Source organism: Macrotis lagotis, chromosome 1 (assembly GCF_037893015.1).
Source record: "Macrotis lagotis isolate mMagLag1 chromosome 1, bilby.v1.9.chrom.fasta, whole genome shotgun sequence".
NCBI classification, from domain to species: Eukaryota; Metazoa; Chordata; class Mammalia; order Peramelemorphia; family Peramelidae; genus Macrotis; species Macrotis lagotis.
In genome coordinates, this window is record NC_133658.1 from 305,837,780 (window position 1) to 305,981,958 (window position 144,179).

General features: G+C 35.9%; 1 long non-coding RNA gene across 2 annotated transcripts; it reads right to left on the reverse strand.

Annotated features, from left to right (window-relative positions):
- Positions 1 to 9,809: 9,809 nt before the first annotated feature.
- Positions 9,810 to 96,360, reverse strand: LOC141517023 (uncharacterized). 2 transcript variants are annotated; one of them, XR_012476795.1, is made up of 4 exons: positions 96,165 to 96,360; positions 14,445 to 14,569; positions 12,490 to 12,679; positions 9,810 to 10,452 (listed from the first exon to the last, which is right to left on the reverse strand). It is a non-coding gene; the product is annotated as an uncharacterized LOC141517023 (long non-coding RNA). The 2 variants fall into 2 exon arrangements; XR_012476796.1 differs by lacking the exon at positions 96,165 to 96,360 and adding an exon at positions 56,387 to 56,588.
- Between the last annotated feature and the right edge of the window lie 47,819 nt (positions 96,361 to 144,179).

Consider the following 144,179-nt stretch of genomic DNA (forward strand, 5'->3'; position numbering starts at 1 on the left):
GTGGCAAATTCTATTTGTAATTTTTGTTTGCTTGTTTTCAGCCTCCATCCACTTTGCCATAATGTTTGCTTAAAGAATTTTGCCTTGACATCAGTGTGGTATAACTCTTGTTTTGGGACCATTTGCCCAACTCATTTTGTTAAAGGGCAACTGGAAAACTTTTGGAAATCTATAGCAGGGATGTTCTCCCTCTTTATCTTCTCTTACCTCCAAGGAGGATGTTATTGTTAAAAAATTCTCAAAACAAAATTTGTTTTCATTCACTTTAATATAAAACAATTAAAAGCATGGCATATTGCTTTGGGGAGTGGGGTTTGGGGATGTTGCAAAATCAAGCAGTAATAGTCATACCCTCAATATTGTAAATCCTTCTCCTACCATGAATATTGTATTCTATATAAAACAAAGGAGAACAGAGCATCTTTATCTAATATTTGGTAATAAGCCTGGTTCAGGATGGTCCCCAAAGTATATGTTAAGTATTAAGAGGCCAAAAAAGTGTTCCTATGATGAGATACTAAAAGCTTCGCAATGTGTGTGGAAGCCCTGCAACCTGATCCAAACAGGGATTGGACTCAGACTACCATAAATTGTCAGGCTGCTCTTTTGCATTCACTTAAGCTAATACCCAGTGTCTCATTTCTCCAAAGTAAATCACAGTGGCTTCAGTACTTTATTTTCCATCTTGTATATAAGTAAACTGCAGGATCAATTGGGAGGTAGAATCAATCTGCTATTTATTACCTTGAAATGTGACACCCTATTTTAAGTGCCTTATTCCCTTATGATTTCAGAGGAGTGCTGCATTATGTCCAAACAATATAGAAACCAGCTTTACAGCTCATGGGGCTTTCAGTTGAGTCTGGATGGATTTACACTGCATGAAACTTTCAGTACCTCAACATGTGACTCAATGGACTTGAAACAAGCACATAAAAAGGAAGCCTTTTAATTTTCCTTTAAAAAAATTCTTAGCAGAACACCCTACAGGTGAAGGCACTTTTGTGATGACTTCCAACAGCATGACTCTTGTTGGTCTATTAGTTGTAAAGTTTCTATTATGACATTTCAAAAAAAAATTCCATTTCCAGTTAACATATTTGGTCTTCATGAGAGTTCATTCTTCTTTCTCTTACATACCCAAATGGAGCCATTGTCACCAGCTCAGAGCCTAGGACTCTGAATGGAATAGGTCCTCTGTAAATGTTTATTGAGAGAATGAATGAATGTCACTAATTTATGGTTTTCAGCAAGAAAGTTATTTGCACGAAGAAATACTGATCTTTTGGTCAAGAGGCCAGGGGATCTGATGTATATTAGGAAAAGACCCTCTAGCTTTTGTGACTCCAACCCCCGCCCCCACTTTCCCTGACAAGGAGAGGTTTGGGGGCTGGGCAGTTAGCCAAATCATTATTCAGGGCCATCCATATCCTTGAATTGCAATTGTATGCCTTTGCTTATTTGAAAATATTCATTATTGAGTTCAGTGTTGACTACATAAAGCAACACTGCCAAACACGAGAAAACATGTAAAAATTCCCCAAACTGAATTAAATGAAATTGAAGAGAACCTGACAGTAATGAAAGGCCGGTGACAAGATTGATCCTCATAAATTTGGATTTTATTAGGGTTTAAGCTTAAGTCTGACCAGAGAAAGACAGGGAGTAGGAATTGCGGGGGGGGGGGGGGGGGGGGGCAGAGAGAAGAAAGACAGGGAAAAAGAGAAAGACAAAGATAGACCAAAAAAAAAAAAGGTGGAAATGGGTCATAGTCTTGAATTTAAGCTAGAAATAACCTCAGAGGTCATCAAATCCAATCCTGTTTATAGATAATGAAACAGAAATGGAAAAATTAAGTCATTTGCTCAAGAACAAACAAGTAATGAATGAATGAGAGAGATTTTCAACCCAACTCTTTCTGAATATAAGTACAATACCAGAAACTAGGATAGAGACAGGCTCAGAGACAGGAAAAGACAAAGGAAGGGAGAGGGGAGGAAGGGGAGAGGAGTAAAAGGGAAGGAGAGATTGAAAGAAAAACCTTAAAAGTGATCCAAGAGAGCTCAGGGGATTCCTGACAGATTCATGTATCTCCTTGACTGAGATTATATTGTGAACGATTCATTATATTGCTTTTTTTTCTTTTTTTTGAAGGAAGGAATGAAAAAGGGAAGGAAGAAAAACAAAAAGAGAGGAAGAAAGGAAGGAAAGGAGTGAGGAAAGAAGGAAGGAAGGAAGGAAGGAAGGAAGGGAGGGAGGGAGGGAGGGAGGGAGGAAGGGAGGGAGAGAGGGAGGAAGGGAGGGAGAGAGGGAGGAAGGGAGGAAAGGATGATTTACTAAGTGCCTAATTTGTGCCATTCACTGTACAAATACTTTACAAATATTATCTCATTTGATTCTCAAAATAAGCCTGGAATGTTGGTGCTATCATTATCCCCATTTTATAGTTGAGGAAACTAAAGCAAACAGGGGTTAGGTGACTTGCCCAAAGTCACACAGCTGATAAATAGCTGAAGTCAAATTTGAACTCAGGTCTTTTGACTCCATGTCTAGCACTATTAATTGAATCACTTAGTACATATGTATACAAACACACATATATTATATCAAACATTGAACAGAAAAACAAACTTTTAAGAAATATATACATGTCTATCTACAGTCATTTCTCAATTAATAAAAATTTAAATGACATGACTAAGCAGGTTTTTAACATTTTTAATGGTGTTTTATTTTTCCCCAATTATTTGTCATGAAAACTTTAGCATACAGTTTTCTAAGATTTTAAATTTTAGGTTTTCCTCTTTCCCTCCCTCCCCTCCCCTCTTCTGAAAATGAAAGAGTGTTCAATATAATTTATATATGTGTTATCATGTAAAATATATTTCCATATTAGTCCCAGTTGTAGAAGAAGAAACAGATCAAAAGGAAAAGAAAACATGAAAAAGAATTAACTAATTGAAAAAAATATATATGCTTTGATCTGCATTCAGAGTCCATTAGTCCTTTAACTGGATATGGATCACATTCTCCTTTATGAGTCCTTTGTACTTTCCTTGATGTTTTTGTTGCTGAGAACTGGATCATTCATAGTTGTTAATCACACAATGTTGTTGTTAATGTGTATGTTTTCCTGGTTCTGTTGATTTTTCTTTGCATCAGTTCATGCAAGTCTTTCTAGATTATTCTGAAATCTGTCATTTCTTATTGCATAATAGTTGAATAAACATTTCTTGAAAGAATTTCAGCATAGAAAAATGATCCAAATCGCTTAAAATAAGATAAGCACAACAAAACAACACTGAGGTTTTACCTCATACCCCAAGAATTGGCAAAAAATGAGAAAAGATAAATGGGAATATTCAGTATTGGAGGGCTTGTGAGATAGCAATCTGGAATTATGGAAATAAAGTTGATAAAAAAAAAAGGAGGGCTTGTGAGATAGCAATCTGGAATTATGGAAATAAAGTTGATAAAAAAAATAGGATGTTTTCACCCATAAATTTTACTACAAGACTTATACTTGGAAAAGGTCATTGTCAAGGAAAAAAGTCCCCATATACACCAAAATATTGATGACAACATTTTTTGAGGTAGCAAAGAATTGGAAACAAAGTAGATGCTCATTTATTAGGGTAATGTCTAAATAAATTCTGATAAATTATTATATGCCTTATTATATGCCTTATTATAAAGGCACTACTATATTATAATTGATAAATATGATGAATTTAGAAAAACAGAAAGATTTACATAGTTTTATTTAAAGTGAAATATATACTGCAAACAGCACATAATGACAATGTAAACTGAAAAAAGTTTCAGAATTACAAAAAGTAAACATGGCTCCAAAGAAGTGATGTGACACCATCATTCTCCTTTGCTGAGTTGGGAGGCACATGAGTGTGCTATGTTGTATATATTTTCAGATTTTTTCCTCTTCTTTTTATTTTTTAATCTTTAAAAATATTGTTTGCCACATGGAGTGGTTTTCTGGGGAGGGGGTAGAAAGTGGACAGGATACCAACAGAAATTTTTATGAAATAAAAAAAAATTAAAGTTGTGAATAAAAATATTTTCAAGTATATCTGTTCAAGTTTCCTAAAATTTGGAACACTAAAATGTTCCAAACTTAATTTGTTTTCTTAGGGGGACATAGGGCATATAAAATGGAGGAATAGCAATAGTTTCTCTGCTGCCAAAGAATTTAAATAAGGTCACCATCTATACGAGAAAAAGGTGCTTCCCTTCCTACCCCAATCCCTCTAAAACTTGGATAAAACAGTTGATATATTCTGGAGTTTATATGAAAATTTATTATCTGAAAGATAAAATAAAATTTTATGCCATAGATAGACTAGAGCAGACTTGGAGAACAAATGTGATCCTTTTAAATTATAAAGAACCAAGTTCTTGTATCTTTGCCATGTAACCTTCAGACAACCTGTAAAGCACAAGGGACTTTTTGGTTCTAAATAAAGTTAGAAGAATGGATATCCAGAGAACCTAAGTCATTGATTTACTCAGAAAGAGAGACAGAGAGAGATAGAGATCCCAAAGACAGACTGAAAGACAGAGACAGAGAAACAAAAAGACAGACAGATAGACAGAAAGAGACCGGCAAAGAGACAGACAGACACACACACACACACACACACACACACACACACACACAAACACACACACACACAAAGAGAGAGAGAGACAAAAAGAGGAGAGACACAGAGAGAAAGGTAGAGTTAAAGAGACAGACAGAAGCTGACAGACAGACAGACACAGACATGCATACACACACATACAGAGACAGAAAGATAGAGACAGAGACAGAGAGATGACAGAGAATTCTTTGTTTTATATTGCAGCTAGCCAAAGTTAATTAAAACATCATTGCAAAGGTATATCAGCAGGAAGCTTGTGCTGGTTTAGGGTGCCATTCCCTATAAAATGATAAAGAATGATATCTTGGTTATTTATCTACTGCTTGTGTCTTATACTTTTCCTCAACAGGCAGGATTTTTCTGGTCTGATTTTATTACAGGCACACTGTATGTTCTACTCTAAAGAGGAGGGAAGCATATGGCCCCCTGTTTGAACTCCTGTAATTAATCCTTCCAAATACTATTTCCTTCAAAAGTTATTTTTAATTTTATTACAGTCTGTTCTTATATTCTCCCCCACAATCACTTGGGCACCATTTGTATTGATGAATCTGACATAAAGTGGCTCTTGACTAAGAGGAGACTGCTGTTTTATGCAACATGGAAATGATAAGTGATAGATGTTTATGAGTATTGGTGCAGGAAGCTCATGCCCTTAAGTTTTCCCCTCTCCACTATATTTTAGGGAAATACAAATTTTTTTTTTCCTGATGTTATCACATACATATACATTTTCTAACTAAAGGAAAATCCTTCACCCACTTGTCTGGATTGAGGTGACTATAATTTCAATATAGACAAATAGCAAATAAATAATTCTGAAAATGAATGCACTGAGAAATATTTGTTTAATTATGGATATTTTATCTATATGCAGAAGGTTAGGAGATGGGTATCTACATGTTATTCAAATGCCAAATAATTTTACAGTAAAATTAATGTTTCTTCTTGTTTCATAAGGCTGCTTATTACTTCTCCTGATTTACTTCCCTGAGAGAAAATGTTGCTATTTAGTAGTTTTTCAGTTGTGTTCAACTCATTGGGATGCAATTTGGAATTTACTTGGCAAAGATTTTGGAAGTTTTGCTATTTCCTTCCCCAAATCATGTTACAGATGTGGGAACAGAAACAGAATTAAGTGACTTGTCAAGAGTCACAGTCAGTAAAAGTCTGTAGTCAGATTTGAACTTGTTAGGAAGATGTGTGCTCTTGACTCCTGCTCCAGTACATTGTCCACTGTTCCATCTAGCTGTCCCTTAGAGATAATAATAATTTATAAAGTTATTGAAATTCTCAGAGTATACTTTGCACTTAATCAATTAATTAATTACAAAAATATAAATGTTCCATGGAATTCCTAAATGGAATCCCCATCTTCCTTCACTTTAAATGTTTCAGCAATGAATAATTCAGATCCTTAATGCTGGGTACCCATCTTGCCTATGAGAACAAGACTATTCATACTAGTATAAAGGCCAAATAGTAGGCCCTAATCAAAATAGTATATGTAGAGGAGAATGAAGATTGTGGATTAAACCATGTTCTGAAAGGGGATCCCAAATCTTATGTCAGGGTCATGTCAGAGGTCTGAATGGTAAATGAGTTATGAAAACTTGGCGAGACCAGCATGGCATAAGTCCAATGATATTATGCCATGACCTCTCTCTTTTAGTTCTTTCTAGATAGCCGTTTACCTGGATGCTATATATTTGAAGATGGGCAATATAGACTAGGAAATTTCTGTTTTCTTAACAACAAATAGATCAAAGGTCAAAACTTAGGTTTAATTTTTTTGGTGAACATTATTATTCATGAAATGCATATGCACTATCAGAGCAATCTACTTCAAATGGCAAGTGTACCTTGTGGAGAAATCCTCCTGATCTATTCTATCAGTCAGGCTTATTAGCTGTCCTCATTTGATAAAAGCATTCTATAACATGTCAAGAATACAAACATTCTAGTCAGAGGATACTGATATAATTATTTTGCTCCTCTAAGAGAAGGAAGAAAGAAAGGAGGAGGAAGAGGAGGAGGAGGAGAAGGAGAAGGAGAGGAGGAGGAGGAGGAGGAGAAGAAGAAGAAAGATATTTAGTATATAGTAAAATATGTTTCAACAGAAACTGTTTTGTTGAAAGTCTAATATAGGGCAAATTCAGATATTGCAACTGATTTTTTAAAATTTTGAAAAGGTCTTGGAAAGGTTCAAGTTGTAATTGACAAATCAGGTCATAGATAAAGTCCTTACTCCTCTGTCTTTTAATATCCTTTAGATCCCTATCCTTCCAGACTACTCATGTTACTCCCATAGGTTTGGAATGCATTCTTTTCCACCTCTTCCGCCCTGCCATCTCAGGACTTTTGCCCTGATGATGTTATCTATGGTTGAATTGTTGTATTTTAATTCACCTTTAGGCCTTAGATAATGATCAGAGATAAAGAAAAAGAAGAAAAATAAAGTTGAAGAAAAAGACAATAAAAAGGTAAAGATAAGAGGAAAAGATAAAAAGGAAGAGCATCTAAAATATAGTGATTAACTCTTGGATAATCTAAATTTTTCATTAGCTAGTATTGTTCAATTCTGTTCTGGCTTGTCTTTCTCTTCGTGAGCCAATTTAGGGTTTTCTTGGCAAAAATACTAGAGTGATTTGCCATTTTCTTCTTTAGCTCATCATATGAATGAAAAAACTGAGGTAAACAGGATTAAATGATTTGTCCAGAGTAAAATCCAGGTACTAATAAGTGTCTGAGGTCTGATTTGAAACATGAAGATGAATCTTTCTGACTCCAGGTCTGGGACTATGATCCTAAAATCCCTTTCTATATGATTTATACTGTTTATATGGGGCTCCTTTTCCCCCATCATGCTTGAATTTCAGGTTTCTCCATTAACTGACTGCAGCTTTGCACAAACATATCCAAACTTCCTGTCACCAGTGTTTATGAAATATTTACCTATGGATTTTTTTACCTACACAGTTGCTAGCATAATGCCTTTGGTCTTCTTAAAGAACAAAAAGATGAACAACAATAAAAACAGCATAATGCCATTAACACAATGTGTATATCATAGGATCATAGATTTAGAACTAAAAGGTACATTGAGTCCAATCTCTTAATTTTACAGATGAGGAAACTAAGACACAGAGTGGTTATGTGACTTGATACACAGCTATTAAATGTCCAAGGCAAGTTTTGAATACATTTCTTTCTGACTCTAAGTTCAGTTCTATATCTATTTTGCCATTCTACTTTTATGAACTGAGCTGAATCTTAAATAATAAAAGTACAGATTTAGAATCAAAAGTTTTGAGTTCAAATCTAAATTTTATGATTTATAATGTATCTGCCCTTGGGGAAATTATTTAGATTTTGGGGGCCTCAGTTTTCTCATTGGTAAAATGGGACTGTTGAACTTAATGTCTTCTAAGATGATTTCCAGTTCTAAGATCCCATAATGCTTGTTTCTTAGTACTTATCAGACCAGTCTATTATGATTTCCATTGATTATGCTATCTACTGTGGCTGTAGCAACTGAAAAGCTTGGACTTGGGTTTAACTCTCACCTCCTACAATTATTAATTGGGTGACTCTGATCAACCTTTTTCAGTCGTGGTTTCTCCAATCTCTAAAATGGGAATGGTAATGGCAACTACCTTCCAGGGTTGCAATGATGGAATGTATAAACTTGCCATGATTTGGGCATTTTGTCCTTATGAGGATGAATCTTGCTTTAGCTCAATCAGTTCTTGGAAACAGTTCCCTAGTTATCTAGACTAATAAGAAGTTGATGCCATTCCAAAGCAGAAGTCCTTGAAGGCTGAACTGCAGCACAAGTCCATCATCCTAGTTCCAAGATGCTCACTCATCCCCATGGCAAATGACCCAGTTTAGCAAGTAAAAGGGGCTCCCTTTACTACCTCCATTACTCTAAAACCACATATTCTTAAACATTCAACTGAACTTAAATAAACAGCATGCCATAAGGATGAAGTCATATTGAATCTAGATTTAGATAGACCTGTGTTCAAGTAAAGTTCTGGATACTTAAACCAGGTCACTTATCCAGTCTGTCTCAGTTTTATCATCTGTAAAATTGGGGGAATGGACTCAACTTCCTTGAAGTTGTCTTTCAGCTTCAAATCTTTGATCCTTTAATGTAACAATTGAAAATACTATGCTTAAAACTATGGGATGCTCCATATTTCTCTTTTTAGTAGGTTGGCATTGCAACATTTATTAAAATAATGCTGTGGATTAATCAAATAATTAAAATGGAAGCTACATAAAATCTGAACTAAAACCCAAAAATGTATAATGTATTCCTTGAGGAGATAACTAAAAGTCCAAGTAAAACAACTCTCAATATATTACTGCAAACAAATTTACAATTTTCAGTTATTAAAGTGATTGACACTATTTCATAATCCCTGGTGATATAGAGTCCACAGTCTAGGATGATAAGATATAAATGTACCTGGGGAAAGTAGAACTGGGGCTAGGTTCTGAACAAAGTAAAGGATTTCCAGAGGAGTTGGGGGAATAGGTTCCTACTTTAGTTATAGAATAGGGGGTTGGTGTTTTCAAAAACTTGAAGGTGAAAAAGCCTGAGCTATAGTCAGTAACCTAGTTTATCAAGAACATAGAATGAGTGAAGTGTTACTACTTTCTTTAGGGAAAATTATCTGACCATTAAAGTTCTCATAATTTTCCTGATTGTCTGCTATGTAATAGTGGAGAGGGCAATAAAACTGAAGTCAAAAGATTTGTGTTTGAATCCTGCTCTTATCACTAACTCTGTGATACTCTAAACAAGCTGCTTTTCTCTCTGAACCTCAGTTACCTCTTTGTTAAATTAAGAGAATTGGAATAGAGTGTCATTGCTGTTGTTCAGTAATTTCATTCACATCTAATTCATGGGGGTTTCTTGGCAAAGATAGAAGTATTTTGCCATTTCCTACTCCAGTTCATTTAATAAATACAGAAACGGAGCAAACAGAGTTAACTGACTTAACAAAACTAGTTAAGTATCTGAGATCAGATTTGAACTCAGATCTTCTTGACTCCAGGGCTTGCATAATATCTACTGTGCCACCTAGCCATAAGATTGACTTTTACAACATTAATAATCTAGACCACACAATGTAACCCTTAATTATATTGTTTTTATTTATTTTGTTCAGTTTTTAATATGTATTAATCTCATCCCACTTTGAATGCAATCTCCTTGGGGGTTTGGGCCATGATATAGTCTTCTCTTATTAGCCTAGATCATTTCCAAAGTGCTGAATTCTGATTAGAAGCTCAATGGCAACAATAAGTTTTCTGTTCGATGGACTCATGTCCTAATTAGCAGTGACTCAGAAAATCGTTTTTGTAATACCAAAGAAAGAAGATGCAGTTGCTTTTTTCTTTCTACTTTCAGTAGAACACCAGGCACCCAAACAAATGATAAAGGCAACAGCTATTTATAGCTATTCAAAGTAAACCAAAAAATAATCCTCTTTCAAAGCATCTTTTTAGTATCTCTAAGAGTTCCAACAATCTTGGATTCTTAGTATGATATTATCACCTCCAAGGATATACTGTGACTTGCCCTTTTCACAATTGTGCTATTGTGGTCAGTAATACAGTTCAGGTGCATGAGTTTTGCCTAGAGGGAAGATTGTTAATCTCAGAAAGAATAGAGGCCAGACTCCAGAAGAAGAGCTGTATAACCCTTATTTCTATCTTGGTATTGGAGGAAAGGACAGGAGTAGTTTCCCTTTTCTCCCAAGGACTTGGATTTCTTTATCTGTTAAATGAAAAACAAAATTGGAATTAATGATTTTTTACTTACTACATTTCTAGTAGTCTGATAGTATATATATATATATATATCTTTAGCATGTTGAAGCTGTATTGGTTAAACTGGGTTCTGGTACTATTGATGCAGCAGGACTACAAAAGAAGTGGCAGAGCTCAAATCCCAATTCCATACCATACCACACCACACCACACCACACCATACCACACCACACCAAGAGCTGTGTTATCTTGGGGAAGTCAATAAATTAACCTGGGTCTCAGTCTCTGGGCCTCAAATTCCTAATTCATAAAAAAAAATAAGGGAATTGGATTAGGTCTTCTTTAAATTCCCTTCTTGCTATAAATGCAATGATCTGATATATGAGCTATGATCTAGATGGGATGGGAAAGTAGAAGCATATGCAGAGAAAATTCACCTGCCTTGCCCAGTGGAGGTAGGGGCAGAAAGACATTGTGGCATAATGGATAGGAAACTGGAATTTTCCTCTGTTCAGCCACTGGTACTTTCTCTTGAAAATCAAGTTATTGACTTTGTACTGAGTGATGGGGAAGCAGAGACAAAAACAGGGTCACTGCCCTCAAAAAGTGGACATTCAAATAGGAAGGAACAAGCATTTATATGCCTATTAAGTATTGGGCACTAGGCAAATGACATACAAATAACTAGGAACATAAATCATTTATACAGCACATACGGGAGATAATCTTAGGGGGAAGGGACTACCAGTGTGGGACCCTGAAAGAGGCCTCTTACAGAAGGAAGGATTTAAGCTCAGTCTTAAATATATTCAAGGCAACTGGGAGTCCAACACCTTTTTTGGAATATTTCATATACTTGTTCTTGATCTCCTTTGGGATATAAACTCTTTATGAGTTGAGACTATTCCCCTGCTGTCTTTGCATTTCCAGGCCTAGAATAACCACATAGGCATATAGAGTCAATAAAGGATTGATTGATTATCCCTTTGGTTTATTAAGACTTTGGCTCAAATTCTACCTTTACCATATTATGTGACCCACAGGCAAGTCACTTCAATTCTTTAAAAAGTGAAAATAATGATGCCTATCATGTCTATCTCATAGGGTTGCTGTGTGGACGAAATGCCACTGTCTCAAAAGTGTTTTGCAAAATTAAAAGCAAAATACAAAGCTCTGAGTTTCCGTAACCACTGCAATTACTACTATTACTACTACTACTACTACTACTACTACTACTACTACTACTACTACTACTACTACCACTAATATAATTTCATACCTACAAATACTACTATTAGCTTTTCTAATCTTTCTATTAAAAGTACTGCTACTAAACTACTATCCTTTTTCCTCCTCCTCTTTCTCCTTTTCATCATCATTATCTGAGAAAAGAGAGATGTGAGATGTAGTAAAGATATCCTGGAGTTGTGAGAAACTGTGTTCAAATCCTGATACATATATATATATATATATATATATATATATATATATATATATATATACATATATATATATATATGATGATTATGGGTAAATCATTTAACCTCTCAGTGTTATAAGCAAATCTGCAAGTTGTAGAATAGCAGCCAACTGTATTGAAAGAGGGAGTTCCTTAGACCAATATTGGTTCAGTTCACATCTCCTAGTTGCAGCAAAAAGGAGTTCCAGGCTATCTCTTGTTAATAGTAACATAAGAGGAGTCTTTCCTTTTTATCCAGTATATTCAGGCATTGGACACATAGAAAGAGAAGAGGAAGTCTTCCTCTCTGCTCCTCCTTAAGCCCAACTCCACACAAACATACACACACACACACACACACACACACACACACACACACACACACACACAAACACACACACACACAGGAGAAATTCACTCAGGAAAAGGCTAGATGTCAAAAGACAGAGCTCAGATTCATCTCTGACTTTTAATTGGATGAAAAGAGGAAAGTGCTGCTCTCTTTCTCCAGGCAATGGATGGAGAGTAAAAGATGCTGCTCCCCCTCTTCCACCCCCATCTCCCCCAAATGCAGAAGCAGCTTACCTACAATACAGGTCAGGTTCAGCAGGAGTGGGAAGATATACCTTTTGGAAGATTGGTCCTTATAATTTATTATTCACCTTTAGTATCTTACATCCAAAAATCTGTTATTTTTTCCTTTTTTTTTTTAACATTTCCTTCTGGAATATGGAGTGTGCAGAGCTTATGAAAGAAGCAATTAAGTGGGTGGAATCTGTAAATCAGGCCGATATTTTAAAATATGCTCATTTACTGCAGTGGCTTGATAATTATTTGCTTCAACCTCCACCCTCCACCCTCTCAACCCCCTCCTCCATGCCTAGCTTGCTCCCAGCTCCTTTATGCTCTTCAGGAAGAAGATTCCTATACCTGTTATTGCCCCTTGTTTCTTCTAAATACTCACTACCACCACTATCCTTACATCAATCCCTGAGCTTTTAATCAATCCCTGGAGTCTTATGTTTCATTCTGGGTACTACATTTTAGAAACAACATCAATGAGTCAGAAAACATGGTAGAAATGGGACACTATGCCAATCCAAAGATCAGTTGGAGGAACTGGCAATATTTAGCTTAGAGAAAAGATCTTACTTCAGGTTTAAGAAAAAAAAAAGTTGATACATGGAAGATAGATTAGAAATGTCTCTTCTTAGCCCCAGATCTGAGAACAAAGGATGAAAGTTGCAGAGGTGAATTGGTTTGATGTAAAGAAAAATGATTCTCACAATTAGAACTATCCAAAAGTGTATTGAGTGCTGCTGGCAGGTTTTCCCTTCATTTTAAAGTTTTTAAATAAAAGCTTCAATGGATGAAGTGGAGGAGGGGGACCAGATTTGGAATCCAAGGCCATGGGTTAAAAGCGCTTTTTCTATTTGTATGACCTTGATCAAGTCACTTGACTTCTGGGTCTCAGGTTTTTATCTGTAAAATGAGGGGTTTGAACTAAATAATTTCTGGGGTTTGTTGCAATTCTCAGTGTGATTCTTTGGCAAAACTGGGGAAAATGTCACAGTATCATAGACAAACATGGAAAAGAGCTTTGAGATCATTTTACAAGTAAAGAAATAGAGGCCCAGTAAAGGAAGTAATTTGCATATTGTCATAAAGTTAGATGAAATTTGGATTCTCTACCTTTAATTCTCTGTTAGCACACTGTAAGCCTCCTATGTTCACTGCCACATAAACATACATGTGTACACACATGTGTGTGCACAAACACCTTTGCATTCACGATAGCTTAGAGGTCTTTTGTAGTCTCCAATTTATTGAGAGCTTCTCATGTGGTATCCCCACTCAATTTATCCCACAAGGTACCATAATGAAAACAGAAATGGCTATGACTTTAAATTCATCCCTTTGAATTCCATCTCTATTTACTTTTGACTTAGTGACTTTGGGCAAATCATTTCCCTTTTCCTCCTACATAAAATATGATTGAAATGGATCAGAATTATTGAGGATACTAAAGAATTTTTGTTTATTTAGATTATAGCTATAGATATTTATGATATCAGAAATTAAAATGGATTAAAATTTTAAAATATTTATTATTTCTATTAAAATAACAAACTTATGACATGTTAACACAAGACATATTTTTAGAAAAACCCTATATTTTCTAAAATTAAAAAAATTAATGATGAGTATGCATATTTTACAATTTTTTCCAAATATATTTGGTGTCTGTATTAATAGATTACAACTTCAATTTGTTGCAATATATTCTTTTGATTGAAGTATTTGAGGAAAACCTGGGTTTCACACATACATAGTTGGAAAAGGAAGGAGCTTTTTAGAAGGCTAAAACAGTTTATAAAAATAATTTTGATTCACAAATTCTCTGAAAGAGTTTTGTGGTCCTCAGATGCCACTTTAAGAACCACAGGCCTAGATGATCTCAAAGGTTCCTCTAGTAATACATCCTTTGATTCAGTTCAGTACTCTGTTCCTTGAATTCATCCTTCAAAATCAAAACTTACCTGATATAGGTGAGCAGTTCCTCAATTTCCTGCAAGATAATCTTATACTGCTCTCTACTATTTATGACTTAATGTCCATTGTTTAGCATGCAGCAAGCATGAATATTGATGCTGATGTTATTTACCTGCCAAAATAATTAATAATAAGGTTTTAATAGCATAAGTAGTTGGCTAGATAGAACAGTAGACAGGGTGCTGAATCTGAAGTAAGGAAGACTCATCTTCCTGTATTCAATTCTGGTCTCTGGCCTTTACTAGTTGTGTGACCTTGGGCAAGTCACTTAACCGTATTTTTCTCAGTTGCCTCATCTGTAAAATGAGTTGCAGAAGAAAATGACAAAACCCTCCAGTTTCTTTCCCAAGAAAACTAAGTCAGAGACAGCTGAAATGACTGAATAAGAACAATGGCTGGTGTTTCCTTTTCTCGGACAACTGTAGTTTATAAAAAATTCTGAAAGCCCCAAATCAAAAATCTTGGCATTTCAAAGAAAAAGATAGGCTATTGGTAGAGGTCTTTGGACAGGAGGCATTCCCAGTGCCACTATTAAATCACTCCAAGGTGGTTACCTACTTTGTTGATGTATTCAATTGGCGCTGCCTGAGAGTATATGCCCGAGGAGAGAACAGACCTGGTTGTTTCTCACACTTAGCACGTTTTGGCCTCTGGCACATAGCAGCCATGTGGAAATTTACTTAGGCATTTCTATAGCAGACTCTGTTTCTGGGAATAAGCAAACAGTACTTTACAGGTGTCTTAATTGAAACCTTCCATTATATGGAAGAAATAGAACACATAATGCCTTAGACATGGAGCAAGGATCAGGGAAAAAACAATTGTCTTTATGCTCATTTGTTTTTAATTACTTTCATTTCCAAATATAATATATCCTTCTCTCATCTCCCAGCCAGAGAGCAATCCTCTGTAACAAAGAATTAAAAAAAGAAATGGGGGGGAGGGGGGAGGGGGGAGGGGGAAGATAAAAGCAGGTTAGCAAAAACACAACAACTGAGTTTGCCAATATTCCTCATTCCTAATCCCTCACCTGTGAAAAGAAAGGAGGGAAGTACAATTTCTCAACTCTTTTCTGAGGTTAAGTGTGATTATTATAATTATAATGCAGTCATTTTTCATCTTTCATTGTTCATCTTTCCATTTTCATTTTATAATCTATGCATATATGAGTGTATATGTATGTAATATATCACATATATGTATATACCTACATGCATGCAAATATTGTCCTTGTTCTTCTTATTTCAGTTTGCATCTATTTATATTCTAGTAATCTCCATTTCTTACAACATAGTAGTATTCTACTACATCCAACATCCATTTACAGTCATTTTCCAATTAATGGACATCGATCTTGCTTCCAGTTCTTTAATACTACAAAAAGTATTGCTATAAATGTTGGAGTACATAGAATCTTTCTTTATGTCTTTGGCCTCCTCGGGGTATATGCCTAGAAAAAAGTTTTATGCCATTTTCACATGACTGGGCTCTATCACACAAACCACTATTTTTAGCCCCTCCCAAGCAACTAAATAGTTTATTAGAAAATAAAGTTTCATTAAAGGGAAAATGTTTATTGGCTCCTAAATAATTCATTTGGAAGTTATTAAAACACCTTCTAAACTCTTGCCCTATTGAACAGTGGCCATGTGGTTCAAGAGGACAGTAACACTTACTCATATTTCTATATGACACTTTAAAATTTGCAAATTCTTTATATATATATATATATATATATATATATATATATATATATATATATAATGTTTCTCTCTTTTGATCCTCACAGTAACTTAGTGATGGAGGTGTTATTATCATCATCCCTATTTTTCAATAAGAAAAACTTGAAAGTTTAAGAGACTTCCCCAGATTTATACAGTTTACAGCCCTCCTTCTTCCAAGGTCTATGTTGTATCCATTAGATCTAAACCAGAATGAGTCAAGAGCCTCTTATTCAACAGAAGTCCTAGTCTCCTAGTTCCTCAACTGTGAAAAGAAGGGAAGCAAGTACATTTTCAACTCTTTTTGGGGGCTATTTGATCATTAAAATTAAAGAAGTGATTATTTTGGTTCTTTCATTTTTGATCTTTCCATTTTATACTCTTTTTAAATATTTATACATATATATCTCACAAATATAATTATGTATGTGTATTACATTTTATATGTATATGTGTAAATATCTATGTATATGTTTGTAAGTATATATCTAAATGTATATTGTGGGTATAATATGTATGTACACATAGTCAAATACTCCTCAAATGCATTTCAGCCTTAAATCTGACTTAAATTTGGAGTAATGGTCATGGAAACCTTGAATGCCTATCACTAAGTGGTTATGATGAAAGAGTACTCAGAAGTCAGATGATATACTCTATATTTTTGATTATCTTTGTCACTCTGAGCTAGTCAGCCTCACTGGGTCACACAGTAGAGTAAACAACACTGAGTTGGGAATCAGAAAACCTGGACTCAGATTTCAGTTCTACTACTCACTTTGTCTATCACTTGAGCAAGTCACCTCTCCTCTTTGTGTCTCAGTTTCTTTGGCAGTAAAATGAGAGATTTGAATTTTTCTCCCTCTAATAGCCCTCTTTCTTTGGCTCTCAGTTTTCCTAATTTTCCAAAAAAAAGATAAACTAGGTAAAATCTAAGGCCCTTTCCAGTTCTAAATTTTATTATACAATGAGACCAAAGGTATACTACTCACCTTCCCACATCTCCTTGATCTTCTGAGGATCAATTGGAGAGAGGGATGGATTTTCTTGAAAAAGTATAGAATACTGCACAGGTGTAAAGGATTAAAGGGTTCAAAGGCAGACATTTAGCAACCCCTTCCTTGGCTCTGTTTGTAACTCAAACAGTTTGGGACCAGATGGTAGAGTCAAAAAATCTTATCACTTTATTTCCAATCCTCTTTGGAAGTTGGAGGGCAGATGGGATTGAGAATGGATTTTTTGTCCAGGTGACTTTGTCATCTTCTTGCTTAAAAAATTTTAGTGAATTCTTGTTACATGTAAGATAGAATATAAATTCCTGTTTTTCCTTAAAAGTCCTTTCATGTGGCTTTTGCTTGCCTCTCCATACTTATTTCCCAGAACTGCTCTTTACACATTCACTTTGGTCCACCAAACTAGCCTTCTTGTCCTTCTACAATCTTGGATTGGATCTCCTTCTTTTGTATCTTTGTACAGGTTGTCCCTCTTTACTAGTTTTCCCTTCCTTCTTATCTCCACCCTTTAGAATTCAGAGTTTTCTTCAAGATTTAGTTTATGTGTCACTTTATAGAGTAAGCCTTCCCTGATCTCCTAACGGTTAGTTTTCCCTCAAAGCATCACATTCCTACATACCTTTATACATGTTGTGTAACCAAGTAGAAGGTCAAGAAGTTTCCTTGTATCCCTAGCATTAGCACTTGGTTATGATTTGAGGGATTTGATTAGATTAAGTTGTATTGGATTGGATAATAATGCCATTCATAGTGCATCTGACCAGTACACAGTAGTATGCTGGTAAAGGTTTAACAACAGGTTACCTCATATGTATGCATGTATAGATAAATAGACGGATAGATACAGATGAAGATATAGTTTGCAATATATGTGTATATAGACATACACATATATATAATTTATTTATACACACAACATACATTTAAGTTGAATCCATATTATTAGGATTTTCTTCATCACTTTCCTATGTCTAAACAATTAACAAAACAATAAATCATATCTTGATTTGTAGCATTTGCCAATTTCTGAGTTGTAAATGCTCATATAGAAAGTATAACTGTCCTATCACAAGTTGATTCAAACTGACTCCAGAATATTTCTGCCACTAAGGAAAGAAAAGATGACTACCTTCTGTTCATTTTCTTTGGCATGATCCTTTATACAACATAACAACATGTGAGGATCCATGGAAATATATTTGCAGTTGCTATTATTCACTCCCTTCTCTATCTCTTCTCTAGTCACTTGACAGGCTTAGAGATAATCCATTTTTCACAATAACTCTTGTGATTGCAAACTATTAGCAACCATAGGAAAGACTGGCCTATAATTTGATGTTTTAATGAATCATTCATGCTTGATTTGTGCAAGAAAATGCCGTATTTTGGAATCAGAGGACCTGCATTTTAATACTGAATTGGTTGACCTCTCTATTATCTTCCATAAAATCACTGGGTTGGACCAGGTGATTTCTAAGGTCTCTTCCAACTCTAAATTCTATAAATGACATGGTAGATGTCCCTATATCTTAGTACTCCTCTCTTTGGGTGTTGGTCAGGTAGGTAAGTATACTTTGTATATTTCATTGTCCATGTGGAGAATAATCTGGTTGTTATTCTTATAATAATAGCTTATATTCATAAAATGATTTAAACTTTCAAAAAACCTTCATATTGTTGTAATTTCCATATGCATGTATACATGACATTTCTATATTTTTCTTTTCAAAGTATTTTATATATAAAAATCAATTTAATAAATGAATACAAATCTTAATAAAACATTTTATGCATATATGTAAATACACATGTTTATGTATGTTATTTTAATCTACACAATTCCACTGTGCCCATTTATTTGATGAAGAAATTGAGGCTCAGTCCCCATTCACCCCATCACTCCAATGAATTAAGGTTCATTACTGTGTTCTTTCTCTTAGTACATAGTTCCTTGTCACTGAAAGCACATAGCCCCAACCCGTTGTCAAGAACAACTGAATTGACTTCACACCCAACACTGTTTGTGGGGTGCAGTTAAGCGTCTCTCACCAAAAGGGTCTGGAAGTGATGACTTCATTCTCCTCTGACTCAGAATAGGCAGGGTTAGAGGTGGGGGTGGGGTTGAAAACAAGGTCTGGCCTGAGCTCTTGGAACCAGAAATCTTACCTCCACTCAATGTTACCGCCCCCCCAAGACTCTTTGCACCTCCAACTCTGCCCTCTGGCAAGGCTGTTCCCCTTCAGTTTTTCAGTCTGGCTTTAAAGTGCCCACCTCCGGGTCAGTTCCTAATCCCTCCTGTGGTAATTGGGCTAAACGAGGTGAGGGGTGGACAATTATATGGCAGCTATTCTATTGCCCTTCCATTGCCTAATGTGCCTTACAGAGCTAGCTTTTATTTTGTGTTTTACGGGATGCATTTATTGTTGGCCTACGGGTTACTAGTGTTTCCTATACCAGTATGGGGGTTTTATTTGGTTGCCCAGCCTGATTGCCCTTTGGAAATGCTCTGGTTTTAATTAAGCTTCTTTCCTCTTCTTTTTCTTGCAGCAGGGTTTAGGGCACCTTGCTTTTCAGCATTTTAAAAATAAATATTTATTATCGATTTTTATGACCTTTTTATTATAAATCATAATCGATGCCATATATGTGACTGGACACTCCCCTCTGCAGCTGCCATATTTGTGGAACAGTGCCCTGGTTATTCACCCTTCAATGTCTAGGAGGGCAGAGACCCACACTCAAGCATTACCACCCACTCTTTGTTGAGACTATGAAAGTAGAAAAGTGGGTGGTATGAGGAAGGGAGGGAGAGAACTGAATGTGAAGTTAGAAAATTGGGAGACTGATCCTTGCTCCCCCATTTAATTCCTTGTGTTAACTTCCAAAGGCAAGACATTTAATCTTTCTTGAGTTTCAGTTTCCTTCTTTGTCAAAATTGAAGGAGTTGGAATGGATTGTCTAAATGCAAGAATCCCAGACAGAGTTGCTAGACTGGTTCTTCAATGTTCCCTGCTCCAATGGTGATTGAACAGGAGCTCTAGCTCTAATCAATTCAATTCAGCCCTTGTCTCCTCCTGTTTTTTCTTCCTTTAATAAACCATATGGTCTGTCTGTTTCTGGTGAAGTTCTTCTCAATATTGCCTTGCTCCAGAAAATCTGTCCCATCCTATCATTAACTTAAACACAACTGGAGTTCATGAACATCCAAAATTTGTGCTTCCAACTTGTTGACAATATTTTTTGTAGTTATTCTTTGGTGGTATGGCTCCTATGACTGAAAACTTAGTCTCCACAATTAGAAATTAAGTACTTAGAAGTGGACTGAGTCTTGCAGTCACTTTTTTTAAGAATGCATTTTCTGAAAAAGGAAAAAAAATTACTTTTTCCTCTCTGACTTTCAATCATCACATGAGAAGGGACTTCTAATTCTGCCTTAGCAGGAATCCAGAAAAGAAAATAAGATCTAGAATCAGATAGCCTGTGTTCAGAATCAACTTCTACCATGCAATGTTTTGTCAAATTTCTTAACCTTTATTAGCCTCAGTTTTCACATTCAGTAAAATAAGATCTACTAAAAGGGGAAAATAGTTCTGAAAAGGGCTCAACAACCCTCACACCAGAGGTACTAGTTTTCCTTGAACACTTACAACTCTACAAACAAATATAAGGAAATAGCAGAGGAAGATCTAAGACAAACTTTTAAAAAGCTTTAAAGATTTGAATACTGAAGATGCCTTTCTAGAGAAAGAAGATTAAGGATAAGAACACAAGGATATTAGAATTGTTTTCCCTCAACTAATGAGTACTTCTTTTCTTTTTAAATAAGTTTTTATTAACATTTTTTTCTTTTTAAAAATCATTTTAGTTTTTCCCAATATTTCTCCCTCCTTTTCTTAGAGAGATATCTGCCCAAACAAAAGAAAAAAATCAGTATAACTGATCAATACATCAAAAAATCTAGGAAAAAATGTTCAATATTAGATACTTGTATACCTCCTACCTCTAAAAGGTAGGTGGGAGTATTTTCTTATATCTCTTCTTTCTAGTTTTATTCTTAATATTTACTTTTGATTTTTTTGTAGCTGGTCTTTTGTATACACTGAAGTTATTGTGTATGTTATTTTCATAGCTCTGCTTACTTCATTCTGCATCAGTTTGTGTTGATCTTTCCAAGATTCCCCATAATTATCACACACAGCATTTCTTAAAGTACATATTATTTCATTTATGTATCACAATTGGCTTAGCTATTTCTCAATTAACCACTATCTACTTTATTTCAAATTTTTTGCTATCTCAAAAGGTGCTGCTATATTTTGTTGTACATGAAGACTTTTTAATTTTTTCTGATCAATGATCTCCATGGAGTCTATTAATGTCTAATAAAACCTAGTAATGGAATCTCTGGGTGAAAGATGTAGACATTTTAATCACTTATCTGCATAATCCCAAATTGTTTTCCAATGGTTTTACTAATTCACAGCTCTATCAAAGGTATATCTATGTTCCTTCAATTCATCCAACATTGATTTTGCCCATTTTTTGTCATCTCTGTCAATTTACAGGGTAAAATGTCTGCTGATTTTCAAGGTGAATCTTCATTTGCTTTGATTTATATTTCATTTGTTATTTGTGATTTAGAACATCCTTTAATATGTATATACAGACATATGTGCATACATTTGCTAGTTGTTTATATATATATATATATTACATATATAATCCCTTATCAAAGATATTTAATATATCATCTTTTTTTTTTGTCATTTGGCTCTTACCACCTTAACCTAGATGCATTACTTGTCTGTGTGTGTGTGTGTGCGTGTGTGTGTGCAGAAACTATTCGTTTCATGTAATAAACTATTACATGAAACTATTTGTTTCATGTAATAAAAGTTATCTATTTTATCTTGGATAATTGTTCACTTCTCTAAGGAATAAATTTTCTGCCCATTGGTACTAGATGAGAGGCATATTATTTTTCTTTTAGTATTTTATTATATCATTTTCAGGAATAAAGACATTACATTTAGAATGTAGTGTGGAATATGTTGTAGGGTGTTGGGTTAAGCCTAATTTCTGTAAGACTTCTTTCCAAATTTTCAGGGGGTGGGGGCTAGAGCCAATATGGTAGAATAGAGAAAGGAATTCCCAGAAACTCTTCCCTAGATCATTCCAAATGCCTGAAAATTATTACTCTAATCAAAAGTTAGATAGTGGTACCAACAGAAAGATTGATACAATTTTCTAACCCACGACAACTTGGAAGATATGCAAGTTGTACACTGGGGCTAGAAATGACTGCAGCACAGGCACTGCTGCACTTCACCAGAGGAACCAGCTCCAGTCTCCAGGAACAATCCTTGGGGTGCCTGGGTTGGTGGCAGCAGGAGCAGTTTTCAGAACTCTGATTGCTAAGGACAATTCAGTTGGAAAACTCTACAGCACCAGAGTGAGTGTGGAGTCCAGTGCAGCTCAGGTCTCAGTGCGGCCCTGTCTGGGGAACTGGAGGCAGGCCTACAGAGACACATAGAAACTACTTCCATAGCACTCAGCCCAAGGATGCTAAGGGCTTCAGGGGAGACTGTCAAGGTATCTCCACTATCCCTAGGATAGGACTCTGTTGCTCTATCCAAGTTCAGATCCAGATTACAGCCTGGTCCAGATACTGCCAAATCAGAGCAATGACTCTCTTCACAGCTTCAGAGCACAGGGGAGTGCTTTTGATCATTCATAGATCAGAAGACAGGCCAGGAGAATAGTCAGAGCCTCTCCTAAGGTGTCCCCAAAACACTCAAAAACTTGGGAAGTGCATTACAATTAGGTCATAGACCAGGGAAATGAGTAAATAACAGAAAAAAAAAAGAATCTGATTATAGATAATTATGTTGATCCCATGGAGGATCAAAATTCCCACTCAGAAGATGACAAAGTCAAAGCTTCTGTATCCAAAGCTTCAAAGAAAAATAGAAATTGGTCTCAGGCCGTGGAAGAAATCTATCTTACTTTAGAGGAAAAAGGAGAAGAAAGGGATGGGAGAAAGGGAGGGGGAGGGAGAGGGGGGTGTGGGTGATAGAAGAGAGGGAAGATATTGGGAGAGGGCAGTCAGATACAACACACTTTTGAGGAAGGACAGGGTGAAAGGAAAGAGAGAATAGAATAAATGGAAGTGGGGAGGATTAGAATGGAGGGAAATATAGTTAGCAATAGCAATTGTGGGGAAAAAATATTTAAACAACTTCTCTGATGGACATGATAAAGAATGTGATCCATCCCAGAGACAGAGCTGGTGAAATCTGAACACCACCTGAAGTACACATTTTTCTTTTTATCTCACTTTATTTTTCTCTAGGTTCTTCTTTTTGTGGGGGGGAGGGAGGGGGGACTATATTTACTTTTACAACAAGACCATTGCATTAATTTTTTTAGGGTTTTTTTTCGGGGGGGCAAGGCAATGGGGTTAAAGTGACTTGACCAAGGTCACACATCTAGGTAATTAGTAAGTGTCTGAAGTCACATTTGAACTCAGGACCTCTGGACTCCAGGGTCAGTGCTCTATTCACTGTGCCACCTAGCTGCCCCATTAGTAATGTGAAAATAAATGAATAAATTTTTAAAAATAAAAAAGAAATTTAACAATTAACTGATGAACCCAGTTGGTCCTAGCTCCAGCACATACCTCTGCTCTTCAAATATTACTGAATAAAAGTCCAGGCTAGGATGTGTGTGCCCCCAAATTGGGAGGGACTGATCCTTCTTCTATTCTTGACAGACCTTAACATAACTCTTGACCATTCCTCAGGGGCTATGACCTAGCCTTTCACTATTCCCAAATTGGATTAGGGCAAGGAAAAAGAACAAGACCCAAAAGCTGAACCTGATGGATTATGTCACTTCAAATTTCAAATTCTCTGATCTCTAATGAATAAATTACCAGAGATGAAACCAGGAGACTTAAAATTACAAAATGATGGAGAATTACTTTTATGGGATTAAAACACTTTTGTTTCAATTCCTTCTTTAAGGAATGAGGGTGCAGACCCTACTTTTACCACAGTAAGAAAGTAGTTGCCTAGGATCAGGAGTGTTCTGGGAAATGCTTGAAAATTGGTTCTCCAAGAAAAAAACAGTATGTATGACACTCTTTTACATTTAATATGTATTATTAACAATTTCTCCATCACTTTCTTAAGTCTAAAAATCCACAAAATCAAGTGGTAATTTACAGTTTGCTGATTTCATTCTCAGAATGAACTGGTTGTAACCTATCCCTGTTGAGGATGCACCCTGTGCAGGGAGCAGGGAGTAATGAGGGATATTTAAAATATTGATGTTGTTTTTCACATTTGCCTGTATGAATAGCAGAGCCAAGGCTTGATCCTAGGGCTTCTTGAAGTGACTAACCCTCTATACCAAACAACCTCCCTTCTCTTTGATACACTCTTGTTGTTGATATTTACAAATCTACAATTTTGAATTTCAGAGCAGGTAGAGTTCTATGTGAGTCAAATGTTTCCTCATTTGGATTCATGATGGAAAATGTTATCTGATTCTAAATGCACTCACTTTATTTTTTTCTTGTTTTTTTCCTTTTGGTCTGTTTCTTCTTTCACAACTATGACTCACATGGAAATATATTTTCTATGATTGTATATATAAATATATATATAATATGGATTTTATATATACATATATAAAATTCATATGAAATTGCTTACCATTTTTAAAAAGAGAGGAGCAGACAGAGAAGAATTTAGACCTCAATTTTTTTTTTTAAAGTGAATGGTAAAAATTCTTTACAAAAATGATTGGGAAAAATAAAATGCATTTTTTAAAAGTTAAAAAAAAAGACTTCTTGGGGTAGCTAGGTGGCACAGGGGATAGAGTACTGGCCCTGGAGTCAGGAGTACCTGAGTTCAAATCCTGCCTCAGACATTTGATAATTACCTAGCTGTGTGGCCTTGGGCAAGCCACTTAACCCCATTTGCCTTGCAAAAAAACCTAAAAAAAAAAAAGACTTCTTTCCAGTCTTCTCATCAGTTTTTATCAAACGGAGTTCTTTCCTAAAAAAAATTTGTTTCTCTTTTTTTTTTAAACAAAAGTTGGGGTATTAGATTCCATTTCCCCTCATTATCCTTTGTTTATTTTTATTATGATCTCTTTATTTTTAAGACTAATACTCTATGATTTTTATGAATTATTTTATAATAGTTGAGGTCTGAAACTGCTACTCCAATTTCATGTATACCACTTTTCATTACTTCCCATGAAATTATAGAATCTTCATTTTCTCAAAATTTTGTTATCATTTTACTGAATTCCCTAAAGTATACCTTATTTGATTAGTATAGCATTAAAATTATAAATTAAATTTGATGGTATTGTTATGGTTATCATATTGACATGTCCCAACTATGAACACTGAACATTCTTCCATTTATGTTCCTTTTTATGTCTTTAAGGAACTTTTTGTAATTGAATTTATATAATATTCCATATATCAGTCCCAGTTATTTTATATATTTGTATTTATTTGAAATACGATTTCCTTTTCTATTATTGCTTTTTTGATTTTGTCATTATATAGAAGTGTTATTGATTTTTGAGTGTTTATTTTATAAATTACAACTCTGGTGACTTAGCATCTATAAACAGCCCTTTTTCTCTCTAGTTATTTTAGCTTAATCTACTTTAAGGCAATTCTACTCTCACTGGCTCTTTTCTCCTTACCCTTAAAGACCTTCCTCCTCCTCCCCATTCTCAAGGGTTAAAGTTTAATTTATTCTTTTATTTTATTAAATTCCTCTCATTTTTTCTTCTCAGATAAGTAGTTAATTAGTTTGCTCCTTCCTATCCTCCCCTTCAATGTTTTTTTGCTTTTATAAAATCTATTTTCTACACCTTTCTTATTTCTTTTCTTCTATTTTCTTCATTAATTAACTTCCATTTCTCTCTATTTTTTGATTCATGACCCTTATATCCATTTTTTCTTTCTTTATTCTCTGTATTTGTTATGAAAATTAAATCTTCTGAATCATCTAACGTACCTTTTTGAGATTCCCCCACTTTACAGTTTTTATGTTTTTGCCTTAAAGTTATTGTTCCATGACACTCTTTTTCTTTTGTATTTTATTCTTATAAATATCAATTCCTGCAAGTGATAGTGTTGCTCAGTGATTTTCCCATGTTTCTAATCATGCAATTTTCTTTTAAACTGTGCCCTCTCTTGAAGTTCCCCATGTCCATTAATAGAATATCTCTCTTCCCCTAAGGGAGCAGTCATTGGTAATAGAATCTCCTACCACTGATATAACAATTCTCCTTTTCTTTCCCCTTTTTTTCAGTCCCTTTTTTATCTTCTTCTCAATGTTCCTATAGATCTTTTCTTTTTTTCTGAAACCATAAGAGTTATTTACTTTTCATAAAGAAACTCTGATTTTATAAGGATATGTCATGTATTCATCTCCTCTTTTTTCATTTTCCTATTTCTCCTTTGATACACCCTCCCATTCTGTAATTAAGTCTCACAATGATTCACCTATTTGTGGCTTGTTGTCAGGTTTAGTCAATGATGTCTCATGTCTGCTTCTCCATCATCTGCACTGTGTTTGCCATGTGACTTGAAAGAGCCACAAGCACTTATTTTCTCTTACTACCAAGTCTCCTCTGGCTCTCCCATCAAATTAGTAGAAAAAAGAAAGAAAGAAGAAAGAAAGAAAGAAGGAAGGAAGGAAGGAAGGAAGGAAGGAAGGAAGGAAGGAAGGAAGGAAGGAAGGAAGAAAGAAAGAAAGAAAGAAAGAAAGAAAGAAAGAAAGAAAGAAAGAAAGAAAGAAAGAGAAAAATCTTAAAATAATAAGCCTCCTCCTCAAGGCAAATCAAAATCCTCATTTTGGGCTTTAGAATTAGATGTTTAGAAGGCAGGCTCCTTAGAGTATATGACCTGTATTTTTGTATTTTTATCTCTAGCACTTATCAAATCAAGTCAGTAAGCATTTGTTAAGTATATTCTAGCTTCCAGGCACTGTGCTAAACACTAGGATACAAATGAAGATTGAAAAACAGAAACAAAAACAATACTGGCTCTAAGGAAGAGGGGAGAAGAAGGGAGGGGAGAGGAAGAGAGGAGGGAGCTGAGGGGAAAGAGTGGGAAGGGGAGGGGAGGAGAAAGGCATCTTGTAGAAGATGACACTTTAGCTGAGACTCAAGGAAGTATAGAAATGAAAATAAGGAATGAAATTATCTCCAGAATCAAATATAAGGTCCTCTGTTTGTATCCCTTTCCCACCTTTCCAGTCTTCTTACACCTTACTCCCCCCACACTCCCATTTTTTATGATCCAATGACACTGACTTCCCAGCTGTTTTTTTGAATAAGACATTGTATTTCCTAACCTCAAGCATTTTCACTGTTTGCCCTACTTACCTGGAATATTAAGGAGTCCTTGATATTTATTGAATTTAGAGGTGATGCTGTCAGAGACATTTTATAAAATGGTATTTCACAAATAGGTATTTAACAAATGCTTTTGATTGATTAATAAATTGGTTGATTCTGTAAATACAGTTTTATGTAGAATATGTGGGATTAGTTGAGCCTAGTCTTAGTCACCTTCCCTATCACCTCATATATTAGAAACAAAAACCCAACAGCTATAGGAGCAGAAAAAATGAAATCCATCTCAAAACTTAAAGTGATTCAGCAAGAATGAGTTACAAAAGTTGTCTCATTCAAAAGCTCTAAAATAATTCACTCTTCCATAGTCACTGGTTGACTTTGTCCTTCAAGTAAGTCACTTAAAAGTAATAGAGTTCTTATAACCGACTAACTTATTTATTAGAAAGTCACACCTTTCAGTTAGAAAATACTTTTCTTAGAGATTCACATGCTACTCAAGATCCTGTGTGTCCCCCTCTTAAGCATTAGTTATTACCCAGATCAACAGAAGACAAAGAAAATACTTAATCTTATTTTAGAAAAAAAGAAATTGAACAAACCACCAATGAACTCCTTAAGAAAAAAACCCAAGGTCAGATGAATTTACAATTGAATTCTACCAAACATTTAGAGAACAATTAATTCCATTACTATATAAATTACAGTAGTAACTTGATTCATCACCTTCTGCAGTCATCAAACTTGTTGCTTGTTGAATTTTGATGAGGAAAAAATGTTTCAGCACCAGAGACTCATCACACTTGCTGAAATTTATATGAGTCATGAAGCTACCCCAAAAGAGAAAATGCTTCCTTATTTATGGGTTGATCATCCTCCATGTCCTTCTCTTCCCCATGAAACAGATGTCAACCATCAGTCTCTTGGTAGTGCACAAACAGTTCAAAATCCAGGCTAAGTCTACTTGCTCATTGTGTGGGCTCTGATTCTGGGGGTATTTGATGAATTATTTCTAAGTACATTATTTCTTATGAAAAAAAGTTATTCTATATTTGCTTGTTTCAGCACTTGTCAAGTGTTCCAGAATTAGTTAATAAGTATTGAGATACCACTGTATTTGAAAAAATAGGTGAGGAAGGAGTTGTACCAAAAAATATTTTTGATCCAAATATGGTGCTGATATATAAACCAGGAAGAGGCAAACCAGAGAAAGAAAAGTATAGACCAATTTCCTCGGTGACTACTGATGCAAAAATTTTAAATAAAATATTGATAAAGAGATTATAGCAATTTATCGTGAAAGTAATGCATTATGACTAGGTAGGATTTATACCAGGAATGCAGGATTGGTTCAATATTAGAACTATCAACTTAATGAACTATATCAATAACAAAACTAACAGATATCATATGATTATCTCAATAGATTGAAAAAAAAGGTTTAAATAAAATATAGCACCCATTCCTGATAAAAACACTAAAGAACACATAAATATGTTTTTTCTTAAAATGATAGGTATTATCTATCTAAAATCATTAGCAAGCATTATAATTAGAATAGACAACGAAGAAACACAATTCTCAGTCTCTGCAGTTGCTTGGAGGGTATATACTTAGAAATCCTAGAGAATCAACTGAAAAACTATTTGAAGTAATTAACTTTAGCAAAGTTACAAAATATAAAATGAAACTACATAAAGCATCAGTATATATATATTACTAACAAAGCCCAATAGCGAGATAGAAAAAGAAATTCCATTTAGAATAACTAGACAATATAAAATGCTTGGGAGTCTAACTGCTAGCACAAACCCAGGAAATTTATGAATATAATTATAAAACATTTTTCACACAAATAGAGTCAGATCTAAACAACTGAAAAAATATCAAGTTCTCATGGGTAGAAAGAGCTAGGATAACAAAAAGATCAATACTATCTAAATTAAATTCAGTGCCATACCAATCAAACTACCAAAAAATTCGGTTTATAGAGCTAGAAAAAAGAATAAAAAAATTCATTTAAAAAAACAAAAAATCAAGTGACTTAATAAAAAAAATGAAAAGTAATGTGGCTATCCATGCCAGATCAAAATCTATATCATTAAACAGCAATTATAATCCAAGATCTAATAACATATACCAAGATGGCTATATGATTTAGACATAAAGGTTGATTCAATATGCAAATTAGGAGAGCAAAGAATGGTTTACCTGTCAGAGCTCTGGAGAAGGGAAAATATGACCAAACAAGACATAGATAACATGAAATTCAAAAGGGATCATTTTTATTACATTAAGTTAAAAAAATTTGCAATTTGGAATTTGAAGGGATATCCATCAATTGGGGAATGGCTGAATAAGTTGTCATATACAAATGTAATGGAATTACATTGTTCTATAAGAAATAATGAGCAGGCAGATTTCAGAAAAACCTAGAAAGACTTACATAAATTGATTCTAAATGAAATAAGCAAAACCAGAAAAACATTGTCCACAGTAACAACATTGTAGGTTGATCAACTATAATAGAATTGACTCTTCTCAGCAATACAGTTATCCAAGAAAATTCCAAGAGACTCATAATAGAAACTGCTGTCTACCTCCAGAGAATGAATTATGCAGTATGAATGCAGATTGAAGCATTCTATTTTCACTTTTTTTTTGTAATTTTGTTTTTTCTTTGCCATGGTTTTTCCCATTTTTCTGATTCTTTTTTTCACAACATAATGTGGCAATATGTTTGAAGGGATTGTACATGTATAACCTATGTCAGATTGCTTAACTGTCTTGGGAGGGGGTAGAGGGTAGGGCTGAAGGGAGAGACATTTAGTTCTTAAAATCTTTAAAAAATGACTGTTGAAAATTATCTTTACTTGTAATTTGAAAAAATATTATTAAGTGGAGAGAGAAAGACAAAAAGATTCCAGCATTTTTGCAAGGTAATGGGGTTAAGTGGCTTGCCCAAGGCCACACAGCTAGGTAATTATAAGTGCCTGAGGCCCGGATTTGAACTCAGGTACTCCTGACTCCAGGCCCATGCCACCTGGCCGCCTCTAAATAGCAATGATTTTTAAAGACCTAATAATTTGGGGCATCAAGAAAATATGTCAATCCTATGTAAAAGATGAGGAAATTGAGGGTCAGAGATGTTAAGTGACTTGTCTAAAGTCACACTGCCATTTTTGCAGAACAGATTCCAAGTTTTGTACATATAAAATATCCTTTTTTTTTTAAAGAAGACATTTTGATAGATTCATTGTGAATGTAGACCAGGGAACTGGTTTAAGGTTGGGGATAAGAGAATTAGAAAATCCACTATAAATGGGGAATTTTGATGGATTCAAAGGTTTGGAGATGGGAATAGGTGCTCCCTATGGACACCTGACTAAAAATAAAAAGCATCTTTTGGAAGGTGAATGAAAAAAATTAGAGAATTATGAACTACTGGATCTTATCTTTTGGAAGTATAAGATGGGGCTGGGGTTATCACTGATAAGCAGTCTATATTCATTCATTCCAATCTCTCACAGACTTTACTAAATCACAGCTCCCAAAGTGAATTCCAGAAGTACATGTTGAGGCTTGCTTCCATGCATGAAAGGAATCATCAGCCTATTAAGTAGCTGCAGATTAAGAACCTCATTCTTTAAAATCTCTTTCTTCATAACCTAAGATTTCTAATCGAATATTAGAACAAGGTAAGAATATCTGCTGCAAGCTGATTTAAACTCAGTGTCTTGGAAGCTTTGGTTACAATCTGAACTGCCTCCTGTCCAGAGAGATAATGAGGCAGTATTAGGACTCTGACCTGCAGCTCCATAAACAATAATAAATTGCCCCAGTTTGCTGGGAAGAATATTTTTATTCATTGATTCCCTTTGCAATTCAATAATTTGGACCACCATTTGTATTTAATCTTTCACTTTACAAGGGCATGACTGTCTTCACAGATGGGGCCTCTCCATGTATTTTCCAAATTTTGCACTCTATCAATGGCAATTCAAGGAGATAAATTCTCATGTGTGCATGTTTTCAAGTTCGTCTCTGAATCATCAAATTCTACAACACTATCATTCATGAATGAATACAAATATAACTGGAGAGGACAGGCAAAAAGGCACTAGACTTGACATCAGGAAAATCTGGCATCAAATAGTACTTCTAACAAGAAATACATTACCATAGGCAAGTCACTCAATTCAACAATTCAATTCAGTAAATATTTTATATTTACCTACTATGTAGAAAGCACTATTACAGACACTGAGAATATAAAGTCAAAAATAAAACAATGCCTGTCACCAAGAAGCAGGCATTCTGCTGGAGGAAAACAACATGAACATAGATTAAACAATACTCAGTTTATTTGAAGGTGATAAGGAGAGTCCTAAGGACTAAGTGACTGTGGAAAGAGTTCCTGCAGGAAGCAGCATCTGAGAGAGAGAGAGTCAGGAATTTCAGGAATCAGTGATGAGATAGAGGGCATTCTGGGTATTAATTTCTGGAAACCTCAGTTTCCTCACTGAAATTCCTCAGTGAAATGCAGATGTTTACACATGTTACTATCTCACAGGTTTTTTTTGTGAAATATATATGAGATAGAAGATATAGATTGTTTAGCAAATTTATAAAGCCTTACAATATTGTCATCTATTATTTTGACCATTTTCTCCTTTCTAAAATTCTTTCTAGGCTAACCTGGTGCATCAAAAAAAATTACTCATTTTCCTCAGTATGGAAGGCTTAGATTATTGGAATGAAAATGAAAACTATTTTTCTTCTGTGTAGTAAGAAAAAAATTTCTCAAAGTAAATATTGCAATTCAGTATTGATTTTGGCAGGGTTGTACTCAGGAAATGATTATAGGCATGTATGTATACACAAACCTAATTGAAATAATGCAAGGGAAATTGCCTTACTTTTAAAGCTTTCTAGGGGGGAGAGGTGGGTATCCCTATGAAGAGCAGGGATCTGGGACAGGGTTGGGGGGGAAGAGGGTCAGTGTATTGTATCTCAGACTTTGATCATCAAAGTCTACATTAAACTGGCATTTTGAATTCCACAGATGTCTCATTAGATATCATATAGCACTGAATTCCCACAATGAAAGGGCGTTGAGTAATGGAAGCTGTGTAGAAATGGATTTAGATTCAAGGTACCTGAATTCAAATACATCTTTTGATATTTACTAGTTGTCTAACCTTTGACAATTTGCTTCTCTCTGAGCATCACTTTCTAAATCTAGAGGAAAAAATAAATGAGTAGACTAGACAATATTTAATTTTTGAAGGTCTTGTCCAGGTTTAAATTCCATTATCTGAAAAAATATTATAGCCCTGGTGCCTGCCCTCTTGGATTACAAGCTGTTTCTACTCTAAAAATTCACAACTCCCAAGGGGTCAGATCAAGCCTGGTTTTTGCCAGAGATTTAGCACCTTGACTTTCAGACTAAAAAGAAAACCAAACCAATGCATCTGGTGAGAGTAGAGTGAAAATAAACCAAAGCTAGTGAGGTTGACTCTAAGGTCTATCCACAGTAGCAATCAGTTAGTGAATCCATTCATTAAATTTCAGAGTTGGAAATTTGTAAGGTACTTAGAGATCAGCTGGCAGTAACCTTTCTTTTTTCAAGTAAGGAAACTGAGGCCAGAATTGATTGGAACAAGGTCAAGTTTCAAAATAGAATTCTGACTCATGAATTTTGACCTATTGAAGATTAATACTTTCTTGAATAAGGAGAAAAAATTATGAAATAGCATCATGATAAAAGCAAACAATGTAAAAAGCCTTAAGATCAACTCAATTATTAAACACATTTTTAAAGAACTAATGATGAATCATGCTGCCCACCTCCTGATAAGGTTCAGATAGAGTGATATATTTTTTTTAATGTGGTGAATAAGGGAATTTGCTTTGCTTGACTATAGAGATTTGTTAAATGGAGATTATCTTTTCATTTTTTTATGAGAAGTGGTTATTGAAGGAGAGAATTAATTTTGTTAGCTAAAATGAAATTTAATTTAAAATTAAATTAAATTAACTTTTGAAATATTATCAACTGATCAATCAACAATTCATAATAAGCAGCAACGATATCATTTTTCTTTCCATAACAACTTAGAAGTTTATTTTCTTAAGTATCAATTTTACTATGAATAGAATCTGATTTTTCTGCTTTCATTTCTTATCTATTTTCCCTTAACAACAGCACAGGAGCAAGAGCAATGATCTTTTAATCAAAAGAACTGAATTTTGGGCTGGCTTGATATTTTTAAGTACTATGATGACAAGTAAGCCACTCAAAATTTTTAAACTGCACTTTCTTCATCTCTAAAATGAGGATAACAATATTTATATCTCCAGATTCTTTTTTTTTTAGATTTTTGCAAGGCAAATGGGGTTAAGTGGCTTGCCCAAGGCCACACAGCTAGGTAATTATTAAGTGTGTGAGTCTAGATTTGAACCCAGGTACTCCTGACTCCAAGGCCGGTGCTTTATCCACTACACCACCTAGCCACCCCTCCAGATTCTTTTAAGAAAAAATGTTTTATATATCTGATAGTACTATAATTATAAGTGTGAATTGCTATAATTTGAAATAATATTGTTCTGATATTTCTCTAAAATTACTTATTATATAGCATCTGTATACATAGTACATTTAAAAACAAATTCAAAAGAGCTAACAGCAGTACAATTTATTCATTTATATTTTGACAATTTAAATGAGAATTAAAGTGCATAAAAGGGGGCTATTCGGGCAAATAAATAGCATAAACATGTTGAACCCACTGTTTGTGGGAGAACTATGACTCTTTTTGCTGTCTATGCCATAACTTTGGCTTGTACAGAATGCATATATTGTTCCATTATTACTGTTTTTTTTCCAGTCATCCATTCATTTTTTAAAATCTCCATGGTTTTTAGAAAGAATTTCCAATTTTCTGCTCTCTCAATTATTTGGTTTTAAATTTATTTTATTAATTTACATTAATTTTAATTCCTTTTTTTCTGTCTCAATGCCTACACATTGCTTTTTTTGATGTTGTGTTAATTCTATTATTTATATTCTGAAAAATCTTGGAGTTTTCTTGTTATTATTCAATTATTATTTAGGCTATATTCTATACATTGGATTATATTGCTTTTTTAAAAATAATAGGAATTTTCACATTAGCATCCTCTACTTAGGAGGGTTTAGAGTGGAAAAGATTTGCTTTAGAGTGAGAAGTTCAAATCTTTCCTCTGAAATTTATTGCCTGTGTGACTCTAAATCACATGGTATTTTAGTTTTCTTATATTTAAAATAAGAAACTTGAATTAGATAGTCTCTGAAGTTCTGTCCAGCTCCAGATATATGATTTGCTTCTCAGTTTGCTGGCCTTCTAATTTGGTTGCTTTTTAGTCTTAGTGTTATTTTTGGCCAAAAATAACCGAAACCCAAACCTCAGTGGCTCATTGTTTAGGTTTTGATGACTTAGAGTATAAATGACAATTGTTTTATCTTCTGACCAGAAATTTTGAGGGTCTTCTCCTTCCAAATCTATAGTTTTGTAAGAACTTAATTTAAAAAGATCAAGGTCACCCACTGCATCCTGAGTCATCAGAATGATGATCTTTGTCTTTGCCACTGGACTATGATGACTTTGGAGGAGAGAGTGGGGCAGAACTGAGTAAAGCTGCCTTTATTCAGTTTTGTCCAATTCATATCCAATTCACACACACAAATCGCCTCCTGGAGAATTAAAATTGAAACAACAACAGCAACAATAATAATCTAGTGCTATGTTTTTTTGGTTGAGAGCTGGTCTTATATTCAACCTGGAACCAAATTTTGACTACCATATTGGAAGCATAAATATTGAGGTTAATCCAAGAGAAACCTTTCATAGAATTTAAATTCTTATATTCTGTTAATTTATTCACATGGTTACAGGAAGATTGTCACTTAGTATTTAGTAAATAGTAGTGATAATGAGGGGCGGCTAGGTGGCTAAGGTGGCGCAGTAAATTGAACACCAGCCTTGGAGTCAGGAGTACCTGGGTTCAAATCTGACCTCAGACACTTAATTACCTAGCCGTGTGGCCTTGGGCAAGCCACTTAACCCCACTGCCTTGGGAAAAAAAACAAATAGTGATAATGATAGTTATAATAATAATAATTATTATCATTATCATTATTGTAGTTTATACTTACAAATCACTCTAAGCATTACAAACCACTTCCCCATATTTACCCCATATTTTTCCCTATTAAAAAGATGATGAAACTGAAGTTGAAAAGAGTTAAGGGATTTGCCTTTTGTCATATAGGTAACTAACACCAGAACCAAAATTGGAATGCAATTCTCTTGACTCCTAGTCCAGGAATCCCTTCTATTATAGTATTTTTCAAAACATGGTATTCCTCTCCACCCTCTCACCGATCCCCATACAATCCCCATTCCAAAGAACTACAAAGAGTCCTTAATCTTGCTTGGAAAGGTGACCATATTTGGCATTTTGTTTATTGGGCCACTAATGATGAAGAAAGACAAAAGGATGGTAGATAGTTTTCACTTTATAGGCATAGTCTGGGAAAATGAGAGTCTTGGGCTGAGGCAAGCTAGGAATTATAAGAGAATGAGCTGTTCAAAAAGATCTTTAGGTTGTGGACAAGGTGATAGTGGAGGGACCTTGAGAAGGGTGAAATTGAGAACAAAATAGGTGACAGAAAACATGTAAGTAACTAATGATTCCCACCTAGTTTACAAGTGGTATTCTGAAACAGAGTCAGGAAGTGAGGGAATGCAATTGGGCTAAATAAACTACCAACTTCCAGCTGCAGAGTCACCCCATCTGCCAGATTTCCAATCTGATTTAGTTGGTTGGGAAAAGGAAGACACAGTGCTGTAGTTGTGAGCAGTCTTAAGGGACAATATGCCAATAATGACTATCATACTTGTAAATAACCTGAGCTAGGGAACAAGGCTGTGGAGGGAAGTCAGAGTAAAGGGTTGTGATTCCTACCAACCAGGGAGGAGAAACTCACCATTTTGTCTAAGAGAACAAAGTGGAAATGGGTTAAGTTAGCTCAAAAGAGGCTAAAGGTCCTCCTCCACTAATTGTGTTTTAGTATTGAGAAAGAGATGAGATTTTGTGACTCTCTGTTGGCTTCCACCATTAACTGAAAAAGAGCTAGAGTTTTTTTTTTTTTTTTTTAAATGAAGGCACTCCTGTAAAGAAAGTAGGAAACAATAGCTGCTGTCACCACTAGCTGATATCTACCTTTGATCAGCCAAATGAATGTTGCAGGCATTTCTTATAGAAAGGAGATTGCTTATCGATCTATATCAAAATATGCATGCTAATCCCAGACAGCAGAGAGTATTTTCAAGTGGAGTTAATAATCTGATTGCTGTCCTGTCTGGAGCAATTCTCTGAACTCGGAGCTCTAATCAGTCTCGGGTCTTGCAGTCAAATGTATTTTGCTGTTTAAATTTGGATTTGTGACATTGATTGAGGAGCCCTTGTAAAGGTGTTGACAAATCAAATTGTTTGTTCCAGTAGTGTTTTGCCAGAGATCAAGTCCAAAGTAATACACAGTGAATTTGTTCATTACTAGTTGGGTGAAAGGAATGATAAAATTCACCTGCATCATTATCACAGACACAAGCCCAATAAAAGATATGTCCTCTCTGAAGAAAATGTAGTTTTGTGGGAGCTCCCTGTAAGTATGCAGGGAAGATTGCTAGATCAGCCCCTAAGGATATTAAATATATACATATATATCATATATTAAAAAAAGAGAGTAAATATATGTATTCAATATTTGAAACAAAAAATAATTCCATTAAAAAAACAAATGAATAGAAGGTAGCTAATGAATTTCAGAGTTTTTGGAAGCCCTTCATCCAGCATCCAAATGTATAAGACTCTGGTCCTGTAAAACAAGTGGAAAAAAAATGAAAGAGCTTATTTACAACTTAAGGGTTTATTTTGACATTTATTCTTAAACTTGTATATGAGATCAGTAGATATCATATTGTATAATGCTTATGAGTTGACTGGACATTAACATTTGACATCTCTTTTGGGTCTTCTTATTAGTGGTCTACCTCTCTCACTCATCATTCAAACACAGAATCTGTGGGCACAGTGGGTTGAACCAACTTTGATTAGTGTGAGGCTTTAATGGCATTTTCTCAGTTACATGGAATACTTGGTGTGGATCTAAGAGATAAGTAAGGTATTAGGGGATCTCACTCTTCCTCTGTATATTTGTATATTTTTTATTACTCAGGTAAGTTCTAGTTTTTGTGGATTCTTCTCAAATAAGCAGTGTGTATTTGTATGTGTGTGTGTGTGTGTGTGTGTGTGTGTGTGTGTGTGTGTGTGGCATTGGGGATATGATTGTGGCCTTACTATCACAAGAAGAATTCTTGTTCTCAATCAAAACTTGACTCAACAGAAACCACTTCAAAATACAAGAGCATTTTTGGCATCTACTAGAAGTTGTTATTCAGAAGGGGGTTATGTGGGGGCAGTGTGGAGGAAAAAAACTCTTCTGAAGTCATCCATGAGGCACTTCCTCTTAAAAGACTTGACTTTAATCATTGTCTAATTTGCTTCTAATGTGCCATTCTTTATGGGAGGAACCAACCAATAAATTAACAAGCATCTATTAAGCACCTATCTTATACTAAGAACTAGGTTAGCCCTGAGATGCTTTGGAAGCTAATGAAATCCTGGGCCTTCTGAGCAGAAAAGTCAGATGTTAAGGATCTTTGAACTCTAAGGGATTTGACAGATCATCTAGTCCACTCTCTCATTTTTCTGAATAAAGAAACTTTTGAGACTCGGGGACAGCAATTTGCCCAAGGTCACATGGATAGTAAAGAGAATAACAAGATTCAAACTAATGTCTTCTGACTCCAAATCTAGTGTATTTCCTACTACACTATACTTATTTATCTTTGTGTCTTTCCTAATGTGTAGCACGTAGTAGGAAGCATTTATTAAAATGAATAGAATTTGCACCAATGTGTGATGATCCAAGATGATGGACTTAGTTCCTCTCAACAGTTCAATGATCAAGGACAATTCTAAAAGTCTTGTGATGGAAAAATGCTATACATATCAAGAGAAAAATCTATGGAGTCTGAATATAGATCAAAGCATACTATTTTTACTTTTTAAAAATTTTACTTTTTTTCTTTTTCTTGTGGTTTATTTCCCCTTTAGTTCTAATTCTTCTTTCTCAACATGACTAATTTGGAAATGTGTTAAACATGGTTATACATATGCAACCTATATCAGATTACTCATTATCATGGGGAGTGGGAAAGAAGGGAGGGAGGTAGAGAAATACAGAACTCAAAACTTACAAAAATATGAATGTTGAAATGGATTGAATTTGAAGATTACATTCTCTACTTATTTTAGATTGTTGGTTTTCAGAGGTTCTGGATATTAATGTACAATTTCTTGCCTGAGAACCAACAGCCTCAGTTTTTCTGGTAGCTGGGATGATATCTGTGTACTACCATGCCTAGTTGTAATTTGCTTTTCCTAGAAAATGAATACCACAAGACTTACTACTTTGTTGATTAATTTTGATATTCCTGATGATGGTCCCTATGGGGGGGTGAGGAGAGCTCAGAGACCTCTTTTGCATATTGCTAGGCTAGCTTTGAGTCTAAATGGATGACTATTTTGCTCCCATGATCCAGGCAGATTTAATTTGTAGCTATTCTATAAAATCTTAATCAAAAGACTGATTTTCTATATAAGCTGTCTTTAGTAAGACCTTCATAGTAGCTTTTCAATGCTGATAAGAATCAAATGGGTTCCATTTTAGATTGGTCTGTAACATAATTCTACAGTAACCCCATTTTTATAAGTCACAGAGGTGGACTATGCCATCCTCTCACCCAATATCAAACCTTATATTGTGCCATTAATATGTTTTAAATTTGAAGTATATATTTTTTTAAAAAAAAGGTTTATTGTGGGTTTTGTTTGTATACTATATTTGCAGACAACCCCCACTCTCTGAGTTCTTTTTTTAAATTTTGTTTATTTAAGGTAAAGGGATTAAGAGACTTGCCCAAGGTCACACAGTTAGTCAATTCTTAAAAGTCAGAGAACTCAGACATTTGCACTGGTCCTCCTGATTTCAGGACAGTGCACTATCCCCTGTGACAACTAGCTACCCTCTATGAGTTCTTTTGAAACAAAAGAAAACAATTAAGTAAAACTCCTAAACCAGTGACCTCATCTGAAAATATATGGAACATTTCACATTTGTAGCAACCCTATTTCTATTTTTTAAAAAATTAACAAAAATAAAGTTTCTCTCCCCTCTATCCTTTCTTCAATTCTGCTAGATATAGAAAAAGGAAAAAAAATCCCTTATAACAAATATGCATTGTACAGCAAAACAAATTCCTTAATTGGTTGACTACATAAACATATACTAACATAATCTATATAACATATTCTTTACCTTAAACCCATCAATTCTCTGTAGGACATAGATAATACATTCCATCCTAGGCTCTCTAGACTCATGAATGGTCATTGTAGTGATTATAATTCTTACAGCTTTCAGAGTTGAATGTCCTCTGCAGATCACTTCTTTTTTCCTCCACCTCTCTTGAGCCTTGCCCCTTCTTTAAGATCTTACCATAAGTTCTACCATCTCCATACACAATCTTCCTTATCATCCTTACCTCTCTGGACTCTACTCAACTCTCCCATAGTTTAATCTATGTCCCTGTTAAATACCTGATTATATGAAATTTCCATTGTTTCCATTGTTCCCATTATCCCACCCCCACGCACACACACATACAATTCAAGGCCTAAGTCATAGAAAATGGGTCAATTAATTTTATAGTTTCAATTTCCCCCTTGTCATTATGCAGGCCTTTTACTGTAATAAAAATACTTTTGGAAATAGCTTTTCTTCTTTATGGAATGCCCTTGCCTCTAATCTCTGACTCTTGAAAGCCTATTTACCTTTTCAGGCCCAAACCAATTGTTCTTGCCCTCATTTAGCCTTCCCTGATAATTTTTGTTCAATAGTGATGCTTCATTTCAAGATCTTGGATTGCAACAGTCAGAACTCTCTTATGAGCTTAAGGAATATCACATTGTCTTACCACTATTTGTGTATATGTCATTTTTCTCTCCCAGAATGGGAGTTCCATAAAGGATAGGGATTATATTTTATTTAGTTTTTTATTTTATCTCTCCCACCACCACCACAGAGGTAATCTGCCCAGTGTGGCACTCTTCCTTCAGGAAGAATGAATGAAAAAATATTTATTATATATCAGGTTAATTGTTAGAGATAAAAATACAGAGATAATCCCTGCCCTCAGGAAGCTCACATTCAAACAGAGTTAAAAGTACATATCCTAGGATGGCAATTGGAACAAAGGGGAATTGATTGATATGTCCATTCAAGGAGTAATGAGAGAATTGATTAGAATCTAGTTTCCCAAAGCAATAAAGGAGACCTTTTAGGAGAGAGGGATATGCAGACAGAAGAAGGATAGAATGTGTCTGTCCAAGTGAAGACAAATAGTCTGGTTTGGCACTGAGTGTATATATAGGCATTATTTAGGAATTGCCATGGGATGGAATGGGCTTGTTATACTGCAGTATGAAGGGGTTTTTTTGTTTTTTGTTTTTTTTTGCTGGGGAATGATCTTTGTATTCAAATGCCAGATAGTATGAAGTTTTAAAGTATAACACATGCTCAGTCCCAATTCTCCAAGAGCTAAAAATCAAGTTAAAAGTACTCAAGAGGCATATTAAGACATAATTTTTGGACACAGTCATTGAGGATGCATGAATAACAACATAAGTAATATCTATCATACATAAGTGGCCAATAATCTATCTATCTATCTATCTATCTATCTATCTATATATATATATATATGTGTGTGTGTATATATATATATATATATATATATATATATATATATATAACTCAAATATATGAGTTCAAGAAAAGGGAAAGATAGGTTCCTATTGTGAATCAGAGAAATTTTATAAAGTTTCAGGCCTACAGGGAAGAACAGCCTAGAGATTTGCATTTTTCTCTATTTTTCCCTCTCATTTCTTTAATTTCTCCTTCAAATGATGTATTTTATATATGTGTGTGTATGTGTGTGTATATGTGCAAAAACAATTTTCTCGACCTCTTATAGTATTCCTCCCTCTGCCTTAGTATCCCCAGTCATCATCCCTCTGAATGACTCTGTCACAGCCCACCATCCCACACAACACTCTACATTGATACGAAATATAAGATGCATAACTCTCCCAGAAACCAAGTTTCAGAGCTCCAGTGACCATCTGTCCCTCCAGAAGGCCTGCTGTTCTTTGAATGTTTGCAAGAAGAGTTTGATAACAAACTCATCTCATATAGAATTGGAAGACAACAAAGCAGTCTTCTTGGCATTATGACATTTTGATGTTTTCCTAATTTATAACATTACAAATGGTTAAAGCAGATGGGGTTGAATATATTCCAAGATACAAACATGTGGCTTCAGTTGTATACAGTATCAGTTCCTGGGGTTCTGTAAACGCCATAGGAGGTAATCCTGTCTATTTTTTCTCAGTCTGCACACATGGATAAGTTTTAACTATTCACAGAGATTGGGAGAACTCACAGGGCTGGCCCTTTATATAAAAAGCATAGGAAACTACCAAAGCAATGTGGTTTGTAAAATAATGATGAAGTACCACCAGTCACAAAATTGAGTCAGAACATATTAATGAATGAAAAATAATTTATTATGTACCAGTCACTATGTTAAGTATTAGATTAGAGATGGAAAGTAATTTAGTCAAGTGTCCTTATTTTATAGATAAAGTAACTGAAACCCAGAAAGAAGTGAGTTGCTCAATATCACAAAGATAACAAGTGGCAGAGACAAAATTATATCTTAGGTCTTCAGACCCCAAGACCAGAAACCTTCCATTTAATGCCCTCCTAGGTATGATGACCTGAAATGCTCAGTTGGAGAGTAACTAATGGGTTAAAACAAAAACATTAAAATGCAGGTCTTATGCCCCCCACCACTTTTGATAGAGAAGGACTCAAGAGGCAGACTAAGATACATTTTTGGATACAGGCATTGCGGAAGGAAGGAAGGAAGGAAGGAAGGAGAGGCAGGGAAGAGAGAAGGAATGAAGGGAAAAAAGGAGAGAAGGAAATTAGCATTTCTAGAGTTCTGACCATTTGTCAGGTACTTTGCTAAGCTTTTCTTTTTCCCTATTTTTAATAACAAGTATCATTTCATTCAATCCTCAAAGCGACACTATGAGGTAGGTGCTATTATTATTCTCATTTTGCAGTTGAGGAAACATAGACAAACAGAGGTTAAGTGACTTGTCCAGGGTCACACAACTAATCAATGTCCAAGGATTTGAATCCAGTTCTTTCTGACAGGAAAGGGAGAAGTCAAAAAGGAAAGTTGAGAACATGAGAGGAGAGAAGAGAAGAGGAGGGGAAGCTCTGGAACTTATTTTTCTTCAGTGAGAAGAATAGGGAAAGGTCCAGAAAGAAGATAAGACACAGGTTAGCTTCAAAAGCTATAGGTTGAACTTCTCATATACCTAAGAAAATCAAGCTATATTGAATGGAAAATTAAAGTTTCATATACAATTCTCTTATTCTGTTTTACTGTGTATATATTAATATCAGTAAAAAAAATAAAATTTTAAAAAAGCCATTAATGTGTTCCCTGTCAGTACTATCTTTTCAAAAATCTGTAGATTCTTATATTCCAAAGGGGAAAGTGAGGTCTTCAATCAGACTTCAGAATCCCAGCTGTGAGATCAGTGTAGGATCTTTAATTCATGCAATTTCATTTAGTCCATTTATTGATCCTCACCTCCCCTGCATGACCAGATTTTTAAGATTTTCTGGCTATGCAGTTGACACTTAATAAATGCTAGTCAATATTTGACCAAAATTGTTGGGAAAACTGGAAAATAGCCAGGCAAAAAGTAAGCATAGAGCCACATCTCACACCCTATACCAAAATAAGGTAAAAAAAAATAGGTACAGGATTTAGACATAAAGGGCGACACCATAGATAAATTAATAGACCAAGAAAAACTCTATCTATCATATCTATGGAAAGGGGATACATTTATGACCAAACAAGAATTAGAGTACATTATAAACTGCAAAATGAATGATTTTGACTATATTAAATTAAAGTTTTTGCACTAGTAAAATCAATGTTGCCAAAATTACAAGGAAAGCAGAAAGCTGGGAAACAATCTTCATAACTAGGAGTTCTGATAAAGTCTTGTTTCTTAAATATATGAAGAAATGTATTAAATTTATAAAGTTAGAAATAATTTCCCAATTGATAAATGGTTATGACAGACAGTTTTCAGATGAAGAAATTAAAGCTTTATATAATCATATGGAAAAAATGCTCCAAATAGTTATTGAATAAGGAAATGTAAATTAAAACAACAACAATCACCTCATACCTATCAGATTGGCCAAGATGAAAAAAAGGGAAAATGATCAATGTTGGAGAGGGTTTGGTGGGACATTGATGCATTACTGGTGGAGTTGTGAATAGATCTAACCATTCTGGATAGCAATATGGAACTATGCCCAAAAGAGCAGTAAAACTGTTCATACCCTTTGATTCAGTAATTCCAATTCTAGGTCTATATCCAGACGAAACTATTTTTAAAAATGGGAAAAGTCTTACATGTTCCAAAATATTCATAGCAGCTCTTTTTCTACTGGCAAAGAATTGGAAATTGAGGGACTGCCCATCAATTGGGGAATGGCTAAACAAGTTATGGTATTTGAATACTATGGAATATTATTGTTCTATAAGAAACCATAAATGGTCAGATCCTAGAGAAGCATGGAATGAGCTACAGGATCTGATATTGGGAGAAGGGAGCAGAACCAAGAGAATAATGTGCACATTAACAACAACATTTTGGGGCAGCCAGATGGTGCAGTGGATAGAGCACCAACCCTGGAGTCAGGAGGACCTGAGTTCAAATAGAACCTCAGACACTTAATAATTATTCAGCTGTGTAACCTTGGGCAAGTTACTTAATCCCATTGTCTTCCAGAACAAAAACAAAAACAAAAACCAAACAGCAACAACATTGTGAGATGATCAACCTTGATGGAAGCAACTCCTCTCAGCAGTTCAAAGACTTAGATTGGCTATGGACAATGTTATCCCCATTCAGAGGAAGAAAATCAAACCAAAAAAAACCCTTCAGAATCTGATGAAAACTTTATAAAAATTATCTCTTATGTATCTCTTTCCTTTAATCCTAATTGCTTATACCAAAAATGACTAATCTGCAAACATGTTTATATCAAAAATATTAATGTACAATGCTAACCTGACTGCTTGCCACTGAGGGGAGGGAGGTGGAAAGAGAGGGTAGAAGGAAATTTTGTAACTTAAAAATGTACATTGGAATATTGAGAAAATAGGTAGATAGATAGATAGATGATAGATGATGGATGGATGGATAGATAAATAAATAGATAGATAAAATAAATGCTTGTCAAACTGTTGTAGTCTTGTGCAAAGCTCTCATTTTCAAGGTACTAAAAATGGAACCCAGGGAGCCAAGATGGTGACAGGAGAGGATCATCTCTTAGGTGCTCTCTCTCTCTCTCTCTCTGATATTTTCAAACTTATATACTAAGGACTATAACTGAATTTTTGAGAGACAGAATCCATAGAGGGATCCAGTGAGACAATTCTCCAGCCCAAGGTAACCTGGAAAAGAGCATAAAGGGGTTAGAGGGGCAGCCTACCAGAGTGAAGGAACTTCAGCCTCCTGGAGGCAGCCCCCAGGGTGCTGGGAATCACAGGGGGCAGTTTCCTGATCTACACCCTGGGGAGCAGCAAGCACAACTTGGTGGAGCAGCCAAGAACCTCTGCAAGAGCAAGCATGTGAAGCCCAGCCCTCAGGGCACTCAGCAAGCAGCATGGCTACAGAAACCCAGATCTAGGAACTGGAAGCAGGTGGAACCAGTAAACAGGAGTCCCCAGATGTGAGTGCTGAGCCTAGGTAGGGGAGTGGAGAGAGACTGCCGAGGTCTGTCTACTGTCCCTGGAACAGGACTCTGGGGCTCTGAACACATTCAGATCCTGATAGCAGTCTAGGCCCCCCATAGAACAGCAGCCCTGTCCACCTCAGCCCTGTGGCAGAGGGGTACACTAGTGGTCATTCACAGACCAGGAAGGAAGACAGAGCCTCACACACGGAGATCCTTGTGGGGGGTGTTCCAATAATACTCAAAAGCTCAGGAAGTGCCCCCAAACCAGGCACAGGCTGGAGAAATGAGTAAGCAGAGAAAAAAAGAGGAACACCATTGAGAAATATTTTGTCTATGATCCCAAAAAGGATCAAAATACTCATTCTGAAGATGAGGAAGTCCAAGTTACTGCATCTAAAGACTCCAAGAAAACCAGAAATTGGGCTCAGGCTATGACAGAGCTCAAAAAAAGACTTTGAAAATCAAGTAAGGGAAATAGAAGAAAAATTGGGAAAAGAAATGAGAGAGATGCAGGAAAAAACATGAAAAAGAAGTCAGCTCCTTAGTCAAGGAGATCCAAAAAAATGCTGAAGAAAATAACATGTTAAAAACCAGCATAGATCAAATGGATAAAACAGTTCAAAAAGTTATTGAGGAGAAGAATGCTTTAAAAAGCAGAATTGGCCAGATGGAAAAAGAGATAAGAAAGCTCTCTGAGGAAAACAAATCCTTCAGATGTAGAATGGAAATGAGCGAAGTTGCTGATTTTACGAGAAATGAAGACACAATACTTCAAAACCAAAAGAATGAAAAATTAGAAGAAAATGTGAAACATCTCATTGAAAAAACAACTGATATGGAAAACAGATTTAGGTAAGATAATTTAAAAATTTACTGGAATAATTGAAAGTCATTATCAGGAAAAGAGCCTTGACATCATTTCCCAAGAATTAGTACAGGAAAATTACCCTGTTGTCCTAGAAGCAGAGGTCAAAATAGGAATTGAGAGAATCCACTGATCTCCCCAAGAAAGAGATCCAAAAAAAACCCAGGAATATTATAGCCAAGTTCCAGAACTCCCAAGTCAAAGAGAAAATATTACAAGCAGCCAGAAGGACACAACTCAAATATCTTGCAGTCAGGATCACACAGGACTTATCAGGAACTAAATTAAAAGCTCATAGGGTTTGGAATATAATATTCCAGAAGGCAAAAGAGCTTGGAATGCAACTGAGAATCAACTACCCAGCAAAACTGAAGTCCTCTTCCAGGGAAAAAGATGCATTTTCAATGAACCAGGGAAATTTCAAATGTTCCTGTTGGAATGGCCAGAGCTGAACAGAAGGACTGATCTTCAAATACAGGACTCAGGTGAGGCATAGAGATTGGAGGAGAAGGGGAAAATATGAGGGACTTAATGATGATGAACTACATATATTCCAGCATAGAAAAATGATACTGATAATACTCATATGAACCTTCTCATTTAATAGAGCAGGGAGAAGGAGCTTGTATAGATGAAGCATAGGAGAGAGAGCTGAATTTGAAGATATAATATAGTGTAAAATGGAGTCAAATGGCTAAAAGGGAACTATAATGGGAGAAAGGAAAAGGAGAGGTGGAATAGGCTAAGATATTTCATATAATAAGATTTTTTTATTACAATGAGCTATTGCAATGATATGGAAGTGGGGAAGGCAAGGGGGAATGAGGGATCCTTTGCTCTCATCAGAGGTGTCTAGGAGAGGAAACAGCATATATGCTCAATGGGGTATAGACATCTAGAGTAAGAAGGAGAGAAGGGGGACAGGGAGATGTGAGTGATGGAGGAGAGGATGGACTGTGGGGGGAGAGTGGTCAGATATAACACATTTTCTTTTTTACTTCTTGCAAGGGGCTGGGATTGGATGGCCTGTCTGGGACCATAGGGCCAGGCGGATGCTGGGCCTAAGGGGTGGTATGTGGGCTCGGGGCTTCTTGGCCCCAGGGCCAGGGATCTGTCTGTTGCACCACTCAGCTACCTACAGCACATTTAAGAAGAAGGACAGAGTGAAAGGAGAGAGAAAATATAGTATATGGTAGTGGGGAAGCATGAATGGAGGGAATTGTGATCAGCAATGCCAATAGTGGAAAATATGAAAGTAGCTTTTGTGATGGACATATCATAAAGAATGTGATCCACTCACAACAGAGCTGGAGGTGTTGGACCACAGACTGAAGCACATTTATTATTATTATTATTATTATTATTAGGGTGCAGGGCAAATGGGGTTGGGTGGCTTGCCTGGGGCCACACAGCTGGGTGATTGTTGGGTGTCTGAGGCTGGATTTGGACCCAGGTGCTCCTGGCTCCAGGGTCAGTGCTCCATCCACTGCACCACCTGGCTGTACCTATTATTACCATTATTATTATTATTATTATTATTCATTTAAATTTTTTTCTCTTTCCTTTACTTTAGAGCTCATGCATGTCTATATTTTTTGTGGGGAGGGGGTATTATGTTTACTCTTAAACAAGATATTTTAGTAATGTATAAGAAAATTTGTACAAAAATAAGCACAAATAAATAAATAAATGAATGAATAAATAAATAAATTTAAAAAAAAAGATGGAACCCAGAGAAGATAAGTAATTTTTCCAAAGTAGAACAACCCCAAGCAAAAAGTAGCAGTCAGGATTCAGATACAACTTCTGTAACTCCCAAATCAGCAGGTTAATATATGCTTTACACATCAATATGTTCATTGGTTTCAACCAAATTTTCTTTGACTTTAGAAGAGGATGGTTGTTACAGTCTGTAGCCTCTAAGCTCAGGAAAGGTCTATTTCTAAACATTTCTTGCCTGTTAGTGATCCTCCCAGGACCAGTGTCACCTCTTTGCTTGGAGTTTCACAGAATCTCCCCAAAATCTAGAGCTGGAAGAGCCCTAAATGTCTATCTAATCCAAGTCATGCTTGAAAAAGATTCCCCTCAACCATGTGCATGACAAGGAGTCATGATCATCCAATTGCCACTGGAGAATAATCAATTAGGGAATTAATTCATCCTAGCTCATCTTATGATGCAACCTTTATGCTACTGTATTTGTGAGTTTGCAATGGATCTTTAAATATCTAGTGTTTTTAAAACCATTCTGTTTTTTTAATTGTCTTTTTGGTGAAAAGGCACTTAAAATATTTCTGAAAATATACTCCTTTGAAGTAATCCCATTTAATGATAGGACCCTACTTTACCACTCTGCTATGTATTAGACTAAACTTGTCCTAAAAGGTAATAAAAAGTCAAAACACGATTGGCCAAGAAGCAGGGTATGACTCAAAATGTTCATCCCTTCATCCAGATTCCAGTTTCCTCTGTCTGTATTGACTGTCAAAAATGACATTAAAAAGCCCTACTGATGTGTTTCATTTCATTGTATAATCAAACCTGAACTAATATAATTCTATTGTCATGTATATCCCTCATATTTAAAAATTTGAGTACATGTTTGTTGTTTTCTATTTTATCTTTCCTGTCTTTTAGAAGACATTTTCTTCTATTTCTTGTGCTTGTGGATCTTTCTTTTAGGGATTATGGGAATGTATATTTGCAAATTTGTATTGAAGGTAAGTTTGTTTTTTCAATTTAGACAGCTAGATGGCACAGAGGACACAACATCAGCCCTGAAATCGAAACAACCAGAGTTCAAATCCAGCCTCAGATACTTACTAGCTGTGAGATCCTGGGTAAGTCACTTAAGTTCAAGTGACTCCCTCCAAAAAATTGACGTATGATTGAATGGTATTTGGAAATCTCAGTGAGGAAATTCCCCTTACTAAAGCAAACCAGCAAGTACTCTACAACTCATCTTAGAGAACTGACTAGAGACATTGAAAGTTCTGTTAAATATCTTCCTCATCCTCACACAGGAAAAAATAAAATGTACTGAACCCATCTTCCTGTCTCCAAATACTCTACCTACCATATAATGGCATACTGCATACTGCTTCCCATTTGGGCATATCTGTGCATGTATATATGTATGTGTGTATATCTATACACATATATATGTATATATATACATATATATATATAATATGTATATGTGGGTGTATCTAGTGTTTTTCTTTCCACTTCCCTACACCTCTTTTCTTTAATTATTGCCTACTAGTTTTATTGAATACTTAATGCAATCTTGCCTCCTCCAAGTGAGTACACACACACAAACACACACACACACACACACACACACACACACACACACACATACACAGACACTTTTTTTTTTACAAAATTTTACAGAAATACCAAAGCATTGTTTCCTTATAAAGGAAAGTCTATTTGTAAACCTTGAAATTCACATTGTTTATTTTTAGGTACCATTCAAAAGATCAGCAAGCATATTCACTAGGAATGGCATGTAGCATATTCTTTTAAAACTCAAATTGTTTTTCACAATATTCTCCTTAGAGAGACTAAAACATTGAAGCATTCCAAAAATTTCAGGCTTTTTATCAAGATGAAGAAGGAACAGAGAAAGATGGATCCTGAAGTGAAAGAATGGTAGAAATGTAAGTTAGGTATCAAGAGAAGATGAGTAGGGAAAAAAAGTAGCAAAGAACATGTTAGAAATTAAGTGGATACATTTGAAGCAAAGATTTAAAAATAATAATCATGTCCCCCATTCTCAAAAGCTACCTGTCAAAGGAAATGAAAATCATTGTCACTGAGATGCAGACAGATTTTTTAAAATTTATCTTGAAGGAAGGAAGGAAGTAGAAACATGCAAGTTTTCCTTGGTGTTTCCTGACACAACTTCTCCACAGCTTCTAGTACAGTCTTTCAGCAAAACTTTGGTAGCCTTTGGGGCTGAAAACATCTTAGCCCCTAAGACAGAGTCAATAGAGTAAGAATTAGCTATTTGAATGGTCTGAATGTTTGGGTAATAACAAGTTGTTCTCAAGTCAACCACTATTGATCTGGTATTTGATATGCCCCTCCCCCATTATATCTTCCCTAGGTACTGTGAAAGTCATAAAAGGAAGGAAAAAATACTTCTTTGATCTTAAGAGCTTATAATTCAAACTGTATACAGAGATCATGTTTGCTGATCTGCTTGTACTACTTCTGCTACCTTCATACAGCACACCAGAAGCAATAGTAGGCATAGTTATAGGATTATAGTTTAAGGACTGGAAGGAACCTGGTAAGTCATCTAGAACAACTTCTCTATTTTACAGGCAACACAAATGATTTCTAACATTTATAAACCACTTTAAGGTTTGCAAAGTGCTTGACATATATTATTTCATTTGATCAAATGAGGAAACTGAGGCCCAGAGAGGTTATGATTGACTCAAGATCATCACACATCAAGTGTGATAGGACAACAACAGTTTTCTGATGCAATTTCTCTTATCCTGACACAATTTCTTCCAAATAACCCCCTCCCTTATCCTTGTACACCCAAGTACACAATTTCCTTAGGCTTCAGTTATTCTAGTTGTTTTTCTGGTGCAGGTTCCTCCTCAGTTTCCCAGATCTAGATTCCTGGCCTGTGACAATAAAAAACTGAAGTCATGCAGATTCAGAGACTCTCAGACTTAGGGGGTATACAAGACCATGAGGGTCACTATACTCTGACCCATTTCCAGATGGAGACATGTGCAGAGATAGTAAATGTCATCACATCCTTGTTGTATATATTTTCTATATTAGAGTAAAGTAAACTTCCTCCTTTTTTAAATGTTCAATCACTAGTCAGAATCTCATTTCACTACAACATGGAGACTGAATTAAGAAGATCATGGCTTCAGAACTACACGTTCCACTCTAAGAAACACAGCCAAGAGTCAAACCAAAAACTCTGACTCAGAGTTACTGGATTATTGTCTTTCACTATCCTTGTATTATTTCTTATTTTGAAATCACTGTGACATCTTTATAACAATCTATGCTTTCTTTGATATCACCTGCCAACTTCCAGGTCATTTTTAACTTTACCACTGCCTTTAGAACTATTCTTCTAATGCAACTTTTTTCTGCCATCATCCTCAAGATGATCAACAATGAAATTAATTGTCTCTCCAACAGTCTAAATGGTATGATTCTTTATCATGCCTTATTACAACATTTTTCACACGCTACTCCTTAGAAATCAGCAAATGTTACACATCTGGGCTTAATTATTATTATTTTTCTTTGTTGCCAAGAATGAAGAAAATGATCAAAAAATGTTAATAATTCAGATTAAAATAAAAGTGGATCATGTATACATTTTTTAGAGATCCCATTTGTTAAACATTTGTACCCCTCCTCTTGTTCCACTTATACATACCTAAAACAGCATTCCACTTTATAACTTCATAAATAACTATATATGTATATGTATGTGTATAACTTTATAATTTTTAAAATTATAAATAAATAATAATTGATGAACTCCATTGAGGAGGAACTTTGCAAGAAGGTCCATTCTACTTTTGGACATCTCAAATGATTAGAAAAATTATTTTGAACAGCAGCTAGGTAGTGCAGTGAATTGAGAACTGGCCCTGGAGTCAGGAAACCTGAGTTCAGATCTGGCCTCAGACACTTAAAAATCACTTAGCTGTGTGACCTTGGGCAAATCACTTAACCCCACTGTCTTGCAAAAAAATTTTTTTTGAAAGATTTAGGTTTTATTTTTTATTTTGTTTTCTGCCATTAAGCCTTTCTACAACTGTCATCTGATACTATTCATGTCTTCTACATGCAAAAAGAATTAGTTTAATCCATTTTCTATATAAAATCCCTTCAAAAAGTTGAAAAAACAGTTATCATGGCTCTTCTAAGTGACTTCTCCTCTAGATTAAGCACCCCTGATTCCTTCAACCCATCCTCTTATGACAGACAGTCTCCAGTTTTTTCCCCATCCAATCCTACTTCCGGACATTCTTTAGCTTGTCAATCAATATCTCTCTAACTTGTGCTATCTAGAAAATAAAATTTCTCATATGATATTATTGGGGCAGGCAATGTACAGTGAATGCACTGCCACTTCCTATTTCTGGACCTTATGTCATGCAAAAAATAACCTAAAGTTATATTAGCTTTTCTGTTGCCACATCATGTAATTATTATCCATTTTGAGTTTTTAGAGGAAAAATGTTAAGTCACATGTCCCCCATCCTGGACTTACGCTATTTAATTTTTGAACCCAAGTATAGAGCTTCAAATTTATTCTTGGTGTAGAATATAGAATATAAGTCTTGGAATCTGAGAGTTAAAATTCTGTATTAAAGGTTGTATAATCTGGAAATATCACTTAACTTTTTTTTTAGGTTTTTGCAAGGCAAACGGGGTTAAGTGGCTTGCCCAAGGCCACACAGCTAGGTAATTATTAAGTGTCTGAGACCAGGTACACTTAACTATTTTTTTTTAGACCCTATTGCCTCTTCTGCAAAATGGGGATAATAATAGTAGGAACTTCATGGGGATCTTATGAGAATCAGGCAATGTAATATATGTTATGTGCTTTGTAAATTTTAAAACATTTTGCAGATGTTAGAAATAGTAGCCATAGCATTATTGAATTCTAACTTATTAGAGATTGTCAATAATTCTAGGCTATCAAGAGAATGTTTTCCCTCTTGCTTCTACTAAATCCATTACTTATGACACACTTAGAAATGTGGATACAAAAAACCCACTATGCTTAAAATTATTTAACTATTTAAAATCTATTTAATTCATCAGATGAAAATACTACATAAAGATATACTTCTTGCATATCTCCCATGGATATACTGAAATTATGCAAGATTTCTTCAAAGATATAACAAATATAACCTTGTTCAATATTCCTCAGATTATTCAAATTGATTAAAGTACAAAACAATCAGGCATAATATTTATCCAAGATATTTGTTACTGTCGTGTATGAGAATCAGTTCATCATCCACATCAAAGAGAAATTGTCTAATGATGATGAAATCCTCTAGATACTCTGCAGATGACTTGGTGTTGGTTGCATTAAACCTCAAAATACAAAAAGGCTCATGGGATTTGATATGTATCAACAGAAAAGATCTTTACCACAATCATTTGCACAGGGAAAAAACAAAACAAAAGCCAAGAAGAATAGTGCTTACTGCACAGAATATGAGAGAGTAATATATACAGCCTGAATAACTATCTAATCTAATCTATCTGTATCTGTATCTGTATCCGTATCACCATCTCCATCTCCATCTCCATCTCCATCTCCATCTCCATCTCCATCTCCATCTCCATCTCCATCTCCATCTCCATCTCCATCTCCATCTCCATCTCCATCTCCATCTCCATCTCCATCTCCATCTCCATCTCTATCTATATCATCTATATCTATACCTATATCTATATCAAATCATGTGCATTGATGCACACATACCTGTGTGTATATATATATATATATATTTAATTACTTATGTGCACACTCATATATACATCCATATAGGTATATAGGTATAATGTATGTATATATGTTTGTATTATGTGTATTATATAATATGCATATATGTGAATGTATATGCATAAATATATAAATACATATAACTGCTGAGACAACACGGCTTGCTTACAAACAGAAAGAACTTTATGTGGGTATGTATATACATATGTGGCTATAAACATATTTATACACCTATATATATTTATATACCTATACATATATTTATATACATATGTATGTATATTGGTATATTGATAAAGTGTAGGTTTCTTCAGTGAAGAATTTCCTTCACCAAGACAGTTCACCACACTCCCTATAACCTCGAGAAATTTATTGAAAGTTGCCTGTCATAATAACTTTAAATGACTTATCCAGGGTTGCACAGCTAGTATATATCAGAAATGTTACTGTCTTTCTCATTTCCTTAGTACAGAGGCGAATTCTCTGGTTTCTATTTCACAGATGTGTTCTCCATCTCTGTTCTCTTCTCTGTCTCTTTCTTTCCTTTCTCTTTGTCTATCTGTCTTTAACTCTCTCTGTGTGTCTCTGCGTCTCTTTGTCTCTTCGTCTCTCTGTCGCTGTCTCTCTGTTTCTGTCTCTGTCTCTCTCTGTCTTTGTCTCATTCTCTCTGTCTCTCTCTGTCTCTGTGTGTGTGTCTTTTCCTCTCTCCCCTCTTTATGAGGCTTGCAAGTTTTTATGTTTATTCACTTCAAAATTGCATTTTATTGCATCTCAGACAGTGTTCCAACCTGTTAAATAATTTTTGATCCTGATTCTGTATTACAAATTGCTAGAGAAGAAGGTTTCCTGAACAGAAAGGAAGTCCTAGAGGAGGTTATATACCACTAAAAAAATTGTGAGGAGCAAATGAGGTGATGTATGTAATCACTTTGTAAATTTTAAAGTACTATATAAATACTAGTAATTGTTGTTATTCCTATTAAAGAATTATAGAATTTGGAGTGGGAGAAAAAGGAAAGTGTGTTCACCCTATTTTTCCAATTATATTTTAAGCTTCTTTAATATAAAAACTTTTTTTCTCCTTCTTCCCTATGTCTTGATGCCTAAACAGGTCCAAATCCAAAGCTTTGCATATAGGAAACGTAGGCAATCAGAAGCACCAGGTAACATGGAGTCCACTCACTAGACCCTTCTAACAAAGAGTCTATGGGAGCCTAGACTAAATCTTAATAGAGGCTTAAACCTTGTACTTGACACTGGTTCTTCCCAAATCTGGAGCTCTTAAACATCTGTCTCCAGCATGATTTATTCTATTTTAAAATGAGGTTTTCAAACAACTTGCTATCTTAATTTTAGCAGTTCAGCTCCTTTGTATGCTAACAATACCCAACATGCAAATGAGCTACCACTTCGCTTTCTAGCAAAAATGTTTCTGTGCAAACACTTGATTTTATAACGCACTTCACAGCTTTTTTCCTGTAATTAGTTGCTAAGTCTATATTTGACTTTGACTAAATTGTTGTATTGCAAGCCTGTTTTGTTGCTTCTCCATTTTGTCTGGTCCCACTTATACCTCCAAGTGGACTTGCTTAGGCAGCCCCATGGCTTACTTCCATACTTTTGGACAGAAAGAAGCTTTATCAGGCTATCTCTGAAGGTGTTGCATTTCCAGAATAGTGATCAGTATCATAAAAGCAGTACAAGTTCACCATTCCCTGGAACAACTGCAGGACCTGCTACCCCCCCTCCTCCATCAATGTTCTCTTCTACTTTGCTGTACTAATCATCTATTTTCCAATATTTGGGGAGATTCATAATAATTCAGTTCAATAAATTATTAAAAAATGCCTACTATGTGATAAACATTATGCTAGGAATTTGGGATACAAAGGCAGAAATGAAAACAGTTCCTGCTTTCAGAGAGGGTTTTTTGAGTCATTTTAAATCATATTTTGGAATCTATGCAATGCCCTGGAACTTGATTTAAAAGGAAAAATGTCATCTGCAAATGGGAATAACTGGATGACTTTACCACTTATAGAGATTCCTTCATTTTCTTTTTTATAATTTTTTTGCAGTTACACTTTTTATTTTCATAAAATCAGAATATGCATAACACATGCAGAACTAACATTCAAACTTATACATTTTGTTTTCAACAATCTTAAATACATTCTTGCATATAATTTTTGAATCCTTATTTAGCAGTTGAAAATATTGTTGACTTATAAACTTGTTAAAATCTTACTGTTGAATAAACAAGTCACTGATTTTACCAGTACCACAAAGATACATCAGTGTTTAGAAATGTTTCATTAGTATCTTAAGACAACTTACTAGCTGTGTGACTTTGGACAAGTCACTTAACCCTGATGGCTTCAACATCCAGGGCTATTTCCAGTTGTCCTGATCCATATCCAGCCTCTGGACCATATCCAATTCACCTGCATGTCATGGCATCATCTCCCTGATGTCATGGTCATCTTCAAGAATGGAAGATAAACATCATCACTAAGACAAGTGTATAAAAACCTAGACATGTTTTAATTTCAAGTTGCCAATTTTGTTTTATTAACATCAGAAAGCTATGGCTAATACTTCCAATGCTGGGTCTGCTTAATTTAACTTGAGTTAAATATGATGTAAAATTAAAAGTTCACACTACCCCCTATTATCATTTGAACTCTTCACTGGACATTTATCTTCCATGAGAGTGGAAAGTACCTCAGGTGAGCATACATTTCCTAGTTTTATGGTTTTTTTAAATTTATAATTAGTTGGTTGTCAAAGTTATTGAGTCTACTGAGGAAACTTGTTCAAGTTCATTACAAGGGAGATACTTTATTGGAGAGAAGCCTGTTATAATTCATTTTACTCTAATCAGTTGAATGCCTTTTTGAGATAAATGATTATTAATAATGATTTGGAGAGATTCAGAGTCCTTCCCTTTTTCTTAGGTCCTGATTTCAAAAGTTCAGTCTCTTGAAGGATTACTGATAATGAGACTGGACTAACTTTCATAATAGTCTTCTTAAAACCCAATCCAGGTAGGGGAAGCCATTGTTCTCTATCCAGTATAGGTGGGAAGAAATTCTTTAAATAGATTATCTGTTTACTTAGAAGTAAATGACATGAAGTTCATTTTTATATGTTCAGTCTTTTACTGTAATTGTTAACTTCAGGAATACCCTACTTACATTGAGCATATAAGCCCTGCCTGCTACCATGATTGTCTTTTGTCTAAGAGAGAGATGGACAAATGGCTATACTTTTATTTTTAAATTTTATTTTGTATTTTTCTCCAATTACATGTAAAAACAATTTTTAAACATTCATTTAAAAATGTTAAGTTCTAAATTCTCACCCTTTCTCCCTTCCCACCTCTTTTGTTGAGAAGATAAGCAATTTGATATGCAAAATATATTTCCATATTAATTATGTTGTGTGAGATAACATAGACCCCCCCCAAAAAAAAATCTCAAGAAAGAGAAATTTTAAAAAGTTTACTTCAATCTGCTATCAGATACCATTAGTTCTTTCTCTGGATATGGATAGTAATTTTCATCATGAATCCTTCAGATTGTTATATTGCTGAGAATATCTAACTCATTCACAGTTAATCATCTCATAATATTGCTGTTATTTTGCATACAGTCCATTTCACTGTGCATAAGCTCATGTAAGTCTTTTCAGGTTTTTCTGAGAACATCCTGCTCATCATTTTTTTTTTAGTGTTTGAGGTCGGATTTGAACTCAGGTACTCCTGAATCCAGGGCCGGTGCTCTATCCACTGCACTGCCTAGCCTCCCCCTCTGCTCATCATTTCTTATAGCACAATGGTATTCTACCACAATCATATAGCACAATTTGTTTAGCCATTACACAATTAATCAGCATGTCTTCAATTTCCAATTCTGTACCACCAAAAAAAAAAAAAACTATAAATACTTTTGTACATATAATGGCATTGCTAGGTCAAAGGGTATGCATGGTTTTAAAGCACTTTAGACATAGTTACAAATTACTTTACATAATGATTGTCTCAGTCACAACTCCAACAGTGCATTAATGTCTCATTTTCCCACATTTCCTCCAAAATTTGTTATTTTCTTTTCCTATCCTTTTAGCCATTCTAATATGTATGATAGTACCTTCGAATTGTTTTAATTTGCATTCTCCAATTACATTTCTCCCAAAATGTTCTAGAGCATTTTTTTCATATAGTTAGAGATAGTTTTGATTTCTTCATTTGAAAATTTATCAGTTGGGGAATGGCTTTTATTTTATAAATTTGACAGTTTTCATTAGAGACATGAGGTCTTTATTAAGGTTTTTATCAAAAGAAACTTGGTTCAATTTTTAACAGTTACTATTGAAAAATGTGTTTCCCTCAATCCTTCCCCCCTTTATTCTTTATCTCCTTTCCCTTGTTCCTGCTTCTGATTGCTACCTCCCCCAATCTGCCCTCCCTTCTATCCCACTTCCCCCCTTTCTCTTATCCTCTTCCCCTCCTGCTTTCCAGTATGGTAAAATCGATTTTGATACTCAAGTGCATGTGAATGTTATTCCCTCTTTGAGTCAATTTTGATGACAGTAAGTTTCACTCACTTCCTACTCCCATCTACCCCCATCTTCCCTTTCACAGTAAAAGCTTCTTCTTACCTCCTTTATGTAATATAATTTACTCACTTTCCCTTTCTCCCAGCTTATTCCTCTTTCTCCCCTTTAATTTTATTTTTTTAAATATCACATTCAACTTACACCTATTCCCTCTGTGTATATATATAAATATATATTTGTATGTATGTGTATATATACACATACATACATACACACTTCTAACTACCCTAATAATGAGAAAGCTCTTATGAGCTTATGTAGGAATGTAAATAGCTTAACTTCTTAAGTCCCTTATAATTTTCTTCACTGTTAACCTTTTTAAAACTTTTTAAGTGCTTTATTATTTTACTTTCCTGCTTACCTTTTTATGCATCTATTATGCCTATATTTGAAAGTCAAATTTCCTATTCAGTTTTGGTATTTTCATCAAGAATGCTTATAAATCCTCTATTTCATTGAATATCTGTTTTCTCATTGAAATATTATACTTAGTTTTTCTAGGTAAGTACATTCTTAGTTGTAATCCTAGATCCTTTATCCTTTGGAATATCATATTACAAGCACACCAGAGCTTTAATGTAGAAACTGATATACCTTGGACATTTAAATTATTTCTTTCTGATTACTTGAATATTTTATTTTTAGTGGGAGCTATGAAATTTTATTTATTTATTCTTGGGAGTTTTTATTTTAGAAACTTTTTCAGGTGATTGATAGATTATTTCAATTTTTATTTTACCCTCTGCTTCTAGAATATCAGGGCAGTTTTTCCTGGCAAATTTCTTGAAAAATTATGTCTAGGTTCTTTTTTATCATGGTTTTCAGATAAGTCAATAATTTTTAAATGATCTCTCCTAGATCTATTTTTCAAGTTAGTTGTTTTTCCAATAATGTATTGCACATTGTCAAATAAATATAAATATATACATAGCTATATATATATGCTGGAGATGATAAAGTAAACATGTGGGTCAGAATTTTTTGTTATATCCTTATTCCCTCTTTTTGATAGTAAAGACATCAGTCATTTGTTTACACATGCATATATATACAATATGAGAACAAATAACTGATTTTATATATATACCTATACATATATATATTCATATATACATATGTATATGTATCTTTCTCTCTTCTAGTAATCTTGAGAACTGTTTCTTTAGCTCCTTCAGAATTGTGCCACTTCAAGCATGGACCTAAATACTTGTTCTGATCCAACTCTTCTTCATATTTTTTTTTCTCTTGGCACCATCCTGATTCTTTATACTGCACATTGAGGACTATGGTATTATAATTTAAAATATAGTGACATTTCTCTCACTGATGGAGAACATTGCTTGTTAAAGAAATTTTGACAGATCTTTTCTTTTTTGACTGCTTGTTTTGTTCCTTCCAATTTCATCCTTAAATTCTCTATGGAAAACCTTGTTTAATTGCAACACACCTTGTTTTCTGTAAACTTATTTTATTTTCTATTGTTTATGATTTATGAGTCAGTACCACTCATGTTCTACTCTCTTAAGTATAATTTTGCTAATTATTTTATATTTGAAACCAAATTTTTACTTGATGACCAAGTTCTCTGCTTGGCAAAGAATTCCGGTATTTGCTGACTCAGCAGACTTTTCCAACACCACCGCTACCCCCATTACCATTTTTTAACTTTATTTTGGGGGAGGGTAAATGCTTATTAATGTCTGTTCCTTTAATTTAATTTTCATTCATGAAAAAACAAATATTTACATGCCACAAAGTTTCTTGACAGTGAAAACAAGGTATTTTTAAAGAATAATTCTCTATTAATATGTTCTCTTGAGACTAGTACATTATAGAGATGATGCCAGGTTCTCAAAAGCTAATACAGCAGAGCAAAAAAAACTGGGAAGATCTTTGAGTGTGTGTTTTCATGCAGTATAATGAAGGAAATAGTGTGGTGAACTTGGGAATCTGGAGACCTAGATTTTGTGTATTATCTTCCCCTGTTATGTTGTAATCTCTCAGGACAGGGACTGTTTTTCTTTTTTCTTCTTTGTGTCCCTAGAGCTTAACCCAGGGCTTGATCCAAAGTAGGCACTTAATAAATGTTTACCATATTGTAAGGTACAGTGTTTATGTCCAAGCTCTAATACTAACTAGTTAAGTAATATTTTAGGTAAACCTCTGTAACCCTCAGTTTCCTCATCCCTAAATTATGCTACCTACCTCTCAGTACTATTGAAACCAATATGTTTCCTAATTATCTGACATCTACTCTCATCATTGAAACTCAAGATGATCTCTTTCTCCTCTGAACTCTCCCATAGAGTTTAGTCTCTATAGTCATCATTTGGATATCACTACATCTTTCATGATATTGTTATCCTTTTATTTTGAATAATTATTTCTCCATCACAGATTCAAGCTCATTGATGGTGGAGATAGTATCTTTCTTTTAAAAACAATTTTCTTCATCTCATTCAAAATCTAACATGTGTTACATGCGGTTGGAAAATAGGTATGCGGGGTGGCTAGGTGGTGCAGTGGACAGAGCACTGGCCCTGGAGTCAGGAGTACCTGAGTTCAAATCCAGATTCAGACACTTAACAATTACCTAACTGTGTGGCTTTGGGCAAGCCACTTAACCTCATTCCCTTGCAAAAAAAAAAAAACTTAAAAAAAAAAAAGAAAAGAAAATAGGTATGCGATATAGGACATTGACCTGTGATTTATTTAGTACTGGGAATTCCAAGATTAGAAAACTATTGATTCATGTTAGTATTCTAAGAAAATAAAAACCAAAGATATAGAACAGAATAGCATTAATAGACTTGAAAGGTGGGAGTGGAAGCATTTGTTCCAAACTCTTCATTTTAGAAAGGAGAAAATAAAAGAGGGTAAGGGAACAGGAGTGAATTGACTATTGTCACATGTGTAGAAAAGTCATGAATTGTATGATTATATGATACTAAATCCACCAAATTCTCTACTCTGCTGATGCATAAACCTCTATTCTGCCACTGCCTTAAATCAGCTTCAACTATAACCTGACATTTTCATATATGGACAAGGGTGGCTATTCATTTCAAGACTCATCTTCTGAAACAAAAGAATTCCATACATACAAAAGAGTTGAGCTATATGGCCTTGGTCTGATCTTCTAACATCAGGCATATAACATTGTGTCTGTCAAAAATGGTTTTAAAAGACAGAAGTCTAGCAAGTTAAATTTAAATCTCAGGAACGCATTTCAAAAGTTGTCCAAGTCCTTTAGGGCTTCCTTCTCCCACAGAAAAGACTTCCCAGGTTACCCTGAAGTTTTTCAAAAAGCCTGGGAAGATATGTGATCCTAATAGATACATCTATGTGCAAAAATCCTTATGTGGAATTCTACCTTCTGAGCCAATAAAAGTTGAAACTGGTTTTATTGATAGCTTCCTTGCTCTGAGAATAGTCATCTTGCCAAGCATGTTGTACTACCCAGGATTTAGAACTTCCAGATCTTAGCAAGCAGCATGGGCACACAGTTCTACCCAGTCTGGGGAAGGCACAGAAATGCTCCTGTCATTGGTAAAGAGGGCTGATCTGCAAACCTGCAACCAACACCTTCGGGTTTATATTCCAGACCACCAGCCACTCTAATTGTATATTACCATGTTACAGAATGGCCCAATATAGCTGCTCTCAGTCAGGGTCCCCTATTGTAAAAGGCCATGGTATTGGTTGGTTATTAACTATACTGTATGAAACCTCATAAACACCTTTTTACACATACAGTGCACACTTCAATGGAACAATCAAATGCTTTTCTAGAAATTACAATCTCATAGAAAAGAGACCCTTTGACTGCAGCCTGGGAATGAAACCTCAGGCTGAGCTTATTTGAAGTCCAGTCTTTTAGAAATTTAGTTGGGCTTTACCCAGAGAAGACAGGTCTTTTGTAGTATTATCTGCAAGTAGGATAGAGTGTATGATAAAGGTTGAGAGAGGGGAATCTAGAGATGGGGATCCCAATTATTATGCCACTACTGCCTGTGTGACCATGGAGGGAAAAGCATTTAACTTATCTAAGACTTAGTTCCTCTTCTGGAAAATAAGGAAATTGGAAGAAATAACTCATACTGTTATTTTTCAGATCTAAAGCCACAGTCATAAGTCTAGAAGAAATTAGGCAAGCTGAGAGAAATAAAGCAGTAAGGCTAAAAGAAATTGAATGAGCTTGGAGGCTCTTTCCAATTTAAAACTGGCTTTGTTTCAAGGAAGGACAGTAACTGTAGAGAGCAGGCATAACAGGAGAGGAGATGGAATGGAGAACTAGTTATGAGACCATGGCAACTATAGCCTCCATGAACTGCTGGTCAATGGAAAGCATGAAAGATTTGGAGTCAAAGGACTCAAGTTCAAATCTTGATTTTTTTTTAATTTAATGCCTATGTGGACTTGGTAAGACCCTTCTCCTTGCTGGGCCTCAGCTTACTCATCCATAAAATTAAAATATTGAATTGATGATTTGTAAGGTCCCATACAACTCTAAATGCAGGATTCATTCTATAGAGCTCAAATTGTTTTTTGTATGGCATTAGACAAAGGTCATATGGCCAAGGAAGTCTCTTTCATTTTATACAGAGATCTATATCTGTACAGAGAGAGTTGCTTTAGCATTATCTCTAGGATGTTTTAGCAATTTTACATAGTAATCCTAACACATTGATATATATATATATATATATACATGTATATCAATATCAAAAGCATGAAATAAAAGAATACAAATATTCCCCCAAACTCTGGCAGTAATTCTTCTAATGTCCAGGAGTGGGGGTAGGGTAACACCATAAATTTTTTTTTTAAAAGAAGAATGATAGATTTACAATGGGCAGTTGGGTCACAGGGCAGGATGGGAGTAAGGATGTTTGCATTTTGGGTGCTATCTTATGAAAGCTGTCTTTGAACAGATTGTGTCACAATTTTCTTCATTCTTGACCCTCTCAGTTTCTGATTGCCATTGGTCACAGGGCTCAACTTCTCTAGATTCTGGTTCTATATCTATAAAACAGTGCAAATAATAAGTCTAAGAGAAAATGCAGAAACTATAGATTATATCTGAGAAAATCAGGAGGTCTTTAAAAGAATGGTGAGATATAAAACCATTTACCATTTATTCTCAATTCAGACCCAGATCCTCTTGTTTCAATGAAGAGAGATGTATGAGTGTGGGGAAGGTGGGTATGGGAATGTAATCTAGGACTTTTTGAGTGAGCAAGTCCACAGTTCAAATATGACTTTTTGTTTTTCCTAGCCGTGTGACACTGCATGGGTCATATAATCTCTTTGAGCCTCAATTTCCTCAGCTGAAATTTGGGGAATAATAATACCATCTATGAGTTGTAATGAACCTCAAAGAAGAGAGTATATATGAAACACTTTATAAACCTTTGGGTACTATTAAAAGTTAGGCCATTATTACTATCATCACCATCATCATCATCATCGTTATTATTATTATCATTGCATTAGCCAATGAAAACTAAGACTCAATTTAGATATAATAGGAATTTAGAAGTGGGGTGACAAATGCCTCCTCTTCATTTGATTATTTTGTCTCCTAGTCAGTTAGAAAACTAGACAGAAAAAAGGGAGGAGAGGATTTATTTACCTGGCAAAGAGAATGAATAGATTCACATTGGTTGAGTAGGATGCATGGCAAGTTCACTCACACCATAGTTTTACAAAGTGATAACTAATCCTGTCCAAATTCCAGTAGCTAAAATTTCCTCCCTCTCCACATCACCACCTACACTTCCACCAATAGTATCCCTTGCCTTCTGTTTTCAGCAGAAAAAGAATAAGAGAAAATGATAGTGAATATCATAGATTGAACATAGATCCACCCCAAGATGTCCTACAGCCTCTCAGTCATACAACTTGAATGATAACTATGGTTATTTGGAGTGATACCTTATATACAGTTCAAGATTATTAACCAACCAAGAAAGATGACATTTTCTTCAATAGAACAGTCTCATTGAGTCAAAGAAAAGGGAACCAACATTTAGGGAGAATTTTTAGTAAGGGGTGAAACAAAAGGCAACTTGTTGAATAACACAAACCAGAGGATCTGGAGTTAGAATGGTTTTGAATCTTGGACCTCTGTCTTAGGTGACTTTGAAGAAGTCACTTTTCCTTCTCTGGGCCTCAGTTTCTTTCTCTCTAATGCCTCCCCCTACTCCAGATCCTGGGCTTGCCTTTTAATATCATCTAACTTTCATCATTATTTAGTTAACTCAGTCAGATTTGAGATAATTACCCCAGAATTATCCTTTGTGGTAGCTTACATGAATATAGTAGGTGCATCAGAATTTACTGGTTGGAAGAAAGGGGTTTCTTGATAATTCCCAGAATGCTTTACCCCCTTGAATATCCCAATTAATAGATAGTTAATTACATTAGCAAAAAATTAATTAAAATAAGGTTAATAAATTTTTGTTGACTGACTGACTGAATGAATGAATACATCGCTGGCATGAAAAGTGTGAGATTTGTGAGAAAAGCCTTTAAAACATAATACAAAACAAAAAGCTTGGTGAGGGTGGGGAAAAGGGGGAGACTTGCTTCAGACTTCAGACTTTAGATTTTCCAGAGCTTTTTCATTTCTCCTGATTTTAAAACTCCACAAGACAACAAGGATACTCTAATTGCAGCCTGGAAAGAGGTATAGAATAGTTGCTTGCCAGTAAAAACCTAAAGCATTTATTTATTATTTAATTTGTTTGCTCAAGAGACTTCACCTCTGAGGTAGCATCTGTTTTCCATTGAAACCTGACTTTTACCTAATTGTACAGCTGGGGAGATTAAGGCACAAGGGGTTAAGTGAGTTTCCCCAAGGTCACCGGCTTTTAGCCTGTGTTAGGACCCAGGCTCTGGCTCTCTGCTTTAGGTAGGAGACCACACATTGTCTCTGGTGCTCCGGTGGAGACCTATAAATAAGAAGTGAATTATTCTTTCATGTCCTCACTCTCCCTGCTTCTGATTCTCATTAATGGGGGTTGAGGGGTGGGGGGGGGGAGAGTGTGGGAAGCTGCAGGCTGTGGAGCAGGGGGTGGGGGAAGAGGGAAAGAGGGAGGAAAGCTGTTATTCTGCTTTGTCTTTGTTTAGGTCTGTTTTTTCTCTCCCCAAATCCGCTGTGAGAAGGTAGGCTGGAATGGAACTGCTAGGTTAGGTTACACCTCAGTTCCCAGGAGTTTGTTTTGATCTGGTGACTAAAAGAAAAAAAAGCAACGACTTAAGCTCCCTTAGGGTAAAATAAGAGTTGAGACCTAAGGAGGAACTTTCTGAGCCTAGGCTTCCCCTGGCAAGGATATCATTCTCCTGATTTTTTTCTCTTCTACCTGGACAACTTTCTTGTCACTTCCCAAATATTCTTTACTTGCTTCCCTGATCCCTCCACTTCTGGAACTATGAATAAATCAACTCTAGGATGACCCTTGGAGAAGTTAGGTCAATCTCCTACCCTAAGGTCCCTCTGTCCTGACTCAAGTGCCTCGTCTATGTGTATTGTCTCCTCCACCAAAAATGGAAGCTTCTTGAAGTCAGAGGCCTTGTCTGCTTGTCTATGCACATCACCAGAACCTGGTAAATAATAAGGCCATAATAAATGCTTTTCTATTCCTTCCTTCCCTGGGGTGCTCTAAGAATAAAATAGGCATTGATCTGTCTAGACTCTTGATTGATTGAGACAATCACAATCAGAAGAAGAGAGGCATGCTAGTAGCTTCTGAGTCCTCCTTGCAACTTTGCGATTCCCTGATCTTAATCATTTGTCATGGCAGGAAGAGAAAGAGTATTATCATAGTCACAGAAATTGATAAATTATATCATATATCACAATTATATCATATATCCCACTATATCAAATGCTGGACAATATATGATAATAAAATAGTAAATCAATAAAATAGTTGAGGAATGTATACTTTGTTGTTAACAACATCTGGTTCTCACCAAAAGCTGAATTTATTGTGCCAGAAGAGGATTAGGGGAGATCTGGATTCAAATCTGCCTCTGATGTTTATTTATTATTCTGTGACCGTGGACAAAATAATTAACCTCTAAGAGACTCAGTTTCCTCCTATGTAAAGTGAGCATCATAATGCATTTAGTGTTGCCCATACAGTGAGCCAATATCTATGGCTGGTAGCTCCTCCATGGGGAAGTTAGCTATAGCAGAGGCTACTTGCTACTTCATTGCCTCAGAAACCTAAATTCAATTAACTTTTTTAATGTGATCCAAATCTCTGATCAGTTTCTCATTTGCTTGAAAAAAAATTTTCTGTCTAATTGAAGTTGGGGGAGGGAAGAGATCATAGGGAACTCTCCTCACAGTCTATCCTTCATAAAATTATTAAATCTATATTTTTAAATTACAAGTATGACCACATCACTTCTCTGCTTAGGAAGCTTCAGTGACTCCCTATTATCTGCAGAATAATATGTAAATTCCTCTGTGCCATTTAAAATTCTTCAGGATAATCACATATAGCCCAACCCTCACTCACAGTTTCTAGCCAAACTGGTTTTCTTGCAGTTTCTTGCCCATCTTAGTGTCCTTGCACAGGCCAGGCCCAATGCCATCAATGCTTTCTCTTCTTCCCTCTGCCTCTTGGTACTTTCTTTTAGTTAACTTCAAGTCTCAGTTCAAATGAAAATTCCTTTCACAGGCCATTACTTTCCCCTTAATATTGGTGTCTTGGTATTTATTTATTTATATTTGCTTTATGTTTTATATTTGTTGATATGCAAACATTTGTACTTCTCCCAAAAGAATATAAGCTTCTTGAGGATAAATATTCTTTCACAGAGACATTTGTATCTTAATCTATGTTAATTAATTAGTTGATTGATGCAGCCAAAGCACTTAGTAAATATGAGCTATATAAAGTCAGAAGTAGGTTGAGATGACACAAATGTTAATCCCAAAGATCTGGATTAGTTTTGCCTTCAATAAACCATGGCCTTTTGACTCTGGCATAGTTATTTAACCATTCAGTGGTCCCAGGCAACTCTCAAAAATTTCAAGTTGTTGAGTAGTTGCTGTCTGGCATTGGAATACCCACAATTGGAGTTCCCTATTCGAACTTTATCACAGATTAGACAAGTAAATAAATTCAGTTATTATTATCATTACTGTTCAACTTACTTTAGGTTTATGGAAGCACCTATTCTAGGACAGGATCCTGGATGATGCAGCTGTTTGTCTCAGTTTCCTCACCAGTAAAATGAATTGGAGAAGGAAATGGCAAACCATTCTAGTATCTTTGCCAAGAAAAACTCAAATGGGGTCCTGAAGAGTTAGACACAGCTGAAAACAGCAACATGCGGGAAGAGGGAGGAAAAATTGGATGGGAAGAATGGGATTCTGTGGAATTATGTCTTCAGCTGGCCCAGTATCTGGCACATGATAAATACTTAATAAAAACTTGAAATTTGGGTGTTGATTGACTGAGTATTGGCTAAGGAGGACCTTGAAAGACATCCCTTGTACCTTTTTTCCTGCAAGCAAGAGGGAATCATTTTTGCTGGTTGCTGCTATTGCTAGCATTATTTAAACAGTGATTAAACCCCTGTTTAGAAGTCAATGAAACTGAGGTTTTAAGAATATTCATGTCATAGCTATGAGTTTTACTAGACAAAGAAGAGACTGAAAATAGGGTTGGATTATCAGAAGGATAGATAGGACTAGTGTTTCTGTTAGAATGCACTTGCCCCACTCATAAACCTTTCTCTTAGCAGACAATGCTTTGGAGTTGTATGTCACCTCTGGCCAGGTGGCATTTCTTGATACATCTAGATTGGAATGTGTGAAAACAGGCAAGTCATTCATAAGCAATCCATTTGTTGGACTGAATTGAGCGGAACTAAACCTAGAGACAGTGTATAATACTAGGTTCAACTACACCCTGTTTGTAACTCAGCCCCCAGCTGCTTTGGGGAGGTCCTGATCCATCAGTCGGATAGGATTGTTTAGACAATAAGACTATGTAGAGAGGGGAAAAATCAGGTCAGGAACTAGATATTCCAATCACCAACTAGTCCATCCGCTGTTTCAGATTACACCTTAGGGTAAGAGATACATCCACAGCTAGCACAGAAGAAATTGGAAGGCAAAGGGACTCTTAGGTTTCTAGGATCTGTTTGTATATAGGGCATGGGATAGTGATAATTATGAAGAGGTTTTCTTTCCTCCTGTTTTGTCAAAACTCCATGCTTATTACTGAGGCAACCCACTTCCAGACTCTGTCAAGAGCTGGGTTAATGTGGTACCGCTCCCCAAAAACAATTCCCCACCACTTCTATACTTTTATTTTTAAAGAATTCCCCCAAATTATGCATGAAATGAAAATTATTGTAGACTAAGAATCAAGAAGACTGGCTTTTCATCCTAGTTCTATCAGTTTTTTAAAACTGTGAGATTTTCATCCCTCTGAGACTCAAAGTTGATAATTTCTCTACTCCTGTGTCTTTTTTAAAAAAAAAATTAAATTTAGCAAGTTTGTTAAAATAAAATGCTATGATGTTCAAGACACTGTGAGTACTCCCCCCCACCAAAGCACTTCTGGAGTCTTGTATTCTACAGAAGGAAATGTAACATATTCACCAATAGATAACTACTGGGTGATATGTGGAGGAAGAGACCATTAGTAAGTGAAAAGTTAACAGGGAGGCTTCATGTAGAACAGGGTCAGAGAGGGCTATATATGGCCCTCAAAATCATTCTAGAGGTAGGACTCTAGAATAAATTCAATAAATCCAGGGAGGATGTTTTTAGGAGGCTAATTTTTAAACTGATAATTTTCTATGACCTTTAAATGATGACCTTTGAATGATGTTATAAATATCCAAATGACCCTTGGTAGAAGAAAGATTCCATACATAGAAGATAACTGCTGAACTGTCTTAAAGATGATGGATTACCCTCCCCCCCCAAAAAAAAGATGATAGATCTAGAAAATTGAAGAAATAGAAGTAGGAGTGTGCTGGAAACTTCTTGAGGAACTAAAAGAGAAAATTGTTAAATTTTCAGTGTGAGCATTAAGAAATCAGCAAATGCTATAAACCAGGGCTAGAGTTGTTGCTGTGTTGTTATTGCTGATTGTCTAGACTTAAGAAAAGGATGGAGAAAATAATAATATTGTAGATTAAATTTTTAGTGATATGCAGCCAACTTTTTCTTATTTTTTGAAAGTCAATTGTTAAACATTTGCCAGTCACCCCTGGATATATGTGCAGTCTTGGTAATAGTGTCAGTGCCTGTAGAAAAGGCAGGAGATGGAAGGCTGACCTCAGGGCAATGATATTCTTACATTTTGATTGGAATATAAAGTTCAAAAGGAGTAAGAAGAACAAAAGTATGAAAATATTTTGAAAAATAAAGGCAGCCAGGTAGCACCTCAATGCACAGAGTGCTAGGCCTGGAATCAGGAAGACTCGAGTTCTAATCCAGCTCCACACATTTACTAATCTGTGTGACCCTGGGCAAGTCGCTTAACCAACCGTTGCCTGCATCGACTTCCTTAAATTTCAAAGGGAAATAATAATGATAGCACCTACTATCCAGGGATGTTAACAACTAAATGAGATGATATTTGGAAAAAGCTTAGCACAGTACTCTGGACCTAGCTTAATAGTTGCTTATTTGGTAGGTTCTTGTCCTTCATTATAAAAGAAGACCACAGTGAAGACAATTTATGATGTGTCCAACTCTGGCTGCTCAGACCAATAGGAGTTTGAAATGCTCTATCACAGGTTGGACACAAATACTCCATGTAAACACATGAAGTGTTTCCTCTAAACTTATATATCCCGTGTTTCCTCTGAGTTGCCTCAATTCTGTCTTCCTCATAGAGTGCACTCCCTCACTGATGAGGAAATGCCACACTGGACAGTCCAGTGCCAGTGTCTGCCATGCTCCCATCAGTTCTAAAGTTCTTAAGAGAGATCTTCAAGGTATCCCGGTATCTCATCTTCCAACCCCCTTGTAAGCACTTATCCTTTGTGAGTTCTCCATAATAGTTTTTTTTTTTTTGGCAAGCATATGTCTGGCATTCTAACAATGTGTCTAGCCCATTGTAGTTGCATTCTCTGTAGTAATGTTGGAATGCTCAGCAGTTTAACTTGAGAAAGGACTTCAGTGTCTGGTATCTTCTTCTACCAGGTGATCTTCAGAATCTTCCTAAGATAATTTAAATGGAAGAGATTCAGTTTTCTGACATGGCACTGGTAGACTATATAGGTTTCATAGGCATATAGCAATGATGTCAGCACAATGACTCTGTAGACCTTCAGTTTGGTCATCAGTCTAATATCTCTTCTCTACCACACTTTCTTTTGGAGCCTCTCAAATACTGAGCTAGCTCTGGCAATGCAAATGTCAACCTCACTGTCAATGTGTACCTCCCTGGAAAGGACCCTGCCAAAGTAAGTGAATTTATTCACAGTATTCAAAACTTCTCCATTTGCTATTAAAAAGGAAAATTATTTTCATGTAGCCTGTGGCTTACAACCAAAGTTCTAAGTCATACAAATCACACTGAATCTGGAAGGTTTCTACATAATCATGTAGAGCCAATAATCATGGGTTTTAGATCACCATACCCAGAGAGGCCAAATAAATTGTGCTACAAAGATAGTAAATAGAAGACTCAGTACTGAAATTAATTATAAATTCAGTCTTCTATATAGTGCATTCCATGAAATGATACCTTAGTTCATAGTCCACTCAAGTCCCCCAAAATAGAAGAATCTTATTAATACCCAAGTCTTCACAATAATAAAAAAAAGTTCCTTTCCTCTCATGGAAGCATCTGAGTTAATATAACATCAAGTGAAGGACAAGCCACATTCAATACAACACATAAAACACAAGAACTCATACCTAAGCTGATAAAATAACTAGAAAACTCTTCATCCCTTTTCAATATGCTTAACAAATACACACACTAATAGCAATTCAAGTTTGCTAGAACAGAGATGTCAAACAATTACAGAACCAGATTGATATATAACTGGGAGTTATTTAATGCAATAAATAAAATTACAACAGAATATATATATATATATATATATATATATATATATATGTAAAATGTTAACATGTGGTTTGTAAGTCAATATGCAGTCCTCTGGTAGCCTTCTACCTTGGTTAATAGTCCTATTTCCATTTGAATTTGCCACCATGATAGACTAACCAAAAATCCTTTTCTCTGGACATTGATGCATTCATCTACATGGAGGCGTTATAAGGAGCCACTACTCTGGAGTTGCAGTCACCTCACCTCTTAAAGGGTAACACTATTAGCATCATGGGAAAAAAAACTCCTTTTTTCTTCTAGATTTGAACAATCCTTGACAATCAGGATATCATTTAAAAACAATGTCTTGATATGGCTCTATTTCTTGCTGCCCTACATTCAAGCTTCTGCTTAGTTTAGAAACTCCTTTGCTTGATCTGAAAAAAAAATTCATTGCCTAGAAATTTCTCCTTAGTACATGGGAATTTTACTTTTCCAGGAACTCCTTCCTTACTCTTCAACTAATGCTCATTTCTGCAAATCCTGGCTTGACCCAAGAATTATTTACTCCTTCAGTATTGTTTTCATTCCATGATAATTATTTTTATGAGTTGTATCTAAAGTGTAAGTTTTGTTCATTTTTTTTATCAGGCTAAATAAAGCCTAGCCTGTAGTTGAGGTTATGTGAGTTTGAATGCTTGCATGGATAAGGGAGGGATGAAACTTTCCTTTTTTATTGTTTTTGGGGTTTTTTTTTGCTTTTGAGAACTAACAGGAGGCAAATTCTTATAATCTCCTGGGAAATACTAGAGGGAGGAATGAGTCAAATACTAAGGTCAAATGAGTAACTACCCAGTTTGAACCAATCTATATGAATCCAAAGTTTCAGTCCTAGGTCACAAGTTATGGTTGATTTTAGCCTAAATATTTCCCTGACAATATGGAGCTTATCACAGAAAATACTCCTTAATGACTTTTTTGTTTGATTAATCAACCAAAATAACTTTGGAGTAATGAATATAATTTCTATGATTATCCCCTGCCCTTTTCAGACTCTCCTATTCTCTTACCTATATTCTAGGCAGGGGTCTCCAGTAGCACAAAACTAGATAAAGTTGGATATCTCCCAGGATGTTTATATGGTCAGTCTTACTGAAAAAATATGCAAACTTTTGGGCTCTTGCATATAGAGTTCCATTTTTAAAATGAGCTATATAACATAACTTTGTAGGAGCTAGTTCCCTCTTAGCTCTTTGATTAATAGACGATGCCAAAAATAAATAATTCCCACCAATGTTTCCACATTATGCCACTAGCATTGCCAAATATCTCAAGATGTTTTGTGTTTCAAATTAAAATCCATTCTAATTTGTTTTCATCTAGATTTAAAAATCAAAGCTATAGCCAAACATAGTGTTGCATACCTGTGATCTTTTGACATTAAGAGACTGATGGATCACTTTAATTTAGTAGTAGTTGCAAGAGGGTTAAAGAGCCTCAGGTGTCCACAGGAAGTCCAATGCCAATGTGATGAACTCTTGAGAGAAGGTCACCAGCTACATAAAAGGGGGAAAACTATCCCCAGTTGGGCAACTGGAGCATGTTAGAACTTTCATGCCAATCAGTCTTGGGTTCAGGTTGGTGAGTAGGAACTACATTTTCAATCTTGGGAGAGACAGAAAGCTCCCATCTCTAATTTTTTAAAAAATCAATTCTATTTCATGTAGCACTTTTTCTTTCAGTTATTTCAAATTTGTAAATACTATGAAACCTAGAAAACAATGTTAGGGTTTTCTCAATTATAAAAACTAGGTTGGGAAAAAGTACATTGTGTAAATAGGAACATCTGAAGGGACTGGGAACCTACCAATCAGGACACCTAAAGAACACCTTAAAATGTGCAGAGAGAGCTCTATGCATTTATCATCTCATATAATCCTCATAGCATATTTGTGAGACAGGTGCTATTATAATCTCCATTTTAAAGAGATGGAAACTCAAGTAGATGAAGATTTGGTGATTTGGCCAGTCACACAACTATTAAGTGTCTGAGGAGGGAATTGAAGTCATGTCCTGAACTCTTGATTATTGTTCTGCCTACCTGCCTCAGAATCAGTTACCCCAGGAACTCTGAATAGTATATTCTGCATTGTGGATACCTTTAGAGTGTCCCATCCTCAGCTCCATCATTTGTTTCCCCCCATTACCCCACCAATAAAAAATTAAAACAACAGAATTACAAATTCCAACTGAATCAAGGTTCATATTTCTGGATGACTATGAAAATATAGAAAATCTGCTACAGAAAATTATCTGGAAGACAGTATTTCCCCCTCCACATATTTTCACCAATCTTTCACATAAAGGTTTTATATAAAGGAAGAAGTAGGCATATGGATCAGTAGGCATTGATTTCTTGGTGATTGACATTTTATTTTCATAATAATAGCAACTGCATTCAATGTATTAAACTTCAGGATATTATGTGAACTTCTTTCTCTGAGGCTCTGTCACTCAAAAGATCAGCCTACCAATTTAAATAAGAAACACCATGTGGATGAACAATGAAATAACATCTTTCTTTTAGTTCACATCTAAGATTTCATCATTTTAGGAAATTAATGTAATTTCCTCAGCTAATAGAAACTAGCACAAATTGTTTATATGTTATAGCATTAAAAAAAATTGCCAGGGTCAATGAGAAGTTTCTCAAGTTGCCTAGACCCCTAAAGCCTGATAAAGGTAGGACTTGAGTACAGGTCTTCCTGATTGAGAGACTAATCCTCTATCTGCTTCATCTTACTGCCCCTCATGAAGAAGGCTTATGCCAAGAATGTGACATAAATTGAATGCAGAGCCCACTGAGTAATTCCAACAGTATCTAGACATGAAAAATGTCACTTCAAGAGAACAGTGGGTTGTATGCAGAGCTAAAGAGGAGAAGGAAAGCAGAGGCATTGCATTTGGAGAACTGTATGTTTTCAACCATTTTAGTCTATTCTCTAACACAAAACTCATCTTTTCCATACTAATATTGGTCACCGCACTGATGTCAAACCAAAATTGTCAGTGACCCAAAGGGCAATGGAGAATTTCATGGTGGGTGTAAGGAGGGTATAGCATCTTATAGTAAATAAGTATAAAAGCTACTATCTGGGACATTTAGTATTGGATAAGAAAGTGGGCCAATTTTAAAGTGAGAACAAAAGATTAAGAGATGACTTGCACTAATACCTATAAAATGTCAGATAATCTAGAGAAAAGTCTCTAGAGTAGATATTTTTACCTTTTTTGTATGTGTCATGGACTAGATCCTTTCTCATAATGTTTTTGAATGCAAAAACAGATTTAAAAAAGAAAATCAATTATATTGAAATTGTTATGAAAATAATCATAAATAAATTTAAAGTAAAGATTCCTTCAACTCTCCAACAAACCCTTTAGGTGTCTGTGGTCCTAGGTCAACAACCTCTTTATTATTTTTTGCAAGGCAAATGGGGTTAAGTGGCTTGCCCAAAGCCACACAGCTAGGTAATTAAGTGTCTGACTCTGGATTTGAGCTCAGGTACTCCTGACTCCAGGGCCAATGTTCTATCCACTGGCCACCTAGCTGCCCCAGTCAACAGCCTCTTTGATGGAACTTGTTGGATCAATAATAGTCACACTTGATAAATCAATCAATCAATAACATTTACTAAATGCCTACTATAAATCAGGCAAAAGACTAACTAACTAAGAATACAATAAGAAGCAAAAGACAGTCCCTGTCCTCAAAAGGGATTATCTATAGGGAAGATAACATGCAAACAACACTTGATAAATCAATCAATCAATAAACACTTATTAAATGCCTACTATAGCCCAAGCAAAAGACTAAGTAACTAAGAGTACAATAAGAAGCAAAAGACAGTCCTTGTCCTCAATGGGTACTATCTATGGGGAAGACAACATGCAAACAAATCTATACAAAGCAAAATCAATAAAAGATAAGCAGGAAATAGTTGCTGTTGCTACTTGTCCTTCTTCTTGAAGAAAATCTTGACTTCAGGGAGGTCCCAAGACATGCAAATGAATTGGATTTGATTGAGGTGGGGATGTGCTAAGTCACCAGACTCACTTTCTCCTCCAGAGTCATCTGCAGTAGTCAGCTATGGATCAGAATGACTGGAGATGACCTGGATGTTGTTAGAGACATTGGCCTTTTTATGCTAGAGGTTTTGCCCAGGTCTCAGTATGAGTGAGGTCATGCCCATTCATTGATGAAAACTAGAGAAGAAATGAGACAAAGAACTGCTTCTTTTACCTATTCAAAATGAAAAATCAATCAATCTGTGAGGGGAAGAAAAGTTTCTGGCCAAAACAAAAACAATTGTTATTTACATTCATTCTGAGCCAGTCAGGATCCAAACAATAACTAAATAAGTATTGGTCTGGGATCTATTGTTGGTCAATCAATGAGAGACAGAGTGATTTGGGTTAAAGCCCTGGTCCTTAGGTAGACCTATATATCCCAAGAAATCTTGGGAAATTTCAGCAACCATAAAGGAGGGAAATCTCAGGAATGTGGAAAGGTTAGGAAAGGCTTCCTATAGAAGGTGGGACTTCAGGCAGGATTTATGGGAAACCAGGGAGGTCAGAAGTCAGAGTAGAGATGGAAAAATATGGGGAATAATCTGATAAAATGCTCAGAGCAGAGAGATGGAGTATCTTGTTCATGGAACAGTCAGAAGACCAGTGTCACTGAATCAAAGAATATGTGTTACAGAGTAAAGTGTAAGAAGACTGGAAAAGCAGGAGAGGACTGGGTTATCGAGGGTTTTGAATGCCAAACAGAGCATTTGTTTTTTATCCTGGAGCCAATAGGAAGTCACTGAAGAACAGTGAATGGGGAGTGAGGGGAGGGGCACCAATAGACTATTGCAATAATCCAGGCAAAAGTTGATGAAAATCTGTGCTAGAGTGATGGTAGGAGAGAAAGGGAAGTATTCAGCAGATGTTGTGAAATTGTCAGAACTTGGTCTGGCTTAGATATGGGGGATGAGCGATGGTCAGGGATTCAGAATGACTGCAATCGACTCAAACAGGATCACCCAGAGAGATAAGATCAAAAATGTTTCAGAGGATCAAAGCATTGAAATAATAACTGTTAGAATTATAAGGGTGGCTAGGTGGCACAGTAGGGTGGCTAGGTGGTGCAGTGGATAGAGCACCAGCCCTGGAATCAGGAGTACCTGAGTTCAAATCTAACCTCAGACACTTAATAATTATCTAGCTGTGTGGCCTTGGGCAAGCCACTTAACCCCATTGCCTTGCAAAAACCTAAAAAAAAGCATTAATATGTTTTAATGTTTCAAACTATTTTCATGTGTTATCTCATTTGATCTTCACAAATATACCATAAGGTACTTGCTATTATTACCCCCATTTTGCAGATAAAGAATCTGAGACTATTTAAATACATTTCCAAGAATTATATAGCTAGTATGTGTTTGAATCAGGATTCAAACTTAAGTCTTCCTGATTCCAAATGCAATCTTTTACATACTGTGGGACACAGTGCCCTGGAATACCTTAAAAACCATCTGAAGTGTTATGTGGAATAGTAGATATTGAATTGTAGAGTATCAGGGCTGGATAGTACATTAGAGACCATAACTGCTTCCTTTGATAATGGAGAACACTGAACACCAAAGAGGCAACACACAGTCCTTTACATGAGTCTTTTTACTATGTCTTTTCTGTCCCTAAAGGACCCTAGAAAAGACCCTAAAGGGTCTATCTAAGCAGCTCCATCCTTTCCAGCAAGCCACCAGGAATGGTGAGAGGAGGTATAAGTATAGCAATTCAATTCAACATTTTTTAAAAAGCTTCTTAGGTACCAGGCTATTTATAACTAGCCAAAATTTATCATAGGAGTGGCTTAGAGATTACAGACTCTGATCCTTTCATTTTACAGATGAGGAAACTGAGGCATAGATATATTAAGTCACCCAATTAGGACAACACAAATAAGAACCAGGATTTTGACTAAGGTCCTTTGAAGGAAAATTATTTTCTCCATTTAGTCAACTAACAAACTGTCCTATCCTGATTCATATATCTGTCAGATATATGCTGCCAAGGATGTTGCAGAGCTTCTCAGTTTTATCTCATTAAGGGATTCTGGTGTCTACTCTGGGAATCAAAGACAAAGACAGAATTTCTCCCTTGAAATCCTAAATATTTATTGGGAGGAAGAATGACAGAAATGTAAGTTCCTATATTAAATATTTGATGAAGTTTAGAACTGTAAGAAGAAAGGTTAGACTGTATCTGAACTCTGCTCCCAGCAGAGCAATGGGTCTTATTAAATGCATCCATTACAGTAGACAAATGAGGTTTTTGTGACTTGGAAGTTGGGACCCCTATCCTGCACTGCTGAGACCTCTAAACCTCTAACACCTCTCCTTGGAAAACTTTGTGACCATCTTATCTGCTTCTTCTCTCTGCCACCATCTTCACATACCCCCCCCCATTCCAATCAGATGTGAATGCATTCTCATAGAGTTAAAGTAACAAAAACTCTCTTTAAAACTTCTGAATTTGGGTCCTATGAGGCAAGAACTGATATACAAAAATGCCTTCTCCATTATCTCTGGTTGGTTCATATTGTTTGTGGAACAATCCTGAATTTAAGAAAAACTCTTCCAGAAAAGAATATAATTTTAATTCGATGTAAAGTTCTCAAAATTAGTGATTATGTATACTGTTTCTGCATCTCCTTCCCACCTTCAGGAAAGGATAAATCTGCAATGCACTCTTGCTCTTCCTCTTTGCTAATCTAAAACCTTTAAGTCCCAATTTAATTTCCTCCTCATTCATGAAAATCTCCTCCTAATCAAGTCCAGAATATTCTATTTTCCCTCAATTTCTGTTTTACTTGGAACCAGTATCACTACTTATTAGTCCTACTTCTGACATGTACTCTTAAGCAACTTTTAAGACCAAACAAATGGACAGAATTTCCTATTTGCATCAGTGGAGAGGATTCCCTTGTGAGATCTCCCTATGTCAGTGAAATAACTAGCTGAGGCACTATACCTATCTGTACTTGTTTTCTGTATTTTTGGTCATTCAAGTTGAATCTCTGTGCCCAGCTAGACTAGAAGTATCTTGAGGTCTGAGAGACTAGTATATTTATATCCTCATATCACCTAGCTCAGCACTGGGGAGCCAATAGACAATTGCATCAAGTATACACTTATCTATTGATTGAAGTTATTGTGTTTATGGGTAATAGAATATTGAACTAAAGCAGCCAGTCTGCAAGGTCCCTTCTGCTGTGGTCTAATATGAGTATGTATATCACAAAGAAATCTTGAACGAGAAGGAATCATAAGGGATCATCCTAGAAATGCCTATGCATCAAGGTAGAGTTCTACACAAACTCTTCCAACAAACTGATTATTTGCTTAAAAATTCCTAGATAAGGAGAACCTAAACACATACACACACACACACACACACACACACACACACACACACACACACACACACACAATCTATCTAACTGGGTAATGCAAGTAGCCTTTTACTTTGCAGTTTGCTTTATACTTTCAAAAATTTCTGACTCTTCTGATTTCTTAATGGAACCAAGAGATAGAATAGCTCATCTCAAGTTAGTATTGATATTCCTTTGGGAAAATAACATAGAACAATCATCCACCCAAGGGAAAAAAGTTATATGTCTAAGATGAAGAAGGCATTAAACAATTGCATTTTAAATAATATATCTCTGTTCAGGGTGATGGAAATTTTATTTTAGAAAACACCCCAAATCATTAGTCCTTTCATTATTTTTGACATTGATTTACCATTAGGAAAATTTATTAGACTCTAAATTAAATTGATTTGGAGAATCATTAATTCATGGGACAAAGTCATTAGAGATGTTTGTCCTTCCCATACTGAAATAGGGTGATTTCAATAAAACAAAGAAAATGGGAGAAAGTATTTTAAAATTCTTCTCCACACCATCTTCTTCCAGAGTTATATCTTGTATATCATTTCCTGCAGCATTTGGGTATTCAGTTCTAAACAATTTTTATCTGGGTTCTTCTTGGTAGTTGTTTGGTCAAATCCCTTAATTTCTCAGAGCCTCATCTATAAAGTAGAAATTATAAACTTGCATAACCTATTTGACCAAATGAGAAAAATGCTGAATAGATGAGCTATTTTAAAAAATGAATTCAAGTTTAGTGACAAAGGCCAATGTTACTTTGGAACAGACAATTCGTAAAAGGAAAAGACCACATTTGGTTAGAACTCAGAACAGGTCTCAGATTTCTTACCCCTCATCTCCCATCCCAGGTAGATTTGAAATAATTTTTCACTCTTGCCATGCTGCCTTCAGCATTAACTGAATCATAGTTGAAATAAGCCATGCTCCCACTATACTAGAAAGCCAACTTTCCTGAAAACTTTTTTTATTATTTATTTTATTTTTAATTTTCCCCCCTAGCTACATGCAAAAGGATGTTTAAACATTTACTTCCAAAACTTTGAATTCCAAATTCTCTCCCTTCCTCCTACCTCTCTTCTCCCATTGAGGAAGCAAGTTATTTGGTGTAGGTTAAAATTGTGTAGACATGAAAAACATTACTAAAAGTGAATACAACCCCACACATACATAAAGAAAGAGAAACCTCAAAACAAGTGAGAAAAATAAAAATATGCTTCAGTCTGTATTCAGGCACCATCAGACCTGTCTTTGGGATGAATAGCATGCTTTATCATAAGTCTATCAAAGAAATTGTTTCAATATTTTTTCCAAAGATGATATTGTTAGTTATATTTCCCTCCATCCTATTCCCACCACCCCATTTATTCTTCTCTCTCTCTCTCTCTCTCTCTCTCTCTCTCTCTCTCTCTCTCTCTCTCTCTCTCTCTCATTTCATGCTATCACTCCTCAAAAGTGTGCTACATTTGACTACCTTCTCCTACAATCTTGCATCTTTTATATTACCTACATGCCCCTCCTCTACCCCTGTCCCCTTTCTCCCATCCCTTTCTTCTTCTTTTTTCCTCTGGAGTAAGATTTATTTCTATACCCAATTGAGTGTGTTTGTTATTCCTTCTCTGAGTCAATTCTGTTGAGAGTATGGCACACTCACTCCCCCTCACTTTCCCCCCCTTCCACTTTTTCTTTCCAACTTTTTCTTATCTCTTTTATATGATTTATATTTTATATGATTTACACCATTCAACCCCTTCTTTCCCTTTCTACCAGTATATTCCTTTCTCCCCCATTAAGTCCATCTGTTTAATATAACTTCAAATTCAAATCTCTCCTGTGCCTTGTCTATATATGTACTCCTTCTAACTGCCCTAATAAATGAGAAGATTCCTATGAGTTATCAGTATTATCTTCCCATGCAGGAATACAAGCAGTTCAACATTATTAAGTCCCTAAAAATTTGGTCTTCCTGTTCACCCTCTCTGTGCTTCACCAGAGTCCCATACTTGAAGATCAAACTTTCTGTTCTTCAGGAAAGCTTGAAAGTCTCCTGTGTCATTGACTATCCATCTTTTCTTATGAAAGAGTATGTTCAGTTTTTCTGGGTAGCTGATTCTTAGTTGGAATTCAAGCTCTTTTTCCTTCTAGAATATCATATTCCAAGCCCTATGAACTCTTAATGAAGAAGTTGTTAAATTTTGTGTTATCTTGACTGTAATTCCATGATATTTGATTTTTTTCTGGCTACTTATAACATTTCTCCTTGATTTGAGAGCTTTGAAATTTAACTATAATATACTTGGCAGTTTTCATTTGGGGAGCTCTTTCAGGAGGAAATTGGTGTATTCTTTCAATTCCTATTTTACCTTTTGCTTCTAGGATATCAGGGTAGTTTTCCTGGATAATTTCTTAAAATATGTCTTGGCTCTTTTTTTGGTCATGACTTTCAGGTAGTTCAAGAATTTTTAAATTATCTCTTTTGGATCTGTTTTCCAGGTCAGTTGTTTTTCCAATGAAATATTTCCATTTTCTTCTAGTTTTTATTCTTTTGGTTTTGTTTTATTGCTTCTTGATTTCTCACAAAATCATCAGCTTCTCTTAACTACATTCTACATTTTTTTTTAGTTTTTACAAGGCAATGGAGTTAAGTTGCTTGCCCAAAGCTATACAGCTAGGTAATTATTAAGTGTCTGAGGCCGGATTTGAACTCAGGTACTCCTGACTCCAGGGCCAGTATATCCACTGTGCCACCTAGCTACCCCATCCATTCTACATTTTAAGAGATTATTTTCTTCAGAGAACTTATCTCCTTTTCCATCTGACCAATTCTTACTTTTAAGGCATTCTTCTCCTCATTCACCTTTTGGACTGCTTTTTTCCATTTGGCCCAAACTTTTTTTAAAAAAGATATTATTTTCTTCACAGTTTTTTTGTATCTCCTTCATCAAGCTGCTGCTGATTCAGTTTTCATGTTTTTTTCCTGCATAGCTCTCATTTCTGTTCCCCATTTTTCCTCTACCTCCCTTACTTAATTTTCAAAATCTTTTTTGAGTTCTTTCATAACCTGAGACCAATTCATATTTTTCTTGGAGGCTTTGAATTCAGAAGCTTTGACTTTGTTATGCTCTGGGTGTATATTTTGATCCTCCATAGGACCAAAGTATTTGTCTATGGTCAGATTTTTTTCTTTTGCAGTTTGCTCATTTCCTCAATCTATGATTTGATTTTAACTCTTTTTATAAGATTGGGCTCTACTTCCAGGGTAGAGGATGCACTGTCCCAAGATTTGGGGGGTTTTTAATACTGTTTTTCAGGGATACCCCTCAGAGCCCTACAAGTTCTCAATGCCTCCAAGATCCTCTGGGAGGCTCTGATTGCTTTTCTGGCCTATGGGTATCCACAAGCACTTCTTTCTGTCCTGGAACTGTGAGGAGAATCCATGCTCCACTGCTGGCAGTAAACTCTGTTTGTTTCTGCTCCTTTACGTGGAACTGGGGTCCCAGACTATGACTTGGATTTGAGTATGGGAGAAGCAAGAGTCCTGCCTCAGAGATAGCTGAGAGATCTCTGCAATTTTCCCCAACCCCTTAACTGTCCCTGGGCTGAGCATTCTGGAAGCAGCTGCCATGTGGATCCCTTCCAGGTGATTCCCCAGGTCTGCTCCTGGTCCCCTGGGTCCAGGTCTGCACTGAGACATGAGTTAGACTCTTCTCTGCTTTTGCCCTGGTGCAATGGTTGGTGTTTTTTTTTTTTTTTGGTGTTTGCAAGGCAATGGGGTTAAGTGACTTGCTGAAGGTCACACAGCTGCTCTAGCCACTATGCCACCTGTAGACCCCTGATGCAGCAGAGTTTTTCCAAGTGCTTGGCAATCCTTGGACTGAGAAGTCTGTTAACCACCACCACTGCCACAGACCAAGGTGCTCTCAGGGATCCAGGCACCCTATGATCTGTTTTTGGACAACTGGAGTTAGTTGTGCACTGGGGGCCCTTTCTAACCCCAATGGAACAGACCATTCCAGTGATTCTTCCAATTTGTCTTAGGCTGGAAAATTGATTCACTCAGTCTTTTTGTTGGTTCTAACCACTCCAGAATTTGGTTAGAGTCATTAATTAAAGGAATTTGGAGTAAGTTTGGGGGAGAGTTCAAGGGAGTCCCTGTCTATAATCTGATAGCTTGGCTCACTGCCAACTTCTAAGGACCCTCAACATGTCATGACTTTGATTTCTGGATTCCCTTGTGGTTTCCTTCCTTTCCCACCCCAACCCCCACAGCTGCATAGTAGAGTGCCAAGCCTGGAGTGACGAAGACCTGAGTTCAAATCAGCCTCAGATGCTTCCTAGCTTTGTGACCTTGGGCAAGTCTGTGTGACCCTGGTTGGCTCAGTTTCTTCATCTGTAAAATGAGCTGGAGAAGGAAATAGTAAATCACTCTAATATCTTTGCCAAGAAAACCCCAAATAGGATCATGAAGATTCAGATACAACTGAAAATGACTAAACAACAACAATAGTACCATATGCTATTGCACCTTCTCCTTTTACACTCTCCCTCCAATCTTATTTGTGGGGAAAAAATTCAGGGAAAATGGTTCCTACAAATAGTATACTCCAAATTTTAATTTCTGGTCACATAAGCAGCTCTTTGAAGTCAGAGTGAAATTTTAGTTCACAACTTCTCTGGCTGCTATAGTAATGAGTTCAGAGTGTGCATTACTATCTTTCCTGAAGGTCAAAGGAAACAACTTGTGCTCACAGTTATCATAAATGGAATATATTTTGGAATGTAATGAACAAAATCAAAGGTGAGGCAGTATTCTCCCTCCACACAAGTGCTTTCCTTCTCTCTGTCTCTCTCTCTCCCTCCCTCCCCCCCCAACTCCCCCTTCTGTCTTTGACTATAGAACTCCTAGAGGCAGATCACTCTAAATGAGTACACTATATGGAAAAAGGGTTAGAAAGTTAAGAGCACAATTAAGTTTGAGACTGAGCACTACAATATAATTTGAGACCCCCCTGAAGTGACCCAGAATTTGGATTGAGGATCACTGCTCTTGATATATCATAGTTCTATAGCTATATCACAGAAGCACCAGGAAGAATAAAATAATAACAATGATAACAACAACACCTATTTTAAAAGTTAAGGTTTAATACAGAATTTTTTTGAGTTGAAGCTGGAATGCTAGTAGTCCTGGACTAGTTTCCTTTTAACTCATCATTCCTCCAAATTAAGGTGCTGTGAGCTTTTTAATGCTAAGGCTCTACATCACCCTTCCAGTAGAAAACAGAACCCTACCAAAATTCTTACCTAATCATCTTATAAACACAAGGCTTAAAAATGGCTGACATACCTTTCCAAGAGCCTGTTTCCACACATTAACCAAGAGTAGCCAACTCATAGAAACCTAGAAAATGGTACATCAAAAGACAGAGCAGAATCAGACTGAAGATCAAAGTCACAGAAGATATTGATTTAGAGCTGCAAAGGAACTTCAAGGTCATTTCCCTTACTTTGCAACTGAAAAAAATGAAGCCATGTGAAATTAACTTCCTTGCCCATGAATTTTGAGTGGGGATTAAAATTTGGGTCTTCTCTGCTCTGCCTACTATACCATGGTGCCCTAAATGAATGCAGGAGAGCTAGGACCTTAGGGCCTATTTAAATACCCAGACCACTCCTCCCCATTTAATACACACATACATACATACATACATACATACATACATACATACACACATTAGATACATCATACATATATGCCTACATGTATGTTTGTATCTGTGTATACATGCATGTATGTGTGTGCATGTGTGGGTATATATGTGAATGAATGTATGGATATGAATATATGAAGGCTGAGGCACCTTGAGTAGGATACATCAAAAGAACAAGAATTTGTTGGACTAAAAATGAACATTAAATTTTTCACATCCATTATCTCATTTGATTAAAATAACTGAACTCTGTCTTTCTACTGTTCATTGAAAAATACCAATGAGCCTTGTCACATGACCACAGGGCCTTTTATGATGTCCACAGACTCCCAGGAACAGATATTTTTCCTAGTAGGATATTGTGGAATTAAGAAATTATAGGATCTCATTGCCTCTACTTATGAGAAAATTATTCTAGGAACCCTAGGCAAGCTCTGCCTTTGGAACATCAAGCCCACAATTTGGATGTCCACATCATTGATCAGTGCCATTGTTCATCAATATGGTGCTCCAGGCTCACAGATGATCAATAGTGATGCAGTTGCCACAGATTCTCTTGAACGAAAGCAGGAATGTAGCTTCTTCCTGTATTTTTCCACAGTATGCACAGTATGCTGTGTGGCTAATTTCTGGTCTGGCCAGTAAAAACCTCTGGGAGCCTTCCTTTAGGTCTTTAATTATGAACTGTAGGGGACACCACAAAATAAATACTTAAAATGTCTAGACAACCAGTCATCAGAGTAGGATAATTAACTTCAAACATGTTAAATTGTTTGAGGAGTCATTATTCACCTTCTGCAGTTCCCTTCTATACCCTTTTCTAGTCAATGTTAAAAATGAAACAAGAGTGTGGAGCTAGGCAGAATCTTCTGGTATTTGGTCTTCTCTTTTCCCAGCTATCAAGTTGAAAATGATAACAACCAAGGCTAATAAAGCCCATGGCATTACCTGAGGACTTCTCAGTCCTGTTACCTTCTCCATAGCAAAAAACATAGTCAAGAGGGGAAAAATATGTAAGAGTAAAGAAAATATAACTCTCAACCTCTCATTCCTATATTATTTATTGCTACTTGGGAAAAAATAATAAAACACTTCTAGCTGCATGATAACTTATCACAAAATAAGCCTCTGGGTATCCTACCTCTGATTAAGTTTTGTTGACATTAGGGTGTTTCTCCCTAGAGCCCTCTTCACCTTTCACAAACTTCCTCCAAGGAAACATTTTTAGTATACAAAGCACATTAATTTTGTCTCAAGCTAAAACAAAACACACTCATGAAAAAAAGAGAGAATTTGTGAGAGAAGCCTGCTGGTATGAATCCCCAAACCTCTCTCAAACCTCCCACCTCACTTGAACGGCCCCCAAAATATACTGGATTGATGGCCAGTGGACTCAGACACTTACTAGCTGTGTGGACAAGTAACTTAACCCAGCTAGCCTTAGTTCCCTCATCCGTATAATGTTCTGGAGAAGAAAATAGCAAACCAGTATCTTTATCAAAAAACCATCAAATGGGGTCAGGAAGAATCAGGTGACTGAAAATGACCAACAAGACTTCATCCTACAACTCCATCCTAAGCATCTTGAGATCAGGGACTGATTTGATTGAATCCCTGGTACCTAATACATACTAAGAGTTTGATAATTACTTCATGTATTGTATTTGAATAATATGTTGAATTGTAATTTTTAAAAACTACATTTGGTGTGGAAAATAAGTGCTTCCTTCAAATACTGGGCAGAGAGAAAGGGAATGTGTTTAGAACTTCAGATACTTTACAACCACCCTTCAGGTAATTTTTAAGCAGACTATCTTTTATAAGATGCCAAATAATTAATAAAAATCTCATTGTTTGATTCCAATGTCATCTTCTTTTAAATCAAAGATATGTCATGTAATCTGTTATTTAATGAATATTTTATAATATAACATTTATAATGACCATATTTAATTGCCATAGCTCTAATTAAAGGTGATATCTGATTGTATGCATGCATGTAGTTTTTTAAAACCATAATTGTCTTGTGCAATCCACTGAATAGATTTGGGAATCTTCAATAACAAAATTACATTAATAGCATATGCTATTAAATATGATTGATGGCAAAATTGGACCCTTCCTGGTTCCCTACCACACAAAAGCATACACTGCTTCTGAAGATGGTGCGGTAAGTGTCAACAACGGAGGAGAGAAGAAAAACAGACTGGCAGCATGAAGGTCTTCTTTTCCCTGCAGAAAGGATATTTGTGCCAGGGAAAGCAATAGAGTTTCTTGCTTAGAACAAAAGATACCTCTTTTATTTTGTCTCTCTTCCTATAATCAAATGGAAAATCAACACACCAGCCTTTTGTCTCTGTAAACTGAGAGAAAATCAGAGCTGGAAGGAATCTTAGAGGTATTTGAGTCCCAGATAAGGAATTAGAAGCTAAGGAGATTCTTGTGACTTGTCCACAGTCTCTAAGTATCTGAGACAAGATTTGAACTTATATCTTAACTCCAAGTCCAACAATTTATCTACCACATCCAGGTAACTGGGAGGAAGAGCTTTTTATTCTAACTGGTGCCTTTCCAGGCTTATGCATTTTTTAAGACTGTGATTTCCCTCAGCTTGTGAGAATTCTTTCCACCAATGAAAATCCCAAATCTATACACACACACATTAGTAGTTCACTCCTATGACATTATTTGTAGCACCTGAAAATGAAGTGACTTCTCAAGAGTCATAGAGTTAGGAAGTAAAACCTAAGCCCTCTTCTTCCTGTAGTTCTCTTCTCTAGTATAAATGCAAACTTTTTCTGGCATTCAAAGCCTCTCTTATCTTGACTCCATTCAACCTTTCTGTATCTCTTAATCTATTAATAGCTTTTAGGTATTGTGTTATAGTTGTTCAGTCCTGATTGATTCTTCATGACCCTAGGAGGGTTTTCTTGGCAAAGATACTGGAGTGGTTTGCCATTTCCTTCTCTAGCTCATTTTAGAGATGTGGAAACCGAGTCAAACAGGGTTAAGTATCTTGCCTAGGGTCATGCAACTATTGTGTCTGAGATCAGATTGGAACTAATATCTTCCTGACTCCAGGTCCAGTGCTCTATCCCTTTATATGCACTGACTGCCCATACCTTTATATACCCTAGAATCCAGCTAAAATGATCTGACTGTTCCTCCCACAGAACTCTCTCATCTCAATGCTGATTCTTATGCCTAAAATTCATTCCCTTTTTACTTCTGCCTTTAAGATCCCATAGGGTTGGGTTTTTTGGTTTATTTTGTTTTGTATAGACTTATGTTCATCTTTACATGACCTCCTTCTCCCCAATTCTGATTTTTCTCCCCTATAAAATACCACCTTGGATTTATTTTCCATACATTTCAATATACTCATATATATATATATATATATATATATATATACACACACACACACACACACACACACACACACACACATATATATATATATATATATATATACATATATATATATATATATATATTTCTTGTCTCTCCATTACAATGAAAATACTTTGAGATTATTTCATTTTTGTCCTTGATCCAATGCCTAATTGTAGGTACTTAATAAATGATTATTGATTCAATCATTCCTGATGCTGAGTATAGTAAATGTGGTAAATTGGAAAGAACCCTTAGAAGGCTAAAGAAATCTTAGAATCACAGAATCACAGTCCCTAAGCTCAGGTTCCAACTCTGCTGCTTACTAGTTGTGAGAACTCTGAATCTCAGGTTCTTTATTTGTAACATGAAGAATTTCTAGTTGATAAGTGATAAAGTCTTTTCTAGTTCTAAATCTATATCACTATGGTCATCCTATGGCTGTCTATAATCCAGATTGTCTTGATTCCTTCCTTTCAATATAAGGTAGCTTGTACTATCTCTTCAACATTTCTAGAGGAAAATATTCTATATTTTCCCTTGTTAACCTCTTTTTTTAGAAGTGTAAGAGTTAGCAAGTTCTTCCCCTTGTCTAACTTAAATTCCCCCCACCCCATTGTAATACCCAACTATTTCCTGAGGTTTTTGTCTTTAATGGGGATGAAGACCAGATGGCTACTGATCTTTATGAGGACTCTCCACTGACCAAGGGATTGTTATTGAAGTAGAACTGAGTTACCACTTGAGGGCATCTTCTCTTCCATAGGGGCCAACTGGCTTTGTCACCTTAGTGGTTTTTCCCAAATGCTTCCATGTGGCTAATGGCTTAGAACATAGAAGTCATCATCCTCACTCTCCATCTGTGTAGAAATAGCCAGCAAGATTAAAGACTTTATTCAACAATCATTTTACCTATTCTTTTTCAGCTGTTATTTAGATTATGGTAAAATTTTGCTTTCAAAGGTAGACATTTAAGGAGATTCACCCTAAAATAGGGAAAAGATTTTAAAGTCAGTAATATGATTCCCCAGATATCCACTTGCCTTCTTCCTTAACCAGATAAGGACCAGTTTATCTTGCTGTAAAGTTGTTTGGCATTGCGTCCAACTCTTTATGACTTCATTTGGTATGTTTCTGGCAAAGATACTGGAGTGGTTTGTCTTTTCCTTCTCTAGCTCATTTTACAGATGAGAAAACTAAGGAAAATAAGGTTATATGACTTGTCCATAATCACCCAGCTAGTAAGTGTCTTAGGCCAGATTTAAACTCAAGAAGAGTCTTCCTAACACCAGACCTGGTACTCTATACACTATACCTAGACCAATTTATCTAGATTCCTTGGATTGGTAATGATAGTATGGAAAATTTTATTTCTGAATAGTTATGAAAGTTTCATAAATTTCTGGATATTATGGTTTTTAAAACGCTATAAAAAAGTCAATAATCTGCTTAGCATGGTGCTATAATGGTCTTTGTTGCTGGGGAGCCTGAGATTGGTCAGTAGTTGAATTTTGATTCCAGAATTCATATATATATTGAGTTCATGGAAGCAGAGAGTCATCAGGTTGTCTTAAGGATGAACAAATCTGTCCATACTGAAAAAACATAATATAATTAAAGCTTCTGTTCTGATCAATATTGGGATCATTCCTATGAGTGATCACTACATTTTCAGCCCAGGCAAGATAAAGATAACCAACTGCTTTACAAAAAAAAAGTATGTTATCACTGGCATTATTCAAACATCTGTAGAACTGACCCTCCCCAAGAGAGCTTTTATTTATTATAATTATATAGATCTATAATATTTTCCTTACTAGGCATTAAATCATCTCAGTATTATTATGAAAATGTTTTTGACTACTATCTTAGGTGAAGAACTCAAAGAACTGTTAAAAGAAAAATTTCACTACTGTTTAAGGCTCTCTGATCTTAGCCAAGTTGGTCTTAGATGCCATTAAGATTCTATGATTCTGATCTAGACTGGATGCAAAGTTGGTGTTGAATTCACACCTGATAATCACTTGTACTAAATGTAGTTTAACCTTGGGACAATTATTCATATTAAAAAGAATCTATTCATTCATGAAACAAATTTTTAGTGAATACCTAAAGATGTAAGGCCCCATAACAGATATTGCGGCATTTGCAGGGATGATTAAGACATCATCTTTTAGCCCATCTACTACAGTCTTTACAACAGTCTGGTTGGTAGAATAAGACAAGTACATAATCAAATAAAACATTGAGTTAAAAAATAAAAATGTACAAAATATATAAATTATTTATATATAATTTATATATATGTTATAATTTTTAATTAAATATATATCACTTTTTTACATGAAGTACATATTATAAATCAATCAATAAAATAATAAAATGAAAAGCATACATTAATTAAATTTACCAAATATATGAATATTGTAAAATTTTGAAGAAGAGAAGACTGTCACTAAAGAAGATATAAAGGAAGTTTTCCCCAAATCTCCTTTGAGAGTGCCTTGATAACTACTTCCTCAGAGAAATGACATGAGAACTGGATAATGGTGCCTTCTAAGGAAAAAAATGTTTTAAACTGGGGAGGTGCTAGGGATCAGGAAGACAGACAACATTTCCACAAAACTGTGAGATAGGTTTAATAAAATATACTCTTGACAAGAGCTACCATAGACTCTGAATAGTAATAGGGAAATGTGATCAAGATTTTCTCCTCCATTGTACCTGGTCTCCTTTCTCCCCTTTACAGAAGGATTCCTTAGAAATTCTCCTGGCCCATCACCACTAGCTGTTTGTTTTTTTCCTTTTGAGAGAAGTCATTTGAACCAATAGGACTTTCAACCAAATCTAAGAAATCTTGAATAATTTTATGTATGGACAGAGTACTTACATAAGGGTGCTTATATATTATAGTTGAAGGGATACTTATATCTCCAGGCTAATAAGTTAAAATTCCCAACTTTAGATTCATTTTTAAATGGCCTTCTTAAGTCATATGTTAACTATGTTCAGACATCTTCTTTCTCAATGGCAATATGTTAGTTAAAGGAGTTGTGCCTCATTTATCTCTCTCACAAACATTCATTGTCCAACGAAAGAAAGAGAGAAAGTGAGACATAATATAAGCTCCTAGATAAGAGGTGATGGAGGAGACACCAACAACAAGGAAAGAAACATTGAAAAGAGAGGTGGGCAGAAGTAACAGACAAACTTCAACAATCTAACAATTATCCCAGAAGTTGTTCCTGATTGCTTTATCTTGTTCTGGAATGGAGGAAAGGGAGAAGAAAGCCAATCCAAATTCCCCATTCAAATGAGTCTTTCAGAATTGAGCTGTGGGATGCCAGATGTCACTGATGAGAGAAAGATGACTGAGAGTTTCAGAAGAGGGACTGGTTTTCTTGGCCTGGCAGGTGGATGGACACCGCCTAGAGGGCCTATTTTGCCAGCATGAAACTGGACCCATAAATGTTTATTGATACAAGCTCATTACTTTTCATTGTATTGGTTCTGAGCTGAGTCAGAAAGGCTGTTCTCAGCAAAAAGAACAGTCTCTAGCTCCTACTTCAATGGGTTCAATGACCTCATCTCTGGGGGGTTTCCAATAAATTCCAACAGATGATGCCATGTGGTCCATCCATCTCCAAGTGTGTGGGAATGCAGGTAGCAATTCCTTTCAAAGAACTCTAATCTTCTTAAATGACCAACATTCTTCTCCTAATTTTGTTGACTAAACCTGCTATAGCAACATTGCTTTTTTAAAAAGTGTGTGTGTGTATATGTGTGTGTGTGTGTGTGTGTGTGTGTGTGTGTGTGTGTGTGTGTGTGTAGATGTGGAGAGGGGAATCTTTGAGGTAACAACTTGGCAAGAAAGGAAAAAATAGGACATTTCAAGGTTTTAAATGAACAGAAATGTCTATTTCTGTTTCTCACTTATTGGAAAACTGTTTCGTTTTTTTCAGAAAAGTCTTAGTCCTCTAATAGATTTTGAGAGTACAGAGGAGGGGAAGCCTCTTTATAGATCTCTCTCTTACAGAAGGAGATCAGTAACTTCATCTTCATCTTTAGTTAAAACCTAAAGAGAAATCCACCGCAAACTCAACATATCCTATTGTTCTAAGCTAAGGTTCTGTTTCAACCCATGGTGCTACTATTCCCCCAAGTCACTCAGTTTTAGAATCAGACTCTTTCCTCTTTCTCATCCTCTATTTCCATGAGGTTGTTGTCTAGTCAGTTCTATCTCTTTAAGCTTCCTTATACCCATTCTTACTGTAAACAATCTTATCTCTTCTTGCCTAGTCTATTGTTTTAGACTCTTAATTTGTTTTTAATTTATCACCTATTCAACCCATTCTTTATACCATTGACCATATTATAATCCTAATGCACTACTTTAACCACATTTTCAGTGTCTCCTTCCCTACTGTCTGCTGAATGAAGCATAAACTCCTAATTCTGGCAGTAAAACCTTCCAAATCTAATTTCAGTTTGCCTTCTCCATCATACAACATACTATTGTTATAGGTTCATAGGTTTTCATTCATAAATATTACAATCCATTCAAACCTGACTACTTACTATCTGTCCCTAATTTTAATTATGACCTCAGCCATACATGTTTGTGGCTCAGTTCTGTGTGTCAATATCCCTCCTCACCTCCTTCATGAAATTTTTTCTCAATTTCCTCAAATTTCTCCTAGCACTTTGAATTAACTTGTACTGATTTGCTCTTCAATTTCTGCTTTAAAAAAATCTTGCCCTCCTCTATTCAATTATGAGCAATATCCTCATTGTTCATCTGCCAATACAGTGTTCAGAATGCAGAGTTTTTACAAGCATTGTGATGCAATAGAAATAATCCTACATTTGGAATCAAGGGATGTGGTTTAAATCCTGATTCTGTTGCTTACTCTCTGTGACCTTGAGCAAGTTACTGCCCCTTTTTTGTCTCTATTTCCTCATTTGTAAAATCAGGAAGTTGGACTAGAGCACCTCTATGGTCCCTTCTAGTTTTAAATATATGACCCACTGTGAAAAACTCAGAAATTCATTTAGGTTACTCTAAATGGATAGTCAGATATGAGATCTATGTTTCATCCAGTATTCAGATATCATATAGCTGAACCACACTAATATAGACTGACAGAGAGGGAAGGACATATGAATTAGAAAAAATCTAATTCATTGAATAATTTTAAAGTTCCATCATGTTATCACTTTCAAATACATTTAATAATTCAAATTAGACTTAAAAGAATTGATAAATAATCTTTAGCAGAATAATAAAGTATTAAGCATGATTGGTAATTAATACATCAAGTTTGGATATGTAAATATGAGGATATCAGAAATCTAAAGCTATAAGGCAATCTTGTCCAATTGTTTCATTTTACAAATTAGAGAAGTGAAACTTTATCAAATTTTAGTGACTTAGCTAAGATCACACAGAGTAGTCAGAGGCAGAATTTGGAGCTAGATCTTCTGACTCCAAATTAAGCACTCTTTTCATTATAGCATATTGAAATATTTTTAATTAAATTAAATTCAGCAAGTATGCTTATAATATCTTCATTGCTCTAGTACTATGCTAGGTACTATAGAAATTACTACAACAAAAATTACAGATACATAAATCAATATGAATGTGATATATATGATTCTAACCAAGGATGACTATAGTTAAGAAGACAAAATTTATAAATACAAAATGTTTATGTTCAAAAATATTATGTATAATTGAAATAGTTTTAACATAGATGTCACACATTCTAGTTTTATACTATTCATTTTTAGTAGTCCCTATTATTTTTTTCATAAAGAAAAAATTAGCTTCATCCTAGTTCCTATCCAAATAATCCCAAATGCTGAATTAATATAATATAGGTTATTTAGATTTTGCGGTATAATTAGGCAAATGCAAGGCTTATTTGCCACCATTCCAAACCTCTCTAGTTAACATTTCTCAGAGTACAACGGATGCAGTTACCAACTTTGAGGAAATATCCCTTCAGGTGGTGTGGTGTTTGTTCATTAAATGTGTAAGTTTGTCAGAACTCCACAGCATTAAGGGTTTTTTACAGCAGCGTGGTGAGAAAAGTACCTTTATAATAGTAACTTGCTGACAACATTTAAAGTGAAAATTGCCAGCGTTCTCGAATCTTTACACGTTTCCGTGACTGATCATCATTTCCTTAGAATGCCAGAGATTTGTGTGAATCATGCCTAGAGGCTACATATGTTAAAAGTTAACAAGAAAATACGTACCAGAAATCGAATCTAAGATGCTCAAAAAGAGCTTTTAAAGTGCACCTATGAACAAAGTTAGAAGGGTTAGAACTGGAAAGAAGGGGAAATGAATGCTGTATATGGTTAAGAAATATTGAAATAATCAACCACTTCTATGGCTCTTCATTAAGCTAATATAAATATTACTTCTGTGATGATTATATTGCATCTATTACATAATCCATATATATATGTCTATTTTTTCCATAGTGATATTTATGTTCAATATTTTACATGATCTTTCTTTTTCTAAATATCCAGGGATTGAATAGATAAAAAAATGCAACCAAGATACTTATGTGTCTATCAATATCTATATGTTTATACCTACATTTTAATAGCATCATATAGCGAAAGTAGTCCTCTTGAAATCTAGAGAAATCTGAAGTATAACCTTAACCATTTACCAGCTGTGCTTCTGTGGGCAAATCATTTAACCTTTCTGAACATGTTTCCTCATCTGTAAAATCAGGATAACAATATCTATGGTATTTACTTTATACTGTTAAGAAGAAATTTATTAATGGGAGTGAGGCAGGGAAGGGGTACAGCAGAGTCTAATGTAACTAGAGTCAGCAAAGTTGTGTTTGAATCCCTGCTTTGCCACTAACTTTGATCTTGGCCAAGGATGAGGTATTCTCAGAGAAAATGTGTGTTTCCATGTAAATATGTGTGTGTGTGTGTGTGTGTGTGTGTGTGTGTGTGTGTATATATATACATATATATGTATACATATATTTCATATTACTTGAAATAGATGAAGTTTATATATAAACAGATAGTTCTATATGGTACTTCACAATTATATAGAGAATTTTATATGCATTGTCTTATTCAATCTTTATAATATCCCTAGGAAGTAGGAACTATTATATTTAATTTCACATTCAAGTACTGGGTCTCAGAAGATTGATCCTGAATTCCTCAGGATCACACACCCTCAGTAAGTGTATGTGATGAAATCTGAACACAAATCTTAATTCCATACCCATTCTTTTATCCAATGCAAAATGCTTTATATGTATACACCAAAAGAAATATTTGGAGTTAAAGTGCATTAGAAAAAATACAACTAAAAATTCTCTATAGAGTTCCAACTGATGACCCATTTATTTGGAATGGCATTTGATCTGTACCAAATAAATGTAAGACTAAATCACAGGAAAAACAAAGCTGTCCTTTGCCATTTATTGCAAGGGAATATGACCTGTAAGACATTTCTCTAATCACTGACACTCCACATGGACACTTTAATTAGGCAAATCTGAGTTGGGTGACCAAAGATAGTGACATAGAAGGCTAGACAGTCACTTATTGGGAAGAAAAACAGATAGGGAAAGGGTGGAAAAAGCCTACAATCATATATTACCTCCAAAAGAGAAGGGGATAAAAGTTGCTTCAAAGTGACAGAGCCAAGATTTGGCTTAAATTTCAATCTGTCCTGAATATATATGCAGAGCCAGCTCAAAGTCCATTACTATCATATATATTTCAACTACCTCTATGATTTCAAGGCACAATATACTCTCGGAGAAGAGAAAAAGAATCATTTCAGTAAATACCTGTGTGGCTGTCTCTTCAGGTCAGCAGAGAGAGGGTCTGCTGAAATGTGAGCACTTTGGCTGGTTGAGCTCTCGTTCCCAGGTAGCCCTGGCCTTTGAGCCTCATCCAAGGTAGGAGCCATTAATATTCATGACTTTCATGCTGTTGTTTGTAACTAGACAATGGGTTTAGACGGTCTCATTGATAGAACAGAAATAGTGCACAGTCTGCAAGCATGCAAAGGCTGGCAAAGAGTATCCAGTAATGCCGGATATACAGAAGGCCATCTGCTGGCCTGGGAATTTTCCAAACCCAAGTGTCTCCATCTTGCCAAACTGTCACGAGTATAAACACTGCAGTAGCAGGGGACACAAATAAAGCATGCCAATGTCAGATGTACTGCCTGCATGGCAATCTCAGGTAATTTTTTTTAATCAGAATTTTAATGCAAGATATTATCAGTCATTGATCATTTACTGCCTACTATGTGTCAAATACTATACAAGGTTCTAGTGATGAAAGAACAAGATTAATTGATTCTTTTTTGTTAAGTTTACATTGTATCAAGGGGAAAGGGTCATTATATATATAGGGAAGACCAGTAACTAGAGCCATCAGGAAAAGTTTCATGTAGAAGGTAGCTTAAATTGAACTTCCAAAGGAGAAGGGAACTGAAAAGGTAGAGGTAAAAGAGGAAAACATTTTGGGTTGGGAGATAGTATTTGTAAAAATCCAGAGATTGGAGATGGAAAAAACAATAGGCAGACTGGCTTGATAGGACTATATAGAATGTAGAAAGGAGAGTAATTCATTATAACCTTGGAAAGGTAGGCTGGAATTAGGTTAGTAAGGGCTTAAACTGCCAAATCAACAATTGATATATCCTAGAAGCAACAGGAATCCATTGGAACTTCTTGAGAAGTGAGTGACATGGTTAGAACTGTGCTCTGGGAATCTCACTCCAGTGGCCAAGTGAAGGATGGAGAGGAAAAAAATTGGAAGCAGGGAGACTAATTAGGAGGCAATTGTAGGCAGTGTTGGCAGCACAGTCAATGATTACTTAGTGACTTACCTACACAATAATAGCTTACATTGTATAAAACGTTTTAAGGTTTTTCAATATGCTTTCCATTTTTGTCTAATTTGACCCCATGAAGAAGGTGCTACAATTAGATTCATTTTAAAAATGAGGAAACATATTCATAAAAATTAAGTGACTTGCACATGATCATATTAAGTAGTGTCTGAAAGAGTATTTGAACTCAAGTTTTTGAATCCAGGGGCAACTAAGATGTGCAGTGGAAAGAGTCAGAAAGACATTCTCCTGAGTTCAAATCCAGCCTTATACACTTATGTATGATCCTAGGCAAGTCACTGAATCTTTTGTGCTTGTCTTCATCTGTAAAATGAGTTGCAAAAGAAAATGACTCAAGTACCTTTGCCAAGAAAAGCACAAGTGGGTTCACAAAGAGTCAGACACAACTAAAACACCTGAATGACAACAACCTTGAAACCAGATCTAGCACTTTGCCATAGTTGATACTTAAAGGATACTTAATACATCTTTGTTTCATGAAATAGATGTTCAATATATTCATATGGAAGAGGGAGAAAGTTTGTTCTATGTGGCTCCAGCAAACAGAACTAGCAAAATAAATATTGACTATTAATAAGAAATAACTTTCTAGCAATGAGAATTGCCTTTCAAAAAAAGTAGAGCATCTCTTAAGATAATGACCTCTCTTCCACTTCTATGTAAAGCATTGTATCCTAATTTGATATATAAATACATTCTACAAGATTGCAATTCTACCAGCAATGAATGAATATCCCTGCTCTTCCACCTTCCCATCTGTTTTGAGTTCCATTGTGAGCATGATATGCTAGAAATCTCAGGGTTGTTTTAAATTACATCTCTTTGAATAATGAACATTTTTCATGTGATTGCTAACAGTTTGTGTAACTGTATCTAAGAAAACTAATTTTGGAGAGCCATTTTGTAAACATTTTAAATATTATAGAAAGATGAGTGCTTATTTTTGTGAGTGAATTTGCCAACCACTACTGCTTGGACATGAGGTCATAAGGTAGATACCATTCAGCATCTATTATATAAGAGCAAAGTCATCTATTTCTTACTCATATCCAACTCATGGGAAACCAGAGTAGCCAAATCTGAATAATTTTAGCAACTGTGTAATATGTAAAAAAAAAAGACAAAGGGAAATAAATATTTATTAAGCATCATCTCTTATGTACTAGGTACTATGCTAAAGGCTTTATAAACATTATCTCATTTGATTCTTACAACAACTAAGGGAGGTTAGATGCTGTTATCCCAATTTTACAGATGAGTAAACCAAAATGGGCAGGCCAGAATCTCACAACTAGTAAGTATCTGATGCTGCATTTGAACTTGGATCTTCATGACTCTAACCCAACACTCTATCTATAACTAACCTAACTGCCAGGTACATTCATATAGAAATAAAAAGATGGTGGAGTTAAGTTCTACTCTTTCTGTCCTAACAAGCAAGGAACTAGTGACATTACATAGATATATTTACTAAAATAGAAACTAGATTTGCTTTGCTTCCCAGGTCTTAAAAGTAGGCACCATGATATGTGTTTAACTATTAGGATCTTTATTTTATCTGGGAGTTAAGAGAGAATCTCCAGAATTGAGGAGTCTGCTGCCTCATAGAAATCTTGGGAAAGTCTAGGATAGTGAAAGGCAAGGAGTACATAACATAAAGTTTGCATTTAATCTGAGAACTAGTTCTCAATGGCCTGTCATTGCTCACATAGTTCCATCTACCCAGAACACTTTCTTTCCTCTTTACTATTCAAGTAATCCTCCAAGAGTTAGGTTCTATTTCTTATATGGAACTTTGATGAAACTCTGCTTCAGTCTTCTCACCCTTTTTCACATATCTGCGTACCCCCCAAACACATATATATACACATATTATACATACATACATGCATGTGTATATATGTATGTGTATATGTATGAAGAAACCACTAGCCCTGGAGTCAGTAGGACATCAGATACTTTACACTTCCTAGCTGTGTAATGTTGGGCAAATCACTTCACCCTGATTGCCTTGAATCCAGAGCCATCTCCAGTCATCCTGATTCATATCTGGTCACTGGACCCTGATGGCTCCAGAGGAGAAACTGAGACTAATCACTTAGAAAGCACCCTATCACCCAAATCCAAATGACATGCATGTCATGACATCACCTCCCTGATGTCATTTTTTTCCTTCAAGAATAAAGGACAAACATCATGCATCTATGTATATGTATGTGCAAACATGAGTGTATTTTGTTTGTGATTTAAGTATATATATAATATATATATAAATAAACATATAGTTATGTGTATATTATATGTATATTTATGTGTATGCATGTTCATGCTTGTATATATCTTATTTACATAACTAAAATTACTTTACTCCTATATAGACTTTTATTGGAGCTTTGTTTTGATAAGTATCATTCTGATCATTTTCTATATAAAAATTTCCCACCATAACTAGATTATAAATTCCTTGAGGCAAATGAACATGCTACTATTTATTTGGAGCTCCTGTACAATCTAGCAAGAAACTGGAAGATTGACTAAAGTGTTGGACTTGGGGGTCAGAAAGATCTGGGCTCAAGTCCTGTCCTTCTACCTATTAGCTGAGTGACCCTGAGAAAATCATTTATCTTCTCTGAGCTTCATTCAGTCTCCTCAACTACAAGAAAGGCATGATAGTATTATTATACAGTTCTCAGGGTTACATTGTGAGGCTCAGATGAAAAAGTTTATTAAAGCTTTGATAATTTAAATTGCTATATGAATGTACAATTAAAGAAATTACATGTCATGGATTCTGGCCCCAAACAAACATTCTGTTTTCCATGATTTGGAAGTGCTTGATCCCCTTAAGTCAAAAATCTTTTCCACCTATCTAATTGCCTCATCACTGCAGAAGCTCTAAAGTAATATGAATAGTACAATAAAAATGGCATTGATTCTGGAATCTGATGACCCACTTCTATCACTTACTACTTGTATCATCTTAGGCAAGTAAGTTTCTTCATCCATAAAATAGAGGGCTGACATGAAAGAACTATAAGCTCCCTTCTACCCTTTAGGTCTATAATTCATTGTACTCACCTTTCCCTAAACTTTTCCCAAATGGTCCAATATAAGGCTGAGGTGACATCTCTGAGTCGCCACAAGGTGGCAACATCTTAGAGTGTTCCCTAGTGGGCCATTCCATTCCTTTCCTCCAGAGACTCTTCTCTCTCTAACCTAGCAGGTGGAGGCACCAAAGCTTGTGGCCAGAATTAGAGAAAGTGAAGAGGCTAATATCAGTGGCAGCCCTAGGATGGTATCTGTCCTTACCACTGAATACTCAGAAGATGACACCTTCAGTCTCATCAGTAAATGTCCAGGGAAAACTTTGCCTCTGTCATGTCTCTTTTCACTGTCCCTTCTTCTATCTGAGGACAAAAGAGGCAATATTCTGACAAGATCTATTCCAAAGGATGATTTAAAGGGAAGGGACCTTCAAGGATATCTTGTCCCAAAGCCCTTAGTGCCATTTTGCAGAAGAGGGTGACACTGTATCTAGCCTTTGAGAGATCATATCATTTGTTCAAGGCTTTCCAGGTAATAATAACAGGGATAAGATTTGGACCCAGATTCTCTGATGTTAGATTCAATACTCTTTCTGGGTATCATGCTATCCCCAAGCACAATTAAGGTCAGAGGATTACAAGCTGCTAGAGAGAACTTTAAATTACTTCAGAGTCTTAGAACCCTTAGTTTCCTTTAGATATTGGCAAAGACTTCCTCCTACTTGAGGACTTCCCTATTTCTCCAACTGCTAATGGTTCCCACATTATCTTGCAGTCATTTCATATATTCTTATATAGAATAAATGCTATCATTCTTAAAAGTATTTACATAGCATTTACAGATTTAAAAATATTTTACATATACTAACTTGCTTGATACAACAGCCCCAAGAGATAAGTGCTATTTTTGATCCTCATTTGAGAAAACTGAGTGTCAAAAAGGTTAAATGATTTGCTCACAGTTACTTAGTAATAGTCTGGGATAGGATTTGAACTTGGTCTTCTTGACTCCAAGTCCAGGGTTCTCTTATTTCATGATGATCACACAGAATCACTTTGATCATAGTTCTCAGAGTGAAGGGACTTTTTCACCTTTGTTTTAGTTTTCTCTAACATCTAACACAGTGTCTGACTCATAATAGGCAGTTTAAAAGTAATTTTTGATTGTTTGGTTGAATGCAGTATCCTTGTTGCTACATATGTTATAACTGAATGGTACTAATAAGCTTCATCGGGAAACTTTTCCAGAAGGTGATAGTATAGTTTAACCTTGACCCTGGAGTCAGGACAAGTGAGAGCACAGCCTGCCTCTGACTACCTAAGATTGTGACAAAAGGGCAAACCTCTGTGTCTTAGTTCCTCATCTGTAAAATAAAGCTAATAAGATCATATATGTAAAATGGTAATGAAATATGAGCTACTATATTGTCTCATGCAATTGTTGCAAACAAAAATACTACTGAGATGGAGAGAAGGATGTGATCTTAAGAACCATCATCTTCACTTGATATTTGCTAAGTATATCAGTGGATCATATAAAGAATGATTCTGTACCCCTTAGAAACATGTGACTTCCCAAAGGGGACAAGGCATGGACTAATTTTGGGTGTTTAATAACCTGGGGATGATGGAAAAATGGATTCTGGCTAAAGAACCAAATGACAACTGATTCTGCCTCCTCATGTTGGTTTAATGGTATTCTCTATTTGCCCTGATACCAAAACCAGACCCAACAGCCATCACATAACTAAAAATATATTAGTGAAATTAAACTCTGACCTCTCTTAAGGGTATTAGAAAACTGATTTGTTATTGATACCTTTTGGGTTTTGTATTATCTACATCTCCCAGTATATTCCTTCTGCCTTGTACTCCCAGAAAACCTTCCCTTGTTGGTACAGGGAGCGAATATATGACTTAGTCATTATAAGAAATTCTTTTGTGAGGAATCTCTCTCTACCAATGAAAGTCACAGTTTTTTTCTATCCAGGATACTTAGAGGTTAAGGCACTTAACCAGGGTCACAGAGCCAGTATGTGTGAGAGTGGAGTCTCCGCTCTTAGGCAAGCTGTCTTCTCACTATCATACACTACTTACCTTAAATTTTTTTTTACCAGACTTGTGATTTTGCTGGCTGAGAATTCCTGATGACAAAACTCCTTTAGCCAATGTAATGCTGTTCTGTAACTTCTTTGCAAATTAGTTGTCACCTTTAAAACGAAAAAGATGGGGGAAAACCCATTCAGCAATATATTTGTTAAAATACCATTATATTAAGTGTTTTGCACCCATAATCTAACACTTTTATGAAGTATTATTTTTCCTTTAATAAATCAAAATTTATTAAATACCTACTCTAAGTTCAACTCTATGCTAAAGGTGGGGGATACAATTAAATTTTGATAAAAAGACAGTCCCAGATCTCAAGGAGTTTTTAATGAGGAGGGGTGGAAGGGAAGGGTAAAACAGAATACAAAAGAGGCAAGAAAAAGGCAGTGTAGGGGAAGGGGAGATGGAGGGGGGAGGGGGGAATCTCATTCTGAGAAGCTCAAAAAAAATCAGAGAATCAGATGCAAAGTGAAGAGGTGACTTCTACTGAATAAGCATTCAGTTTGGGCTGAATCCTCAGCATCCAGTTTTGATTATGTTGTTTTTGGCCTTGACCTTTAAATCATCATAGTCATTGTTAAGAATATTTTTTAAAAAGTATAGGATATGTGATGAGTCTGCCTCATTTCTGTTTCTTTCCTGTACTGAGGCCAGAGATAAATTAGAGAAGCCATGTCTTAATGGGCAGAAATTAGAAGTTCTGGCCCTATTTCTGCAACTAATTTCATGTGTTTTCTTAAGCAAGTAACTGGGCTTCATTAGTTCTTAGATTCTTCATTTGTCAGATGGACTAGGTAATACCTAAGTTTCTTTCAATACTGAAATGAGAGCTAAGATAGGATAGAGGACATTGCAATGGATTTTTGGTTCAGAAGTGGGTAGCTAGGTAGTATAATAGAAGAGAACTTTGCTTAGAGTTTAGAAGATTTGCTTCAGACTCTTAATAGCTATAGGACTTGGACAAGTTTCTTAAACTGTTTACCGCAATTTCCTCATCTATAAAATAGAATAATAATTTCGTCTACCTCTCAAGGATCAAGTGATATAATATTTGTAATTTACAAACCTACATAAATATCATCTATTATTCTTACTGAAGATGAGTTCAAATCTAGTCCATTATATTACTAGCTGTGTCACCATGAGATGACTAATAATCTAAGAAACCTGAACTTCCAGTTCCTCATCTATTAAATGGACTTAATATTTCTAGTATCAATCTCACAGTTCAGAGTTTTGTATACATCATAGCTTTTTATAAGAGATAATAAAATATGATGAGGCTCTGTTCTTTCTAAGGGAGAATAAATTTATTGAAATTCTGCCCAAATATAAAATTCTCTGCCCCAAGACCATACGAAAGAGCTAGGGTCACTGCCTATCATGGGGGAAGTAGTGAGTAGAAGAACCATTAGGCTTTCCTATCCTGGTCTATTCAGACAACTCAGATTTCTCCTCCCCTACCCTCCCACTGCCCCAAGCTGTTTTAAACCAGCCTAATTCATCTCTGGCAGGTTTCCTCTGCAGGGAGGAAGAAAGACACCCATTATCTATGAGGCTGGTCTCTGTGGTCCTGTGACAAGAAGCATCTGTTGCTGCTCCGCATTGTTTGAGTTGTGTTTGTGCTGTGCAAATGCTAATTGTCCCCGAAAAAGTTGGATCATATTCTCATGCCAGCGGAAAATTACGGACCCTTGTTCTGTGTGCTCTGTCCCCTCGGCAGCTGTCAGCTGAATTGCACCAGGAGGTACAGGGCTGATAGGGAGAATGGAGGCTACTCCTTGAAACCTTCTCTCCATGGGAAAGGAAAGATGAACACAGCCTTGTAAATAAGCAGGGGCCCCACCAGCCTGAGATACCCCTCAAATGGGGCAGGCTGAGCAAAAGAATTCTCTTTCAGTTGTCTCCATGGGGAGTTGGGCTGATTTGAAGTGGCATTGATCATCATGGGCAAAGGAGAAAGGTTTCTGGGAGTGAGAAAACATAGTAAGGATTCTTACTCAGCGCATGTTAGTCTGTCAGTCAACAAACATTAATTAAGCCCTAACTATATGCTAAGCATTGGGGTTACAAAGAAAGTAAAAAAAAACAACAGGCTCCTTCCCTCAAGGAGCTCACATTCTAATAGAAACAAAATGTGTAAATAAACAGGTACAGTCAGATAACAAGGATTTAATTAATACTTACTATGACTCAAGCAATAAGCTAAGTATTGGGGGAGGGAGGGGGAGAGAGAGAGAGAGAGAGAGAGAGAGAGAGAGAGAGAGAGAGAGAGAGACAGAGACAGAGAGACAGAGACAGAGAGAGAGAGAGACAGAAGAGAGAGACAGGCACACAGAGACACACAGTGAAAGACACACACCCATACACAGAGATTATCTGCTATTAAAGGGAATAAATGCAAAAGAGGGTTGGGGAGATAATGGATGAGAAGAGCAGAGAAAGGAGGAAGACAAATATTCAATGTTGTCTAGGACTGAAGAATATTCTGTGTGATCTGGTGGATTTTTAAAACTATAATTAAACCCAATTCCAATTCCTTTTTTATTTTGCAAATCATGATGATCTTCCATATCATTGCTCCTATGCTATAAGGCAAAACATTTCTATTCATATAGTACTTATAAGGTTACAATGCATTTTATCAGTTTACAGTATACTTTTACAAATATCCTTTTATCCTCACAACTCTGTGAAGTATTTGAGTAGGTATGAATAGCCTCCTTTGGTATATGAAACTGAGACTCAAGAGAAGGGACCTACTTGACTTTCAAAAGTTCACATAGAGAATAAATGGACAAAACAGAACTCAAATCTACAATTTCTGATTACTAGTTGATTAGTCTTTCCAGGAAAACATAAAGTTCAGTATTTTCCTAGTTTCTCCAACAATGAGGCTTGCATGTTTGTTTTTAATGCAGTGTTACTACATATTTTTATAAAGATACTAGTCTTGGTCAGAAGATCTGAGTCCCATCTCTGAGATTAATAGCTGTGTGAAGGCAAGAACTTCTCCTCTCTGAACCTCTATTTTCTCATCAGATTTTAAGATAAAAGAATTTGGAATTGGAAGATATCTTAAAAATAATTTAATCCTATTCCTTCATTTTATAAACTAAGAAACTAGGTGTCAGAGAGTTTAGATGATTTGCTCAAAGACATTTAACTAGTAAATGGCAGAGCCAAGATTCAGATTCAGAACATCTGCCTCCAAATTCAGTATTCTTTTCACCAAACACTCAGTCATGAGGGTAAGAATCCTTAAACTCCACAACCTGAAGAATTGTCATGAAGTTTAGTGCACTATAACAAAGAATGTTGACCAGTAATAATCTTAGCTCCCTGGTAGAAGACATGAAACTAACAGGAAGGAAGGAAGGAAGGAAGGAAGGAAGGAAGGAAGGAAGGAAGGAAGGAAGGAAGGAAGGAAGGAAGGAAGGAAGGAAGGAAGGAAGGAAGGAAGGAAGGAAATCTAGGAACTGTGCTAAGTATTAAAGTTGTAAATACTCACCACCATTTAAAAAAGATAAGTTACACAAATGGACTGAAAGGCAGAAGTGAGGAAGAAGGGACACTAGAAGCAAGAAAAAGAACCAGGAAGGGAAAGAAGGCTGAAGAAGCTACATAACAAAAATGGAAGCTTCAGGAGGAATTTATCCTTGGAAGAAAAGGATAGGGCTTGAAGAGAGATGTCAAGCTGAGAAGACCACAGGAGAGGTTGCATGTTCCAGCAAAGAAGCTTTAGGCATTCACAAAAGTTCCAAAATAAGATAGAATGTTTTGAAAGACCAAGAGTCAGAGATTGGAATGAGAAAAACAAAATAACGATAGCTGGCATCTATGGAGTGCTTTTAGTGACTCTAGCAAAGTTCTTTATAATCAAAATCATAGTACATATATTATTCTCCTTATTTTGTGGATAAAGAAACTGAGGAAAAAAGAAATAATGAGACTTGCCCATGTTCACACTGCTAGCAAATCTTAGAGGTGGAATTTTAAGCACCATCTTCTTGGCTCCAAGGCATGTTTCTTGGCATGCTATTCTTTGGACCACACTATTCTTCCACCTAATCACTGGCTATCAAAACTAGAAAGTACCGAGACATCTCTTCTAACCCCATAGATGAGAAAAAAGGTGAATCCCAGAGAAATTGAGACTTTTTGGGATCATTACAACCAGAGCAAATCTCTTTTTCATTTCCTATTAAGGTTATTTATCTGATATTGAGTTCTTTCCTAAAGTTAGACTATGCTGGGAAAAGAGAGAATAAATTTTACCACAGAGGAAGTTCACCTGCAATTTATAATGGACTTTTGAGGCAGTCTGCTGAAGCCACAATCAGAATTGGAAGAAATGCTTCCTTTTTTAATTAGGAAAATATATTTGTGTATATGTTACATATATGTATGTGTTTGTGAGTATAAATGTGTATAGATAGATATAGATATAGAGATAGAGATAGAGATAGATTAGATATAGATAGATATAGATATAGATATATTCCTCCTCTGAAAATTCAGACACCCACCTTATCATTACAGAATGTCCATGGATGCCCAGTTAAGAATGTTCTACTTTAGAACAACTATATATTTAAACCCATCAAATATAGCCTTCCCATTTAACAGATGGGAAAAAGAGACCTAAAGTTATATACTCCAAGCATGCTGTCAATCAGTAGAACTGCAAGCCAGTCAGAGAGACTCCAGAAAATAGCCACAAGAAAATGATTCAGTCTAAGTCCCCTCCTGTATGCTTGACTTTGGAAATGTTCAAAGAGAGCATAATTGGCAGTAATTCCTGGAGGAGGTTAAAGTTTAAAAAAAGGCATCATTTAAGCACATCCAATGAAATTAGATAAAATTATCTGCAAGTCTTTATGAAAAAGATCTAATGCCCTCATTGACAATAAAGACTCTATATGGTTCACAAGATACAGTAAAATTAATTTTATACTGGGCTGTCAGACACACAATAGCCTGTTTATATAAGGATCCCCAGTGTTTTGAGTGTTGAGTCGTAAAGGCAAAGACAGTATGTGTGACTTGGGGGGAAGAGGCCTAGGACCCAAACATAGAGCTTCATGTAGTTCCCCTCCCCAAGGCTAGAGCTGGGAGATCTTTATGACTCTACACCCTGTTGTGTGTTTTTCCTTAAACACCCTGTTATGACAACACCTGGCAGAACATTGGGACTTTATAACCTAGTTTGTCTCCTGGTTTCTGTTGCATGAAAAAATTAAAAGGAAATTGAAGCAACTGTATCTATTCACAGAACAAAGAGGAAAACTTTCCTCATATAAATAGTCTGCTGATTAATTCTAATCTGCATCCTAAAATATGAAGGATCAAGGTTATTAGCAGGCTAAAGAAATGCATAACTTTTTAGCTTAACATTTCCCCTACAAAATGGGGTAAGGCAGAAAGGGTAAAGGGGGTGGCAATCAACCAATAAACTACCATTGGTTGGAGCAGTTATTAAGTTCTGGGGATACAAAGAAAGACCAAACATTTAGATTCTAATGAACAAGATAATATAGAAATAAATAGATGTTATAGAAACAAATAGGTGAATACTCCAAGTACTGAGGATTGGGGGCAGGGATGGGATGCAAGGAGTCTGAGAATCCATATATTCCTCATTCTTTTCCATCTTAGTCTTCACCTAGCTTTAGCAAAAATCAATAGCAAGATTCAGTAGAATAGAGAAGCAAATATCTATCTGAAGACTACATAAATATCTCACAGATCTGTCTTGATGTTTCTCAAATATATGTAGGTACTATTATGATTAATGAAATAACAATCCATTTAAAATATAATGAACATATCACAGTAGTTTTATTAATGGGTTGTCTCAGGAAGCTATAGTTTCTCCTCCAAACTCCCATATTAATAATAATAACAATAATATTAATAATTGTCCTTCATTCTCGAAAAAGACAACGGCATCAGGGAGGTGATGCCATGACAAGAACATGAATTGGATTTTTAGTGGGGTGGGTGCTGTGCTTAAATTATCAACCCTACTTTCTCTCCTCCAGAATCATCTGGATCCAGTTCAGATAGGAATCAAGACTACTGGAGGTGACTCTGGATGGGAGGCAATCGGTGTTAAGTGACTTACCCAAGGTCACACAGCTAGTAAATGTCTGAGATTGGATTCAAACTCCCATCCTTCTGACTCTAAAGCCAGTGCTCTATCCACTGTACCATATAATAGCCCTGTCCAATCACCCATACCTACATTCTGAAGGTCTTTAAGCAAAGGCTGTAACATTACTTCTTGAAGGAAGGGGATATTTCATTTTTGTCTTTGTATCTCCAGTTCCTAGCAAAGTTTCTGGCATATATTAAGAGTTCTCTAAGGTGTCTAATAAATACTCATTGATTGACAGGGCAATGTGGATTCTTTTTAAGTGTGTCTTGAACTGGATGGATACTGAGACCCCTAACAACTCTGTTTCATGGTCTCAGTAGACAGATGCCAACTCCTTTAGTGATTCCAGACTCCTTCCAGAAACAGATTCTTCAACAGCACCTTTTTCCAGTTGTACAATTGTGAATTAGGTGAATCCCTGGAACATCCAAGGAGATAAAGAGAAACATCGTTCAGTGGGCAATGGAGAAGTACATGATGGGTATGAGCAGGACAGAAAAAATAAGTGACTAGTGAAAAATTTTAAAAAGGAAAGAATCTTTAGGAGAAATGTAGGAGCAAAAGAAAGGTAGTAAGAGGAAAAACAAGTCAACAACTGGAGTGCTACAATGACATCTCCCTGATATCAGAAGAAATTCTTGGATTTGCTTAATGAATTAGGTGGACCACTTGTGATAAATTTATGTGAGGGTATGGACAAAGCATGAATGGATGGCATGAAACCTTCAATGAAGAAAGAATCTACAATCCACTTCTATATTTGCATACTATAATAATTGTAGTAGCAACATGGACCAGTTGGGTAGCATATCATTGGACTCTGGAAGACCCTGGTTCAAATACTACCTATGATTTTTATTAACTACATAGCTCCAAGTATATCACTTAATAAGGGTTTTGACTCCTCTGACACTAGCTGTCTAAAAAGGATTGAGTTACATTCCTTTCAGGGTCTCAGTTTCCTTACTTGCAAAATGAGACAGTGAACTAGACAGGCTAAAAAGAACCTAAAAGATCTTAATTCTGTGAAACTCATGGGCATTCATGCTAAGTGTGCCCATGCATGTACTAATATTTTTAAAAGCTATTTTGCTATACATTTTTTGTTTGTTTTTTTGCAAGGCAGTGTAACTGCCAGCTAAGCAATTATTAAGTGTCTGAGGATAAATTTGAACTCAAGTCCTCCTGATACCAGGGCCAGTGCTCTATCCACTGCACCACTCAGTTGTCCCTTTTTGGGGAGGGAATTGCAAGGTAATAGGGTTAAGTGATTTATCCAACATCACACAGCTAGGTAATTATTAAGTGTCAGAGTCCAGATTTTAACTCAGGTCCTCCTGACCCCAGGGTTGATGCTCTATCCATTGAGCTACCTAGCTTATATAAGCTTTGCAATAGCTTATTTTCTGAAAATTAAGTTTAGTTAAGTTTTACTTTCCTTTGTTTGATGAATAAAATAATGCCCTTTAGGACTGAATATTCAATAAATGTTCACCTTGAAAAATAAATAAAATTCCCTGAGTGTTCAAAATAATGAAATGTGCTACATACATCTGGGATGAATATGTGAACCTATAAGTGTAAATCCACATAGTTACCTCTTGCCATGGCCCCAAACATAAACCTTGAGCACTCTGTCAGCCTAGAACCTACTATGAACAAGGCTTTTTGATATGGGCCATCTCATGAGAAAGGGCATTATACTCTATCCCGGTCAATGGTTTGTGAGGGTACACTGAAGTCATCTGAGCTTAGAAACAGAGCAATTTGCTAAGGCCTATCACCAAGGACACAGAAAGTTGTAAGCAGCTTTTACAGTTGTACTTTCAGAGTTGCAATTTAAGGGAAGTAGATTTCAGTAAAAAAATACAAGTCCATAAACACCACAAATCCAGTTTTCCTATTGCAAGTCTCAATATTGTATGAAATAAAAATGGTCTAACCTTGTTTGGAGTCACCCAAGTGATCTTTGGACATCGTTTTTTATCCGGTGAGTTATTACTCTCCTGAGTCATTCTCTATGACCAAGAGAGGAACTTGGAAATATAGTCATAGGATCATTGAAATTAGAATGAACCTAGAGATGATCCGGTCCAATTCCTTTATTTTACAGGTGAGGAAACTGACAGCACTTAGAACCTTCAAATATTAATTAAGATATTACCTAGTATTAAAAGCTATGGAAATTGTCAATAGTGGTAACAGGATTTGAACTCCAATATTCAGACATTAAACCCAGGGCTTTTTCCACTGTTCTTTGTCAGTGATTGCTGACAATGACCAAAAGTGTCCTTGTCTTCAGAAGAACAAGCTAACAGCCCAGTGATGGAGATTATTCATTTTGAACAGTGCTGGGCTCTCAATAAATACCTGTTGACTGATTACAGACCCTAAGGAAGGAATGGAACCTTTCTGATTCGACAACACAAGTTCCCGAAATGAAGCTCCAAGAAATGAAAAATAATTTATTATGAAGGAATAAGGTTTTAGAGATCTTAGAAACATGTGTGGGATAGCAGGTTTTTGGAAATTTTTATTTTAAACCTCACCATAAGTTAGTTTTACCTTCCTTCTTTCCTCAGTCTTATTCCCCACTCTTCCTCAACACACACAATGTGGATAGAGAGCTCTCCTTGTTCACTCCTTTCAGTTGTGCGCAACTCTTCATGACCCCTTTCAGGGTTGTTTTTGACAAAGAGAGTGGAGTGGTTTGCCATCTACTTCTCAAGCTCATTTTACAGATGAAGAAACAGAGTCAGACAATTTTAAGTAATTTGCTCAGGATCAAGCAGTTAGTAAGTATCTAAGGCCAAATTTGAACAGAAGAAAATGAATCTTCCTGACTCCAGGCACAGGTCCAGCACTCTATCAACTGCTGCTCCTAGGAAGACCTGGGTTCAAGTCCCTCTGCTATATACTGATTATTTTACTCCTCCATGAATTATTTAGCTTTTCAGTTAACTCCTCTAAAGACTGCAAGTTATACTGAATATCTTGACTTGTATTGACAAAAGGGAGTTTCCTCCTCTGAAAAATACCTATTCCAATGAAGTCACATATCCATTCTCTATCCTTGCAATATATATCCTCTTCTCCAATTCATTCTTCTCAATGTTCACCTCAAACACCATACTCACTCCTACACATGCAAAGGTATTTTTGTTCATGCTAATTTCTCCATGAGAGATATAGATTCTCTTAGATATCTACATCTTGCTTATCCTTTAAGGCCTAGCTACCCACCTCTTCAATGACTTCCTTGACATTTCCAGTCCATGAAAAAGTTTTTTATCTATCTTGCTACATTACAATCAACAATGCACAATATGGCATAATATGCTTGTTCATTGCTCTATAAACATTTTGGGGGGTGGCTAGGTGGCACAGTGAATAGAGTATCAGCCCTGGAGTTAGGAGTACCTGAGTTCAAATCTGACCTCAGACACTTAATAATTACCTAGCTGTGTGGCCTTGGGCAAGCCACTTAACCCCATTGCCTTGCAAAAAAAATATTTTGGACCAAATTAAGTCAAGATCCATTATTAAGCACTAAGGATCAGACACAAGAGACACAACCCTTGTTTTCAAGGAGTTTAATTTATAACAGAAGAAAACAATACACAAAAAAAAAGGAAACCGAAAAGATATTGGGGACGGGGAGGCAGAGTATTTATAAAGTATAACAGAGAAAGATCAGAGAAACAGGAATGAAATCTGAAAAGAAATGAAGTCATGGATGATCTGGACTTTCTCCTTAAAAATGGAGGTTCTGGAAGGAACCAGCCAATCAGAAGAAAAATCCACAGGGGTAGCATGTATTTCCATTGTGAGAAGTACCAGTATGATTTCCCATCAAAATGATACTTGATGTCCTCCCTGAAAACAACCAAAATGTCTTCTATATCATTTGAGATACAATGCACATAAAAACTATGCATAATGACTTAATCACTAGTTTTACTAAGGTCAGTGAAAAGGCACAGTAGGTTTTACATGGAAGAAACTAGATATGATAAAGAACAACCCTGAATTTATGATCTATTATTGTTCTTAAGGGGATTTTCCTACATTATATTGGCCTTCTACACCCCCTTTTCACCTGTGTCTCTCAGGATTCGTAGTCTTCTTCAAGATTCAGCTTAAGCATCTACAACATGAAACCTTTCTTCATTCACCTAGTTCCTATTATCCATCCTCCAAGTCAACTAGTACCTATTTGCATATAGCAGGAGTAGGGAACCTCTGATCCACTGGCCATATTGGTCTGGTTCTACCAAGACAGCTGTAAACAGAACTCAAAATTCAATAAATTTTTTAGGGGTGATTTAATTAAATGTTTGACCAAATATAATTAGTGAATGATGTTATACATATCCAAATGGCCCTTGCAGAATAAAAATTCCCCACCTCTGGTATATACAGTTGTAAATTAGAGCCTCAGAGCTTATGTGTGTAAGGCTCTCCTCAGTGGTAAAGATTATTCAGTGCTCCACATCTGCATTGGAATTTCCAGAAGAGATATCATGATATTCTGATTTCCAGATTCTGAAACAAAGAAAAGGGTCCATCTTTGTTTCTTCCCAGAGTCTTTTACCTCAGGGTCCTGAAAAAAAAATCTGTAATTGCACAGCTCCTTTGAAGTTGAAAGTCAGAAGGCCAAATTCTCTCTTCTCTGAGTCTCAATGAGGTGTGGAGCATTGAATAATCCATCTTCACCATTAAGGAAGTCCTTGAACAAATGGGCTTTTAGGTTACACAATGTTTCCATAAAAGTCAATAAGTACATACTATCTCCTAAGTAATAAGATCCTTTAAATCAAGAATGTTTTTCTTTTGTCTTTATGTCTTCACAACAACACAGTGCTTCAGCAACTAGCACATAGTAGGGATTTATTAATAATATATTAGTTCAGATTCTAATGCATTTGGATATTTGAATTCCCTCCATGTAGCAACCATTTATTAACTATCTAGGCACTAAAGACATAAAGCCCAAAATAAAGCAGTTCCTGCCCTCTTAAATCCTGTCATCCTCTAGAGATGATTTTTTTCACATGTAAAATACACAGGACAGATTAAGAAATACAGTCTCTGTGTGAAGATAAGAGCATATATGACTTGACCTTGGGTGGTATGTGTGCCTGAAAAATCTACTTATTTGTAAAAAGGATCTGAATCTATCAGATCCCATTTCTATTACATTCTGGGCTGTCTCTGAGACCCAGGCAGGCCTCCAATATTAAAATCAACAAACTTGATCTTGGCCACAGTTTGTTCTCGCCCCCACCAAAAGAGTGGTTTGGTGCCAACACCATATGCTGAAAGGACCCAAGCATAGTCCTATTACCATTGCAGGAGGCATTAAATAATTACATTAATTTACCTAAATATGGAAAAAATCTTAACAAATCAGGGACACTTGGCAGATTTTTCAGTTGCACATTTGTTCCTTGGCATAGCACGCTGTCCTGTTGAATTCCCATTGCTACTTAGAGTGTTTTCTTTCATTGTGGAGCACATGGCTCCTCTTGTTCTGTTTAATTTTCTCGGAGCTGGTCCCACATTTTGGCTACAAACATATTATAGGAAAAAATGCCCACAAAAGTATGGATTGTGCTTGACTGCACCCTAAGGGAGAGTGCATAAAAATAGTAATTTCTTGTATGTGAAACCTTCTATTGGGCAAGGTTTCATGAGATTTCTATTAAAAAGAAAGGAAGAGAAATAAAGACAGGGTGGAGGGGAGGGGAGAGGAGAGGAGAGGAGAGGAGAGGAGAGGAGAGGAGAGGAGAGGAGAGGAGAGGAGAGGAGAGGAGAGGAGAGGAGAGGAGAGGAGAGGAGAGGAGAGGAGAGGAGAGGAGAGGAGAGGAGAGGAGAGGAGAGGAGAGGAGAGGAGAGGAGAGGAGAGGAGAGGAATGCTCTGTTTTCATGGCTAGATAACTAAATCTTGTGCAGAAGTTAAACTAGCTTTATTGTCATTCTTATTGCAAAGGCTCACTGTTTTCTCATCTTAATTCTACTCTAGTGGAATTAGTTGTTTGAGATCTGTAGCCTGTAGGATATATACTTTGCCCACCCTGATTCATATGGCCACAACACCTGTAACTATATGGGAAAAAAGTAGGTCCTTCTCTAATGTGACTTCTAAGGCACAAGGAGACAAGAGTTTCCCTTAAATAAAATGCCACCAAATCTGTTCCTGGGCATGGAACCTCTTCAAAGATCAAGGTATTCCTATGTGTATATACTGTCCCCTGGGGAAGCTAGATTGTACAGTGGTTAGAGCACTGGTCTTAAGAGTCAGGAGAACCAGAGTTAAAATCCAACCTCATATCATATACTTACTAGTTGTGTGACTTGGGTAAGTCACTTAACACCAATTGCCTCACATCCAGTGCCATCTCCAGTTATCCTGATTTATATCTGGCCATTGGGCCCAGATGACGCTGGAAGAGAAAATGAGGCTGGTGTCTTGGCACCACACCTCCCTCACTCAAGTCCAATTAATGTACTTGCCATGCCATCACCTCCTTGGTGTCATGGTCTCCTTAGATAATAAAGGACAAACATCATCATTGCCATACTGTCCTCTCCTTTCAAACATAAGCTTCCTGGGAAGAACTGGTTTTGAGTTTTTTATATCCACAGTGCTTAGCTTAATGCCAGGAATATAGTAAGGTTTCCTTTTAAATATTTTTATTTATTTTATTTTTAATTTCTGATGTAAACCAGAAATTTCTAAATGATTTTGTACTGACATAGTAGAGAACGTTTTTCTTTTGTCTTTGTGTCTTCAGTACAGTGCTTTGGCAACTAGCACATTTTAGGGATTTATTAATAATATATTAGTTCAAGTTCTAATGCATTTGCACATTTGCCCCAGCAATTTGCACACACAAATGTACCCATATATGCACATATCCTCAATGTTATTTTTTCCTTCATTCTCAAAGAAGACCATGACATCAGGGAGGTGATGCTATATTGAATTAAATTTGAGTGGGGGGGTGTGCTAGGTCACCAACCTCACTTTCTCCTCCAGAGCCATCTGGGTCAAGAAACCAGATATAAATCAGGATGACTGGAGATGGGCCTTGATGCAAGGCAAGCGGGGTTAAATGACTTACCCAAGGTCACACAGCTAATAAGTGTCAATGTCTGAGACTGGATCTGAACTCTCGTCTTCCTGATTCCAAGGCCATTGCTTTATCCACTGAGCCACCTAGCTGTCCTAATCATTATTTAGTATTATTACTTAATATATACACACATATTCACATAAATCCCCCAAACACAGTCGATGATATGATTATGAAATAGGAATAGGAATTGGACTCAGGACTTCCTAGCTCCTGGAAGAAGATCACCCCTTAACAATGAGGGTCTACAATTTTTCTGCAACTTAGTCCTTTAGTGGATACCTAGAGTGAGGGTTTCAAACTCAAAAAGATGAGAGGCCAGTAAGTATACAGAAGAATCCCCATGGGCTATATATTGATTTAAAAACTCACATATGAATTTTATTTATGTTTTATTATATTTTAATTTATTCTGTTCATTTATTTTGTCCCATTGTGATCTGCTTGCAATACTGAGAGATTAAGTGATTTTGTCAGTCAAACAGCTAATATTTTTCATGACCTAAAGTCAGTTTGTATCTCAGAGGCTTGCTCTTTAACCACTATATCTTATTGCCTCCTAAATTATGGAGGACTGAGATTAAATCCTTATCTGAAAGCAAGTTGGAATGAAGAAGGCAATATAAAAGGGATTTGGAGTAGAGATTTGGGTATTATTGTTCGGTCATTTCTGACTGTAAAGAGGCAATACTAAAGAACCCCTTGGTGAGGGAGATACTAGAGTAGTTTGCCATCTCCAGTTCATTTTACAGATGAGTAAACTGAGGTGAACAGGGTTAAGTGACTTGCTCAGGGTTACACAGCTAGTAAATGTCTGAGGTTGGATTTGAACTCATGAAATTGAGTCCTCCAGACTTCAGGTCTGGTACTCTATCCTCTGGGCCACCTTGTTTTCCTTTGGCTACCTAAGGACAAACTTTACATTCCTCAGATATGCAGAATCATCTAATCTCTAATTCAGGACACATAGCTGTGATGATTGGGGACTTATGGGCCTGAGATGAAAGATGTATCCTCATCAGAGATGTTTGTGAAATCTTTACACAGTAGGAAATGCTCACTCTACCACAATCCCTGAAACACTATCTATCTGGTTCAGTTCACTTCACAGCTGAACTGACTAAGGCTCAGCCCAATCAGTTGTTTTCCTGGGGAAGATGGGGAGTATAAAATAATGATATAGTACAGTGTGATGTGGACCTCTAGATTCCTAGAAAATTGTTCTGACTTTATTCTAACTCCTAAGGATAGCTTCTCAAAGTTTTCTAAATTGCCCTGATCTCTGACTAAATTTGATCTCTTTTCCTTTGCATATTTATTTTTTGCCTTTTGTTCAAATCATCACATTTCTTATTAGACAGTAGTGGAAAACATGATATTGTTTTCAGTCAGAGGCCAATGGATACATGTATGAGTTTTTCAGGAATTGCTAGGTAGCCCAGAGAAAAGATCACTCTGATCCATAAAGGGAAGCTCAGGAAAACCTTACCACAGGAGAGAGGAACTGGAAAGACATGTCCTCACTATACTTTGTTCTCCCCCCAGTCACAAGTCTGTCTCTCTGCTTGTTCTCTCCCAAATGTGTCACATCCATACTCAAGGCTTTAACTAACTTCATCTTTCTTTGGATGATTCCCATATGTCTTTCTACAGCTCTGAATTCTTTTTCAAAGTCTAGTGCCACATACTGTCAGTGTTGTTTTTTTATTTTTATTTGTTTTTTTGAGATGACATGCACTTGAATTGGATTTGAGTGAGTCAGGTGCTGTGCAAAGTCACCAGCCTCACTTTCTCTTCCAGATTCATCTGGGTCCAATGGCCACATGTGAATCAGGACAACTGGCTATGGTTCCAGGTGCAAGACAATCAAGGTCAAATGACTTGCCCAGGATCACACAAACTAATAAGTATCAAGTTGGATCTGAGGTCAAATTTAAACTTAGGTCTTCCTGACTTCAGGGTCAATGCTCCATCCACTGCATCACTTAGCTGTTGGTTGGATGTGTTCAAATCAATGGTATTTCAAACCTTGGCAAATCTACTGAATTAATTAATTTCTCATCTATCAGCTCCAACACCTTAGATGTGAAAGACCGAACATTCTATTGATCACTTAGTTTCAAAGGCAAGACTTCACTGTTGACTTCTTCCTCTTTATGATTATCTAGTACTAATAGCACAGCAAGTATTATTGCAAAGTCTGCATTGCAGCAAGTTAACAAATGATCTCCCCTGCTTCTTATCTTCCACTTTCACCATTATATGTTAAGTGCTTCTGTGAAACTAAATTTTCTTAAAATATTTTGTTCATGTCACTTTCCCTTCTTTAACTGCTGAATTAAAAAATTGGATGTTAAGTACTCAATGAATGCAGAATACTATGCTAGAAAAAGCTAGGTTAGAAAGAAACTTTAGGCAAGACATGACAGCTACTTTCATGAAGTTTATAATCTAGTACGGTGATATTAAATAATATAAGCAGAATATTTTGAACTCATGGTAATCTGAATTTATTTCAAATTCTATATTAATAATAGTGTAACAACTCCTCTGGATTATTTATCATCTTATACTCACATATTGAATATCCACCGGGTGGCTGTTAAAAAGATTCTAAGACTATCTTGTGGGTCTGCTAAAACTATAACTCACAAGCTCCTAACATTTTGCTTCCTATTAGTAATCAGCTAGCTGACAATTAGCTTTTTATCAATGGCATCTACTCAGATGGTATAGTAATAATGGTAACTATAAAACATTCCCTTATAAACCTAAAGTATGCTCTTGCAGAAATGCATAGTATTCATTTTAGAAAGGAGTTCAAATTCAGAGTACAATGATAATGAGGGACATGTGTGGAATATGCATTTGGCAAAAAACAATTCACTTCCCCTGGTACTTCAGGATCTTGAAGTCCCTTTTTTCTCTTGGTATGATTTTCACATGGTCCCTCTTTGGCGTAGCATCACTATCAGGCAGGTTGCTCATCCGGGATGTAGTTTTGATTTTCTCCACAGCTTGACCTTCAATTGTAAGGGCTAGCTCCCTTGAGCTCTACCTTTCCTTAGATGACTGTCTGCATCTATGCCTGTCTGTAGTATGTACCTCTTCTCCATACCAGAGGCAATGTCTTTTGAAAGACAAAACTATGAATACTATGGTAGGGAGGAAATGTAATGGGAAAAGGAAAAATTCCCTCCTCCAATATCTCCAATTCTGTACTTTAAACTAGAAAAGTTATTGATAGATTCTATGACAAATGGTAAGGTACAAGAGCAAAATCTCTTCTACCACTGCAGGGAATCTCCTTCACAACTGCTCCAAGCTTTGACTACCTAGAACTATACATGTTGTTGTTGGTTTTGTCATTCAATTGTGCATGACTCTTCATGACCTCATGGACACAGTATGTCAGGCACTTCTATTCTCTAGTATCTCCCAATATGTCCAAGCTCATGTTTCTTGCTCTTATGATCAATCAATCTCATCCTCTGTCATTCCCTTCTTTCACTTTCAATCTTTACCAACAGTCTTTTCCAGAGTCCTTTCTTCTCATTGTGTAGCTTATCAATAATGTTAAGAGCTTTCTTGCATAGTTCTTATGAATAATCTTACCACCTCTTCCTAATATCTTCTTCTGCTAAGTACTTACAATTTTTGTCTTTTATCATAAACATTTTGCATGTAACTTTCCCTTGATATTTCTAATTTTCTTGAAGAGATTTTCTGACTTTCTCATTCTACTGTTTTCTATTTCTTTGCATTACTCATTAAAGAAACTTAGCTCTCCTTGCTATTCTCTGGAGTTCTATAGTCAATTGAGTATATCTTTCCCTTTGTCCTTTTTTCTTTCACTTTTTTTAAAGGTTTTTGCAAGGCAAACGGGGTTAAGTGACTTGCCCAAGGTCACACAGATAGGTAATTATTAAGTGTCTGAATCAGGATTTGAATTCAGGTACTCCTGACTCCAGGGCTGGTGCTCTATCCACGGCACCACCTAGCTGCCCCCCCCCCCACTTTACTTCTTTTATCAACCATTTGTAAAACTTCACCACAACACTATTTTTTTTTTCTTGCTCTTCTTTTTCTTGGAAATGTTTGCTTATGTTGTTGCTGCCACTGCTTCTCCTACTGCCTTCTACACAATATTATGAAATTTTGTCCATATTTTTTCAGGCATTCTACTAGCTTTAATCCTCTAAATCTTTTATTCACTTCCACTTCATATTCATAAGGGAGGTTATTTGGGTTATGCTTATGTGATCTGTTCATTTTCCCTATTTTCTTCCATTTTTCTTAATTTTACAATCATAATCTCATTATCTGAGCCACAGTTAACTCCAGGTCTAATTTTAATTAATTGTGTAGAACTTTTATACCTTTGGCAGCAAACTATATAATTAATCTGATTTTTATATTTGATTTGGTATATGGTTTTGTCTATGTGTAGAGTCATTTTGGATTGCTGGAAATGTTTTCTCTATAACCAGTGAGTTATCTTGACAAAACTCTATTAGTGAATGTCCTGCTTCATTTTGTACTCCAAGGTCAAACTTGCACATTATTCTAATTATCTTTTAATTTCTTATTTTAGTATTCCAATTTCCTATAATGAATATGGCATTTTGGAGGTATTATTTCTAAATGATGTTGTAGCTCTTCATAGAACTAATCAACTTTGGCCTCTTCAGCATCATTGATTGGAGCCTAATTTGTATTACCATGAGGTTAAGTAGTTTGTCTTGGATTCCAACAAATATCATTCTCTCATTGTTGAAATGATACCCCCTGTACTTCTTTTCTCACCCTTTTATTGACTATTAAGACTTCTATTACCACAGTAGTATATGTAATGACCGGCTGACTTAAATTCATCCATTCCTATCCATCTAATTCACTGATACCCAAGATATCAATATTCAATTTTTCCTAGAACTCCTTAGAACCTGACTGTTTAAAGCTCTCAAAGGTGTGATGAAATTCTTTTTTGTTTTAATTCACTCATATTGATCCCTTCTTGACCCAAAACAGGAATGTAAATCTCATAAAGGCAAAAAGACAGAGGCACATCTTATTTACATTATATGTGTGACTATTTTGTAACTACATCAACTGAGGTAAGGTAGGAATCACAGTAACCCTCCCTTATCCTACAACATCACAGAAATGACTTTCTAGCTGATGCTACTTTAAGCCAAGGTGTTATTTTACAGGCGTGGAATTTTCTGAACACCCTGAACTTCAAAAAACTAAAGGTTCCTCTTTTGTTTGTACTATCCAACTGGAAAACTTGACATAATGAGGTTCATGCAACTGAAATGAGGGTCAAGAGACCCAAGAGGGCAATGTTGTAATAGTGCCTACTAGTCAAGAGTCTGACTCAATGAAGAAAAGTATAAATTCACATTTCTTAGAGTATATGTCTTGAAGGACCATCTAATCAAACTCAATTTTATAGAAAGGGGCTTTTAGAGTTGATTAAGGTCACCTAACATAATTAAGATTTGAACCCAAATCTCTTGAGTTCAAAATTCATTTCACAGAGCTAGGTTCAACTGAGGATCAATTGAGAAACCCTTTCCCTTCCATTGTTTCATTTTCTACCCTATGGAGTACCAGAATAACCTTATTACCAAGATAGGTGTGGTTGCACATGCCCCTACTCCTCATTTGCCTTCTCAGCCAATACCCACAAGTATCTCTCAAGTTGGTTGGGTGGCCAACAGTTCATTTCATCTTCATTCCTACACAGGCAAACACTGATGAGGGCAGTGAAGGGGAAGGATCTGGAGTTGATGAAAAGCAGATGAAGAGCTAAGTATCACTGGCAAACTGAAGACACAGAAATGATGAGCCCCCTCTGGGGCTGACATAAATGAAGCAAAGCATATTTGGTGATGGTGGTGGGAATTGAAAGAGTCCTTCTGATTCCTGATACAGTGCTCCAAAGAAAAGACTAGCCACATGTCCACACAAGCCAACATGTCTACACTCCATTTTTAATTTTCTTTCCACATCATTGGTTTCTTTCCCAGAAGGATATTTGACTAGGAAGGTATTCCTCCTCAAAAGGACACCTCCTGCAAGTCAAATGAATGATGCATCATTGAACTTCTTCAGATTACTTGCTGTTATGATATTTTTGTTGCTGGCAGAAGCTTTTAGCTAGAAAAGGCTTAATCTAGTTAAAATATTACATTTTGAAGATGAGGAAACCAAGGCCAGAGAAGTTAAATATTTGCTAAATTGAATGAAATTTTCCTAAATTATATTGTATTCATGCTGGCAGAGCTGAGATTAGAGCTCAGATATCCTGTCTCTGAGATGGTTGCACTATTCTTTCTGAGCTTAATCCCAAAGAAAGTTTCATGTGAACTCTGAGGCTATGTGCATTTATGATAGGGTGGTAGCAGGGTATGTGGATGAACATAAACTTGTGTTCCCAGGAATGGAATGATCCAAAGATTTATTAGTTGAACCTAGGTGAAATTAATCTGAAACAACCAGTTTATCCCTTCTCTTCCTTTGATACCTCCCAAATACTTGGGGAACAGTAGGGAGTAAAACTCGACCCACTTGACAGGGTATTATGGATCTCAGCTGAAGCATATTGTCATTAGATTAATTTTCAAATGCTTCTCGTCCAACCACAAAGTCCTGAGAGAACGAGTGTCAAATACGCTTAATAATTGCATAATTATGACATCTGTTACTCTCCAGCACCTCTTAGTGGAAAATTAACTGAAGAAATAGCAGGTTCAAAGATGTGTTAACACTCTGATAGCAGATTTAATTGAAATATGACGGGGGAGTATAATGGAGATTAAATTAAGCTCTCAGATAATCATCTGACACAAAGATAATTGAGCTGCTCTCTGCCATGCTGATGAACGCTCAGGAGCAAGCTACACAGGGTGGCATTTCGAGTATCTTATCCTTCAGGCAAAATAGCAATCTGCCCCCCTTCCCGCAAGTCCTCCCTTGTCATTCAGCATTTGTGTTCACCAAATCGATAGCATGAACAGCAGCATAATTGGAAATAAAAGATGATCTGAAATCTACAGAAAATTAGATCGGGGATGGCTGAGGAAATACTGAGCTTCCCTGTTGACATGGAAAAAGGGCTTATCAGTCACATTTTGTGGAGAACTAGACCTCCTCCCTCCAAGCTCTTAGAGTGCCTGTCTCATCACTTTCTGTCTTCTAAGGCAGAGAATTCCAGGAAGAGGAAGGAAAAACACTAGGTAGGGAATCAAAGAAGAGATAGTACTTTCATGAGCAGCTCTTTCCCCATTTTTACTAGTTCTCTTTCTACTGGGGAGGCAATAGTTACATTGCTTTTTATTGTAAATCAAGAACATGAGTATTTGTGAACAAAACCTGAGATTATTAAGACTTCTCTTTGAGAGGACAAAGAATAATAATCACAATATTCTGGTTTTAAGCAAAAGAAAGCGGAGTAAGTAGAGAAATTAACCCTGACTGGCATAGGAGATGTGGGCTTTGTTTCAAATTCTAATTCTGACCCTCTGTGTCAAATCATTTAACCACTCTGTATCAAACAGGTTCACCTATAAAATGAGGATAGAGATCTTTTGGACCTCACATAGTGTTTTAGGGGTCCAATACAATATTATAATGGACAGCACTTTAAAACACATTCTCTACGTATAAAGATGAGAAAGAGAAATGAAAATTAAAGGAATTCAGAGGGAAACCTCTGCTAATTAGCAATGATAAAAATAAGAATGTAAATAGTCAATGTTGAAAGGAAAGAGACAGGTTAATCCATTGTTGGTAGAACTACGAATTGATCTGACTATTTAGAAAATAATTTGAAATTATGGCTTTTTAATAAAATGATTAAAATAGCAATCAAATAAAATAGCAAAGACCAAGAGAGACCAAAAGATTCTGCTCCTTGATTTCTATCAAAAGGAGGTCAGAAACAGAAAGAAAAGCTCAAGAGACACCAAAATACCTATAGTAGCATGTCGGGTTGTTCTTTGACAACAAAAACTGGAAACAAAAGAAGAATTTATTAATTGGAGAATGACTCAACAAATGTTCGTATGACAATGTAATTGAATATGATAATGCCAAAAGAAAGAAGTTCAAAGGAATATGAGAAGATTTTTATGAACTGATGAAAAGTAAATAAGTAGAATGAGAAAAATAGTATAACTACAGCAATGCAAATGGAAAGAACAATAAAACGAAACTGAACAAAAGCATTCTGTTTATCAGTTATTTCAGGTAATATGAACATGCTGCCAGTGGAATAAGACATAGAAGTTAGATCTGCAAGCTGAAAAGAAGTCAGACTTGTCAGTCAGTTTTTAAAATGCCTGCCATCAGTAAGTTTAGAGCAAGTTTCTCCTGACTTCCCTTCTTCTAACAAGCAAATCCTGTATTTTAGAAGTACTACAGGGAGAGAAATAAAATTTAGAAAAATAAGGAAACATCATTATCCAAAATGATGGAATGTCTTCTTCCCATGATTCAACCTTTTCTAGGTTCAGATTTTGAAATCTAGATCATGGAGACATTGAGTAATAGTGTACCCATCCTTCCTGTAATCTCAAACTAATGATTGATAGAATCATATAATAGAAAGCTCTCCTGCTAGAAGGAATGTGGAAAGGCAATCCTGATCTATGTAAAAAAATGATTCCAACATTTCCCAAAGAGTAGATTTCTCTCTTTTTAAGAAAAAAAAGTAGTACTCTGTGATGCCTTACCTATCCCCTAAACACCACTCTCCAACCTGCCATGACTGATATGTTCTCTCTCATGTAAACTAAACTGGCCTTCTCTTGTTTGAAGTCTCCAATGTCATCTTGTTTCAGAAAGGAGAGACTCCCCATGAAGAAAGCATCAGAGGCTCTCAAAATGCTCCCAAGTGTGACATGATTTGGTTGCTTTTAATCTTCCAAAGAATTTCTTCAGCTCCTCTGGAAAGTTGATTATTTTTAAAATCGCAGATCATCTTGCCTTCCTGGGTAAATTACACAATCAATATGGCATGTTTCACTGAGTATGTTAATCCTCTTTATATATTTCAGAATAATATCTAATTAAAATGTCAAGGTTACAGCTCTTGCGGCTGGACTGGACAGGACTCCACCCCCTTTCCCATCCTCCCTAAGCAACATTGAAAATATGTCCTGTAATTAGGCACAATTATAAATTCCAATTTTTAAAAACCCACATGATTCTGAAGACATTTTTTTAGTGCTCATTTTGCTTTAACTCATGTGCTTATTTTGAAGAATTATTTCAGCTTCCTCCAAAATGCTTTTTGATGAGAAAGGCCAGGAGAAACACATAAAGAGGAAAAGGAAAGGTGGAGAGATAGAGTTGGAGGGAGGAGAGATAGAAACAGAAATAGAGACAGAACAGTTAGACAAGCAAAGACAGAAAGACAGAAATAGAGAAGAGAGAGACAGAGAGGGGAGGATGAAGAATGAAAGAAAAAGGCAGAGATAGAATAGACAAAGACAGGAAAAGACACAGAGAAAGAGGAGTAGAATAGACAAAGACAGGAAAAGACACAGAGAGAGAGAGAGAGAGAGAGAGAGAGAGAGAGAGAGAGAGAGCCAAATCTGAGAGAAAGGAGTAAAGTTCATTAAAAAGGATTATTGCACCTATAACTTCTGGACTCAGTGTTCATTGATTAGAGATTAAACATCATCCTTTGTAGTACTCAGATTGGGATTTTTAATTAGGATGTCATTATTACACAGATATACTGAATGCCAAATTGATTTTTGAGACCTTTTGAAATAATAGTACTCCTTCTGCAAAATGAAAATCATAATAGATTATTGACTTATGCAGGGGTTTTGATCCAAGGGCACCTCCCCAATGTCAACATTTTCAATATTTTTAGTTTCATGCAAAGAGACACTCATAATTAGGCTTATATTAAAAGTTTGTGCATATTGACTCGTTATTATTAATGCCAATAGCATCACATTGGCTGCCCTTGAATGGTAGCAATAGAAGCAAGGAGGCAGAGAACTCTGTCTCTTGTTGGTTCATTTGAAAACTATGTTACCTCTATCTTTTATTAATGTTTAATATCATTTTTACATTTTCATATTCACCCTGACTAGTTCTCTGGAAAAATTAGAAATGTGATTGTAAAATAATGTTTTTATAACTAACAGTCTGCCTTTCTAGAAGGCTTTTAGACACTCTATAATGTGAAGTAGGATTTTTTTTTTAAATTAAAGAACTAAGATTTGAAACCAAATAAATCCCCAAATTTTTAAAAAGGTTTTACTCTTATGAAATGTGGTGCAGTGGAAATGTTGATGATTTAAGGGCCTGGGTTCAAATCTTAACTCTAATAACCTTATATGACCTTGATCAAGTCTCTTACCCTTTCTTAGTCCTAGGTTCCTCCTTTTTAAGGAATAATAAGCAGCACTGAAGATCCTTTTCAGTTCTAAATCTATGATCCTAAATGTATTTTCTTCCATATACTCAAAACAAACATCATATTGTAGTGAATAATTGTTCCTTCGCCTCCCCTTTGCACCCTGATAGAACATAAGCTATTTCATTCGCTTGGTTCAGTGTCCTCAGTATCCAACCCCCTAAATGACATATAACAGAAATTTACTAAATTGCAGACTGGCTGAGGAAAAATCATAAGAGAGTTATATTTTATGAAGAGCTAGCCTTGATATCAGATAGTCATAAGTCCTGTCCCAAATATATACCATTGAGTGACCTGGGTCAAATCATTTAATCTCACAATGTTCCTGGCATTTCAATTGGTAAAAGTTACTCACTGGTAGATTCCTTTACCAGTGAAGTCACAAGACTAGTCTTCCCTCCAGCAACACTCTTCATCACCATCTTCTGACCCACCAAAAAAAAAAATGACTCTTAACCAAGAGAGATAGTTGTTGGGTTTCTTTTGATATCAAATTAAGAATTTAAATATTTATCTTAATTCCCTCCACTTTCTAAGTTATTTGTAGTTCTTATTCCAAAAACACAGAATATGGCTACCATTGTGAATGAACTATTTCCTGAATCTCCCAACTAAAGAGGAAAAGAATGGAAAGGAGACAAAAGACAGAGGGAAATCCCTGGGGAACTCCTTTTCTGTACCCATTTTCCCAAGAAACAATTGTGGCATTTGTACTAAATGGAGGAAACACATGTACAGCAGTACACCCTCTGTCCTCTGAGTAAGCAATGTATGTCTGGTGTTACCAAGGCAACTGCAAGTAGAACTCAAAATTTAATATATCTAGTAGTTTTAAGGAGTGAATTAAATGTTTGACCAAATATAGTCCACAAATGATGTTATAAATATCCAAATGACCCTTGGCAGAAAAAGGTTCCCATCCCTACAGTAGATAATCACCAGGACTATAATGATAGCAATATTTACTTTAAAAAGACCTTGACTATAATATGTCCATCATAGGATATATCAACATATATCTACACATACTCTTGTCACATAGACATTTACTAGTTGCAGAGAGACCTCCTTAGCTGATCTCAGCTGTCTCATATAGATACCTGAGCCCCTGTCATGAACTGAAGTCAGCATAATTATTGAATCACAGAATCACATTTTGTACATCAGAAGTGATGTACAATTTTGTACAATCTTAGAAGCGACCATCAGGTCCATCCTTTCTTGTTTTACAAATGAGAAACCTTGCACGCAGAAAAGTTAAATGACTTTTCCTGAGATGACATTAATAAATGACAGAGTCAGGATTTGAACTGGATCCCCGACTCCAAATCCAGAACCTTTTCTAATGCACCAGGCTGGAGAAAGATCAGAAGCAACCAGTCGAACAACTGTGAGTCAAAAGACACATGACTGTCTTCCATTTTGGACTTGGCCTGCAATTCATGACTTTTCCTATCTATGATATTCTCTACTCAACCTCTCCCTCTCTCACCATCCGTCTGCATATGAGAAGAACATAGACCACCCTATAGAGACATTTCATCTTCACATATAGTAATTAGGGCCTACAACCAGCTTTAAATAATGAAAATATTTGGTTACAATGAAGATAGCCATAGTCTAAATGTTGAACAGGGCTCAAAAAGTGTATACTACATTAGTTCTTACTTTACTTCCCATAAAATAGGAGACTATTTAAGTAAAATGATCGTTGGGAAACGACTGGAAAGAAAATTTAAACAGAACCAGCAAATAAACATGTTCTTTATGAGTTGTAATTTAATCTCCAGCTGATGTCATGGTTCATGTTTCCAGTGCCAGAAGATGCCTGACATCTATATATCAGGGAAATTTATGGAGACTTTAGGGTAAGAATTAAAGGAACCCTTAAATAATAATGCCTTATTGGCCTGGGAGTAATTTGGAGTCATTGTTACCCATAGATTCAAGCATGCACATTTGGGGATATTTTATGAATATTCTTTTTTTCATCTAACCATTTTGTGCCTAGTTATATTGTTACATTCAAATAGGCTTCAGATCTGGGAAGCCTATTTTTTTCTTGCATCAAAATATGCCTTCATTTTTGTCCCTATTTGGTCATTGGAGCCTCTGTTGAGGCCTGGACAGCAATGGAAGGATTCTGAAAGGCAGAAGTTAGGACCATAAACTGAAAGAAAGGCACTGTTTAAAGTCTCTATCCATGAAAGAGAGATCCAACAGCTCAAGACAGACAAATAGCTGATTCACTGGCGTGTACCTCTCACAGCTATGACTTTGACCATGGTTCAAGTCACCTGCCTCCAGAGATCCCAGCTGACTTGTTTTGTTACTCTTACTTTCTCATGAAGATAGAGGCTAGGACTGCCCCATAAATTCTCCACACACTGATGGAAGGAATGGGGGTTAAGCTCCAGGTGAATCAGTTAAGAAAATAATAATTTATGTTATGAAATATACCTTTTTTATTATTCCAGCAAAAAAGCGAGTCACCCAATATGACAGATAATATTAGAGGAAATGTCTTATAGCCCTCTCCTTGAATGTACTTATCCTGACTTCCAAAGTTGGACTGAAAAAAAATATTGAACTTGCCCAGACTTCTGAGGGTCATTATCTAGATTGCAAAAAGAATGATGAGACCTGTCCTTGTATAAAGACAGGTTGGTATCATTTGAACTATGCCCTGGGCAGAACTCCTGGAAAGGGCTAGCTGCTAACAGACCATCTGTACAGTAAGTTAGAGTCATTAACCCTTTGTGTTCCCTTCCTTTTCAGTTCCTAATTAGAGACTACTGGGAAAGTGCTTAGAAGCTCCCTAGTCTAGGCACCAAATAAATGCCAGGTGTACCAGCTGAAAATGAATGGTTTATAGCCCCTCTAGAAGATAACTCCAAATTAGGACCTGAGCTTGGGTGAGGTTATGAAAGACTGAGTCAATTCAGAGTGAGTTCCATGAAAATGGGATCCCTTAAATTAAATACCTTCTTTATCCTGTGGGCTAATAAGCTCGGAGCCAGTAACTAAAAATTATTATAAAGATATTTTCCTTGGAGACCTTCTCAGAATGATTTAGGGCTATATACTTGGTCGAGGTTAAAACAAATGTTGAATCACAGAATTTCAGATTTGGAAGTATGTCTAGAATTCAAGGAACTAAAAAATGTAAAGGCATCTCTCCTAATATAGCCTGCCATGATAATATTCTCCAGAGAAAATCTGTTCAACCCCTGTCATAGGTTTATTATGCATAAATCTGTGTTTATACTTAATATCTTTTCAAGTTTTTAGGAAACCTACTTCTTTTTTTAATTTTATTTAAGGCAACGGGGTTACACAGGTAGGCAATTATTAAGTGTCTGAGGCCACATTTGAACTTAGGTACTCCTGATTCCAGGGGTGGTGCTCTATCCACTGCACCACCTAGCTGTTCCCAAAAATCCTATTTCTTAAGAGACCTTTGAGCTACTTTGACTTCCAAGTTGGTCTCTTAGAACCCTTCGATTTTAGAGTCAATATTCTATAGCATGCCTTCTAAACACTTCTAATTATGCTTTGTCCATACTTCAGTGACATCCTCTGAGTGGATAAGTGACCCACTTGCTCAGGATAATTTTCTTGGCTTTTTGAAGGTTGGTTATCTCTATGGTTCTTTTCAGCAAGAAGAAAATGCACAACAAACTAGGACCAGAGCCAAGATAACAGATTCAATATGATCTTATAAGATTCAGTTCTGATAAGAATTTCCTTTATTTCTTTCCATAAGATTAAATTCAAATCAAGCCCTGAATTGTCAAGGGTATGGAGAAGGAAGTGTGGTGTCATAGAGAGAAGCTTAGGTTTGATCAAAAGAACCTGAGTTTATATCCAGGTTTTACCATTTACTGCTAGTTTCATGGTAGAAAAATCAATTAACCTTTTTGGTTCTGTTACTTTAGCTTAAAATGAAGGAGTTGAATCAGATCATTTCTATGACTGCTTTCTATCTCTAGATTCTACGATCTGTTTACATGTATCTTCAGTGAGTCTCAGAATACTTAGCTATGGCACTGAATTGTTGATTCGGGTTTTGAACCTTTTTCAGGTGAGTCTTTTCTTGCCACTAGAACATGACAACATACAGATCAAAATAGGAAGGCTCATGGTGGAGACTCCCTACCTTTGTCTTTTGCCATAAGAGAGACAAACTCATTGCAAGTATCACCATTTCCAGATCACCATTTCCTCCTACAAAAAGAACAGAGTAAACCCAATGGGCACCCTCATCTACTACAGATCTACCCAGAAGCTTCTTTGTGACCTGGATGCTACTATAAATTCTTAAAAGTCATGCTAATGGAGAATAAGTCCTGGCAGGTCTTTCCATTGATTGACTTTGGACTATGTCTACTGCAAGAAGACTAACCTAATCATGACTGGCAAGTTTCACTACTAGATAAATGTCAACAAGATGATGGGCCATTTTTTTAATCTCACAGTAAAAAGACACATAAAGCCATTCAAGTGACTATTCCACAAAAGGGTTGCTACCTATGTTGGTGATTCAATGACAGCTTTTTTAATAGTATCTGATCTGAAGCATATTGAGTGTTCCACATAAGTAGCTTTGATCTGCCAGATGTTCTTCAGCTATTATGACTTTTTGAAAATGCTCTTAAGTTTTGCTTGATTTATAATTCAAAAGAAAAAGAGCTTTTGCCTATAGACATGATAAGGATATAGGCAAGATATAAAGGTTTATGGAAATGGGAGAGGTATCCATATTCCCTCAAATAAAATGAGAACCCCAGAATGAAATCTAAAACTATAAACCACAGTGCAGAGTTTGGTTTTGCTTTTGATAATCCAGACCTACTTGAGAGGTATTCTGTCAGAATGGTAAGAATTTAGAACTAGGCATCAGAAGACCTGGATAAAAATTCTGGTTCTGCACCTTATTAACTAGGTGTCTGCAGTCAAGTTACCTCCATTATCTGAAACTTGATTTCTGGAACTACAAATAAGACAATTTCTATCAAGGTGAAATCCAATGGCTATATTGGTATTTTGGGGATGGGTCAGAAGTCACATTATGTTTTGCTACATAGATATTCATTCAGATATAATTTTTGAGTGAATTAGAGTTTAGTGAAAGAATGAAAATTTTCTTCCATAAAAATAAAGATACTTAACCAATTAAAAAAATTCATTCCAGTCTAAGGTGCCATGATTTTCTTACTCTACACTTAGCAGAGCTTCCTATGGAGAGATGTTGTCTTTTCTTCTAGTGCCTAGTGAGAATTTCAAACAACAGTAACTTTCAGGGACACTTGAGGTCCTTATACCCAAGGGACAATTGAACACTTGTCTCATTCACAGAATGTTAAAAATAAAAACAAATCTAGAATTGCCTATTGAAGCTGGCTACCTAATTTAGATAGGAAATTAGTCCTAATTCTAGGATAACCTTAGGAACTTCCTGGATTTAGAACATCTGATTATCAGTTTAGAGCTAAAAAGTGCTCTCAGGGACATTAAGTAAAGCCCCCTCTTTTGACAGAAGATGAAAGTGAGACTCAGAGATATTAAGTGACTTGCCCAAGATAACAGATATGACTCGGTCAGACCTGGGAATTGAATGTAAGCTTTTTTTTTACCTCCAAATAACATGCCATTATATACAATAGTAGGTTAGAAGATAAGGTCATATAGTATCATAGCTGCAGAATTGGAAGGAACACTAAGATCATATAAGCCAAGGGTGTCAAACTCAAATGGAAATGAGAGTCACTCAAAATACATAAAGATCACTACAGTCTCAATATTTACTTAGAAAACCACACATTAACATTATCTAAGTTCTATTGTATTTTGATTTATTTTGTTAAAGGATTAAAAGAAAGTTACATGATAGCCTGGTTATATATTCAAAAGCAATAGCAAGTTATTCAAAGTAGAACTGCAGTTTCATGTATAATCATCTTTTTATTATACTATGCTATAGAACTGCTTTTTTATTCCAAAAAATTAAAAATAAAACAAAACATTTTGAGTTACATTTTGATCTGGTTAAGCATTCTAGAATATTGTGGACTGAAATTGGGTCCCAAAGACAACGTGCTTGAAACCTCTGACAGTTCAATCCTTTCTTTTTTGTAACTGAAGAATATTACTGAGATGCTATACTGTACCAGAAATACAGAAAGAGCTGTTTGCTAGCTTATGGGTCCTTATTCCACATCAATTACCAAATTAGGTATATGTGTTTGTGTGTGTGTGTCTGTGTGAATACACTCATATATATTGGACTAGAATGTTAATTTTTTTTCTGAACAGGGAAATACTAGTGAGAAATCCCTCTACTGATGAAAAGTTGTAATTAATTTGCATTTTATTCCCCAAGAAGTGCCAGGGCATTGAGAAATTCTGAGACTTTTGCAGTATTATCAGCCACTATATTTCAGAGGTCAGATTGAAACCTAGATCTTATTGATGCTGACAATATTTATGGGAATATGTGTATTTTTATATGCAAATACACATGTATATGTATAGTATATATAAATTGCATAAATATCTGGTGTCCCAAAAATTTTGATGTAGTTTTAAGTTTCAACGACTTGTAGAGTCATTTGGTAGTCATTTAGTCCAACTCTTTGTGAGTCCATTTAGGGTTTTCTTGGCAGAGATACTAGAGTGGTTTGTCATTTCCTTCACTAGTTCATTTTTTAGATGAAGACACTGAACCAAACAGGATTGAGTGACTTGTCCAGGATCATACAGCTATTAAATGTCTGAGACCAGATTTGAACTCAGGAAGATGAGTCTTCCTGATTCCAAGTCCAGTGGTCTATGCCTGTGACACCTAGCTGCCCTTTCCATAGCTTAGGATCACACTAAGATTTTTAGAACACCTTCTACCTCTCCAGGGTAATTATTGCAGCCTCCAATCATGGCATATTCTAGGGGGGGGGGGATAATCATTTCAACTAGAACCACACATGAGTATGGGGTGAGATGTATGTATAGAAAGGTGAGTCACCCTAAACAGCAGGTCCAATTCTAGGAGAGTATGCTAGCATCCATTAGCATCATTCATACCAAAGGAAGAACATGGCTCAAAAGAAAGACCCCTTCTGCTCCAGAGGCATCACTCTTAAGGAATCTTGTAGTACTTCATAATCATGATTTCAAAGAGGTTTGTGGAAATGTTTCATTAGTTCTTATAAAGAAATCCTTTCTTCTTAATTTTTTCATTAACTTTAGACATTTACTCGCAATTACATTTGTTCAGTGAGTACAATGACAGAAATTAATAATTCATAGCTTTTGTCAGAGAAAATTAAAAAGGGACAGTTGTTCAATCAAATGCAACTTTAAATGCACCATCTTTATTTAAATAAGATTTTGAAAATAAATAATGGGGGGCTGTTATTGTGCTCTCTACAAACCTCCTCTTTACCAAATTACCTCTGTGCAATACACAGAGACATAAAATCTTGGGTTGTTGGAATTTTTCAAAGCAATCACAAAAATAACAGGTTCAGATCTGATGTGCTGAATGGGGAGGGGAGGGGGGGGGCAGAACTTTTTTCAAACTCAAGAATTCTTCTCCAAGAGCCTAATCAGAAATGATTGTACCCAAAGCTTGAGTGATTGCTAGTAACACATTTATTCCAGGGCCACCCTTTACCCACATTGAGGTTTCTATTAGTTATATTCATTTCTAAAGCATTTTATTCATAATACTCCTATAAGGTAATATGACTTTATTTTACTGATAAGGAAACTGAGGCTCATAAATATAAAATGACTTTCCTATGGTGATTCAGTTAGTAAAAATTCTGTCTGAGATACTTGTGTCTTCTGATGCTGAATTCAACTCTTTGCTCAATACCATGCTGCCTCTATAAACTGTAAGATACCAAAAGACTCCCTTCCTGCTCTCAAATAATCTTCCTTGCTGTGCACCATAGTGTCTGAAAATCTACTGTTCAAGATATATTTTTAAGGGTTGAAGGAACTTGTCAAATTAAGGTTTCCTCCTTAGAATCATTCAAGAAATAGTAATTAAGTATCCTCTTTGTGCCCATCACTAGATTAAGTACTGAGCATACAAAGATAAAACCCAAAATAGTACCTACTTTAAAGAAAGTTCCATTATATTGGGGAAGGGAAGAAGATAACCAATCTCAGAATCAAAAGACTTGATTTCACATCTCACTTCTGACACAAACTGCCTATATGATCTTGGCCAAGTCAACTAACTACCTTATCCTCAGTTTCCTCAAGTGTAAAATGAGGGCCTTGGATTGGTTATCTTCTGATGTTTCTTCCGGTTTCAGGTCTGTGATTCTCTTCTTCGTTGCATAAATTGATTGGAAAAAAATTGACCAAGTAAATACTGAGTAATTCTGGGAGCGATACAAGCATTTGGTAGAGGAAGGAGAAAGTTTTAAGGTGGTTTGAGATTATTTAGCTGAGCCTAGAAAAAAGCTAGAAACTCTAAAAGGCAGAGGCAAGGAAGGAGACATTTCAAGTCTTGGTACCATGTTGTGCAATTCAGATACTTCTAAGTAGAAGTTACATTCTAAACCTTATTAGATTAACATTCCATCAGAAAAAAGCAAAGATCTCTGGTAATGACACAAAGGATTTTGGGGGAAGTTAGGTGCTACTGAAAGAGAAAAAAATGTACATCTGAAGTCTATTCTTCTTTCCAAGTAAATAATTCATTTTCCTTTTATCAGAAATAACTATATAAGAAAGTCAACACAGGATTGCACAATAATACCCTGTGCAAGAAGTCAAATTGTGCATGATCTAGAGAGGGGAAGAAGAACTGAGAATTCATAACTTTAATGAAAAAAATTATTCTGTAAATAAGAGGACTCTTGAAAGGGGAGTTTATTTTTCTCTCCCTAGTCACATGTCTTGGAGCTAATGATAAGAAAGAAGATGACCTCTGTCCAGAATTCTTTTCTCTTCCTACAGTCTGAATTCATGAAACAAACCCATTGCTTGCCTGAACCACCTAAGATTCTCCCAGGTTGAAATTCAGTCATACAGAGCAATTCAACATTGTCATCTTCCTACAAGAGAAAAAAAAATCATCTGGTCTCGGAGGGATTGGGTTAACTTATTTTTTCTCTCTCTATTTTTGCATCTTTAGGCAAGTCACTTAATCTCCTTGGTTCTCAATATCCGCTTTTGTAGATTGAAATGGACTTTCGGCTCTTGATCAATAATCTGCCCCCAAAAAGGTCAATACCTACCCACTTCTTTTAAAAAAGAAATAAAAATATAAGTCTGATCAATGAATGCATCATGCTCCAAAAGTCTTGACTTAGTTTTAAGCTTTTAATATCTGAAATTTGCACTAATACTTTTAGGACACCCTTTACTTTCATCTATGTACTAATTAAAGTCTCAGTGACTTCCTTGTGTGGGAAATTACATTTTAACTATTCATCAGATAACTTAGAAGAACTGCCACTCCTCCCCTCCCCCAGACTGTGCCAGATATCCATCCCTTAGAGACCAAGGAGCCTGCAATGCCAGTTTCTCGCAAGCATGCTGGCCCCAAACATAACCACCCATTTGGCCCCTACTAGAGCACATTCCTGTTGTTTTAGATTTAATTCCATGAGTCACTCAACCTCAATGTACTTAAAACCAAAGAAAACTCCAGACCTCAGCCATGCCCCCCAGCAGAGACTTGCTGGGGCTCCTGCCCTGCCATTAGCAAAGCTGGGTAATTTCTGCCACGAGATGCTAAACCTAGGACCTTGGAAACGAAGAGCTGCTACTGCTGAGCTCAATTGCACCTCAGGAGGGACCAGTGGTCATCTGAAAAGCTGGGACCAGTTGGCACATTGTTGTTTCCAAATAAACCCTTCAGGAAGCTGGGCTTCCTAAAACTCAGTTTAAAGCCCTCAGAACAGGAAACTATTTACCATGGATGTTAGATCTCTCTAATGACTGACTAACTGGAAACAGGCTATCTTAATTCTCTGCCCCAAGCAATTACAGACGGCTTTGTTTCCAGACTTCATTAGAATATTTACTGGGATTTGGATGGAAGACTTTTGACACTGCAGTCATAAACTTTACAGGGGACCTTCCCCTCCACCTCCCCCCACCAACTTTTTGGGGAAAAAGTTTGATAGGAGACAGAATGTTAGAAGGAGGGGGAGAAATCCCCTAACTCCCCCCATGTTACAAAATCCATTCATTAGTGGTGTTGGTGCCTTTTGATGTTTCTGGATCAGAAAATAAATAACCTTGGGTCGTTCAATGAGGTGCTCAGAGTGGGGCGGCACTAGGGATTTACCTCTTCTTTGCAAACTAAAATTGGTTTTTGCCTGTTTTCTGAGACAGTACAATGGATGAAACTGGTCAGAACACTTGAGTGTGTGGCCAGTGGGGAGTTATCAACTGATAAGTGTTCAGATAGTGTCCCTCCCCACACTCTCATGACTATAAAGAAAATGTCAATGTCTTATAGTGGAGGAGCAATACCTCCCCCTTTTCCTGGTTTTTATTTTTAATTGTTTGAAAATGCAACGTGGGTGGTGAAATGAAAGAAATTAACCAGACCTTTCCAGGGAGCTCAAATCAATGACCAGAAGAGTCTCGACTAGAACTTAGACTGACCACCTGGGGAGTCAAGACTGTTATGGACAGGCCAATGATGGAAGGATCAGCAGAGCTGGATTCTAGTCTTGCCCTTTATCACTTGCAGGGATTTTTGTGGCCCCTACCCATAAGTCTTCTTTCTTGCCTAATGATTATCTGAATCAAGGAACAACTCAAGTACTACCACTTTCACATACCCCTGCCTTCTCCTAGCTTCTATGGCATTTGGGGTCGATATCACAGTCCAGCACTTGATGCATTTTGCTTTATAATGTTCTCTGTTTTATGAAAATTGTATGCATTCAACTAGACCAATAGTTTTTTCAAGGATCTTACCTTGCCTGTTTACATCTTCTTAATCTGTCACACAACCTAGAACAGTTGTGAGCACATAATAAACATCCAGAGTTACACTTGGTCCTGAGTATTGAAATTGGAGCTAGAATAAATATGCAAATATATATATATATATAATATCTATACAAATATGAATATGTTTTATGTGTATGAATATATTCCTTATATACCACCCTCACAGTACAAGATTAAGTCATATTTTACTGGAGAAATAAAATATTACTATAACTAATTTTATACACATTTCCAAAAGCACTTTTTCTATAAATAGAGAAATGGAGCATAGCATGCAGGCACATAACACACTGAGGAAATAAATTATTTTGTTGTATTGCGAACTGAAATTAGTTTTTTTTCTTCCTAATATACTGTATGTCCCTTGATATGGTCATGGGAAATGGTGGAAAAAGCACTGATCTTATATTCAGAAGACCGAAATAGGAACCTACATCACCTAAAAAAGAAAGAGAAAAAAAAAGAAGAGAAGGGGTAGAAGGAGGAAGAGAAAAGAGAAGAGGAAAAGAAGGAGAAATAGAATTAAATAAAGAACAAAAATAACAATCAAACAGTATTTATTAAGCACCTACTATGTACCAGAAATTAGACTAAAAATTGGGGAAACAAATGGAGGCAAAAGACATCCTCTGACCTCAAACTTACAATCTGATGTGTGTGTGTGTGTGGGGGGGGAGATAGGGGAAGGCAGCATCAAAACAAATATATATATAATGCAAGTTATATACTGGATAAAGAGGAAATAATTAACTATGGAAGACAGTGGAAGTAAAAGGGGTTGAGAGAGGTTTCTTTTAGTGTATTTAAAGGAAGCCTGGGAAGTCAGCAGTCTCTAAACTTATTCATTTGCCTATGAGCACCTTGAGAGCAAAGATTACCTTTTTCTTTGTCTTTGTCTTCTTAGCACTTAGAAACTGCAGGCTAATGTAATAAACTGACATTTATATAGTATTTTGTGGATTACTAAGTGCTTTATATGGGTTATCTCATTTGATTCTCCTTGTAACAACACAAGAAATTAGTTATAAAAGATGTAAAGAGGATACTGAAAGAGTGAGGTTGTGACTTGCCCATGGTGACAAAGCTTGTTAATAAGGGAAGTAAAATCTGAACATAGATTATCCAGATTCTAAGATCAGTACTCTATCCACCAGGTCAGGCTACTTCTCCAATAATAAGGGTGCTCATCATCATCATTATTGACATTTTCATAGTGCTTTGAAGCTTCCCAAGCCCTTAACATAATTTTCTCACTTAACCTCCTGTTCCCCCAGTTTCCACAACTATATAATCATGCTTACATGGTCTACCTCATAAGGTTGCTGTGAGGAAAGCAAATTGGAAACCACAAAATCCTACAGAAATGTGAGATCTTAAAAATCTTCTAGGAAATAAGTTTGTGTGTCTTTTAAATTTTCTGCTTTCTGAAAATGACATTCTCCTCCAGTAGAATGTGGTTTCCTTGAAGGTGAAGATTGATTTATTTGTGTCTTTAGATCCCCAGTGCCCAGGATATATTAAGTTTTTTTTTTTACTTTGAATTATTAAGATGATCATTTAGGGATAGGGACTGCAAAATCCCTCTCCCGATGCAGGTCTTCACCTTAGAATCTTAAAGAGTTTACTGGGGTGCAGTGAGAGATGAAGTGCCCAGAATCACACTGCCTTTATGTTTCAGAATTCACATCTTGCTGGTCAGATCTCTGATTTAGTCATTGTTACTTGACAAAGTCACACTATATTCCATTGTTGCATTCTGACACACTTCCCTTCTGACTTAGTACATGTCTCCTGGTCTCGATCTGTCTGTCCCTTAACTTTTAAAAGGAAGGAATATAGAGATCATTGAAATAAACAAAACAGGCCAGATCACACAATACTGGCCACAATACTGTGGCCTTTTTAAAGTAGTTTTCATCTATATGATTCATATTCTGGGAATAAAACTCAGCCTGAAAATCACTAATTTAGCACAGCCTTAGTTGCCAACTTTATCTCTAGAAATTCTCAGATATTTCTGCAATGATCATTATGTTGTGAACCAGTGAGAAGCATTGCATAGAACTAGAATTAGCTGAGATCACTTCAAGCTCTTTAGATTCATCAGAAAATCTTTCATTAAAGGTATCAAGCAGTTCTTGTATCAGCTGGATATTACTACTGTGCTCCCTATCTCTGTTCCCTGGGTGGGGGATTTCAGATCTTGATTGAATTTGCTTGGGGTTATTTAGGTCCAGAGTTTCAAGGCTGGTAACTCTGCTTCATGTTTGTCATTTTCTTCAGAAATGTTTGATCCCTCTTACTCCTGTACTTTTGATACTAGACTCAATAAACACACTAAGCAAACAAACAAAACCAAAAAATTCAATAAATTCCTTCAATTCTGAGTAATGTTAAAAAATCCAAAATCCATGCCTTCTGACCCATTAATTGACGATACTCCCAGTGCTGCCCTCTGAAAGAAAAGCAAAAACAGAAATACTAAAAAGGAGGATTTGCAGCCAAAACCTTGGTTGAGACTCTTTTTCCAAGGTAGGAAAGAAATTGGCTTCTTCAAGCCCTGTGTTTGGAAATAGGCTACATCAGGCATCTGTGGAGGTATGCTCCTCTCTGGAGCTTCAAGCCTTGTCATTTCTGTTCAGTTTTCTTTGGAGCAATGAATTCAGTAAATAAGGAAGACTGATAAGAATTTATTTTTTCTTTTGCTTTTCTTCTATTCTTTATCTTGGAAACTTGAACTGGATCCTGGTGGAAGAAAAGTAGAAGAGATTCATTACTTTGTAGAAGTTGTCATCACATAGATGAGATCCACATTGATCACTGGGTAAAAATAAAGAAAAGAACCCAATTCCTCCTTTATGTTACTCATTGGATCCTATGATTTAAAGTTAAAAGGGATCTAAGAGGTGATTTAAGCTTATAGGGGAATAAAGTGAGACCCAGAGTAAGGATGTGTCTGATCCACCCAAGTTCATGCAGTCAAGATTCAAATCCAATCTTCTAATTTCAGATTCAATGAACAATCTTCCCCCTGAATTTCAAGGCTTACTCAAAAGCATTTATTTTGAAGACACAAGGATATATATGCAATCTATAGAAATTCCTCTCTCTAGTCAGATTCCTAGATGTAAGGTCCCTTCCAAACTGTAGCTTTTCTCTTCCTAAATTTCAACAAGGTTTCTAATGAGAAGTAATATGATAAATGAGAAGCATTGACTGCATGATTTTTTTTATCTCTGAGACTGGTAAGAACTCTGCAACTAAAACTCATTCCTTATTGTGAATAGAAAATACCTTCCTTAACTTTGTCAGGTATTTCAGATGCTTCCTTTTACCAAGCTCTTTCTTCTCCCTTGAAAAAGGATTCATTTCAATCCAATATTTATTAAGCCCCTACTAAGTGACATGAGTTTACATTATACTGGGGGGGGTATTATATATACATATGTAAAAATACAGTGTATATCCAAAGATATATGTAAAACTGCAGGTTGTAGTGGAATTAAGGGAAACCCTCAAGTAGAAGGGGGCCCCCTAATCTATGCTTTGAAGGAAGCTAGAGATTCTAAAAGAGAAGCTATGTAATGGAGTGAATAGAACATTGAGCCGGGATAGAGGAGGACCTGAATTCCAATCTAACCTCAAACATTTACTAGTTGTTTGACTATGGGCTAGACATTTAATCCTGCTTGCCTTAGTTTCCTCATCTGTGAAATGAGGTAGAAAAGCATATTTGCCAAGAAAACCCTAAAAGGGGTTACAAATAGTCATACACAATTGAAATAATTGAATAGCAACAGAGATTCTAAGACTCAGAGATAAGGAAAGAAACATTCCAGGAACAATGTGGATGAGAAATGGAGAGTAAAGGGTAAACAACTTGTACAGACACAGTTGGAGATGTGAGAGTGGAAGATGGTTCATTACATATATAATTGTTTTGAGAGCAGGTCATTTTGACAGTTAAAGTTATACAAATAGTTAGATATAAAGATAAATATATATTTGAGTGGCAAATATGTAAATAATAATCATATGAAAAAGTAGAAAAGGACAATAATTATATAATGGAGGACTTTAAATGCCAGACTGAGGATTTTATATTTTATCCTGGAAACAAAAGGTAACCATTGCAGATTTCATATTAGATGAATATTCCTTAATAGGAACATGTCATAAGACCACCATTACTATTCAAATTCTATCCATCTCTCAAGGTCTTGTTTAATTCCTACATTTGTTCTGCAAGGTTTCCCAAACTATTCCAGGACACATTCATCCCTCAGCTCTTATTTCTTGCAATATTCATTGCCTATGTCCAGTGTTACAGATTTTAAAAATATATGTTGTGATGACTACTTTTATAACTGCTTGACTATTATGTTTCTTGATCTTTTTTCCACAGTGAGAGAAAAGGGAGATGGCATAGAAAGATTTGGCTTGGAAGACACAAGATCTGAATTTTCATTTTGGGTCTGATGACTATTTGCTGTGTGACCTGGGAGCAAGTTATTTCACTTTTCTAAATCTTGGTTTCTTTATCTGAAAAATAGTAATAAAAACCTTTCTGTTATGAAGAGAGACCATGAAGCAAGATCTATTTCATAACCTCCATGGTGCCTGAAACTTAGTATTCATTCAAGAATTCATAAAGGAAATCAAATTCTTATGGTTTAAAGTTTTCAGAAATGCTGATGGATGTTTTCAATCTGACTCAAACCTGTGTGTGTGTGTGTGTGTGTGTGTGTGTGTGTGTGTGTGTGTGTGGTGTGTTTGTGTAGTGTCAGAGGTTGATGGAGAAAATGTCAATTTCTTTTTCTCCATTATTGTTTTTGTGTCAAATGATTGTATGCTTCTTCAAAGAATCATAGATATTAAAACTTGGAAGCCACTTAAAGAGTATCTCGTAAAACTCTCATTTTACAGATAGAGATATTGATGCCTAGAAAGGTTAAAAATCTTGTCTAAGAAAGGAAGGATAACATACACTTATTAAGAACCTGCTACATAAGGTGATGCAACACTATTGTTCTATAAGAAATCATGAGGTTCAGGTTTTCAGAAAAACCTAGAGAGACTAGCATGAATTGATGAATGAATGAAATGAGCAGAACAAGAAGTCTATTATACAAATTAATAACAACACAGGTGATGATCAACCATGACGGGATTGTTCATTTCAGCAGGACAATATTCAAAGATATTTTTAAAAGATGTGATGGAAAATATCATCCGTATCCAAAAAAAAGACTAAATGAAGATCAAAGCTTATTATCTTCAATTTTTAAAAGTTATCTTATGTATTATGTCATTTTTTCCTCTCTAATGTTTCCTTTCTTCCATTTGGATCTGATTCTTCTCTCACATGATCAATATGGATCTATCTTTAGCATGGTTATAAATACAGAGCCTATATCAGATTGCTTTCTGTAAGCACAGAAAAAATGACTGGTAAAAACTACCATTGCATATAGTTTATAAACAAATAAATAAAAGATTTTTTAAGGGGTGACTAGGTGGCATAGAGGATAAAGCACTGGCCCTGGAGTCAGGAGTACCTGGGTTCAAATCCAGTCTCAGACACTTAATAATTACCTAGCTGTGTGGCCTTAGGCAAGCCACTTTAACTCCGTTTGCCTTTCAAAAACCTAAAAAAAAGATTTTTTAAAAAAAGAACCTACTACATAACCAATACCTTTAATTGCTTTGCAAATATCTCATTTAATTCCCCGTAAGAACTCTAGGACTGAGTTCCTATTATCATCCCCATAATACAATGGAGGAAACTAAAATAGGTAGAAATTAAATGACTTGCCCAGGATCATACAGTTAGTTAGGGTCTAAGGCTGGTCCTAGATCAGTGCTTTATCCACTGAGGCATCTAGTGAAAAATAATTAGTATTTGAAACAAGGTCTTATACTTCCAAATCTAGCCCTCTCTAAACACTACACCTTACCATTACATTATTCTCTCATTATGCTCTCCTCTCGTTGGCCCCATTTTCTAGAATGGTTTGGCATTCTGTCAATCTTCTAGTTGCAGTTTATCAAAAGAGGAAAAGAATGAGGAGTAATGTTAATGACCAATGACTCTAGGTTTTTGGAGGGGTGGGGAATTGGCTAATTTTTACAGCAGGTAACATAATCTTTTGCTAAAAGAAACTACTAATTTTACTTGCCTCAAATTAAATTCTAGTTAACTGATCAGTAGAATTAAAAACATTCATATGTAGTGAGAGTTTAATGGACTCACACCTTACTTGTCATAAAGCTACTATTCCATCCTCAGGCTATATCCTTTAAAATGTTTCAGAGCAATTTGCTGATGTAGACTACATATGAGTTAGACTACATAAGAGGTGAGACTTGAGGAACTTTTTCAGCATGAATCTTCTTTCTTTGACCAACTACAGACATAGTAACCAAGCTGAGTTTTGCAAGAAGTTCACATACACATATAATAATAATAATAAAAATAATAATAATAATAATAATAATAATAATAATAATAATAATAAATGTTTTTCCTTCAATTTCAAAGAAGATCACAGCATCAGGTTGGTGATGCTGTGACAAGCATATGAATTAGATTTGAAGGAGGGGGTACTATGTTAAGTCACCAGTCTCACTTTCTCCTCTGGAGCCATCTGGATCCAGTAGCCAGATCTGAATCAGGATGACTAGAAAAGGCTCTGCATGTGAGGCAATCAGGATCAAGTGATTTACCCAAGATCACACAGCTAGTAAGTGGTAATTGTCAGAGGTTGGATTCGAACTCCTATCCTCTTGTCTCCAAGGTCAGTGCCCTACCCACTGCACCACCTAGCTGCCAAGACATAGATACACATATGCATACACTTATTCATAGAGCAATCCTCAAGGTTAGCCCTAAATTCTTTGTTAATGCCCAAATGGTGAGTTTTGGCTTCTCCTGATGCTGAGAATAATGTTACCAGACTGACATGCATTCAAGCACTTTCTTTTTCTTTTCTCATTTGTGTGTAGTTACATTCGACAGAGCATGGCTATTCACTGTTGAAGTTATATATCT